Source organism: Macaca mulatta, chromosome 11, assembly GCF_049350105.2.
Source record: "Macaca mulatta isolate MMU2019108-1 chromosome 11, T2T-MMU8v2.0, whole genome shotgun sequence".
Taxonomy (NCBI): Eukaryota; Metazoa; Chordata; class Mammalia; order Primates; family Cercopithecidae; genus Macaca; species Macaca mulatta.
The window spans coordinates 12,449,430-12,563,074 of NC_133416.1; the positions used below are offsets into that span (position 1 = coordinate 12,449,430).

The 113,645-nt window shown below is 49.0% G+C and overlaps 1 protein-coding gene and 2 long non-coding RNA genes across 14 annotated transcripts; 1 reads left to right on the plus strand and 2 right to left on the minus strand.

The window, feature by feature from the left end:
* Positions 1–19,414: 19,414 nt before the first annotated feature.
* LOC722743 (SH3 domain and tetratricopeptide repeat-containing protein 1-like) lies at positions 19,415–74,255 on the plus strand. 12 transcript variants are annotated; one of them, XR_013400896.1, is made up of 7 exons: positions 19,415–19,700; positions 61,378–61,558; positions 63,247–64,854; positions 67,436–67,586; positions 68,991–69,112; positions 69,768–69,917; positions 70,987–71,159. XR_013400896.1 is itself a non-coding variant. In XM_077953608.1 (5 exons), the coding sequence occupies exons 3-5, from the start codon at positions 64,425–64,427 to the stop codon at positions 69,919–69,921; spliced, it is 735 nt and encodes a 244-aa protein (XP_077809734.1). In that variant the 5' UTR covers positions 19,432–19,700; positions 61,517–61,558; positions 63,266–64,424; the 3' UTR covers positions 69,922–70,061. The 12 variants fall into 12 exon arrangements, 5 of the variants coding, with proteins under 5 accessions (XP_077809734.1, XP_077809735.1, XP_077809736.1 ...); XR_013400894.1 differs by having other exon boundaries at positions 63,266–64,854; XR_013400892.1 differs by having other exon boundaries at positions 19,432–19,700; positions 61,517–61,558.
* Positions 74,256–87,323: 13,068 nt separating this feature from the next.
* LOC106996398 (uncharacterized) lies at positions 87,324–91,485 on the minus strand. Its single transcript, XR_003726809.2, has 2 exons — positions 88,196–91,485; positions 87,324–88,060 (listed from the first exon to the last, which is right to left on the minus strand). It is a non-coding gene; the product is annotated as an uncharacterized LOC106996398 (long non-coding RNA).
* Positions 91,486–98,511: 7,026 nt separating this feature from the next.
* Positions 98,512–102,878, minus strand: LOC106996410 (uncharacterized). The gene is made up of 2 exons (XR_013400898.1): positions 102,227–102,878; positions 98,512–101,014 (listed from the first exon to the last, which is right to left on the minus strand). It is a non-coding gene; the product is annotated as an uncharacterized LOC106996410 (long non-coding RNA).
* Between the last annotated feature and the right edge of the window lie 10,767 nt (positions 102,879–113,645).

Here is a 113,645-nt window from a genome sequence, read left to right on the forward strand (position 1 = left end):
TGACCTCATGATCCACCTGCCTTGGCCCCCCAAAGTGCTGGGATTACTGGCGTGAGCCACCACGCCCGGCCAATATGTTTTTAAAAATTAAAAGATGCCATTCTTTATGTTCCTGCGCACTTCATGGCTAAATGAGAACTAATCACTAACTACTGTTTGCCAAGTGATTAAAAGATAAAAAATGTAAGCTCTATGTTGTTGTTATGGTCCAAAAACTTAATGCCTAAGAAGGTGAAAGATCAGTAAATAAACATTAAAGCAAAATTCACTATACCTAAGACACCTCAAGAAGAGGCTTGAAAAATTGCCAGTAAGAACCTGGAGATGTGCCAACTGAATTTAAGGCTTTTCAACTTATCCTTTTTGGGTCACCAAATATATAAACAAATATAATAATAGGAGATTAAGTAAAAAGGAAATTATAAGTTCACGTATCAGGCTCTCCTTTTTACATCTCTTCCTTTCCCCTAGAAAATTTTGCTTTCTTTGTTCTTTTCCCAAAAGGAGGTATGTGTTACTTCCAACATTATATTGTAGTAACTTTACCATATTTTAGTTTTTAAAATTCATTTTCTTGATTTTTCAGATTCCATTTCCATTTCAGTTTGTACCTGAAGGAGAGAAGCATGGATTGAATTTGCCTGGGTTTTCTGAATTTCATAATATAAATTCAAAGCTCAGAAGCGGTAGGAATGCAGGCTTTGATTAGTGAATTTCAAGCACCCATTTCTCAGGGTGAAGGACAAGGTTAATTCTACTCTAAATAATCCTACCATTCAGAAAACCTGGTGTGTCTACAGGAAAAATAAAAACAGGCTGTGACTACAAACCTGAAAGTAAAGGCAAGCAACTGCCAGACAGAGGCAGGAAAATGGGGGAGGACCCTTGGTAAATATCGCATGCCTCCTGGGGCCCCCATGGGCTTTGACTCAAGGGGGAGATGAAGGGTATTTGTTAAAGAAAGAAGTCACTGGGACAGACAAAAGCTTCTGGTACAGGAAGTTAGTTTGACTAAGGATACTGAAATGTAGGGAATTTGAATGTAGGAATTCCTGGGTGTGAGGTTGAAGTGAAACTTGATTGAAAAGAAGCTGGGGGTAGTGAGTCTCTCTTTAAGTATTCCTGGCTTCTGGATAGTTGGTGTAAACTCTGTGGTCCTCGAATAAAATGTCCTTGAGAATTTTAAAAGGTTAAGCACCTGGAAAATTACTTCAATGCAATGGTAGCACTATCTCCGATGATGCTACCAAGCAAGCTATTAAGAAACAGAAAAGCTCACCGATCAAAACTGAGATGCTAGAAGCATATTAAATCAATTAAATACATGGCATAAAACACAGTCAATGATACACTGGTGTAGTCACAAGAGCTAAGGACAAGAACCAAGGGTGAGAATTTGAGATTCATTTAGGGCCAGGGATCTGCAGAACAGATGTACCTAGAACATGGGTGTGAATGTGCTCTTATCAGAGAGACAAAGGGGTAGGTATTCCTGGCCCTGAAATAGTTCTCCTTGGCTCATTAAGCAGCTTTTTGGTTTTGTTGTTGTTGTTTTTGAGATGGAGTCACACTCTGTCGCCCAGGCTGGAATGCAGTGGTGCGATCTCGGTCCACTGCAACCTCCTCCTTCTGGGTTCAAGCCATTCTTCTGCTTCAGCCTCCCGAGTAGCTCGGACTACAGGCGCACGCCACCACACCTGGCTAATTTTTGTGTTTTTAGTAGAGACGGGGTTTCACCATATTGGCCAGGCTGGTCTTGAACTCCTGACCTTGTGATTGTCAGGCCTCTGAGCCCAAGCCATCCCCTGTGACTTGCACATATATGCCCAGATGGCCTGAAGTAACTGAAGAATCACAAAAGAAGTGCAAATGCCCTGCCTCGCCTTAACTGATGACATTCCACCACAAAAGAAGTGAAAATGGCCGGTCCTTGTCTTAAGCGATGATATTATCTTGTGAAATTCCTTTTCCTGGCTCATCCTGGCTCAAAAGGCTCCCCCACTGAGCACCTTGTAACCCCTACTCCTGCCCGCCAGAGAACAACCCCCCTTTGACTGTAATTTTCCTTTACCTACCCAAATCCTATAAAATGGCCCCACCCTTACCTCCCTTCGCTGATTCTCTTTTTGGACTCAGCCCGCCTGCACCTAGGTGAAATAAACAGCCATGTTGCTCACACAAAGCCTGTTTGGTGGTCTCTTCACACAGACGCGCATGACAGTGATCTGTCTGCCTCAGTCTCCCAAACTGCTAGCATTACAGACTTGAGCCACCAGGCCTGGCCTCACTGAGCAGCTTTGAAATTTATTTGCATTTTTTGGGCAGCATACAGGCTGGAGTGGGTGTCTTCAATGGTGGCTAGTTCAAGAGTTCCCCTGTTGCATGCCCTCTGGTAACCATAGGATATTTTGCGTTAGGCTAAATAACAGTATTAGGTTCCTCTTGCTTCTTCCACCATTTTGTGTTCTGTGTACATGTGCTCTGCTTAGCTAAATCTAGTCTGTCTTACCATTTATCAATTTATGTATAATTAGTATGTCTTATGAGTTATACAAATTTCATTTGTTTTTTCTTTTTTTTTTTTCTTTTTTTTTTTTTTTTGAGACGGAGTCTCGCTCTGTCGCCCAGGCTGGAGTGTAGTGGCGCGATCTCGGCTCACTGCAAGCTCCGCCTCCCGGGTTCACGCCATTCTCCTGCCTCAGCCTCCCGAGTAGCTGGGACTACAGGCGCCCACAACCGCGCCCGGCTAATTTTTTGTATTTTTAGTAGAGACGGGGTTTCACCGTGGTCTCGATCTCCTGACCTTGTGATCCGCCCGCCTCAGCCTCCCAAAGTGCTGGGATTACAGGCGTGAGCCACCGCGCCCGGCCTCATTTGTTTTTTCTTCCATAGTCAAGGTGAACATTTTCAGGCAATACAGCCAACGTGCATCACACCAGATTAGCCATACAATCTGTGTCCTTTCTGTAAATCGAATCTCCTAATTCTTAGCCTCTCCTACATCCCAAATCTCATTTCGTTTGTTTTGTTTTGTTTGTTTGTTTGTTTGTTTTGAGACGGAGCCTCACTCTGTCACCCAGGCTGGAGTGCAGTGGCCAGATCTCAGCTCACTGCAAGCTCCTCCTCTTGGGTTCACGCCATTCTCCTGCCTCAGCCTCCCGAGTAACTGGGACTACAGGCACCCGCCACCTCGCCCGGCTAGTTTTTTGTATTTTTTAGTAGAGACGGGGTTTCACCATGTTAGCCAGGATGGTCTCGATCTCCTGACCTCGTGATCCCCCCGTCTCGGTCTCCCAAAGTGCTGGGATTACAGGCTTGAGCCACCGCACCCAGCCTTGTTTGTTTTTTTAAGGCTGAGTCTCACTCTGTCACCCAGGCTGGAGTGCAGTGATGCAATCTCAGCTCACTGCAACCTCCGCCTCCCGGGTTCAAGCGATTCTCCTGCCTCAGCCTTCTGAGAGGCTATGACTACAGGCGCACACCACCACACCAGGCTGATTTTTGTGTTTTTAGTAGAGACGGGGTTTCACCATATTGGCCATGCTGGTCTTGAACTCCCGACCTCATGATCTGCCTGCCTTGGCCTCCCAGAGTGCTGCGATTACAGGTGTGAGCCACTGAGCCCGTCCCCAAATCTCATTTCTTGAGTCTCGTCCTTTCTCAGCCTTTCAGTAATCCTACAGTCATACTTTTCTTTTGTTTTGAGATAACATTTTGCTGTGTTGCTCAGGCTGGAGTGTAGTGGCACGATCATTGCTCACTGCTACTTTGACCTTCTGGGTCCAACAGATCCTCCCACTTCAGCCTCCCTAGTTGCTGAGATCACAGGCTAATTTTTTTTTTCCTGTATTTTGTAGAGACAGGCTCTCACTATGTTGCCTAGGTTGGTCTTGAACTCCTGGGCTCGAGGGATCCTCCCACCTTGGCCTGCAAAAGTGCTGGGATTGCAGGTGTGAGCCCCTGCACCAGGCCAGCAATCATACTTAGCCCTCAAGCTATGTAAGCCTCTGTAGGTTCCTTCAGTGCCATCCACACAACTGTCACACACGGATCCTGCTCAGTTGCTTGCTGGTCAATTCCTATCTCATTAGGTCAATAAAAATGACTCCTTTTTACTCAGAGTTGCTGCCCCTCTGTTGGGGGAAAAAGACCATGTTTTAAGTATCTGCCATGTCAGTTTTGTTTGTTTGTTTGTTTTTGAGTTGGAGTCTCCCTCTGTCACCCAGCTCACTGCAACCTCTGCCTCCCGGGTTCAAGCATTTCTCTTGCCTCAGCCTCCTGAGTGGCTGGGATTACAGGCATGTGCCCACCATGCCTGGCTAAGTTTTGTATTTTTAGTAGGGATGGGGTTTCACCAAGCTGGTCAGGCTGGTCTCAGACTCCTGACCTCGTGATCCACCTGCCTCGGCCTCCCAAAGTGCTGGGATTACAGGCGTGAGCCACCACTCCTGGCCACATGAGTCTTTGTCAGGATCATTGTTGTTAACTCTTAGCAATGTCTTTTTATTATGCCTTTTTTAAAAAAACATGCTTTTTCCTTTTTTTTTTTTTTTTCTCACAGTTCTATAGGTCAAAGTAATCTGCCTCTTTTTATTTTTATTTTTTGAGAAAGAATCTTGCTTTGTTACCCAGGATGGAGTGCAGTGGCACGATCTCGGTGCCACTGCTCACTGCAACCTCTGCTTCCCGGGTTCAAGCGATTCTTCTTCCTCAGCTTTCTGAGCAGCTGGAATTATACGCGCCTGCCACCACTCCCAGCTAATTTTTGTATTTTTAGTAGAGATGGGGTTTCGTCATGTTGGCCAGGCTGCTCCCCAACTCCTGACCTCAGGTGATCCGCCTGCCTCGGCCTCCTAAAAAGTGCTGGGATTACAGGCGTGAGCCACCACAGCAGGCCTACTCTGCCTCTTATGTCACTCACATCTTCCAAAAGAATAGTGAAAAATAGGCTGGGTGCTTTGGCTCACACCTGTAATGCCAGCCCTTTGGGAGGCCAAGGTGGGCGGATCACCTGAGGTCAAGTGTTTGAGACCGGCCTGGCCAACATGAAGAAACCCCGTGTCTGCTAAAAATACAAACATTAGCTGGGCGTGGTGGCACATGACTGTAATCCCAGCTATTTAAGAGGCTGAGGCAGGAGGAGAATCGCTTGAACCTGAGAAGCAGAGGTTGCAGTAAGCCGAGATGGCGCCGCTGCACTCCAGCCTGGGCAACAGAGTGAGACTCTATTCCAAAAAATAATAATAAATAAATAAATACAAACATTAGCTGGGTGTGGTGGCATGTGCCTGTAATTCCAACTACTCTGGAGGCTGAGGCAGGAGAATCACTTGAACCTGGGAGGCAGAGGTTGCAATGAGCCGAGATACTACCACTGCACTCCAGCCTGGGCAACAGAGCAAGACTCTGTCTCTAAAAAAAAGACAAAAAGAATAGTGAAAAATAAAGTGAGTTCCAATTTGGAGGTAACTACCTTTAAGAGTACTTTAGATTTACGCAGCACACAATTACATAGAAAATATTTATAAACTGCACTTCACAAAATAAATAAATACATAATAAACTGTACTTCACTTGAACTGTAAGCTATATTCTGAGGTTACCATTTGTGTGTTAAGACTCTAAAGCTCTGTAAGTTTTTTTTTTTTTTTTTTTAAAGACTAGTCAGGCCAGGTACAGTGGCTCACATCTGTAATCCCAGAGCTTTGGGAGGCTGAGGCGGGTGGATCACCTGATGTCAGGAGTTCAAGATCAGCCTGGCCAACATGGTGGAACCCCTCATCTACTAAAAAATACAAACATAAGCCGGGCGTGGTGGTGGGCGCCTGTAATCCCAGCTACTCGGGAGGCTGAGCCAAGAGAATTGTTTGAACCTGGGAGGTGGAGGTTGCAGTGAGCCGAGATAGCGCCACTGCACTCAGCCTGGGTGACAGAGCGAGACTCCGTCTCAAAAAAAAAAAAAAAAAAATGTAAATAGTTATATATAGTGCTCAAAATTCAAAACAAAAATAAAACAACTTAAATTGTAATACATCTGTAATATTTATTATTACATAAAAATTAAAATGAAGGAGTCAGATCCAATTTTAGTGTGTAGAAAGTTATCTATGATAGGCTGGGCATGGTGGCTCATGCCTATAATCCCAGTCCTCTGGGAGGCTGAGGCAGGTGGATCACTTGAGGTCGGGAGGTCAAGACCAGCCTGGCCAAATATGGTGAAACCCCATCTCTTTTTTTTTTTTTTTTTGAGATGGAGTCTGGTTCTGTCTCCCCAGGCTGGAGTGCAGTGGTCTGATCTCGGCTCACTACAACCTCCGCCTCCCGGGTTCAAGTGATTCTCCTGCCTCAGCCTCCCAAGTAGGTGGGACTACAGGCGCCCACCACTTAGTAGTGATGGGGTTTCACCATGTTGGTCAGGCTGGTCTCAGACTCCTAACCTCAGGTGATCCACCTGCCTCAGCCTCCCAAAGTGCTGGGATTACAGGCGTGAGCCACCACACCTGGGCTTTCAGCAACTTTTGAAATAAAAAAATCCCAGCACTGTGGGAGCCCAAGGCAGGCGGATCACCTGAGGTCGAGAGTTCAAGGCCAGCCTCACCAATATGGTGAAATCCCGTCTCTACTAAAAATACAAAAATTAGCAGGGGTGTGGTGGTGTGCGCCTGTAATCTCATCTACTCAGGAGGCTGAGGTGGGAGAATCACTTGAATCCAGGAGGCGTATGTTGCAGTGAGCAGAGATGGCACCACTGCACTCTAGCCTGGGCGAAAGAGGGAGATCGTGCCTCAAAAAAAAAAAAAAAAAAAAAAAATTAAGATTAGTGCAGAAGCTGGGTGCGGTGGATCACGCCTGTAATCTCAGCACTTTGGGAGGACAAGGTGGGTGGATCACCTGAGGTCAGGAGTTTGAGACCAGCCTGGCCAACATGATGAAACCCCATCTCTACTAAAAGTACCAAAGATTAGCCAGGCATGGTGGTGGGCAGCCATAATCCCAGCTACTCAGTAGGCTGAGGCAGGAGAATTGCTTGAACCCAGGAGGCAGAGGTTGCAGTGAGCTGAGATGGTGCCACTGCACTCCAGCCTGGGAAACAGAGAGACACTCTGTCTCAAAAACAAAAAAACTAAATTAAACAATATAAAAGGTCAATGAAACAAAAGTTGGTTTTTTAAGAAGATAAAATTGACAAGTCTCTAGACTAAGAAGAAAATAAGAGAGAAAACCTAAATAAATAAAATCAGAGACAAAAAAATTACATTGATACCAGAGAATACAAAACATCATTACAGACTACTATGAACCAAGAAACTGGAAAGCCTAAAAGAAATGGATAAATTCCTGGACATATACAACCTAGCAAAATCAACCATAAAGAAACAGAAAACCTGAACACGCTGTTGGTTGGTCGTCTAAAAAAAGAAAAAGAAGGCCGGGAGTGGTGGCTCATGCCTGTGGTCGCAGCACTTTGGGAGGCCGAGGTGGGCGGATCCCGAGGTCAGAAGATCAAGACCATCCTGGCTACCACGGCGAAACCCCGTCTCTACTAAAAAATACAAAAAATTAGCCGGGCGTGGTGGCGGGCTCCTGTGGTCCCAGCTACTCGGGAGGCTGAGGCAGGAGAATGGCGTGAACCTGGGAGGTGGAGCTTGCAGTGCGCCAAGATTGCGCCACTGCACTCCAGCCTGGGCAACAGCGAGACTCCGTCTCAAAAAAAAAAAAAGAAAAAGAAAAAGAAAAAGAATACCTGAACAGATAAATAACGAGTAACAAGATGGAAGCTGTGATAAAAAGTCTCCCATCAAAGAAAAGTCCAGGACCTGATGGAGTCACTGCTGAATTCTACTAAACATTTGAAGAAGAATTAAGGCCAAGTCTACTCAAACTATTTATTTCAAAAAACTGAAGAGGAGAGAATACTTCCAAACTCATTCCATGAAGCCAATATTAGCCCAATACCAAAACCAGACAAAGACACAACAATATCCCTGATAAACATAGATACATTTTCAAAAAAATCAGCAAATCAAATTCAACAACACATTGAGAAAATGAAAAAGTAAAAATAAATTTAGAAATACATATTCTAAAAAAAAATAAATTATTGCCCACCCTTTCTCAGAAAGTTACAGAATAGCTGGGCGCGGTGGCTCACGCTTGTAATCCCAGCACTTTGGGAGGTCGAGACGGGCGGATCACGAGGTCAGGAGATCGAGACCGTCCTGGCTAACACTGTGAAACCCCATCTCTACTAAAAATACAAAAAACTAGCCGGGTGCGGTGGCGGGCGCCTGTAGTCCCAACAATACAGGAGGCTGAGGCAGGAGAATGGCTCTAACCCGGGAGGCAGAGCTTGCAGTGAGCCAAGATTGCGCCACTGCACTCCAGCCTGGGCGACAGAGCGACACTCCGTCTCAAAAAAAAAAAAAAAAAAAAAGAAAGTTACAGAATAATGTCTCCATTAAAATGTAAAGGGAAACCAAGAAAGAGGAAGATGCAGGATTTAGGAAACAAGATCCAACACAGAAGAAAGGCAAATGAAATTCCTGGGTGAGGAGTATAAATCTTGAGAAGGTGGGATTCACCAGGCCAGAAGACCATCAGTCCAAAGTAGAGAGACTGAAGAGCTCCAGGTGGAATAGCTACACTGAGAAATTCTAGATCGTAAGAGGTAGAGGAAATATCTTAAATGAAAATATCTACTATGAAAACTAAAAAAAGTATAATTATATTCTTTTCACATACAAAGTATCAGGTTATATAAAAAGCAACAGGAATTAGAATGGCATTGAATTTCCCCAGTGCAGCAAAGATAAAAAACACTAAAGCAATACCTTCAAAGTTCATTAAGAATGTGTTCATATAATGTTTGTGTAAAAATAAACATTTTAATTTCCTAATTTAATGGGTGAAATGATAATGTTATACTTCTTTTAATATATATATTTTACTTTTATTGAAGTTAAACCTTTTTCATATTGTATTTCTCCTTTTGTGAAATATTCACTCATTTCATTTATTTTTCTTTGAAGTTAATATATGAACTCTCTTACCATATACGGTAATAATATTTACCTTTTTTCTTGTTTAAAGTTTTGTTAGTATGGGTGACAAAGCATGACCCGTATCTACAAAAAAAAAAAAAAAAAAAAAAAATCTGGGCACAGTGACATGGGCCTGTGATTCCACCTACTTAGGAGGCTGAGGCGGGAGGATCCCTTAAGCCCAGAAGTTCAAGGGTGCAGGGAGCTATGATCATGCCACTGCATTCCAGCCTGGACAACAGAGTGAGACCCTATCTCCAAAAAAAAAAAAAAAAAGTGTTTTTTTGTTTTGTTTTTTTTTAACATAAGTTTAAAAAGTATTATATAGGTAGTTACATTTATCCATTTACCTTATGATTTATTGCTCAATTTTTATACATTGAAGGCCCTTTTCCTTTCTGAGGTCTATCGGTCAATCATATCTCTATCTATCTATCTATCTATCTATCTATCTATCTATCTATCTATCTATCTATGTTTTTCCGAGACGGAGTCTCGCTCTGTCGCCCAGGCTGGAGTGCAGAGGCACGATCTCGGCTCACTGCAACCTCCGCCTCCCGGGTTCACGCCATTCTCCTGCCTCAGCCTTGGAGTAGCTGGGACTACAGGCGCCCGCAGCCAATTTTTTGTATTTTTAGTAGAGACGGGGGTTTCACCCTGTTAGCCAGGATGGTCTCGATCTCCTGACCTCTTGATCCGCCCGCCTCAGCCTCCCAAAGTGCTGGGATTACAGGCGTGAGCCACCGCGCCCGGACTATTTTCTTTTTTTTGAGACAGAGTATCGCTCTGTCGCCCAGGCTGGAGTGCAGTGGTGGGATCTCGGCTCACTGCAAGCTCCGCCTCCCGGGTTCACGCCATTCTCCTGCCTCAGGCTCCCGAGTAGCTAGCGTGAGCCACCGCGCCACGCATTATTTTATTTTTTGTAGAGACAGGGTTTCACCATGTTGCCCAGGTTGTTTCACATTGTTTTAATCCAGGCTGGTTATGAACTCCTGGGCTGAAGCATTGCACACACCTTGGCCTCCCAAAGTGCTGGGATTATAGGCTGAGTCACCACACTCAGCCTCTATATCATGACTCCTTTCATGGCGAGTAAGGTGACTGGAATGAGTGTAGGCTTTACTGCATCTCTTACATTCATAGGGTTTTTCTCCAGTATGAATTCTTTCGTGGAGGTGAAGGGAACAGAGGCGACTGAAGGTTTGGTCACATTGTTTACATTCATAGGCTTTCTCTCCAGTATGAGTACTTCTATGGTTATAAAGGGAACTTAAACGACTAAAGGCTTTGCCACATTGTTTACATTCATAGGGTCTCTCTCTAGTATGAATGCTTCCATGGTCAGGAAGGGAAGTGGAACAGCTGAAGGCTTTATCACATTTGGTACATTTATAGGGTCTTTCTCCAGTGTGAATCCTTTCATGCGTCTTTTTTTTTTTTTTTTTTGAGACGGAGTCTTGCTCTGTGCCCCAGGCTGGAGTGCAGTGGCGCAATCTCGGCTCACTGCAAGCTCCGCCTCCCGGGTTCACGCCATTCTCCTGCCTCAGCCTCCCGAGTAGCTGGGACTACAGGCGCCCGCCACCTCGCCCGGCTAATTTTCTTGTATTTTTAGTAGAGACGGGGTTTCACCGTGTTAGCCAGGATGGTCTCGATCTCCTGACCTCGTGATCCGCCCGTCTCGGCCTCCCAAAGTGCTGGGATTACAGGCTTGAGCCACCGCGCCCGGCCCATGCGTCTTAAAAGAACAAGAAAATCTGAATGTTTTCCCACATTCCTTACATTCGTAGGGTTTCTCTCCAGTGTGAGTTCATTCATGTATTAGACAATAACCGGAAACAGTGAATGATTTACCACGTTGTTTACATTTATAGAGTTTTTCTCCTGTGTGAGTTCTCTGATGTCTTTCAACTTAATTGAGAAAATGAAAAGCTTTCCCACATATCGTACATTTATAAGCTGGATTTCCACTGTACATTATCATGTGTCTTCTAACACCTGGAGCAGAAACGAAGGATTTCCCACGCTGTTCACTATTATATTGCTTCTCCCCATATGGTTTGTATCCTGAGTGAGCTAGGATGTGCCTATTAAGGAGGGAATGACGTACAAAGACTTTTCCACAAATACTGCATTCACATTGTTTTCATCCAGTAGAAATGTTCTCATTCAGATCAAGATCTGGAATTTGGCTGACGACTTGTCCATCATACTGACTACCTTCTTTGCTTTCACACAGTCTCTGTACCATATGATTTCTGTAAAAAAATGACAAGCACATTGTTATTGCTTGGTTTAGTAACTTTCTACTTATTAATAGGTCTTGGACTTACACTGCTGCCAATACCAGGGAAAATGTGTTTTTTTTTTTTTTTTTTTTTTTTTTTTTTGCCATGACCGAATTATGTGAAAGTAAATGGGTTACTACTGAAAACACAGCTACCACCTGCATGGCTATGACCAACATAGTAAGATTCATATACACAATTTTGTAGTACTATTTTCAAGTAAACTGTTTTCCAAACACTGACTGCTACACTGAAGTACGTTACATTTTGGGTGAAATTTTTCTAAAAAGAAATAAATTTAAAGTGACCAAGTGACTCTTACGACTCTTAGTGTTTTGATTGCTTGTTTTTAAGTTCATGACATGCTAATATTCCTTGAGAGGACTTTATTTCCTCTTCTCAGTGCAAATTATCTTATATCTTTCCCAGGTTTTTTGAAGTGATCTTCAATATTCTGGTCTTTCCATTTGTTTCCTAAAATGCAGACCCACAAAATTATCATGAATTATTACAAACTATAGAAACATTACTAGATTTCATGTTCATTGTACACAGTGCCCATGCCTGATTTATTCACCAAATCATTCCCTTGCCACATTCCAAATCACAAATAGCACTGATGATAGGGAAATACTTCTGTAATTAAGTGAAATGTGTTGTCATTCTCACCTACAGAAGCCAGGTTCCTGCAGGTTTCCTGCATCACTTCTCTGTAGAGATTCTTCTGAGAAGACTCTAGCAAAGCCCATTCCTCCTGGATAAAGTTCACAGCCACATCCTCAAAAGCCACGGAGTCCTAGAACATTCCACATATGTGGATAGAAGGATGGGTGAGACTGACAGCACTGGGAAACTATACTCAATTCATAAGCTATTTACATGATTCTAAAATTTCCAAGCATTTATTCTATGACTTGATTGTCACAACTCTTACTCTGTTCACACATACTCCCTCCCACACAGCAGTACTAATGCTAGAATTGAACTATTCAAAAAGGCAACAGCAAAGTAGAAACATCCATCTCATTAGAGAATCCAGGGAGTAAGATGTGCTGCTGGGAGTTACCTTGTAACTTCACTTTGTACATTTCTAGTATCTGCCATAATAAAGTCCTACCTGATGTGCATAAGTGAGTTAATATTATCAGTCCTGAGACTACTTATTCTTAAAAATGCCTGCTCGCAAAATTCAGTCTTTGTTTGTATTAGTAACTTACATTTTGAAAGGGATTCCACCAACCCAAGTAATAAGAATGACTCACTGCATCTAAATGGCTTATACAATATATTTGCAAAACTTTTTCTGCTGAAGGTCTATTATTTTGTGTCACTGCAGTGGTGCTTAGGGAACCAGACACCAAAACACAGTCTGAACACTAAGTGTTCAATGAGTTTACCTGGTAGATAGTATTTTACATGTGCTGTCACTTGTTAACTGGGGAGTTGAGCCCATTCCATGTGATTACACCAAGAGAGAATAGGCTTATTAAATTCAATTGAGAAGAAAATAAAACCAATAATTGATATTTAACAATACTAATACAACATTTTTTAAAATTTCTATTGCACAATGTCAAGGCAGAAAGGAATAAGAGGAAATATGACTTTTTTTTTTTTTTTTTTTTTGAGACGGCGTCTCGCTCTGTCGCCCAGGCTGGAGTGCAGTGGCCGGATCTCGGCTCACTGCAAGCTCCACCTCCTGGGTTCACGCCATTCTCCTGCCTCAGCCTCCTGAGTAGCTGGGACTACAGGCGCCCACCACCTCGCCTGGCTAGTTTTTTGTATTTTTTAGTAGAGATGGGGTTTCACCGTGTTAGCCAGGATGGTCTCGATCTCCTGACCTCGTGATCCACCCATCTCGGCCTCCCAAAGTGCTGGGATTACAGGCTTGAGCCACCGCGCCCGGCGACACATGTTTTTTAAAATGACATTAATGTCACCACTTCCAGATGCTAATCCTATGAAATCACATAAATTCCCAAATCAGGTTGTTTTAGGCAAGAAAAACTACTTTTTCATACGTAGTAAAAATGACAAATGTCTAATGATTTTTAATCATCTAAAAAAAGAGTGATGGCTTGTCTAACATACTTCTAAGATTTTCAGATGAAAATATTCAGGACAGCACAGTGTTAGCAGAGAGATGAGCAAGCAGACCAAGGGGAAAAAAAAGTCTTAATGACCCAGCATTTATATGGAAAGTTGATGAATGAGAGAATAGGCACTGTAGAATAGAAAAAGAAATCACATGCACATTAAAATATGAGGCAAACCAGGCTAGCATCTACTTGGGAAAATGCATTGCATTCTTCTCTATTCCATGAACAATAGTCAACTTATTATATATTCAAATATGAAAGATAAAACTAGAACACTTTCAGAAGTCACAGGAACTTTTTTTTTTTTTATGAAGGATTAGGCAGATTTTTTTTTATGTAAGAAAAAAGTGATAAAGGAACAGACAAACTCAAACATATTAAAATTTAGGGAATAAAAAGAAAATGGAATGGGCCGGGAGTGGTGGCTCACGCCTGTAATCCCAGCACCTTGGGAGGCTGAGACAGGCGATCACCTGAGGTCAGGAGGTTGAGATCAGCCTGGCCAACATGGCAAAACCCCGTCTTTTTGTTGTTTGTTTGTTTGTTTTTTGAGACAGAGTCTCGCATTGTCGCATTGTCGCTTGGGCTGGTGTGCAGTGGCAAGATCTTGGCTCATTGCAACTTCTACCTCCGGGGTTCAAGCAATTCTCTTGCCTCAGCCTCCCGAGTAGCTGGGATTACAGTGCCTGCCACCACACTCAGCTAATTTTTTTGTATTTTTAGTAGAGACAGGGTTTCACCATGTTGGCCAGGCTGGTCTGGAACTCCTGACCTCGTGATCCACTCACTTTGGCCTCCCAAAGTGCTGGGATTACAGGCATGAGCCACTGTGCCAGGCCTAAAACCCCGTGTTTACTAAAAATACAAAAATTAGCTAGGTGTGGTAGTGGGTGCCTATAATCCCAGTTACTCTGGAGGCTGACACAGGAGAATCACTTGAACCCGGGAGGCGGAGGTTGCAGTAACCAGAGATGGCGCCACTGCACTCCAGCCAGGCTACAGAGAAAGACAGCGTCTCCAAAAAAACAAACAACAACAACAACAACAACAAAAATCCTCAGAGGCGGGGTGCAGTGGCTCACGCCTGTAATCCCACCTTCTTGGGAGGCTGAGGCAGGAGAATTGCTTGAACCTGGGAGACAGAGGATGCAGTGAGCTGAGATTGTGCCACTGCACTCCAGGCTGAGTGACTGAGCAAGGCTCTGTCTCAAACAAACAAACAAACAAACAAACAAAAAACCCTCATATATCCAGATAAGAGGATAGAGATGTGTCCACTGTCATAAATTCTTCACCACGCTACAAGAGGGGAACTGACATTTTGGTGAATCTTTGTAAATCATCAATTTATTTATCACACTTTTATTTCACTACTAGCATTTACAAAGCTAAGTAATACAATTCCATTTGAAATTATCCATAAATAGAACAGACCTTTAAAACTTACTACACTCACTCTGGGGAAGAAATAAATACGAATTTTTAGCAAATAAAATATATCATTTTACCTTGCTTCTTTGGAAATAGTATTTTTATCTTTCAAGCTGTACTGACAAAATGTATCTTACAGTCAACGAAAACCTGAAACTCAAATAAGCGGACAAGCCTTTTCAAGGTAACAAACTCAGGGAGAGGCAGTGCTGACTCCAACACAGAGCTTTCTAAGTGTCACGGCAGGCCATTCTATCCCTCAGGACACCCATCCTGTTCAGTAAAGTACTCAGTGACCACCTAGGAGGCACTGGCACTGCTCTTTGTCCTCCTGTGCACCTTCAGTGCATTTTCATGTTCAGGTTGTTGCACATCCTCTCTGGGGTGGGTTTTCCTTGTCCTTTGGGACAGTTTTTCTCTCTTCACAAGTCTGAGACAATCTAGAGAGCAGAAATCATTTCTGTCTTTTCCTCTCAATGTCAGCATCCGATTGGCAGACCATCAACGTGTCTCGGAGGAATAAAAACTCGGGCTGGAGGAACAATTTTAAAGACCTAACTTTGATGACATTACATTGTATTGTCCATAATTTTAATGTCCTCAAATTTTAATGACCCTAAGGGGTCACCACTGTAGATGAAACTATACCAGGAGATTCCTCTAAGGCCAAGAGCATCCAGCTGCTCCCCTGAGAGACTCTACCCCCTACCTCAGGCTGTCCTTGGCGATGAGATGACCCCGGGGCTGATACTCATACTCACTAGACCCTCCAATAGACATGGCCACAGTGGGTATCCTGGGTCATCCCCAGACAGTTCTAAAATGCCAGGACTAGGAAAAGACAGGAGGGTGGCTGAGGACACAACACCCTGTAAAGTTTTCACGGGGGGACCTCAACCTAAAGACATTTTGGTAATATGTACACTTAGGAAAGATGAAAAGAAGAGAGGCACAAAGATTTTTTTTTACAGTAGAGTGTCAGATGATTTATTCTCTGCTTTCCTCTCATGTAAAATGTTTGGAAACAGAAAAATATTTTGGTCAAAGTGGCTCACGTCTGAAATCCCAGCGTTTTAGGAGGCCGAGGTGGGTGATCAATTAAGGTCAGGAGTTCGAAACCAACCTAGCCAACATGCCAAAACCCTGTCTCTACTAAAAATATAAAAATTAGCTGGACGTGGTTGTGGGTGCCTATAAGCCCGGCTACCTGGGAGGCTGAGGCAGGAGAATCACTTAAACCCGGGAGTCAGAGGTTGCAGTGAGCTGAGACTGCACCATTGCACTCCAGCCTGGCGACAGGGCGAGACTCCGTCTCAAAACAAAAACAAAAACAAAAACATATATATGTATATATATAAAATATACATTTAAAATTACTATGTGTGGATAGTATTTGAAGTCATGGGACTGACTGTAGGTAGAAACAAGAGAAGGCAGGGAAAGTTTTTATATTTATATTTATATATAATTATATAAAATTAATATACATAATTATAATATATAAATATATAATATGGGCCTAGCTAATTTTAGTATTTTTAGTAGAGATGGGGTTTCACCATGTTGGCCAGGCTGGTCTGGAACTCCTGAGCCACTGTGCCCAGCCAAGAGGGAGATTTTAAATCAATAAGTATAACTGTGATGAATGCCAGAAAGAAGAGTGTGTGTGATGGGGAGGGGACCTAAGTTATTGTCTCATATTTTAACACTTTCATAGGCAATAACTAAAAACTTAGAAGCTTAAAACAACACACACTTTTAAGCCAATTTTGGCAAGATAGGAGTTGAGCACATTTTAGCAGGTCCTCTGCTTGGGATCTCACGCTAAGCAGCTGGGCTGCATCCTCATCTGAGGCTCAACCAGGGCAGAATCCATTTCCAGGTCCGCTGAGGTTATTGGCAGAATTCATTTCCTCGAACCCGCTTGGCAAGTGCCCAGCTTTTTGCTTCCTTGCCTACGGGGCCCCCTCAAAGGTCCTTTCTCAGCACAGCATCTCCTGCAGCGCCTGCAGGCGGAACCTCTCTCTCTAGTGTGCGAAGGTGATGCACTGTGACAGTGACATCCCATTGCTTTTGCCAGGCTCTGTGGGTTAGAAGCTAGTCACCGGTTTTGCTCGTACCCAAGGTCAGGAAGACTATGTAAGGGCATAGGTCATTGGGGGGTCAGTCACTTTAGGGTGTGGCTGCCACCACTGAACTTGGTGAGACTTTAAGGGTTGGTAGGAGCTGGCCAGGTACAGGGGTGAGGGTGTGTCAGGCAGGGGTGAGGGCACGGAGGGGGATGCAGAGGCCTGCACCCTGGAATGTCCTTTCACTCCCTGAGGTTTTGTTCTCCTGATCCCTGAGTACATCCCAGAACACGGTGGGGCCCTAGCAGGGGAGAGGTAGGGAAGCATGTGTTGTTCATCCGGGGACCTTGTTAGGCAAATCAGATTAGAGGCCAGGCTTTCAGTGGTGGGTGTGAGTGTGGGAGTGATGAGTGTGCAGGTGTGTGTGGGAAGAGCGATGGGGATGGGGTCAGCCCCAGCCACCATGAAGCCCTTAACTGTGCATCCACCCATCCCAGCAGCCTCCCTGAGTGAGTGCCTTCGGGGTGCAGGTCCTGTTTTGCACATGGAAGTGAATCAGAGTGGGACACTGCCTTGCCTTAGAGAGGTTACACTTCTTCTCCTTCTTCTTCTTCTTCTTCTTTTTTTTTTTTTTTAATTTGCGACAGAGTCTCACTCTGTTGCCCAGGCTGGAGTGTAGTGGTGTGACCTTGGCTCACTGCAACCTCTGCCTCCCAGGTTCAAGTAATTTTCCTGCCTCAGCCTCCTGGGTAGGGTAGCTGGGATGATAGGCATGCGTTACCATGCCTCGCTAATTGTTGTATTTTAGTTTCACCATATTGGCCAGGTTGGTCCCAGTCTCCTGGCCTCAAGCGATCTGCCTGCCTCAGCCTTCCAAAGTGCTGTGATTACAGGTGTAAGCCACCACACTGGGCGAGAGGTCACACTTCATGGCACGTGGGAGGCAGCCACTCAGACAGCACCCCAGCTGGCGCTGGGAGTGAGGGGTGCTCAGCGTCCTAGGAAGGCAGAGGGCTGCATGAGAGGTTCAGGGAGGAAGGACTGAAGGAGGATGTGAGATTTTTCACCTGAGCAGGTGGGTGGATGGAGGGGCTGTTTACAGAGAATCACAAGAATGTGGATGAGCAGGTTAGGGCACTAATAAAGCACTCTGTTTTGGCCCGCAGAAAATTTGAGATGCTTCCCTGTGTCCAGCTGGGGCTTTGGGAAAGGTCAGGGCTGGGCATCTGACTGGGATGGATGTCTGGCAGGCAGCAGAGCATGTGGATGGTTTGTGAAGCCCGAAAGGGCATGAGATTTCCTGTAGCAGTGCACACTGCAAATGGAAGGGCATTTGGCCTGAGCCCAGACATATACAAGTTGGGCAGAGAAAGGGGTGGGTCCCCGGCACCCACAGAGGAGCCGCTATAGAGGTACAGGAAAACCAAGGGTGTGGGGTCACATGATGCAGGAAGCTCAAATAAGATGAGGAAAGAGGTTTTAAAGACGATCAGGGCTGGGGTCAGTGGATCATGCCTGTAATCCCAACACTTTGGGAGGCTCAGACAAGAGGATAGCTTGAGGCCAGGAGTTTGAGACCAGCCTGGGCAACATAGGGAGACCCCATTTCTATAAACAAATAAATATCATTGGTACTTGGCATTTCAGGCAGGGAACAGCAAACACATGAAAGCTCTGAGGCAGGAAAGGGAAGTGATTAGTGCTCGCTCCTCGTTCCTTTATCAGACCTTAAAGAGATGCAGAGACATTTCAGGTACTCTTTGACCGAGCTCCTTCAGGGAAGGCCTAAGTTCGCTTCTACTTCCCATCTATTAATTTTCTTTTTTTTTGGAGACAGAGTCTCACTCTGTCGCCCAGGCTGGAGTGCACGCAGTGGCACAATCTCAGCTCACTGCAACTTCCACCTCCCGGGTTCAAACGATTCTCCTCCCTCAGCCTCCCCAGTAGCTGGGACCACAGGTACGTGCCACCACGATCGGCTAAGTTTTTGTCTTTTTAGTAGAGACGGGGTTTCATCTTGTTGGCCAGGCTTGTTTCGAACTCCTGGCCTCAAGTGATCCACCTGCCTCGGCCCCACAAAGTGCTGAGATTACAGGCGCGAGTAACCGTGCCCGGCCCTACTTCACTCCTAAGGCCCACCATACGTGCTTCCAAATGTTTGCTGAATGACAAGGTGAACGAGTGAATGGGACTAGGTGACTTTGGGCAGCAGGCAATCCTATTCCTTGGACCTCAGTTTCCCTTTTTGTAAAGCAAGCCTGTATCTCGCTCTCTGCCCTAAAAGCCTGAGTTCTGGGCTTGAGATGAGCGCGTCCCGTAGAGCAGACTCCAAGTGGACGTTGAGCTGGGTCTTCTAGAAGGCCAGAATCCGGCCAGCTCTAGGGTCCGGTCCTCCCGCGGGACCCCGCACGCCCAGTCCCAGCACCGCCCCCTCCCAACTTCCCTTTGTTCCCCAGGCCCCGCCCTCTCCGCGCAGCTCGCTCCCCATTGGCCGGGGAGCGGGCCCTGGGCGCCCGGCTCCACTGGGGGCGGGGCGGCGGTCGGGGCCGTGTGCGCCTGCGCTGTGTGTGTGTGTCCCCGCGGCAGCCCAGCGCCAGCTGCAGCTCAGTGATCCCAGCCGGATCCTGAGCGGGGAACACGGGCTGAAGCGGAGGCTGCGGCCCCGCCCCGGGGCTTCATTGTTGAGGCTGCCGCGGCTCTGTCGGCTGCTCAGCTGCCCTCCAGTCGGCCCAGGCGCCGCGGCTAGGAGCGAGCGCTGCGAGGCGGCGGCCTGAGGTGAGACGGCGCGACCGGCTACCGGGTCTCCGGACCGGGCGGGGGTCTCTGCCCCGGGCGTGGCGGCTCCGAGCTGGGCTCCGCAGGGTCCGGGGTCGGGATCCGGGGTCCGTGCGCCTGGGCTTTGTCTCTGTCTCGGGTGCCACCGGGGGCTTCGCGCCTCCTGCGACACCGCGTGGGCCCGCGCGGTGGTCCCGGCCGCCCTGCGGGTGGGGGCCGATCCCCACTGCTCCCTGGCTCCCCGCGTCTGCCGCGGAGGGGACTGCATGGACCCGGGCGCTGGCTTCTGCCCGGTCCCCCCGCGGCGTGGCTGGTCCCCGTGTGCGGCAGAGGGCGTCCTGCGAGGACCCACTCGTGGGGCGGGTCCGGGTCACCGCGAGTGGGAGACTCCGTCGCCCTCCCCGCCCTCCCTCGCAGCGAGACTGCTTGGCTATCACAGAAGGGACTGCGCGGACCCTCGGACGAGGGAGTCCATGACTCTGGGTGGGGGCTCTTTTCCGGCCCGCATGACGGCTTCCTGAGTGTTTTGTCACCTATATAGGTGGCTGCGTGGACCCGCGCGCGTGCGTCCTGGCCGCCCTGCTAGTGGGGCTGTGCGCAGCCCCGTGGCTCGTGTGGGTCGACCCCACCTGGGACGCGGGTGTAGTGGGGGTCTGTGCCCTGTGGGCGCGGTTGGTCGGGGCGCACTGCCCCCAACCCGTGATTTATCCTCTCACTTGCCGGGCGGGAGGAAGCGAGAGGCGCGGGCCCGGAGCTGTCGCGCAGCGGCCGCACAGACCTCTGCCCTGGCCGGCGCTTCCGGGGGGGGGGGGGGGCGAGGGGCTGTCACCGCGTCCCACCGCCGCGCTTCCTGCTCTGGCCCCGGGCTGGGCTCTGATTGGAGGAAGCAGGGCCCTTCTGCCTAGCGCTTCTTGATTTCTTCCGTTAGTAATGGGAAGAAAAAAAATTCTGGAAAGCCAGATTAAACTTTGTAGCTCTCAGCGCCTGGAGAGTGGAAGAAACTCTCCCAAAAATTTGACGGGCCGGAAAATGCGTTTCAAGCAGGAGCATCCACACGCAGGGAATGAGGCCAAGGCAGTTACAGCTAGAGGTCAGATTTATGAGGAGAGAGCCAGGGTGAGGTCCATTGGGGTGGGGAGACTCCGACCTCAGCTTGATGGGAAGACCTGATGCTGCCCCTCAGACGCTGTATTTCTCAGCCACCAAAGAAAGTGGAATCACTCCTTAGTGAATGCTTTCATCAAACTTTTGAAAAACCTGTAATGTCCCAGGAAGCAAAATCAAACTGGACAGTTTCCCCCTTTTAAGAGTGTTAAACGTCCCGGAGACAAACAGCAAAAGGTTCAAGGAGTCCAAATACTCAACCTGAAGTTCTTTCTGAACAAGAGATGGTGTATAAATAACAGGCATACAAGAGAAAACTGAACTAATCACCGCAGCTGTGGCTCCTAGCCCTGTAGCGTGTCATGCAGACCCTTTTGCCTTCTCTGCCCTCCACTGTCCCAGATCCCAACACTACGCGCACCTGCAGTCATCAGCTCCTGCGGACCCATTGCTATGAACTCTGTTTCGGTGGCTCCCTTCTCTCTGAAGTTTTGCTTGTTCTCCTGAAGTCCTGGTCTTTAAGAGCTTATGATCTGCAGGGACAGATTGGCTTTGGGTAGTACATAGTTAACTGTAGCACAGCTTGAAAAATGCTCTGATAGAGGTGGGCAGGCAGTTTGTACATGCGGGTAAATGCGAGGTCCTTTTTCAATACCATGAATCCAAGTATTCATGCTATTTTAAATCTGCAATTCTTTGACTCTCCAGAGGGCTTTTAGATTAATTTTTTTTTCTGTTAGTTCCTAGTGTTTGTTGCATAGTTCGGAGTACTTGATTAAAACTTACCAGGTCTGCCGGGCGCTGTGGCTCACGCCTGTAATCCCAGGACTTTGGGAGGTCTAGGCAGGCGGATCACTTGAGGTCAGGAGCTCGAGACCAACCTGGCCAACATGATGAAACCCTGTCTCTACTAAAAATACAAAAATTACTTGGGCGTGGTGGTGGGCGCCTGTAATCGCAGCTACTCAGGAGGCTGAGGCAGGAAATAGCTTGAACCGAGGAGGCGGAGGTTGCAGTGAGTCGAAATGGCTCCACTGCACTCCAGCCTGGGCCATAGAGTGAGACTTCGTCTCAAAACAAAAACAAAAACAATGTACTGGGTCTACCTCCGGCTCTGGAATTTTCCTGGAAGGCCTTCTCTTCTGGGCTTCATTTTTCTTACTTTTGAGGATGGTAAACTACATAATTTCCAAGAATCTTCGTCCTACACCTTTTATTCTTTCAAGCAAATATAGCAGAGAAAAATTCTCTTCCCGGCAATGGTGTAAGTAATGGAGGCCTTTGAAAATGTGGATTCTAAAATGGAAATTCTTTTTCTTCTTCCCCTTTTTTTCCTTTTAAACGAGTTTAGTTACATGAGTATATACTTTATCTCGGAGTTAAGGACAAGTATCTATGATGAAAGCTTAAGCAGCTTTTTGGCAATATCTTGCATATTCTTCACAATTGTGTTTTATGTGCAGCATCTTCACTCTATCCAGTTGGTTTGTTTTTTTCTCATTAATGGAGTTGTTGAGCTCAGAACTTTTCAGGAGCAGTTTGTTGATCTTTTAAGTGTCATGTGAAATATGTTCTAATTTAACATTTTATTTGGTTGAGTAAAATGGGAGTAAATGGAAATTTGAGAGTGCCTTGAGTAGATGTACTTGGCTTTGTGTAATGGTTTGAAGCATAGTTTAAAATTACCACTTGTGGCCGAGTGTGGTGGCTCACACCTGTAATCCCAACACTTTGGGAGGGCAAGGCAGGCAGATCACGAGGTTAGAAGATGGAGACCATCCTGGCTAACACGGTGAGACCTCGTCTCCACTGAAAATACAAAAAATTAGCCGAGTGTGGTGGCACACGCCTGTAGTCCCAGCTACTCGGGAGGCTGAGGCAGGAGAATCACTTGAACCTGGGAGGTAGAGGTTGCAGTGAGCCGAGATTGCACCACTGCACTCCAGCCTGGGCCACAGAGTGAGACTCCATCTCAAAAAAAAAAAAACAAAAAAAACAAAAAACCACTTGTAAAAAATTGCATCACTAGTTGAATGACTTATAAAGGAGCTACAATTCTAAGGAATATGGTAATTAATTCTTTAAAATAGTAAGGCTGGGTGCTGTGGTTTATACCTGTAATGCCAGCACTTTGGGAGGCTGAGGTGCAAGAATCACCTGAGCCCAAGATTAGAGGCTGCAGTGAGCTATAATCATGCCACTGCACTCTAGTCTGTGTGACAGAGTGAAACCCTTTCTCTAGAGGGTTTTATTTTATTTATTTATTTTTTGAGACAGAGTTTTGCTCTGTCGCCCGGGCTGGAGTGCAGTGGCGGGATCTCAGCTCACTGCAAGCTCCTCTTCCTGGGTTCACACCATTCTCCTGCCTCAACCTCCCAAGCAGCTGGGACTACAGGCGCCTGCCACCACACCTGGCTAATTTTTTGTATTTTTAGTAGGAACAGGATTTCACTGTGCTAGCCAGGATGGTCTCCGTCTCCTGACTTGGTGATCTGCCTGCTTTGGCCTTCCAGAGTGCTGGGATTACAGGCATGAGCCAGTGTGCCTGGCCGACAGAGGATATATTTTTGAGCTTTACATTTCAGAGTTCTTTTCTATATCCCTGGCCAGGGTCCCAAACAGGGAACTTAATTCACTCTTTCACTGAAGTATACTCTTGCTTTGATGCCATTGGTATGTTGTCCTAGAGATTTGCTGTGGCTGCTAGGAGTGTTTCATGGTTAAGAACTGATGCGACTTATCTTTTGTCAGTTTTTGAGTCTATAAACCATCTTGTTTCCTTTAGTATTATCTCCCTGGAACTGGAAGGTCAGAGATGAAGTTTTCTTGGATTATAAGTCTCAGCCTTTGCTATCTACCTTCCTCTGTCTCCCATGTCACCTGCTGGTTTTTTTTCCCCCCATTTTTCTTTTTAATGTTTTTATTGGATAGGTGTCTATTATTGCAGGCTACCTCAAAACATTTTTGGATATTGACAGGACATAAGTATGAATAATATGTAAAAGATAACTTACTCTAGTTCTTTTGAGCAGAGGATTTGGTTTCGATATGTGGCCCTATTAAAGCTTTTGTTAAGTCCAAATACTTTCTGAACTTCAGTTCCCTTACCTATAAAATGGAGTTAGTTGTTAGTAATACCTGTTCTGCCTAACTCAGGAGATTGTTTTGAGGATCAAATGAAATCATGAATGTAATGGAATTTTGTAAATTTTAAATGAAATATTGTATTACCTAAGCTTTAAAAAAAACAAAACAAAACAAAACAAAAATGCCATATTTAAGAATGGAATGAATCTGGGTTTTCCTTTGAAATCCCAAGGGTTTAATGTACAGAGAATTTTAATGTGCCTGTTGGGGAGCTTCATTAGGATTGTTTTCTATCTTTAATTGGCCAGTATTGTTTTATATTTTATCATTTTTGGGGAACATCAAAATTTGTGTTTCAGGTATCATTAATATTTTACAAAGTTATTGAATGTGCATGATTTAGTCTTTAACAATCTCTTCAATTATTTACATTCCCATGTAAAAAATGAAGTAATGAACGTCCATGTAAATAACATTCCCATGCTTTAATGAAGCATAATTTCTTGACATTGCAGTTTCTAAGTGCCCTGTCTTGAGGTTGGGAAAGCGGAAGGGCAGTCAGAGGTCAAGGTCAGCAAAGCGTCACCTTTGACATTTGAAATCCAGCAGCAGGTATCACAGTGAACCCCATTCCAGCATCCAGGAAGTTTCCTGCCCTGCCTGTCCTCCAGCCACCTCAGAATCTGTGTCTGCAGCGTTGGTCCTGCTTTCCTCTCTCCTCTGCCTTTTCTTTCTCTTCACCAACTTCTACCGAGTGCCTCTGATGTCCCAGACAGTGGCAGTGGGAGTACAAAGGCTAATAAACCCGGCCCTGGTCCTCAAAGAATTGATGTTTTCTGTGCAGATTTTTTTTTTTTTTTTTTTTTTGAGACGGAGTGTCACGCTGTAGCCCAGGCTGGAGTGCAGTGGCGCGATCTTGGCTCACTGCAAGCTCCGCCTCCTGGGTTCACGCCATTCTCCTGCCTCAGCCTCCTGAGTAGCTAGGACTACAGGCGCCCGCCACCGCGCCCGGCTAATTTTTTGTATTTTTAGTAGAGACGGTTCACTGTGGTCTCGATCTCCTGACCTTGTGATCCGCCCGCCTCGGCCTCCCAAAGTGCTGGGATTACAGGCTTGAGCCACCGCGCCCGGCTTCTGTGCAGATATTAAGTGACACTGTCATACATAGTGTTGACAAACATTGATACAGATTTCCTGTGAAGTGCAGAAGCACCATCCTAGAAGCAGAGATGCAGAGGCAGCCCTGGTGACTCACACATGGAGAGCTGGAGTTCTTGGTCTAGTGGGATCAACTGACCTGGACATCATTTCAGTGCAGCGGAGTGAGTGCTGGGATGGGCTCCCGGGGCATCTGGAACAGAGTTTGTCTGGTGTTTAGTCTCCTGCCTGGTACTTAGAGTTTATCAGTAAGATGAGCATTGGGAGATTTCTAAGTGAAAGGAAAGGCAATCACTGACCTGAAACCTAAAATCTGTAGGTGTTCTGGGCCATTTATAATTCACTGAATCTGTTTTGTCAGAACAAGTCTATCGTCTATTGTTTTGGATGGAGTGTGGCCAGCCCTGCCTTGCGATGTAAGGAAATCAGGAAACGCTTGTCAGGTGTCAACACCGTGCCACTCTTCTAGGGATTTCTACGTAAATCACTGTATTCATTTCTGTTGCTGCTTTACCACATTTCCACAAATTTAGTGGCTTAAAACAACCAAAATTGTATCATCTCACAGTTCTGTGGGGCAGAAGTCTGACGTGGGTGTCACTGGGCAAAAATCACCACGTGGGCTGGGCTGCATTCCTCACTGGAGAATTGTTTCCAAGCGCTTTTGGCCAAATATAGTTCCTTGTGGTTGCAGGACTGAGGTGTCTGTTCCCTTGCCGGCCATCTGTTGGGAGCTGCCCTCAGCTCCTGAGACCTCTATCTGGTCTTTGCATGTGGTCCCATCAGCTCAGGACTAGCTAGGCCAGGGACCTGGTCAGGCTCTCCAGTTCAACTGTGTGCATTTCTCTTCTTCCACTCGGAGAAAGTTCTATGCCCTATTTAAAAAAATTTTTTTGAGATGGAGTCTCGCACTGTTGCCCATGCTGGAGTGCAGTGGCGTGATCTCAGCTCACTGCAACCTCTACCTCCCGGGTTCGTGTGATTCTCCTGCTTCAGTCTCCTGAGTAGCTGGGACTACAGGTGCCCGCCACGATGCCCCACTAATTTTTGTATTTTTAGTAGAGATGGGGTTTCACCATTTTAGCCAGGATGGTCTCCATCTCTTGATCTCGTGATCCACCCACCTTAGTCTCTCAAAGTGCGGAGATTACAGGCGTGAGCCACCGTGCCTGGCCAGTTCTATGCTCTTAGAGGCTCGTGGGATTAGATTGTACCTCCCTGGATAGCCCAGGATACTCCTTCTAAGGCCTGTGGCAAAGCCCTTTTGCTGCCTGACATAGTCACAGGTCTCGGGGGTTGGAATCTCCCACCACAGTTACCGATCCACTTACTACAGCAGCCTGGGAGGTGCTTTTCATTGCCTCTGGTTAACAGATACTAATTTTTTTTTTTTTTTTTTGCAAATTGGCAGGAACATGAAGATCCCTCTTTTTTTTTTTCTGAGACGGAGTCTCATTCTCTTGCCCGGGCTGGAGTGCAGTGGCGCGATCTTGGCTCACCACAACTTCCACCTCCCGGGTTCAAGCAGTTCTCCTGCCTCAGTCTCCTGAGTAGCTGGGACTACAGGCACGTGCCACCAAGCTCGGCTAATTTTTGTATTTTTAGTAGAGACGGGGTTTCACTATGTTGGCCAAGCTGGTCACAAACTCCTGACCTCATGATCTGCCCACCTTGGCCTCCCAAAGTGCTGGGATTACAGGTGTGAGCCACCGCACCCAGCCAGGAAGATCCTTCTTAAATGAAAAAACCATTCCTCTGATTTGATGTGAGGCTGTTGGTGAGATTGGTAGCAGTGGAGAGAGGTCCATCAGAAACGGAGCTAAACTTTGTGTTTTGGAGTATTTTGATGGCCTGCCCTGATTATGTAAGTTTTGCTAAGAAGTCATTAGAGTAATTCCTCTACTGGAAGAAACACCCATATGGGGAATTTGGGACCTTGCCTTTTCAAGTTTTACACAAAGGACTCTTCATGGGCGAAAAGTACATGATTCCAGGTCCATTTCTAGAATGCAAACAGCTGCATCAACCCAACAGCGATTCACATTCCTGAGTTTGAGAGAATCTGATTGTTTCAAGGCTGAAGCCAAAAGCCCAATAAACAATGTTTGCACCTTTATTCATAGTTAGGAATTAGGTGCATCCCGTGGTCAAGAAAACAACTGATGGTCACCAAGTAGTTTAAAACCAAGCAGGACCTCATTTTATCTTGTGGGTGTTTTTGATTTTTTTAACTAAGTTTTTATTTTCCTGTGCAATAAATGACAAGCTCTGACTTGAAATACATTTCCTTTAATAAACCAGAATCTAGGGCCAGGCGCGGTGGCTCACGCCTGTAATCCCAGACTTTGGTAGGCCAAGGAGGGCAGATCACGAGGTCAGGAGATTGAGACCATCCTGGCTATGGTGAAACCCTGCCTCTATTAAAAATACAAAAAATTAGCCGGGCGAGGTGGCGGGCGCCTGTAGTCCCAGCTACTCGGGAGGCTGAGGGAGGAGAATGCATGGGAGGCGGAGCTTGCAGTGAGTTGAGATCAGGCCTCTGCACTCCAGCCTGGACGACAAAGCGAGACTCAGTCTCAAAAAAAAAAAAAAAAAAAAAACAACAAAGAAAAGGAAAAAAAAAAGAGAAACCAGAATCTATAATCCTAAGGTTTTTAACCTGGCTTTCAGAAATTTATGAAGTTCCCAAAATCCTGTGCAACAATTTTGTGTATATGCATCCATGTGTGTTTATGGGGAGATGATTTATAGCTCTCCATACATTTTCAAAGTGGTTGGATTCCAAAAAATTTTAGATACACCACTTGGGCCTGGTGTGGTGGCTCACATCTATAATCCCAGCACTTAGGGAAGCTGAGGCAGTAGGATCCACTGAGGTCAGGAGTTTAAGACCAGCAACATAGCGAGACTTCCACCTCTACCAAAAAAAAAAAAGTGCTGGGCGTGGTGGTGCACACTTGTGGTTCTAGCTGCTCGGGAGGTTGATCACCTGATCCCAATAATTTGAGGCTGTAGTAAGTTAGAATTGCACCACGGCACTCCAGCCTGGGCAACAGAGCAAGACCCTCTCTCAAGCAAAAACAAAAAACCATATCACTTAATATACTATTGTTGTTGGTCAAGTATCAGATTTTGTTTAAACATTAAATTCTCTTTTTTTTTTTTTTTTGAGACGGAGTCTCGCTCTGTCACCTAGGCTGGAGTGCAGTGGCGTGGTCTCAGCTCATTGCAAGCTCTGCCTCCCAGGTTCACACCATTCACCTGCCTCAGCCTCCTGAGTAGCTGGGACTACAGGCGCCCACCACCACGCCCGGCTAATATTTGGTATTTTTAGTAGAGACGGGGTTTCACCGTGTTAGCCAGGATGGTCTCCATCTCCTGTCTTCGTGATCCGCCCACCTTGGCTTCCCAAAGTGCTGGGATTACAGGTAAATACTCATTTTTAGCAAAGGTGTACAGGCATACAGCTCTAAGAATCAGAAATTAACAAGGCTTAGAACAAAACCCAGCAGTCCCCTACCTTACCCTTCTTCACCCTGATCCCTGCTCCTTGGAGGTTACTGTGTTTATGTTTTAGCTGGTGCTTCTAGATTGTATGAAAGACAGGGAGATGTCCTACTGTGGAAGACAAGGATTCAGGTTGCTTACCCTCCCCCCTGCTCCTGTTGCTCAGGTTTTTCTCCCCCATCCTCTCAGTATAATTATTGTGGTAGTGAGGCCAGGCATGGTGGCTCATGACTTATCCCAGATTTTTGGGAGGCCAAGGCAGGCAGATCACTTGAGGCCAGGTGATGAAGGCCAGTGTGGCCAACACAGTGAAACCCTGTCTCTACTAAAAAATACAAAAATTAGTCAGTTGTAGTGTCGCACACCTGTAGTCCCAGCTACTCAGGAGGGTGAGGCACAAGAATTGCTTGAACCTGGGAGGTGGAGGTTGCAGTGAGCTGAGATCGCACCACTGCACTCTAACCTGGGCAACAGAGGTAGACTCTCTCAAAAAAAAATTATTGTGATAGTGGGCTACATAGTACAATAGTGTATGTATTTAGTATTCTTCCCGGTTTTTGGCCCAGAGCTTCTAAAACCCTTGTAATTTCCTGAGTTATAGGAACATCATTGGTTATAATATTTGGTGATAGGTTTCAATTCCTGACACAAGAGCTTCTAAGACTTTTGGAATCTCTGGGGTGATAGGAGTGTCTTTTGTGTGATAATGAGCTGACAGGTGGCTTTGGGCCCCTGGACAGGTTCAGGATTAGGGCTGGTTGCCAGAAAGATGAGTCATGAGTAAAGAGTTGGACATATCAGCCCCACCCCTACCTCTGGGAGGGGAGACGAGACAGGCTGGAGATTGAGCTAGTCACGAGTAGCCAATGACTTAATCATGTCTATGTTATGAAAACTCCATAAAACCCTCTAAATATTGGGTTTGGAGAGCTTCTGGTTTGGTGAACTCATTTGGTGCTGGGGAGGTGGCACTTCCAGGGACGGCGGCACTTCCAGGGACGGCATGGGAGCCCCGACCTCTCTGCCCCGTGGTGTGCCGTGTGCGTCTCTTACATTTGGCTGTTCCTGTGTTCTCTTCTTTGTAATAAACCAGTAAGAGTAAGTAAGTGCCAAGCACTTTGCGTCTGTCACCTCTCTTAACTTTTTCAGCAACACTCTGTGGCAGATAACGTCCTCATTTTGCCAGTGACAAAATGAGATTGATGCATTGAGTAACTTGCTCAAGGTCACATAATAAGTGGAATTGAAGCTCTGACTCCAAAGCCTGTGCTTTTAACCAGCAAGCTGCATATGCGGCCTCTTTATTTGTTAGGAGTTTTGGTGTCTCTAGGGCCTGACACCAAGTTGACCGTTGTGGCCTAGAGCTGTTATAACGGAGCTTTTAGTAGCCCTGCTGAGAACAGAGCCAGCACCTCCCGATTGGCAGGGCAGGGGCTGTTCCTGCTGGGAGCTGCAGGCCACTCCCTGTGGCCCTTGGGTGATCTTCCTCATCCACTCCCTCCCTCCTTCAGTAGTTCCTGAGTGCCGCCTCTGTGTGGAGGAGAAGGAGGCAGCCTTCCAGCCCAGGTGGGGCCTGCAGGTACACACAGGGAGAGGCAGCTGTGCACTGAGCTGGCTGTAGGCTGGGACAGTGTGGCTCCAGAGGTGACGATAGAATGCTCTGGGACTGCAGAGAGAACACATGCTTGTGAAAGGGAGGAAGGGGGCGGGTATCGCAGAGGAGATGTACTTGAGTTGGACTTTGAGGGAGGAGTTGGATTTCCAAAGTGGAACCGAGCAGCTGAGGCTTTCTCAGCAGCTGAAGATTACAGCCAGCCAGGCTCAAATGCTCAGCTTTTCCTGAATTCTCTTTTTTAGTATAGTGCAGTAAGTTTTCAACAGAGATAAAGCAGTCACCTCCATGTCATTCATGTTCTGCGAATCCTGTGTGTAGTTTTCGATGCTTAGCAGATGGGGGCAGCCTGGGCCATAAGAGAAGAGCTTGTGTGTCCGCCTGTTTGGACATCAGTCAGGTGTGGCACAGGGCAGTGATCACTGCCTGCCCCTGAGGAACTCAGTTGTACTTTTATGTGGAGAGGACAAAGAAAGCTGTTGTACAGGGGGCAGGAGACATTTCACCTGCAAAGCAAGGCACAAAATACATAGTCTGTGCCCTGCATGAGAAACCTAGCAGAACTGTGTGCTGATTCCCACCCCTGCCTCCCCTCCTGAGAGCGAACCGTCCCTTGTACCATGGTGGAAGGCATTTCTGAAGCCTCTGCCATCGGAGTGATCTGTTACTTGCCCACTGAACCTTCGGGGCAGCAACCAGGTGGTGTGGCTGAAACACAGGCCTTGACCAGACCTGGTTGGGCATGTTGGTTCTGCCACTGATTGTGAATTACAGAACCTTGGAGAAGTCATTGTCTTTGTCTGTGCCTGTCATATAAGATGGGGAAGACTGTGGCCATTGCAGAAAAGCAGATAGGTGGAGCGAGTATGAAGTGCTTTGTGTGTGTGTCATACGGTGAATGAAATGGCACTGATTGACATTATTGATAGTAATAACAGGTTTAATTCAGGAATAAAACTGGTAAAGTAGGCCAGGTGCAGTGACTCAGGCCTGTAGTCCCAGCACTTTGGGAGGCCGAGGCGCGTGGATCACGAGGTCAGGAGTTTGAGACCAGCCTGGCCAATATGGTGAAACCCCATCTTTACTAAAAATACAAAAATTAGCTGGGTGTGGTGGCACGCCTGTAGTCCCAGCTACTTGGGAGGCTGAAGCAGGAGAATTGTTTGAACCTGGGAGGCAGAGGTTGCAGTGAGCTGAGATGGCGTCACTGCACTCCAGCCTGGGTGACAGAGTGAAACTCCGTCTCAAAAAAAAAAAAAGCATGGTAAAGTATTTGACCCAGCCTGGGTACGTGTGGTAGAGCCGAATGAAAGCTTAGGAAAAGATGACTTGAGAACTAGCCCAGCAGAAGAATCAGGTGGGATGTGTTGTTACTGAGTAAGTGAAATTTGCACCTGCTTTCTCCCAGGCCTGGTTGAGTTGTGTACAACAGAGAGCTCAGGTGTTGGGGGCAGTTGACCGGTTGAAGAATGCATTGCTATTATGTGAGGAACATTGGGCTTTGAAAAAGCAGAACTGGATCCACGTTCTTGCCTAGTAACTCTAACTATCATCTAGTTTGTAAAGGGGAATGCAGTTCTCTGAAAAATTCTTATGACAGTGTGGAAAGGATTGGGGCGTCTGCATTGGTGTGTGTAATATAGGTCATATGAAAGAGCATTTAGGCTGGAGGGAGGCTTTTCATCTCTCTAACTTTACTTTCACAGAACAATTCCATCATGATTTGAAGATTTTTGAGTCAAAACTACAATGTTCTGCTATGTGTTTCGGGGCAAATTTATACATACAATTGGCTTAAATATTTCAGATGATACAAGAATATATGTGTGGAGTAAAAAGCTGAAATTTGCATTCCCCCTTCTCTAGAAGTAACCATTGTGAATAGTTAAGTCTGTATTCCAACTATTTTGTATATTATAAATACACTGTGAATATATGAGTGTATATATACATATATGTTACACAAACACATTTTTAGAGATGGAATATTGCTGTGTTGCCCATGCTAGTCTCAAATTCCTGAGCTCAAGTGACCCTCTGGCCTCAGCCTCCCAAAGTTTTGGAATTACAGGTGTGAGCCACCGCCCCTGGCCTGCATGAGTATATTTACTAATTGCTAAGTTACTCTGTTCAATATGTGTCTGTTGAACTCCTCCATGTGCCAAGCATTGTTCTGAATACCTTATATGCACGAATTCACTTAATTTTTAGAGCAGCTCTATTATTGTGGCCCTTTTACAGTGAGGAAACGGAACCACAGAGAGGCTGGGGACGTTGTCTAACCTCACACAGCCAGTGCTGTTGGAATTGAGGTTTGAACCCAGACAGCTGGCTTCAGATCTCTTAGCTGTTATCATAGATGCACACCCAAACCTTAGGGCCACCTCCCAAGCCTTGCCTCCGATACGGGCTCGCCTGAGCTCTGTGAGAGCTGTGTATGTGAGGTTTCTTTCCTCTTTAAGAACACAAGCCTTGGAATTGTCCCAGACCCTGGTAGGACCTCTTGAGGACCAAAAACGGGGATTCTTCAAGCCTGCCCCAAGGCCAGATCTCTGATGTAGCTACTTGGAAGGTAGACGTGGAAGAGAGTAATTTTGCCAGAACAAAAAGTTAGGATGGTTGGACTGACTCGGCCAGACGCAGTGGCTCATGCCTGTAATCCCAGCACTTTGGGAGGCCGAGGCAGGTGGATCACCTGAGGTCGGGAGTTCGAGAGCAGCCTGGCCAACCAGTTGAAACTCTGTCTCTACTAAAAATATAAAAATTAGCTGGGTGTGGTGGCGGGCGCCTGTAATCCCAGGTACTTGGGAGGCCAAGGCAGGAGAATTGCTTGAACCCAGGAGGCAGGGGTGGCAGTGAGCTAAGATTGCGCCACTGTACTACTCCAGCTTGGATGACAGAGGGAGACTCTGTCTCAAAAAAAAAGAAAAAAAAAAAAGGAAGGGGAAGGGGAATGGCTGGGCTGACTCATCCTAGGGAAGAGGCCCTACAGCAGCCATAGGACCTTGGCCACTTGGGTGGAAAAGAAGGAAGGAAGAGCTTCACCCAGGGCGGTGACCTGGACTGCAGAAACCACACAAAACAGTCCACATTCTGGAGCCTGGCCACCCCATTTGCTTCTCTTCTCCTTGGGTAGAGGGTGTGGGGAGCTTTCTACCCTGGAGGCTGAGCAGCACAGCTTCTAACCAGGGTAGGCGTTTGTCTGTCCCTGGGAATACAGACAGCATTCTCATAAGCAGCCCCAATCCTCCTGAACGGCTTTTTGTAGGGTGGGGCGGGGCAGGGCAGAGGGTCATTTTGACTCATAGGTACCTTTTCCACTTTCACTGCTGATAACTGTGTTACAGATTAAAGTTTTGTTTTTGATACTGAAGAGGGCTTAAGAGAGTGAGCTATTATGGCACATCTAAGTCTGCTAAAATAGAACCGCGGAGCAGTGTAGGAAAATCTCTTCTAAATTATGGATCATATATGGTGAACGTTAGAAGCCATGTGTATCTAAGTTGAAAAATCAAAACATGTCTTGTATTTGGGCGACCCCGGTAAGTCTGGATGCCACTGTGCCTTGTGTGAACACAGGATGCTGAGGTGTAGGGGTCAACAGGCTTTTTCTGGATGTCTTGCGCTTCTCCCTTGTGGTAAAGTGGGGCAGCGGTAGGAGCGCACAGCTGTTAGGCCCCTAATATTTATCAGCTGTTTTACACGTGGGATTCCATTTAATGCAATCTTGGAGGTAAAATTATTTTATTGAAGATGAAGATAGAGGCTTAGAGAAGTTAAGAAGATTATTCAAGGTCACGTCATTTTTTTTTTTTTTTTTTTTTTTTGAGAGAGTTTTGCTCTTCTTGCCCAGGCTGGAGTGCAATGGTGCAATCTCAGCTCACCACAACCTCTGCTTCCCAGGTTCAAGTGATTCTCCTGCCTCAGCCTCCCGAGTAGCTGGGATGACAGGCATGCACCACCACGCCAGGCTGATTTTGTATTTTTAGTAGGGATGGGGTTTTTCCATGTTGGTTAGGATGGGCTTGAACTCCCAACCTCGGGTGATCCGCCCGACTCGACCTCCCAAAGTGCTGGGATTAAAGGTGTGAGTCACCACGCCTGGCCAAGGCCATGTAATCTCTTAAGTGGAAAGATGAAGTACTTGATGAACTCAGAAGTTTGACTTCAAGGCCCTTGATCTTTCCATAACACGTGGTTCCTTCCCTGGTTGGTCGGAGTGACTGAAGGACTCAAGGAAGCTGTGTTTTGTGGAAAGAGGACCTGAGGGCTGTATGGTCTTTCCAGACTTGGAATTGCCATGCTGGGCTTCTGAATTGTATAGCTTGGCCATATAGAGAGAAGCCCCTCATTTAAGACTTACTCTTTGGGGGAAATAAAGGAAGGCCGCCCACATGAGACAGGCAGAGGCGACTTTCTCAGAGCTGCTGTGGTAAGGGAGTCGGCACCGTCACTTGCGTGTGGCAGAGACTGACATGCAAGTGAGTGGCAGATGAGGAGCGGGGAAGCTTCAAGATGGAAAAGAACGGCTCCCAGTGGCAGCTGTTGTGGGGGCTGGACGTGGCTGTGCAGAAGCGGGGTGTCCTATGTGATTGGTTAGGGGTGTATTTGGCTTTCTCTGAATGATCCTACCTGGGAAACAGGGGCCAAAATTAGGGTGGCTGTTAGTTTTGAGTCAAGTCCTGGCCACGTGGGACAGAGTTGTGGTTTAGTTTCTGGGTTGTGGAGAGAGAGCAGTCTGGCTTCCTGTCTGATGTGCTAGCCTGGCTGGCCTCCTGGCTGTTGACTGTAGATAGGGGATTGGTTTCCTGGGTGGGCAGCTGCAGGTTGTGGTCTGAGTTCTGTCTTTATACATATGATCAGGCATGGTCTGTTTGTATATTCAGTCCCTCATTTCTCTTGTCAGTAAAAATATCAAATGACAAATTGGATACATTGGGAACTTTTTAGATGTCTGTGCCCCCTGGAGGAAGTTTTCACATTCACATTTAATCAGAATGAATATAAACAATTGGGCCATTTATCTTGAAGATTTAAAACAGGAAATCTTCAACAATAATACCTCGGTGCCACTGCCTCTCTGTCCATCGTTAGGGAATGTGTTTTTATCCACCGCCGACTCATCGTCCACCAGTTTGTGGTTGATCCAGTTCTCTATACGTCTTGTCTTGTGTGCATCTCATTGTTTGCTAGTGTTAGCTTTCCCCCTCGTCAGTGTAGTTTATTTGTGTAGCCTCTGTTGGTAGGAAGTTATTTGTGGAATTTGTGAATGGAAGGGACCTTGGAGGTCTGCTAGGTCAGCCCAGTGATTTTAGAGATAAATGGAAATACAGGGAAATGTTCCAGCTTTTTTGGTGGCAAAACCAGGAATAGAAAGTAATGTTCTTTGTGCCACAATGTCATTGAAAGAGAGCTCAATGTGGGCCTAAAATGCAGAGTAACTAACTTCCATTTATCTCTGCTTCTGACTCTTGTTATCAGACATTTTAAATTGACCTTAATGTGTTAGCAGAATTATGAAAAGTCCTGACTTGTTTACATATAAGGTACTTCTTCGCCTACTCAGTTGGTTGTTTTTTCAACAGGATTGAAAAGACCTTGCTATAAACTGAATGTTTATGTCTCCCCCAGATTCTTGTACTGGAGCCCCAACTGCCAGTGTGATGGTATTAGGGGATAGGACCTTTGGGAGGTGATTAGGGTTAGATGAGGTCATGAGCGTGGGCCCTGGTCTGACAGGATTAGTGCCCTTAGAAGAAGAGAAACCAGGCCAGGTGTGGTGGCTCACACCTGTAATCCCAGCACTTTGGGAGGCCGAGGTGGGCAGATCACGAGGTCAGGAGATTGAGACCATCCTGAAACCCTGTTTCTACTAAAAATACAAAAATTAGTTGGGTGTGGTGGCACGTGCCTGTAATCCCAGCTACTCGGGAGGCTGAGGCAGGAGAGTTGCTTGAACCAGGGAGTCAGAGGTTGCAGTGAGCTGAGATTGTGCCACTGCACTCCAGCCTGGTGTCAGAGCGAGACTCTGTCTCAAAAAAAAAAGAAGAGGAGAAAGCAGAGAGCTCCCACTGCCCTGGTAGAGGAAACAAGAAGAAAGGTGGCTGTCTGCAAGCCAGGAAGAGGTCCCTGTCCCAGAACTGAGTTGGCCGACACCTTGATCTTGGACAAATAAACTAATGTTTAAACCACACAGCCTATGGTGTTTTTTATGGTATTTGCCTGTGGTATTATGGCCATCTGATTTGACTGATGCAGAGATGGTTCCAGAATAATGTAGCCTGTATTTAAGTTGGTGATGCCATGAAAATAAATGTGGTAGTTCATTCCTTTATATAAAGATAGCGCTGTGAGCCCAGGGCCTTTGCACATGTCTTAGTTGAGTCTTGTCTTCTTATAATAGCTTCCTAATTTCTCTTTTCCCCCTCTAATTTATATTATATATCTGGATTAAATCATATATGATATGATTTTATACTTTATGTCTATACAAACTTTTAGTGATTTTATTTCATTTTATTTGATTTTTGAGACATGCCCTTGCTCTGTTGCTCAGGCTGGAATGCAGGTGCCATCACAGCTCACTGTAACCCTAAATTCCTGGGCTCAAGTGATCCTCCCGCCTCAGCCTCCTGAGTAGCTGGGACTACAGGTTTGCTATCCTGCCTAGCTAATTTTTAAATTTTTGGTAAGGACAGAGTCTTGCTGTGTTGTCCAGAGTGGTTTCAAACTCCTGGCCTCAAGCAGTCCTCTCGCCTCAGCTTCTCAAAGCACTGGATTACAGGCATGAGCCGCCCCACCTGGCCCAGTGATTTTTTGTTGTTAAGATCGAGGACGGGTTCCCTGGCTTGGCATTCAAGGCTCATGATCTGGGCGTGATATGCAAGTTTGGGTTTCAGTGTTTCCATTCCCACCATCAGCCTTGCACTCCAGCTTGTTGCCTAAGCCCTGTTCTGAAGCCCAGCCTGAGAACTGCACTTAGAATTTATACCTTCTCATCTCTTCATCTTCTTCACCTGTGTTCTTATCTCCATCTGGGACATCTTCTTCACACTTCTGCCTCTTTAAATCTTCTCCCTCCTTCAAGACTTGAAATACTTCCTTTACATGATCCCCGCTCTGACATCCAAGCCAGAATTAATCTTGCTTCCTTTGAACTCTGATAGTGCTTAATGTTTTTCATCCTTTATACAGCAGTCCTGTGTGTTAGATATTATTATTCCCCCAGTTTTTCATAGTTACTTTGAAAATATTTACTGTAGTCATATAGTTTGAATATGTAATATGAGCGGCATTCAAAAGGTCCTGGAGAGTGAAAGGAAGTCCTACTCCCATCACCGCCCTGTGACCACTGTTGCCAGTTTTTGTTTGTTTGTTTTTCCAAGACAGAGTCTTGCTCTGTCACCAGGCTGGCATGATCTCAGCTCGCTGCAACCTCCACCTCCCGGGTTCAAGCGATTCTCCTGCCTCAACCTCCTGAGTAGCTGGGACTACAGGCGTGCACCACCACACCCAGATAAGTTTTGTATTTTTAGTAGAGACGGGGTTTCATCATGTTGGTCAGGATGGTCTGGATATCTTGGCCTCGTGATCCACCTGCCTCAGCCTCTCAATGTTGGGATTACACGCGTGAGCCACTGTGCCCAGCCTATGTGTCTTCTTTTTAAAAACATAGATGTTGGCATAAGATAAACACTGTTCTCCACCAGTTCCCCACTGGTAAGTATTTAGGTTGTTCCCAGCCATTTGGATTAATCAGTGCTGAGTTGTACATAATTCTTGCATATTTGCATGAATATGTTCATAGGATGCATTCCTAGAAATGGAATTGTGGGATCCAGGGTTCTGCGCATTTTAAATGTTGATGGGTGTTGCTGGATTCCCTTCCATTAGGGCCATACCATTATATCACTGTCAACGTATAAGGGCGCATATTTCTATTTCCTTGCCAACAGTTTCTTCTCAGCTGTTTTGTTTAACATCACACACACACACAAATAGCCCCCTTGTTCCAAAAACATGGACATTTTACATTTCTAATTGAAGTGTGCACACACTGATGGAAGCTCTGTGTTGCAGTGATGTGTGCTGCTAGGATTGTGGCTCTGTTTCGAATTTGCTAGCCAGGCTACGACTTTCCAGTCAGGTATTTTTTGTTTTGTTCATGTTGTTGCTGCTGTTGGGCCGGGGTAACCTGTGTGAATTTCCCTCCACTGCCCAGCCAGATTTCCTTTCCGGTGGACGGGCTTAGTGTCTCATCGGGCAGCCCTGTTTCTGGGTGATCTGGGCCGAGTGTCTCATCCGGCAGCCCTGTGTCCGGGTGATCTGGGCCGAGTGTCTCATCCAGCAGCCCTGTTTCCGGGTGAACTGGGCCGAGAGTCTCATCCGGCAGCCCTGTTTCCGGGTGATCTGGGCCGAGTGTCTCATCCGGCAGCCCTGTGTCCGGGTGATCTGGGCCGAGTGTCTCATCCGGCAGCCCTGTGTCCGGGTGATCTGGGCCGAGTGTCTCATCCAGCAGCCCTGTTTCCGGGTGATCTGGGCCCCATGTCTCATCCGGCAGCCCTGCTTCCCGGGATCTGGGCTGAGTGTCTCATCCGGCAGCCTTGTTTCCTAGTGATCTGGGCCGAGTGTCTCATCCGGCAGCCCTGTTTCCTAGTGATCTGGGCCGAGTGTCTCATCCGGCAGCCCTGTTTCCTGGTGATCTGGGCCGAGTGTCTCATCTGGCAGCCGTGTTTCCTGGTGATCTGGGCCGAGTGTCTCATCCGGCAGCCCTGTTGCCTGGTGATCTGGGCCGAGCGGCTCCATGAGAAGTTGCACCCATCTTCTCCAGTAGTGCATCTTTTCCCAGCAAGCAAAACATTTTCACCACGTTTCTAGCGGAACAGGCACTAGCTCCTTTCTGGGCATCAGGAGACCTGGCTTTGTTCTGGTTCAAGCAACAGCTGGTGAGTTACCACAGACAAGTCGCATCTGGCCCCTGGTCCTTTGCTTTATAAGTAGAATCACAGTCCGAGTGGGCATCACTGCCCTGGTCTCTGCGGTGCTGAGTGTTGTGGGGATGATGGCTAAGTGTCAGGGTGCATTTCCACCACTAGGGGGCTACAGGCCAGCCGAAGACACAGGAGGAAAGCTAACAGCCCCGGGCAGGTACACAGAACCACAGGAGTTTGGAAGGGTAGTTCCAAGCTCCTTGGTGTGATTGATGTGATCACAATAGACATTTTATCTCTAAGTCTTGGGCCATTGGACCAAAAGAAGAGAGAGCTGGTGTTGAGTTGTAGTGAGAGGTGTGTGGTTCATGTGCCTGCTGAGCCTGGCTTGGACTCCATTCCATTGAGTCCCATTCCATTTTACCTTCTGTTTCCACTTTTTTCGTGCTCCTGCTTGTTTCTCCAGAAAAAATTGCAATAAATTCCTTTCAAAAACTTTACAAAAGCCATAGATGCTTATTGAAAATAGTTCAAATGATATGGAAGACAGAAAGAAAGTGTTTTTCTGTTGTGTGTTTGGATGAATGTGTCTTTGGGGTAGTCACTATTAACACTGGGTGTATTTCCTTCCAGAACTTTTCCAGTGTACCTACAAATGTATATGTACACTTTGTAAAAAACAAAATAGGACCTGATAAACATTGAGTTCCCCTACTCCCACTCTGCAGTCTACGTGGACATCCTTTCATGGTGATACAATGAGACCTGATCGACTCCTTTTGTTCGCTGGAGTGCTAGGTAATAATAGCTACAGATAACTCACCTTCAGTGGGCATTGACCATGTGGCAGGGTCTGTGCTCCAGGCAGGCTACATGAAGTGGGTCTTAAGGCTTTTTACAACAATGCTATGGGTGAACACAGTAATTGTGAACATTTTGCAAATGATAGAATTGCAGTAGAGAGAAGCAAAGCTGCTTGCTCAAACTCATGGCACGATTCCCGAGAGAGAGAGAGAACACTTTTTTTTTTTTTTTTTTTTTTTTTTTTTTTTGAGACGGAGTCTCGCGCTGTCACCCAGGCTGGAGTGCAGTGGCCGGATCTCAGCTCACTGCAAGCTCCGCCTCCCGGGTTCACGCCATTCTCCTGCCTCCGCCTCCCGAGTAGCTGGGACTACAGGCGTCCGCCACCTCGGCCGGCTAGTTTTTTGTATTTTTTAGTAGAGACGGGGTTTCACCGTGTTAACCAGGATGGTCTCGATCTCCTGACCTCGTGATCCGCCCGTCTCGGCCTCCCAAAGTGCTGGGATTACAGGCTTGAGCCACCGCGCCCGGCCCGAGAGAACACTTTTAAAACAATTGTTGTTGTAGTCAGGTGATTTACGATCATTTCAAGAAATAGTGCATTCAGTGAATACATTTCAGGGTCTGGTACAGCCTGAAATTGCACTGGACTAGAGGTAAAGGGAGCGGTCCATTGGCCCTGGGCCCGTAGTGAAAGGAGGGAGGTCCCGGGGAGAGGGGGCATGGAGAGGAGGTGTCTGAACAAGCCTTGCAACATCCATTTCTGCTGAGTCTGGTCCGAGGTCTGGTTCTTGACATACATACTTTTCAGAGATACTTGGTTTTGATTTTTGTCATGGCTCACCTGAGCAGCCATGGTTTCAAACTGCCTGGAGATGTGGTCTGGCAGGCCAGTGCTGTGCCCACCCTTCCCGCTCCTGCAGGAGGGGAGTCATCCTGGACTAGAGGGCTTCGCCTGGAATCAACTATCTCATAAGTGGTTTTGATGCTGGTTTCGCTAGGTCGGGAAATTTCCCATTTGGAAGGAAAACTGGTACTTGTTTTTGGGTTTTGCTGAGGAGCCACAGGGTTTAGAGCAGGGGCTGGAAGTTTGTTGAGACACCAGTGAGTGCACTCAAACATCTTCCATGAAACGTGGAAATAAAGACAGTGTTCCAGAGAGGTCCCTGGCTGTGGGATATAAATATTTCTGTAACAGAATGGCACTGGATGTCTGCTGTATTTTTTTCTCTGCTATTTTGGCAAGTTTTATTTGGGTGTGTGTCTCCTGTACAGAAGGTATGACATCAGTTTTTGCCACCATGTATTTACAGCCGTTGGTGCCTCCTATGTGGGTCACTTTTGTGCCGTGGTTTCTTTGGGGAAATTGCTACCCAAAGCACATTGCCCATTTCAAGGTGCTCCTGGTTTCTGAACACCTGTGGCAGTGCCTTCCATGTGGGTGAAGCCAGCCGAGAAAGTACCCCTCCCCAGGAGGTGGGGACTGGTGATTGCCTGAGTCAGGAGGCCGGGGATGAGCCCTGGACTAGAACTTATGACTGGCTGCTTTTCCTTCCCCTCCTCTCCCTCCTATTTTTCCACCACCCCCACTTTTAAAAAATTTCTTATTAAAAATGAAGCAATTATTTTGGTTTCCTTTATTCGCTATTCCTTGCTAATCGTATGTAGAGTGAGCCTGGGAAAGTGGAAAGGAAAGTTGTACTTGGCTTCAGATGATCCTAGCAGTCCCGCATTGAGGGGCTTCCGCCAGGCGGCATTGTCAAGTGGCGTTGTGGAGGTTCTCCTTTCAGTCCTCAGCGTTAACCAGCAGAGGCAGGTGGTACTTATTCCTGGTTAATATTGGGGAAGTTGAGCTCAAAGTGGCTAAGGGAACTTCCCAAAGTCACATAGGAAGTAGCAGAGTAACACAGATTGTCTCTGAATCAGACAGGTCATCCAATTCCAAAATGGGCTGTTAATTTTTGGAGGTCAAAAAGCTGAACAGACACAGATATTTCTCTTCTTCTTCTTCTTCTTCTTCTTCTTCTTCTTCTTCTTCTTCTTCCTTCTTCCTTCTTCCTTCTTCCTTCTTCCTTCTTCCTTCTTCCTTCTTCCTTCTTCCTTCTTCCTTCTTCTTCCTTCTTCCTTCTTCCTTCTTCTTTCTTCTTCTTTCTTCTTTCTTCTTTCTTCTTTCTTCTCCTTCTCCTCCTTCTCCTCCTTCTCCTCCTTCTCCTCCTTCTCCTCCTTCTCCTCCTCCTTCTCCTTCTTCTCCTTCTTCTTCCTTTTTTTTTTTTTGAGCTAGGGTTTTGCTATGCTGCCTAGGCTGGTCTAGGCTCAAGCTGTCCTCCTACCTTAGCGTTCTGAGTGCTGGGCTTACAAGTTTGTGTGACCATACCCAACCGAACAGACATTTCTTGAAAGAAGACATACAAATGGCCAAAAAATATGTGAAAAAAATGCTCAGTATCACTTATAATCAGAGAAATGCAAATCAAAACTGTAGTGAGGTATCATGTCACCTGTTAGGATGGGTATTATCAAAAAGACAAAAAATAACAAGTGCTGGCGAGGATATGGAGACAAGGGAGCTCTTACACACTGTAGGGGAGTGTAAACTAGAGCAGCTGGCTGGCGCGGGGTGCACGCTGATATCCCAGCACTTTGGTAGGCTGAGGCAGGCAGATCACCTGGTGTCAGGAGTTTGAAACCAGCCTGGCCAACATGGTGAAACCCCGTCTCTACTAAAAACACAAAAATTATCTGGGCGCAGTGGATCACACCTGTAATCTCAGCACAGTTGGGTGGCTGAGGTGGGTGGATCACTTGAGGCCAGGAGTTCAAGACCAGCCTGGTCAATGTGGTGAAACCCCACCTCTACTAAAAAATACAAAAATTTGCCGGGTGCAGTGGCGGGCGCCCGTAATCCCAGCTACTCGGGAGGCTGAGGCATGAGAACCACTGGAACCCCGGGGGCGGATGCTACAGTGAGCAAGCCGAGATCGCACCACTGCACTCCAGCCTGGGTAACAAAGCGACACTTTGTCTCAAAAAAAAAAAAAAAAAGAAAAAGAATATATAGTTCCAGATAATTGGAGGAAGGGCATTGAACGTTACCAACACGAAGAAATGATAAATGTTTGAGATGGTGGATATGCTAATTATGCTGATCACATACATTACATGTATTATAACATCACTATGTGTACTCCATACATATGTACAGGACACAATTACATGTCAATTAAAAAAGAAAAAGCTGAACTTAGATTGGAATGGCTATGAAGTAGCTAGCTTTTTCATATTTTTGATATAGACCCTAGGCATTTATTTTAAGTAAACTACCCTTGGCTTCAGGAAATGTAGAGTATTTGAATTTTAGCCTTGCATTTTATAATACAGAGAAGTAAAACTGTAGGCTTGCTTTGGATACAGTCACAGGGGTTTGCAGTGATGAATTTTTTATGTAATAAGGGGGAAATGTACCTTAATTAATAGGCATACATGCTCATTTTTCTCCCTCGTACACATTTTTAGTTGTTGTCCAGGCATTGTGATACTTATGTAAACAGTATGTGATATCTTAGATAGGAATCAGAATTTTAAGGTAAGAATACTTAGAGTTATATATTTTCAGACTTTCAAACTGGACATTTTACATGTCCATTATATAACAGTAATAAATTTTCAAAAAGACAATACCTGTCTTTAATATGGGTGATGCTCTAGCTTTTTTTTTTTTTTTTTTTTTTTTGGAGACAGGGTCTCACTGTCTCCCAGGCTGGAGTGTAGTGGTGTGATCATGGCTCACTGCAGCCTCAGCCTCGTAGGTTTGAGAGATCCTCCCACCTGAGCCTCCCAAGTAGCTGGGACCTCAGGTGTACAACACCATGCCCAGCTAATGTTTAAAATTTTTTGCAGAGACAGGGCCTCCCTCTGTTGCTCAGGCTGGTCTGGAATTCCTGGGTTCAAGTGATTCTCCTGCTTCATCCTCCCAAAGTGCTGTGATTACAGGCATGTGCCACTGCCTGGCCCCATATAAGTAGGATGATGACTTGAGCCTAGGAGTTCCACACCAGCCTGGGTAACATGGTACAAGACCCTGTCTCTACAAAAACTAAAAAAATTAACTGGGCATGGTGGCACCTGCCTATGGTTCCAGCTACTCCAGGAGGCTGAGGCAGGAGGATAACTTGAGCCCAGGAGTCGAGGCTGCAGTGAGCTCCGATCTTGTCATTACATTCCAGCCTGGGTGACAGAGTGAAACCTTGTCTCTTAAAAAAAATTACTGGCTACCTGATTATTCATAGGAAAAAAAACCTGAACTCTGATCTAAACCTCATACCTCATACAAAAATTAACTCAAAATGGATCATGGACCAAAATGTAAAATGCAAAATAAAGATGAAAAGAGGAGCTAGACACTGGGAGAAACTATTTGCAAACCACATGTCTGATAAAGGACTCATATCTATAATTTATAAAGAACGATCAAAATTCAGCAGTGAAACCAAACCATCTACTTTGAAAATGAATAAAAGACCAGAAGAGACATTTCAGATAACATATAAGCACATGAAAAGATGTTCAACGTCATCAGCCATCAGAAAAATGCACACTAAAGCCACGTCACTATACACGTGTCAGAATGGCTAAAATAAAAAGTAGTAACAAGACCAATGCTGGTGAGGATGCAGGGAAACGGGATCACTCACACTTGGCTGGTGGGAATGGAAGACGGTACAGCCATTCTGAAAAACAGTTTGACAGTTTCTTAAAAAATAAACATGCAATTGCTGTAGGATGCAGCACTCACATTCATGGGCAGTTATCCCAGAGAAATGAAGACTTATGTTCACACAAAAGCCTCTATGTATCTGTTCATAGCAGCATTATTTATAAAGGCTAGAAACTGGAAACAGCCCAGAGACTGCTCAGCAGGTGAATGGTTAAACAAACTGGTGCACCCAGGCCCCAGATACCACTCTGCAGTAGTTAGTGACATCCTTGTTCATCAGTCTTTCAAACTAGAAACCACCATCATGCTTAATCTCCTTTTTTCCATCCTGGGTCTGAGTGGGCTTCATTTTGCATTGCTTTCCAATGCATTTTCCCTCTGTCCTTTCTGGTTGCGCCTCATGCCTCATTTGAACTGTTGTAAGAGCCACTGAATTGTTTCTCTGCCTCATCATGGAATCCTTTCTACACTTCATTCCCTGCATTGCCATTGGAACAATCTTTCCAAAACATGAACAAACTAACTTAAAAGAAATATCCCAGGTAGCCTTCCAAATAAGTACAAGCTTTCTGTTAGAAGTTTGACTTCTTGTGTATTGGGAACCCCAGGACTCTAGAGAGACGGATTTGCTGTCTGCATTTTAAGATCAGGCAGAAATCCCTGGAGGGGCCCATGTGGAACAGTGGCACAAATACTGGTTCTAGAATCAGAAGCCCTCATATCCTGGTTCTGTTCCTAGCTGGATGTTCTTGGGAAAGTTTTGTTTTCATAACCTCAGAAACTCCATTTCTTAAGAAATGGAGATGAGGAAGCATACTCAAGGGATCACACAAGGCTGCTGGGAGGAGCAGATGAGGGGCATGGTGAAAATGCTGTGTAATCCGTGAAGCACGTCGTATGTGTGAGAAGTGGAGCTGTGTGAATAGCGGTTCTGGAATCATTGTATGAAAACGATGGAAAGCACATTCGTAGCTCTGCCTGATGATACCACTGAGAGCCTGTGTTGTACATGCCTGCAACATGGGCGAGGCCCGGGTCAGTACAGCTCACAGTTTGGTTCTCATGCAGTTTGAAAGGCCCGAGAGGACCCTTCCCCGCTCCAGCTGTAGGAAGGAGGCCGCTGTCTCCTGCCTATATTTGGTGGGATTGTCTGTGGCTCCTTAGGGACAGGAATGCAGGGAGTGGGGGAAGAAAGCCGGCCTGACTGCTCGCTAGTCAGCCTTCCCCCAGGGAGGAGGAGTGGAGGGGTCATTTCCTGGTAACTTGCCAAGTCTTTCTTAACCCATCTGCTCTTAGAAATGACCAGCATGACAAGTAAAAGACCCATTAGAGACAGATGGGCTGTGTGTCCCGTGCGTTTATGGCTTTGTGGCCTCAGAGTTGGCAGGACTCCATAGCTTTCTGGGGAATGCTGGGTCAGCCAAGGGGCTGAAAATAGTGAGAGGAAGACAATCCACCCTGGCTGCTCTGGTCTGGGAGTGGTTACTGAGGAGAGCGGCATGGAGGGCCCAGCCGTGGAGTCCCCTCTCAAGCACGCCCTCACCGCAGTGGGAATGCGGGTCTCAACCTCCCTAGGCCTCCGTGATTTTCATCTGTCACATACTCACCTCCAGCAGGGATGTCTATGGTGATGAGATGAGGGAGCATCATAGCACATGTGGCACTTAGTAGGCTTGCGGTGAGTGGACACTGGCGTCAGTGGAACAGGAGACTGGGCGCTGCGTGTGGACGCACTCACGGGCTCGTGGCATGGGTGTTCAGAGGAGAGAGGGACGCTCTGCAGTTCTCCTGTTGGTCTGTCACCCCCGCTGTTGTGAGCAGAATCCGTGAGTGTATTTTGTTGCCCCAGTCAACTTGGTAGGCTGATTGCTCAATTTTCTGCTTCCACTTTTGATTTCTTAAGAATGGGAAAAGTGGGGGCCGGGCGCGGGAGCTCAAGCCTGTAACCCCAGCACTTTGGGAGGCCGAGACGGATGGATCACGAGGTCAGGAGATCGAGACCATCCTGGCTAACACGGTAAAACCCCGTCTCTACTAAAAAATACAAAAAACTAGCCTGGCGAGGTGATGGGCCCCTGTAGTCCCAGGTACTCAGGAGGCTGAGGCTGGAGAATGGCGTGAACCCGGGAGGCGGAGCTTGCACTGAGCTGAGATCCGGCCACTGCACTCCAGCCTGGGCGACAGAGTGAGACTCCGTCTCAAAAAAAGAAAAGGGAAAAGGAATACTTCAGTTACTTTTCTGGTTGATGGCATACATTCCTTGATATAACCTTAATGCTTTTTAATTTCTATGTATTTTGGATGCTGGAGCTTGCCTAACATCTGTGTTTTTTTTTTTTTTTTTTTTAGGCAGAGTCCCGCTCTGTCGCCCAGGCTGGAGTGCAGTGGCCGGATCTCAGCTCACTGCAAGCTCTGCCTCCCGGGTTTACGCCATTCTCCTGCCTCAGACTCCCGAGTAGCCGGGACTACAGGCGCCTGCCACCTCGCCCGGCTAGTTTTTCGTATTTTTTAGTAGAGACGGGGTTTCACCATGTTAGCCAGGATGGTCTCGATCTCCTGACCTCGTGATCCGCCCGTCTCGGCCTCCCAAAGTGCTGGGATTACAGGCTTGAGCCACCGCGCCCGGCTAACATCTGTGGTTTTTTTTTTTTTTTTTTTTTTCCGAGACGGAGTCTCGCTGTGTCTCCCAGGCTGGAGTGCAGTGGCGTGATCTCGGCTCACTGCAAGCTCCGCCTCCCGGGTTCACGCCATTCTCCCTCCTCAGCCTCCCAAGTAGCTGAGACTACAGGCGCCCGCCACCACGCCCGGCTAGTTTTTTGTATTTTTAGTAGAGACGGGGTTTCACCATGTTAGCCAGGATGGTCTCGATCTCCTGACCTCGTGATCCACCCGCCTCGGCCTCCCAAAGTGCTGGGATTACAGGCTTGAGCCACCGCGCCCGGCCACATCTGTGTTTTTATGCCTCACCCTCTCGCGTAACTGTTGGCCACACCAAGACCAGAGAGAAGTGACCAGACTGATTGGTAGCAGGGCTAGGACTGGAATTCCCCAGCCTTTTGATGTCCAGCAGGCTCTGTTTTCTGTATTGCACTGCTCTTCTCTATTTTGACCCCTGTTAGGACAGTGGGTGTGAAGTGTAGCTGGGCGCTTTTGGGGGTGTGCTAGGAGTGTGGCAGATGCCTCAGACTGGCATTTTCCCCTGGCTCTGAATTCTCATCGCTCAGAGTCAGTCCTTAGGCTACTGACTGGGAAGATACAGGAAGTTGTTTTGTATGACAAACTATACCAGGGCATCTTTTTCACCTGGCAATTTATTTGGTTTGGACTGGAATAAATCTCTGATATTGGTTTCTTTGCCAATATTATTAGGAAGTGGAGCCTGACTTGTTAACTTAGCCCAATTCGTAGTGCTTAGAATCTCAGCGAGTGTGTGTTGAACTGAGCGGAAGTGTGAGAGCGTCTTGGACAGTGGTTTGCAAACCTAGCTGCATCTGGGGGGCTGTGGAAAAAGCATGCGTTGCTTACTCCAGACCAGTTGAAATAGAATCTGCAGGAATGGAGCCTGGGCAGCTATAGTGCTGTTAAAAACCCCCAGGTGGTTCTGATATACCGTAAAGGTTGAGATCCACTGATCCACAGTGAATTGGAGTCCTGGATCGTAGACATGCCTTATGCTTTCACCAGCTTAGAATGGCTCTTGTGCTTTAGAACTGTGAAAAAAAGTGTTATGCAAACAAATGTGGAAAGAGCCTAAATGCCACATCCTGTTACTACCTGCCATGAAGTATATTTACCAGTTATTCACTCTGTTGTGACCTCTACCCATTCCACCTTTTCTTCATGGAACAATAATTTGACAGTTGGTTCTGCAGAACCAGAGTAAGTCTAGTTTGATTGGCAGGAAATGATTTTGGGTGTGAAGTGCTCGTTAGGCATTTATTAAACTCTTGTTTGTACCACCGTTGTGCTGGACAGTTTATAAATATTACTTCTTTAAGCAAGGCCTATGGAGTCAGGCTGCCTGGGTTTTGCTAACTAGCTATGTCATTTGGGGCAAGTTTTTAAGCTTATGTAAACTTGACTTTCATCTGTGAAATGGGATGACAAGGGGTCATTATCATCTCACAGGATTGTGCAAATGTGTGTGTAAAGTGCTTAGTTTGGTGCCTAACACACAGAAACTAGTCAGTGAAGTTATTATTACACCGTCATCATCATATTTAAATGTAAATATTAAGAGCTAATAAATTTGTAAAAGGTAGTATACCCTCACCTCTTGAACCAAAGACTAGTTTTAAGTGATTGGGTTAATTTATCACTTAAATATTGGCCTCTTGAATACCTTGAATTTCAGTTGAACGTAGCCAGAAGATTTCATAATTGGACCGTTGCCTCTGGAAGTTGGAACTTTGTTTGGTTTCACTTCCTACACTAAGCATGTGGCTGTACGCACCTTTGTGGTGACTTGTGGTACTGGGAAATCAAAGTTTCATTAGCTTCTTTGGAGGAGATGATCTTACGCTGTACGAAGCACTCAGACTTCGTTAACTGTGTACCATCCAGACAAGCCCAGGTGCTTCCCATGGCAGCCTGTCCTTTTCTTAGCTCTCTCATCAATCTAGCCTGTTCCTTCTATTCCTCTTTATACTAGAACTTCTCTTTGAACAAGGAATGTTGTTTTGTCACTGCTAGGTCCCCAGCAATTAGTAATGCCTAGCACACACTAGGTGCCTCCTGAATGTTAATAGGTGATAATCTAGCAGAACACAAGATAAATCCGCAGGTTGAGATTTAAGCTGTGTGGTATGAACGCTGCATTGGCAGTCTTATTGAATCAATTTTGTTAATACAAGTTTAAAATGTCTTAGTAACTGACTTAGTTCAGTAATCATTTACTGAGTGTCTTCTAGGCCAGACATTGGGGACAGAGAGATAATAATATATGATCCCTGCCTCATGCGCAGGAAGTCTAGTGTGACATACAGACATGTGCCAACGGCTGCCATAGAATATGGTGAGTATTAAGATAAAGGGGCACCCTGTGTGCCCTTGGAGCATAGGGCAGGGCTTGTGTTCTGGGAACATGCGCTCCATGTGAAAACACAATTTAAATTAAAATTTTTTTTTTTTTTTGAGACAGAGTCTTGCTCTGTCGTCCAGGCTGGAGTACAGTGGTGTGATCTTGGCTCACTGCAACATGCTCCCCCCAGGTTCAAGCGATTCTCGTGTCTCAGCCTCCCGAGTAGCTGGGATTACAGGTGTGAGCCACCAGGCCCGGCTAATTTTTGCATTTTTAGTAGAGATGGAGTTTCACCATGCTGGCCGGGCTGGTCTTGAACTCCTGACATCAGGTGATCCTCCTGCCTCGGCCTTCCAAAGTTCTGGGATTATGGGCATGTATGTATTCATCCTTTCAAATATCTGTGGGTAGCACTTAACTTTAAATGGGTACTAATTAAACTATTGAATGGCTTTAGTATGGATTGAATGGCTTTGCCCGGGCCTCATTTTTAATTTCCTTCATTAGAGGGGGGAAAAAAAATGCAGGCTGAATATCCCTCATCCAAACTGCTTGGAACCAGAAGTGTCTCAGATTTTTTTACATTTTTGGATTTTTGAATATTTGTATTATACTTGCTGGTTGAGCATCCTGAATTCAAAAATCCAGAGTCTGAGCTGCTCCAATGAACATTTCGTTGAGCGTCACGTCGGCACTGAAAAAGTTGTGGATTTCGGAGTTTCTGGTTAGGGAGACGCATCCTGTGTGGGTGCTGGACTGCTGCAGGAGTTCTGGACCAGAGGTTAGGTGACTAGGCTTTGGTTTTCGCTTTGTTACTAAACAGGCTGTTTTCTTCCATAATCTCGGCTTTAGATCCCCCAGTTATGAAAGAAGGGGATGGGCCATCTGATGTTTAAGGCCTCTGTTAGTTCTGACTTGGAGACACCTGGCTTTAGTTCATCTTCCTTAGGAGTGGACAAAGAACATGGGAATTTTGAAATTGTTAGTCAACATTTACGGGGTCTTTGCAGCCTGGTTTTGGGTAAAGGTCATCTTTAGTGAGCCCAGGGAGAAGCACTGCTTTAGCTATCAGCTGAGAGGGGTAAGCGGTCCTATTAATTTTCCTCTGTGTTAGTGAAAGCATTGTTAAGGGTCACAGCGTTAGTGGAGCTGGCTGGAAAGAGGAGGGGAACTCACTGTTACAGATTATATTGAATGTCTTTTCAGTCACTAAATGCTTTTTATGATAAGTTTTTCAGGATTTCAGTGTTGTATGATTTCTCTGTGTTAAGCACAGGAAATTTAACATCAGCAAAAAAGAATGCTCTTTTTTTTTTGAGATGGAATTTCGCTCTTGTCGCCCAGGCTGGAGCACAGTGGTGTGATCTCAGCTCACTGCAACCTCAGCCTCCTGAGTTCAAGCGATTCTCCTGCCTCAGCCTCCCGAGTGGCTGGGATTACAGGTGCCCGCCAACATGCCTGGCTAATTTTTGTATTTTTAGTAGAGACAGGGCTTCGCCATAGTGGCCATGCTGTTCTTGAACTTCTGACCTCAGGTGATCCTCCGGACTCGGCTTCCCAAAGTGCTAGGATTACAGGCGTGAGCCGCCACGCCTGGCCTTGAATGTTCTTTCTATGGGAATCTACAAAAGCCAGCTTTTGAGTCTAGTGGCAGAAAACCTCTTCTTCATTGTTTAGCTGTGCTGTGAGCGTGCAGCGCTTCAAGCCCAGCTGAAAAAGCTGTAGTATTTTCTGTCAGTTGGCTGTCTTGGAGAACTTAATGAGCACTGAGCTGGAGTGATATTGTCAGAGTTCATGAGCTGTTTGAGGCTCTCGAAGCCTAGATACTGGGGTTGCCCGAATACATCAGCTGGACTCACTATTTCTCTCGGGAGTCGGGGGGTGGAAAGTGCTGCAGTCTTAACTCTGCTCTTAATTTTACAGTGCTGTTATTAATGGTAAGAATGATTTCATACGTTCGTATTTTGCTTCGTAATTCACAGAGAATTTTAAAATCCATTATCTGATTTTATTCCCTCAGCAGTTCTGTGAAAAAGAGCAGTTTTCATATCTTCTGTTTTCTCATGATTCTCTTGTGGCTCGCAGAAGCTAAGAGCCTTCACCAAGGTCATAGGGTGAATGAGTCACAGAGCTGGGAGTAGAGGCTCAGGCTTCTAGGGACCCTGTTTCTTCCTCGATAGCTCGCTCTGGTGGCGCTATGCTCAGGTAACTGCGCATGCTTGCTTTGGTCTTTTATGCTCAGGTAACTGCGCATGCTTACTTTGGTCTTTTGTAAATCCCTGCCCCATTTCGGGGGAGGTTCTTGGGAGGTTTCTATTCATTTTGGAGCATTTAAGTATCTTGTCCTCTTTCCCTCCTCCCAGATGCATGGGCATTTCTGCAGGCCCCCAGGCTGGCCCTTGTGCTTGGGGGCGTCTCCTGCTTCCACGTTGTTTGCATGCCCCCTTCTGAAGGTGCTCTTCCCCGCATGGAGCCCCCTTGTGCCTGCCTCCACACTGCAGGCTGTTCGGTAAATGTTACTGACTCAGCATCGTTGTTTTCTAGAAATGGGACGGGGTATGGATGCCAAGTTCTTTTCTGTGTGAAGGCTGCGATTGTATCATCTTGCCTTCCCCGTGTGTGTTCCCTGAGGGTGTCACTGTGCTGTGGTCATCTGTGTTCCCCAGGGTTCCTCCCTTGGAGTCCTGGCCGTAGCCGACATGCAGTCAGTGCTCATGGCCTAAATGAGAGGAAGGCCAACAGAGCCATTAAATCTGGAAAATGACAAGTGAGAGAAAGGAATTTTTATTTAAGACATGTGAAAAAGAAATCTTTTTAGGAAAGTTGACCTGTTTCTCAACTGGAGTTGAATTTCAGCTCAGAAAAGCAGCCCAGAGAGCTTTGGGATTTCAGTTTGTGGCGGATGAATTTAATTTGTTGTATGAATGTATTATCCTTTTGTGGTTTTATTAAACCTTTCTCCCAAATGGAAGCGATTTTTCTATAAAAGTCACACTTCCTTTTTGAGAAGTGTAACACTAATTGTATGGGATGGTCTCCCAAAAGATTACCTGCCAGGAACCAAACGCACTGTCTCAGACTCCCGGCCCCTGGTTTCTGCCTGTGCAGCTGCAGGGCAGAGAGGCACGCTGGCGCTGAAATCAAGACACATGTCTGCACCTTCTCTTTCTTTACTGCTGTTTCGTCTCTGAGCTGGCCTGCCTTCAACGTCTAGGAGCTTGGTGGGTGTAGACACGTTACGGTATGGAGGAGGGATATGGTGTTGCAACAGCCAGGAGACTCTCTGAAGTCTCTGTTCTCTTCCTGTCACTGCTCGGACTTTGTATAAGTCACATTTGTAGGGCTGTGCACAGTGGCTCACACCTGTAATCCCAGCAATTTGGGAGGCCGACCTGGGAGGATCTCTTGAGCCCAGAGTTCAGAACCAGTCTCTGGGCAACATGGTGAAACCCCATCCCTACAAAAAATGAAAATTAAAAAGTTAGCCAGGTGTGGTGGCTCATGCCTGTAATCCCAGCTACTGGAGAGACTGAGATGCAAGAATCACTTGAGCCCGGGAGGTCAAGGCTGCAGTGAACCATCATCACGCCACTGCACTCCAGCCTGGTCAGAGCAAGACCCTGTTTCAAAACAAACTAACAAAGAGAAACCCATTTGTAATAGTGACAGTAGTTAACTTTTGAAAGTTTGGAGAAAAGTTCCTAAATAACCTGTGACCATGGACAACTTACTTAGCCTTTCTAGGCCTCAGTTTCCTCACTGATGAAAAATGAGAGAATATGGTACTGATCTTACAGGATTTCAACAAGAACTAAACGAGATAAAACTCAGAGCCTGGCACCTCGTGAGTGCACACTCAATGTTATTCTTTCAACATTTTAGAGGAAAAAGAATGCTAATGGGTCATTATGGGTAAACATAGTCTATCACTGGCGTTACTCGTGGTATTGGCAGCAGCAGTTGAAGGGACAGCTTGTCTTGATTTGCATTTTTGGGTGTTTGTGCTATTTATAGACAATTAAGAAAAGATATGGAAGCCTGTTTATGGCAAGCTGGCAAATTCAGCAAAACGTGGAAAAATCTGTTAGCACAGTTTGCACGTGTGCGGGCACAGGGCAGCTAAAGAAACACACACGTTTTCCTGTATTTTAAAAACTCTCTGGAAAAAAAAAAAAGACATTAAACCATTGCCCAGATGGCTTACAGAGCTTTTTCCTTGAAGTACATGAGTGTGGCTGTCAGACATCTGAAACCCGAAGCCAGCTTAAAACATCACCATCATTTTGATGCTACCCCCTACCCGCCCTTTTTTTCCATTTGTAAGGGACAAGAAAGGAAAGTATCAGCTTTTACAAAGCCTTTTGTTACAATTAATCTTTCATGTTCTTTCTTTTGGTATCTTATTCTCTGTTTACATTGTATTTTTATTTTTTATTTTTTGAGACAGAGTCTTGCTCTGTCACCCAGGCTGGAGTGCAGTGGTGCGATCTCGGCCCAGGCTGGAGTGCAGCCGTGCGATCTCAGCTCACTACAACCTCTGCCTCCCAGGTGCAAGTGATTCTTGTGCCTCAGCTTCCTGAGTAACTGGGATTACAGGCGTGTACCACCATGCCCAGCTAATTTTTGTGTTTCTAGTAGAGACAGGGTTTCGCTGTGTTGGTGAGGCTGATCTTGGAACTCAGGTGATCTGCCTGCCTCAGCCTCCCAAAGAGCTGAGATTACAAGTGTGAGCCACTGCGCCCGGCCGCTGTTTCCATTTTGTAACGCTAGCATCACCCCAGTGTAGGGTGGCTAGGGGTATGGTTCTTTCCTGTTTCCTGGTGTGTTTCCTCTACAGCATTGATCACTCTTGAACATGCTTTTTGGCTGTCTGTCTCCACCTACAAAAATATATGTTCCCTGTTATATCTGAGATCCGTCTATCTATATCTATATCTATCTATCTATCTATCTATCTATCTATCTATCTATCTATATCTATATCTATATCTATATCTATATATATCTCCCTGGTGATATACCAGTGCCTGGCACGTAGATAGTCAATATTTGTTGAATGAATGAATGAATGAATGGGTTGAAAGAACCTTATTCTTCTTTATTCTGTCATTTCATGCCAAATGCTTTTGGAAAATGCTGTGTGAACAGGGATCGTAAGCAGGAGAGGTTACACACATTGCTGTGGGATAGCCCATCATCCTCAGATACTTGTCTGGAAGGAGGTGGAGTACTTGAGTAGAAATGATACAAGATAACTTCTTCAGGAAATCAGCCAAGTGTCACAGCTTTTGACATAGGCATGTGATGTTTGCGTATGTGTGTATGAAGAGCTGTCGTGGCCTAGAATCACGGGCCTTTAGATCCCTTGTACAGATAGAAAAGTAAAGGCCGAGGCCCGGGAGCACTGCAGGCCACCGAGGTAGAGTCTCTGTCTGCCCTTCTCAGTGCCCGGTCACTTCTCACTGCAGTCCCCTCTTTACTGCTAAAGCCACCTTCCCTGACTCTGAATGTGTAACCACGAGGGAGAAAATGTACTCCAGGCTCACAGTTTGTGGAGAAAAAGCCCAGCAGCTGAAAATCATGTTCACAAAGTTTGTACCTAGAAAAAGTGTCCATTTCTATAATGTCTTTAAATTCCCTGTTTCCCATACATTTTATAAACAAGACAGTAGAAGGAGATTTGGGAACAGCAACTTTAGAACAAGGGGGAAAAAATCAAACCTAGAGCCTTCCAGTTTCTGTTTTCTTCTCAGTTTAGGGCTGAGGCACTTTAGCTTCCTGTCTAAGGTACTACTCAAATCTGATTTGAAGCCATTATGGGCTGGTAATTATCCATAATTTTAGGAAGACAGATGCAGCACCAACTCTGTTCTCTAATAGCAGGCTTATTAATTTTAAATTTGCGTGGCAGAAGAAGCAGATGGAGAGGTGGGATAAGCGTTCAGATGCTTGGTCATTGATAGCTTTTTACTTCCATGTATCACGTGGGGATGTGGGACCCGGGAAGCCCGCTGACAACTGCTGATTATCTGTCCCCTAACCAGCTGGGTTCTTTTTCAGAAAGAACCCAGAAAGAGCTCAGAAACACTACTCCTACTGCAGCCAGGGAAGACAGGTTGTTGACTGGTTAGAAATCATGGTAGGTTATTTTCTCCACTCGCAGTTCGCAGTTCGCAGTTCAAAAGCGGAACTATCAAAAAGTTATCTTCTCTATTGTATTTCAAATCTGGGTGTTTAAAAAATCGTGTAAGCAAATTAAGCATTTCTTTAATGGTAGTCGTGTGTGTTCTAGATGCGAATGAGAGGTGCATTCCCTTGTAAAATCCCTGGGACTTTATAGGAAGATGTGAGCCTTAGAACAGAAGTTGGTTTTCTAGATGATCATGTGGACATGATGCTGAGCACCAGACAAAGATGTTGATTAAAGCGATTTAAAAAAATTTTGTCTGAGTTCAGATTTTACATCAATATTTAGAAAATCAGCAAAAGAACTTGGAGGAATGTTCTCAGGCATCCAGTTCAGCCCCCTGCCCACATTGTCATAAAATCCGAGTGTGCGTACAGGGAGGCGAATTCCTTTCTGTTCTCATCACAGGTCCTTCCCTGGCTCTGCACCTGCCTGTCATGCGTGTCCGTATGAAGAGACCACCAAACAGACTTTGTGTCAGCAGTAAAGCTTTTTAATCACCTGGGTGCAGGCGGGCTGAGTCCGAAAAGAGAGTCAGCGAAGGGAGATAAGGGTGGGGCCGTTTTATAGGATTTGGGTAGGTAAAGGAAAATTACAGTCAAAGGGGGGTTGTTCTCTGGCGGGTAGGAGTGGGGGGGGGTCACAGTGTGCTCAGTGGGGAAGGTTTTTGAGCCAGGATGAGCCAGGAAAAGGAATTTCACAAGATAATATCATCGCTTAAGGCAAGGACTGGCCATTTTCACTTCTTTTGTGGTGGAATGTCATCAGTTAAAGTGGGGCAGGGCATTTGCACTTCTTTTGTGATTCTTCAGTTACTTCAGACCATCTGGGCATATACGTGCAAGTCACAGGGGATGCGATGGCTTGGCTTGGACTCAGAGGCTGACATTGCCCTCTTCCCTACCTTCCCTACCTTTTCCCTCCTGTGTGGTTCTCTCACAAAGTGAATGGCCTCAGCCACAGCTTCTCTGCAGCTGCATCAGACTGTGGCGAGAGGAGTGGTGGCTGCTGCAGGGCCTGCTGTCCCCATGGAGGCCAGTCTTGCTTGCCGCTGCAGCCTGGGGATCATTTTGCACTGAAAGTATGTAATTCTACAGAACGAGAGCCAACATGCTGGTGATGGAGGCGTCTTTATCACGGTGCTCTGCATATTTTAATCTTGGGTGGAAAGGATGGAAAAGTATGCGATACCTGTGGTTTGATGTCAGAAGGACGTTGTGAACTTGACGTGGACTGCGGATGTTAAGGTACAACCGGCCCCCCTGGCCTCACTAAATGAGACTTCCCCATCTCCCTGCCAGGAACGCACAGGCGTGTGGCCACATCTTATTCCCCATCTCCCTGCCAGGCATGCACAGGCGTGTGGCCACATCCTATGTGTTATCCTTCTCTAGAGTGCGCCTTGTCATGATGCTTAAAGTTACATGGTGATATTGTTCCTCATAGAGTAGGTCCCAAACCGCATTCAACACAGAAATGTACTCTTGCTATTATACATAGAAAGTACTTTCATATACCAAGTGGGAGAGCAGTCCTGAAATCTGGGCTGGAATCGCAGAAGGAAGGCATTGGAAAGCAACAGGTTCCCTAGTCCAAAGCTGGTTTTTGATGAGCCTGGAAACACGACCAAGAGAAGTGAATTTGCCTAAGGCCCTGACAGTGTCTCACGGTAGCATCTGAACCTAGCAGTTTCTTGACCTGTTTCTTTAAATGATTAGTCATGCTTCCCCTGATTCCTATGTAAACATATTCCTCATTCATTCTTTCGTTTCAGTGAATTATTGCAGTGCTACCACGTAACAGTATTTGAGTCAAAATGTGGCAGTGTTTATCCCTCTCCAAGGTTTTTAGTTGCACAGTTTTTCAAAGTTGTGCTTACAGTTTCTTGTTGGTTGCAAGGTGTCCTTTCAGAAGCCAATTGTGTGGTGTATTTACGTTGATTGTTGGAGGTAGTTTGGTTAGAACCTACTGCGAGTGGCTGGCGTGGGCCTGGGGGACAGTGACAGCTGCCTGCTTCGTGGGCAGAGATGAAGTAATTGCTTCCTGGGAAGTACCATCCTCCTGGCCACACTCTCCAGCCCATTTCGTTTGTGTTGGTTTCCTCGCATCTGAACGTTTCTGGCTTCATGTGAGTCTCATTTATTTTAGCATATGATTTCACGCTGTGGGGAAGAATGGCCATTTTAGCACAGAGATGCACACAAAGGAACAACTGGCTAAATGTGAGTGAAGACATTCTTAGGGGGGGTTTCATTTCTTTTATTCTGTAACAGGCAGTCTGGGAAGTATTCTGGACATGTGGCCTGCGCTGTCACAGTTCCTCCTTGCAGGATCGCAGATGTTTGGAGATTGTAGTGATAACTGTTATCATTGAGAATGTCATTCTCGCAGGCTCTAATAAGTCAGGATTTATTCAGTGTTAATTTGTTAAAGACAACGGTATTTCTAGCCAAATCCATGTGAGCTGTTTCTCCTGGCAGAGTTGCTGGGGGTATTCCCATGGCTTAGTCTTAGGGCAGCACACGCGTTTGAATACTGCTGAAGCTGTGGGGACCCAAAGCGCACCGGAGTGCTTTTGCCATATGTGGTGTTAGTCACTGATACATGTCTCAGTCAGACCTGATGGATTCTTGACCCCTTCCTTTTTCACTTTTTTACTTTTTATTTTTAATTTTTGTTTTTTAAGAGCACAACCCCTCAGGTGGCCACCGTGAATCTCTGGTGTTTTCAGTTGATTGCATCCTATTTGCCATCTCTGGTTCAAACATATTCGGAGCCTGGTGATGCTTCCCTCGGTTGTTCTTCTGCTGTGTGACCTCCGCGCCGCAGGGTTCAAGACTGTCAGAGCTGGGAGCCACCTTCACCACTACCAGGGTTTCCGGAACCTCCTTTATCTAGCCCTGGGGATGGAAGAGATGTCATCAGAGGCGGAGGCGTACTAGGTTTACGTGCCATTGGTAACGAATGAGGAGGTTTTCTGTTATATAAGGGGAGCTTCTTATAACGTGCTTTACTAGGGCAAAGAAGTTTTTGAGGTTTGCTTTCTCTGGAAAGACAATTTGTGATCCTGCCCTTGCTTTCAACACAAATATAATTTGCATACCAGTGCGTGTTGTATTACTGAGCACTGGCTGACAAATGGTTCTTAACTCGTCATTCACTCAGTCACTGTTTCTTGAATGGCATACGTGTGCCAGCTGTAGTAGGAACTTACTAGGCTCTAGGACTAACCCTTATGAAACGGGGGTTCCGGGGAAAGCAAATGCATATAACTATAAAAGTTTGTGAGGATATCAGTGGGGGTGCCTATAGGTGCAAAACTTAGTTCATTCCTTGTCCCATCTAGGAGGTTTTGTGTCTTAGCAGCGTGTTCCATAGCAACGCATCCCTCTGTCAAAATATTCATCATATTATTTTGAAATTCCCTGCTTAGGTATGTATTTTTCCCACTAAGTTTAGAACTGGTTAAGGACAGGCTATGGGGTATGTATTACATATATATACACACACACATATATTTATATATATACACGTTATCATTGTCAATATGCAATATATATTTATATATATACACACACATATATATTTCTCTCTATATATACACACACCACACACACGTATATACACATATATATGAAACACACACACACACACACACACTCACACACACTTCTACTGCCAAGCACAGAAAGACAAAACTAGGCAAGGATTCTTTTACTGTTCATGAAAAAATAGATGTGTTTAGTTGAGAACGTCCTTCAGTTGCCAGGGGAAAGACAGGATGGATCCACAAAAGGAGATAGTGGTTTTTTTGTTTTTTGTTTTTTTTTCTTTGTTTAACTCTTGAATTCGAAATAATCCAGAATTTTGGAAAAGTTGCAAAAATAGTAGAGAGAATTCCCGTATGCTCTTCCCTCAGATTCCCCAAACATTTCACCCCATTTGTATTTTCTCTTTCTCTCTCTGTGGATATAATTTTTTTTTTCTGAAATGTTTGAGAGTGGAAGGTAGAATGCAGGGTAGGGTGAAAGGCAGAAGGAGAGAGGTGGGTTGGGAGGCTTTTTTTTTTTTTTTAACCTTCTGAGATGGAGTTTCGCTCTTATCTCCCAGGCTGGAGTGCAATGGCACGATCTCGGCTCACTGTAATCTCTGCCTTCTGAGTTCAAGTGATTCACCTGCTTCAGCCTCCCAAATAGCTGGGATTACAGGTGCCCACCACCATGCTCGGCTAATTTTTTGTATTTTTAGTAGAGGGGTTTCACCATGTTGGCCAGGCTGGTCTTGAACTCCTGACCTCTGATGATCCACCTGCCTTGGCCTACCAAAGTGCTGGGATTACAGGCGTGAGGCACTGTGCCTGGCGATTGGGAGGCTTTTGCAGTTACCCAGAGCGGTATGATGAGGGCTGGACCTGGTTGGAAATGATGAGGAAGGTGAGAATTGGTTAGGTCTGGCATGTGTTTTGAAAGGAGAGTTTAAATGGGTTGGATGACAAGAGAGAGAAAAAGAAGTTTTAAGGATGATGTCAAGGATTTTAGTCTGAGTAACTGGAAGACTAGAGATGCTGTTATTGGGATTGGGAAGACTGGGAGGAGTGGGTTATAACAGGGGGAATCAAAAGTGCGTTTTGGGCATGCTAAATTTGAGGTCCAAAAAGAGATGTCAAGAAGTGTTGGCCGGGCACGGTGACTCACGCCTGTAATTCCAGCACTTTGGGAGGCCGAGGCGGGCAGATCACCTGAGGTCAAGAGTTCGAGACCAGACTGATAATTATTAAAATCAACTATTGATGTTTAATAATTTATATTATTATTGCTTGTAATACCGCTGGGGGTGTACACATACCTGTGATGTCATTCCTAATATCCAGGGACACAGAGCATGATATTAGTTTCAATATCGCAGTAGGTATACACTCACCCTGTGACACTGATCCTGATATCCAGGGGGGTAGAGTATGACATGACTCCCAACATAGCAATGAATGGACAGCCACCCGGTCATATTGCTCCTAATATTCACAGAAGTGTATGATATTACTCCCAATATCACAGGGAGGGTACAGCTCTTCTGTGATATTGTTCCTAGTATCCAGAGGGGGAGAGGAGGATAATAATTATAGTATCGCAGGCTGTGTTCACTCGCCATGAGATGTTGTTATTAATATCCTGGAAGGGAGAGGATGATATGACTCCCCATAGAGTAGGAGGCGTACACCCAGCCCGGGATATTGTTCCTAATATCTCAAGGTCGAGAGGTTGATATTACTCCCAGTATCGCAGACACTGTACACCCCCGTGTGATACTCTTCCTGATATCAGGAAGGGGAGAAGATGGTATTAATCCCCATATCGCAGGAGGTGAACACCCACTCTGTGATAGCTTTCCGAATTTGCAGGGGGAGAGAGAATAATATTATTCCCAATATTGCAGAAGATGTACACGCCCCCTCCCCCCCCATGATATTGTCCTTAATATTCCAAGGCACAGAAGACGATGTTACTCCCAATATCGCAGAAAGTGTACACCCCCCAGTGATGTTGTTCCCATGATCCAGGAGGGAAGAGGATGATATTACTTTCAACCCCTGCACCCTGCAATGCTCTCACCCTGCAACACCGACACCAACTCAAGCTGACATGGGACCAGAGGCGCTGGCTGGGGGTGTTGATGGCTTCTCTTTTCTCCCTTGCCAGACTCAGTAGAGGAAGCTGAGACCGAGCAGCCGCAGGAACGAGGTGGGTTTTGCCCGTGGCTCAGGCTTCCTCTGGTTATGAGCTGGGCCTTGGGGTAATGCCGGGGGAGGTGACAGAGCTGAGTACGGTGGGCATTGGATCCGGCTGTCACCCTTCTGTGGTGTGGGCTGGGGGGACGTCGCCTGAAGTGGGCCTGAACCTCCCATCTACTCTGGCACTGGAGGCTGTGGGGTCCCACACTTCTTCCAGTGAACATGCTGGCCCCCGCCTGGTCCCCGACAGAGGCGGGGCATCCTTTCCACTGCTGGGACCCACGTGTAGCTGTGGGTTCCTTTCTCATGACCTGGAGAAGCTGCAGCTCGCCCTGTGCTCTGCCTCAGAGGTGGGAGGCCACACTGCCCTCAGTGGGTGGCAGAATTCAGAGTCTTAGGTTGCAGGGGCCTCAACTGAGGTCCCTGAAGGGTCTGCTCCTTCCTGAGGGGCTGATTCAGGGAGGCCCTCCCATCTCCCCTCTACGGCTTTGTCTCTTCCCCTCACACAGGGTCCGCATGTGGACAGCCTGGTGATGTGGATGCCCCAAGGGCCCTTGGACGTTCCCTGGGAATGGGATCCATCCCAGTACATTTGGAATGCAGGCACAAGGTCCCAGAGGCGGCCCGGGAAGCCAGTGGGGAAGGGAAGGCTGTTGTAGGTTTGCCTCGGGGAGGGGGTGGTTCCACCCTCTGCCGAAGTCCCTGGAACAAAGGCACGTGGCTTTCCAGCTGCCCTCGAGGCCAGGGTAGTGGCTGGGAGGGGCTGTGTGCCTCTGCCGGGTGGGGGAGATTTCTTAGCTAATCTAGTGTAGTCAAGTCAGACATTTGTCTCTAAATCATATTTATTTTTTTAATTCCAAGGCTTTACAGATGAATAAGGAGACAGTTTGTATTGAAAATACTTTTTACATGTGAGCTTGAAACAGAGTCTGTTTAAATCTAGGTTTTTTCTTTCCCAGTAATGCCTCCTTTCATCCCAGGTTTTCCAACAGGAAATGCGCTTGTTTGCTCACCTCTGGGAGGGGGCTTTGGCTAAGAAGCCAGCAGATGCCAGGGGCTGCTTGAGCAGCCTGGCCTTTGTTAACCCTTTAGGAACTGTGGGGTTCAGGTTTTCAGACCATCCAAGGTGAAGGTGGCCACAGGGGCCTGGAAGCTTTCCCGTCCTTCCTGCAGGGATGGCCCGTTTCCGTGCACGGAGCTGGGTTCATGGGTACAACATCCCTGTCCTGTGCTGTCGGTGGCTTTACCAATTTTGCATAGCAACTTTTGAGCTGATCAATAGCTGATTGGCTGTTGGGGATTTCATGGATTCCTTTACCCCATCGGGGGGGCCGGATATGCTGACAAAAGTTACATTTGTAGTTGTAGTGCTGCATATACATAGGTCCAGTTAGGCTTGCTTTCTAAAGGGAAAGGCATCTCTGAGGGATCACTGAGCTGACATAGTGCCCTAAAACCGTGCTGTCAGGTGGGCGACAAAGCAGGACGGGAGGGTGATTTTGTAGGATAGTCGGGCCTCGGGCCTGCGTGTTCTGTCCCCATAGTGCCGGAGTTCCTACGTGCTCCAGGCCCCGGGTTTGTATTGCGCATAATTCTCAAGGGCTCATGGCAAGCTGCACCAGGGATACAGGGGGCAGGGATGCGGGGACCCTGTCCCCAGTGGACCAAGGACTCACTGCTGGACTCTAATCTGTCTAGGTGTTTTTGTGACTTGCAGAAGTACCTCCACCTTGCCTGGGCCCGGAGCCACAGGAGACCCTGCGGAAGATGAAGAATGTTCTGGAACAATGTAAGACCTGCCCGGGCTGCCCCCAGGAGCCAGCATCCAGCAACGTGAGCTTGCAGGATCCCGAGGAGCCCTCCTTCTGCTTGGAAGCTGAGGATGACTGGGAGGACCCAGAGGCCCTGAGCTCACTACTGCTATTCCTGAACGCCCCCGGGTACAAGGCCAGCTGACGTGGCGCTGCCATGGCTGAGCAGCGTGTTCTGCAGCTTTAGCGACGAGAAGCTGACTGGGCACCTGGCACAGGCCCGAGGGGCGGCCAAGAAAGCTGGCCTCGTCACGGCCCTGGGCAGACTCTGCTTCCTGCTGGGGCGGCTGTGCAGCAGGAGGCTCAAGCTGTCCCAGGCCTGGGTGTATTTTGAGGAAGCACCGGGGGCCCTGGAGGGGAGCTTTGGGGACCTGTTCCTGGTGGTGGCTGTGTATGCCAACCTGGCCAGCATTTACTGGAAGCAGAAGAACCGGGAGAAGTGTACACAGGTGGTTCCCAAAGCCATGGCCCTGCTCCTGGGGACGCCTGGCCACATCTGCAGCACTGAGGTGGAGGGAGAGCTCCTACAGTTGGCGCTGCGGCAGGCGGTGGGTGGCCAGAGCCTGCAGCCCGAGGCCCGGGCCTGCTTCCTGCTGGCCAGGCACCACGTGCACCTCAAGCAGCCCGAGGAGGCCTTGCCCTTCCTAGAGCAGCTGCTGCTTTTGCACAGGGACTCAGGAGCCCCAGAGGCTGCGTGGCTCTCAGACTGTCACCTACTCCTAGCTGACATCTACAGCTGCAAGTGCCTGCCCCACCTGGTGCTGAGCTGTGTCAAGGTGGCCTCATTGAGGACACAGGACTTGCTGAGGAGTGTGAACCTGGTGCTCCAGAACGTCCTCCAGCCCCACAGCCTGCCCACCCAGACTTCCCACTACCTCAGGCGAGCGCTGGCCTCCCTAACCCCGGGCACAGGCCATGCGCTGCGCGGCCTTCTCCACGCCAGCCTGGCCCAGCTGTACAGCCACCGTGGCTACCACGGCCCGGCCATCACCTTCCTGACGCAGGCGGTGGAAGCCAGTGCTGTTGCCGGAGTCCGTGCCATCGTGGACTGCCTGCACGTGCTTCATGGGCAGAGCCCAGTGGCCTGGACATCCTGCAGTCTGTCCAGTGGTGGCCAGCGAGGACCAGGAGGGCGTGATTGCCCACATGGGGGCCGTGGCTCTGAAGAGGACGGGTCGGATGAGGCAGGCAGCCGAGGGCTACTACCGTGCCCTACAGGTGGCTCGGGACCTGGGCCAGCGGAGGAACCAGGCAGTGGTGCTGGCCAACTTCGGGGCCCGGTGCCTGCATGCAGGTGCCAGCAGGCTGGCCCAGCACGACCTCCTGGAGGCCATGAGGCTGTTCTCGAGGCTGCCCTGTGGAGAGTGTGGCCGGGACTTCACCCACGTGTTCCTGCAGCTGGGCCACCTCTGCACCCACCAGGGCCCGGCTCAGCAGGGCAAGGGCTACTATGAGTGGGCCCGTCTGGTCGCCGTGGAGATGGGCCACGTGGAGAGTGAGTGCCCCAGTTCCTCCTGTGCACCTTCTGGGGCCACCTGGGTCAGGGCACACCTGGGGTTTGTGATTCAGAAACAAGTGATGGTTTTTCCACCATCGAAAGTGCTGCATCATGGCCAACAGCAGATGTTGGCAAGCGCCCTGGAGACAGGCCGTTCCCATGCAGGGGCAGGCCCTCTGTGCCCTACTGGGGCAGCGAGCTCTTCCCGGTTTGCCCAGGGACCATCCTGCCTTGAGCACTGAAAGTCCTGCATGCTGGGAATCCCTAGACATAACCCTGGGGTCGAGGCAGGCTCTGCTGAGCTGGGACTTGGGGCCCCGCCATGAGCCAGGCCTGGAACGCCGGTTCTTGTGCCCATGTTATCTGCTTGGTATATCAGCAGCCTGTGCACCTGTCATCCCACTTCACAGAGGACACGGGGGAGGTGATTGCCCAAAGCCGCAGAGCGGTTCATGCAAAAGCAGTTTGTTGTGCAGAGTGGGCCAGGCCCCACCCACAAATGGGGCTTGTGGGGTCCTTGGGTGGCAGGGGCTGAACGTGGGAATGTGAGCTTCAGGCCAGAGAAGCCACAAAAGGGTGAGTGGCGTGATGGCGGGGCAGCACTTGGCCCCGGGTTAGGGAAGCCTCTTTAGTGTGGGACCAGAGGGTTGAGAGGATTTAGTCAAGTAATAGATGGTGGTGGTAGGGGAGAGGGGCTGGTGGTGTAGCCTGTGTGAAGGCCCAGGGGTGAGCTAGTGAGGATGAGTGGCGGTGGGTGAATGGTGGTGAGTGAGCGGGGGTGTGAGCCGGGTTCAGTGAGCCGGGCTGACACAGGGAGGTGCAGAGTTGGGAGTGGGTGGGTTGGGTGCTGGATGGTGAGCAGCTCTTCTGGAGAGCTAAGCAGGGCCTGGGGCCTCAGGCTGTGGCTTGGCCTTTTCCCCAAGAGCGCTGGGGAGCCATGGAGTGCTATAGAACAGTCACTGCAGACTGAGCAGTGAACGGACAGTAGGTGGGCAGGGCTGTCCGAAAGCTAGGCCGCAGGAATAGGATATAGGATAGATGAGGAAGTTGAGTCTAGGGAAATGACCAAGACAAGGGATGCCGTTGTGGATCCCCTCTGCCTTGCAGCGCTTTGTCCATCCTCCCAGGATGGACGTCATGGCATAGTGAGACCACTCAGAGGTGCCTCCTGTGGCCTGGCCCAGAGCCCCAGGGGCTGTGGCCAAATCTGCCCATTTCCCAGCACAGGCCTGTCACTCACTCCTGGCCCTAGGAGGGATGAGATTTTGGAAAGGACCGTGTGAAGGGGCCCCGGTCCCACACATCTGCCCAAGGAGGGTGGGGGGTTCAGACCCAGGCTTCTTCCCCAGGGGCATTCTCTGACTAGGAGGAGACCCTCCAGGAACCCAGCGCCCAAGCCCCCACTGCAGGGAGGGGCACAAAGAGGGCGGGGGGGCAGGGCAGAGAGGGGAGCACAGGGAAGCTGGCCCAGGGCCCCAGCAGACCCTGTCCTTGGGATCATTTGGTTTCTTGGCATCAGATTCTTTGAGCTGCTGGGCCTGGGGTCGTCCTAGGGCTGCGGATGGCCCGAGTCCCAGCTTGAGCCTCTCTTGTTGGGTGACACGTCTTCCCATCCCTGCCTGCACACCTCCCCAAAGGTCATCTCAACCCCAGCAGAGGCAGTACGTGCAGTCTGGGCTATTCTTCCTACTAGGGTGGCTTTCATCATCTGACCTCTGCCTGCCCCGAGTCTTCACTCCTGGCCTTCATCTGTCCCCTTAAATATGACCACAGCAGCCAGAGCCCGTTGTGTCACCCGCTTCCCTGGGGCAGGGTTTCAAGGTCTCACGTCCCATATGTGGCCCACTTGGCTTCCCCCGAGCATCCTGACCTGGTGGGGTAACCATGGCCCTGGCCACCCCACTCACAGGGCCCGGTGACATTGCTGCAGTCACACCCTCTCGACTGTCGGACTTACTGAGAGAGCAGAGAAGGAGCCAGATTCCATGGGGACCTGGGAGACTGGCTCCAGTCTTGGCCTCAGGTTCACAGAAGGAAAATGGGCCAGTGTGCTAGAGCCATGCTTCTCAAAGTGTGGTGCCTGGACCAGCAGAGCAGCATCCATGTCACCTAGGAGCTTGTGGCAAGTGGGAGTTCTAGGGTCTGCCCCAGGCCTGTGGAGCCGGAAGCTCTGGGGGCAGGGCCAGCAAGCTATACAGACAGGTCTCGAGGTGACTGCGATGCCTGCACATCTTGAGAACCATCGGCCTAGATAGCCTCTGAATACTAACGTCTCCTGGTGTGTCTGGAGAAGACAGAGGCCATGTCTGGGAGGCAGGGGAGATGGACTAGCACCCTCCTCCTGCCACAGGGCAGCATGATGCTCGATTCCCTCAGAACGATGTCCTTCATCTTTTCCATGCCGTGTGTGTTCACCCTGGCCCTCCCAGCAGCCTGGGAAGGGCAGAACACTGCACACACAAGAGGGCCGTTCCCAGTCCCCACATTCCAGATTCATGTGTCACCAGACCTATGGGAGGAGGCAGACTGGTTCCAGGAGGATGAGAGCCCTTATTCTGACACCTGTGTCTGATTCCAGGGCCTACAAATCCGCTCTGGACTACACCAAATGAAGTCTGGGGATTTTCATTGACCTCCAGAAGAAAGAGGTGGCGGCACATGCCTGGCTGCAAGCAGGGAAGATCTATTACATCCTGCAGCAGAGCGAGTTGGTGGACCTGTACATCCAGGTGAGTGGCAAGGGCTGCAGGAGGGCCCCTGTGCTGTTCACTCTCTGTCCATCCATCCATTCATCCTTCCATCCATCCATCTGTCCATTCATCCATCCTTTTATCATCCATCTATTCACCCGTCTATCCATCCATTCACCTGTCCATCCACCCATCCATTCATCCGTCCATCATGTTTACCTGTTCATCCATCCATCCTTCCATCATCTACCCATCCACCTGTGGGTCCATCCATCATCCATCTTTCCATCTGTCTTTCCATCATCCATCCAACTGTTCATCCTTCTAACTGTTCATCCTTCTATCCATCCTTCTGTTCACCTGTTCATCCATTTTTCCATTATCCATCTATTCACCTCTTCATCATTCCATCCATCCATCATTCATGTACCCACCAGTCTACCTATTAATACATCCCTCCATTCATCTGTCCATTTGTTTATACATTTGTCTATCCACCCATCTATCCATCCGTATGTACATACATCATCTACCCTCCACCCATCCATACATTGTCTACCTACCCATACATACACACATCATTCTAACCACCCACCCTTTCATCTGTCCATCCATCCATCCAAGCATCCATCCATGTCTATACATCTATTGATCCATTCATCCATCCATCCACTCATTCCTAAGCCACTACTGAGCATCTGTTGTATGCCTTTTCCCTCTGTCCAACTGGTTCCCTCATATCCTCCCCCAGTGGCCAGCATCTTCTCCCTGAGGGCAGAGGCGGGGCCCCTCACAGTGCCCAGCACCTGCTGGTGTACAGCACATGCTCAAATAATGTGGCCACTCAGTTAACACACAGAAGAACCTGCTCCAGGCGACACGTGACACATCTCCTTACAAAATGCATCTATCGTAGCGGCTGTTTTCAGAGGCTTTCCCAAACAGTGTGATCTGGAACAACTTGTGAAGCCCATGAACCTGGTGAAGCTTTCATCATTGAGCACCTGCTGTATACCTCCTTGAGCTGAGGAGAGGGATCAAGAGCTCATGGCCAAGAGGGGACCAGGCCCACCCACACACACTGTTGGTGTGCAGTCCGGAGCTGTGACAGGGATGTGGCAATGCAGAAAGGAGCCAGGGGATGGGCTCCCATCAAGCTGGGGGCCACGGAGACTGGTTTGAATGCAGGGAGAGTGGGCTAGGGCTAGCCCTGGTGGTAGGATTCACAGGTGTCGGGCTCCCGGGCTGCAGCTGCTCAGTCACCTCCTGGCACTCAGGTTCATCAGTTCATTGTCCTCATCCAGTGGTGGGGGCAGCCCTAATGCTCAGGGTCTGAAAAATGCTCAGGTGTACCTGCAGTGTGTGACAGGAAGGAGGCTGGCGAGGGTGGGCGTGGCCACCTCGCCAGGTGTGGGTCTTGAGGGAACTTCTGCCTCCTTTCAGGGGCACAGAATGTGGCCCTGTACACAGGCGACCGCAACCTGGGGCTGGATCTGTTTGAGGCAACTGGAGACATATTCTTCAATGGGGCCTGGGAGCGGGAGAAAGCCGTGTCCTTCTACCGGGTGAGCTGGCCTGTGGGCTGATGTGGGTGAGCCTCAGGGGGCACCTGGAGGGCTGAGGCACAGGTGTGGCAGGGCAGAGGCCTCGCACCTGGAGGCAGGGCCACCCATGCACATGGTTTCCTAGTGGTCTCACCGGGAATGATACTGTGCCTGGGACAAATGCTTGGGGCCTGGACATGGCAATGGCCTTACCCTTGCACCTGATGCTCTCAAGCAACCATGAGCAGGAAGTCCTGTCCCCATCTTACAGATGAGGAAACTGAGGCTCAGAGAGGCACAGGGACATGTCAAAGGACACAGCATGTCAGTGGGAGGTCCAGGACTGCATGCATCCCAAAGCAGGGACGGCTTCTCCCTTTCTCTGAGCTCACGGTGTGGCTCAGCCCTGGGCAGAGATAAATATGTTTTTAGAGAGGAGTGCTGGCTCCCCCCAGTCAGACCCCCGGTGCCCAGGTGGGAGAGGCTGGGTCTGAGGCTGCCGGGTGTAGCTGGATGGACCTCGGGTGGCTCTTCAGCCCCCAACTTGGGTGTTTGAATTGTGCTTTATCTGAGAGCACAGAGCTGCGTCGAGATCCAGGGGTAGCTGGGGCTCTGAGGGGGGCGCTGGGCAAGGTGGGTGCTGCGGGAAGCCTGACCCCACCTGCCTGTGTGGTAGGACCGGGCCCTGTCCCAGCAGTGACTACCGGCAACTGCAAGGCGGAGCTGTGGCTGTGCAACAAGCTGGTGGCACTGCTGGCCACGCTGGAGGAAGCCCAGGAGGGCACGGAGTTTGCCCACATGGCCCTAGCACTCAGCATCACTCTGGGTAAGTCCCCTGAGCCCCCACCCTGCCAGGACCCACACTTTGCCAGAGCCCAGCCTCCAGGTCTTCAGGGAAGGAGCTGAAACACCTGCCAGATTTTCCTGGTCTTCTGCCCAGGCAGGCAGATCTGGCCAGCTGGCTTCCCCGTCTGGCTGTGGGGCACATCCCGAGGTCTCTCACGCGGTGCTGAGCCCCCTGCCTGGCTGAGCTCTGCTTCCTCTGCCTCTTCCCGCTGCTGACCACAAGGGCTGCCCAGTGTGGCCTCTGCCTTCCAGACATGCCAGGCATCTCGTTGGTCCCTGTGCCTGGCTGAATGGCATATTCCCTTTCTCTTGTGCCCTTCCCACCCTCATCAAGCACAGAGCTCTCTGGCTGATGAAGTCCCAGTTCCCCTTCCAGCAGCCTGCCCTTTAAGGTCGGGCATCCCCTGGTGCTGTGCCAGGGTTGTCTGTCTGCCTCCAGAGGCAGGGAGCCCTGGGCAGGCCGCATGCCCCAGCGCCTTGTGCCCCGGGCCCAGTACACAGTAGGTGTGCAGCTGTGTGGGAATGCATTGAAAGCAGGCTCCACGGCACTCGCCCTGAAAAGGGAAAGATATCGGAGACAGCCAAGGTGGGTTTGCACATCTGTGGGGGGACCTGGAGCTCAGGCACGCAGTGACTCCCCAGGGTAGGGGGCTCTGATCGTGACACACCCAGGAGTCGGATGTCACGTCTGTGGGTTGCCTGGAGCCCTGGTGCCCGGGAGCACCTGTACTGCATGGCTTTTGGGCTCCCCTGGTTAAAACCAGTGAGCAAAGGCAGGTGGCTATGTGTAGGCAGAGCTGGGCCATCCAAGTCCGACTTTGCCAAAGCCTCACAGTAGACGGGGGCAGGCCTTATTAGTTCTGCTTTGCAGATGGGAAAGTGAGTCTGGGAACCCGGAAGGGACTGGCCAGAGCTGCCCAGGTGACTGCAGGTGCCTGGAGGCAAGCCAGGGGCTGCCCGGGGTCTGCATACCTGCTCCTAAGGGGCCTGTGCCCTGCCTGCCCCAGGAAGCCACGTCCTCACACCTGCCCCTTTGGCCTGCACCCCAGGGGAGCAGCTGAATGAGTGCATGGCCTACCACCGGCTGGGCGACGGCGAGCTGGCGGAGCACTTCTACCTCAAGGCCCTGTCGCTCTGCAACTCACCGCTGGAGTTCGACCAGGAGACCCTCTACTACCTGAAGGTGTACCTGGTGCTCGGCGACATCATCTACAACCTGAAGGTGGGTGGGAGGGGCAGGGCTCGGGGTGTTTCCGGCCCCCTTGGAGTGGGATCTCCACCCAGACCCCAGAGGCCTGGGTTCCAGCCTTCCTTAGGAATGGCCCAGTGGCCTCCCGGGAGCTCTGCACCTGGCTGGAGGAGCCGGCAAGGTTAGCAGATACAACCCAGCTCCCAAGCTGGCCAGGCCCCACCAAGAACTCAGTCTCAGCCAAGGAGGCTGACACATGAGTGGGCAATGGTGGCCTCTGGGTAAAGGGGGATCGTAGTCGGGAGGCCCTCCTGGAGGAGGTGACACCAAAGCTGAGTCTTGACAATCAAGTGTCAAGTTGCATTTAACAAAAACATGGTCGGGAGGAGGACATTTAGGAGGATGGCATCATCCTCACGTTGAATCCACGTTGCAAGATCCAACCCAAATCCCAGCGCCTCCTCTAGGAAGCCTGCCCAGGGTGCCAGCCTGCACCGAGCAACTCCTTCCTGGAGTCCCGAGACACCTTGAATCTTCACATCACCCAGGAAGGGTGGGGTGGGGCCAGTGTCTTACCATGTGCTTCACAGACAGGGAAACCCCAGCGGAGGGCAGATGCAATGGGGTGGGGCCCAAGCCAGCCAGACTGAGGCCTTGCTGGGTCGGGTCTGTCTCGAGGGAAGGTGCTGGGACCTGTACTCCCTCTGCCCCCAGCCCTGCAGGGGTGGAGAGCTGGGAGTGGCAGACTCAGACCTGGGATGTCTGCACCCCTCTGGCCAGCAGGTGCCCACCCCTCCTCAGCATCGCACTGGCACCGCGTCAGTGCTCCTTATGGGCTGAGGGGCCAGGGCGCTCCAGTCCAGGGACTGAGATCTTGGGGACCTTAGAACAACATGAGGAGCTGGGGCAGCCTTAAGACCCCACCCCGAATCCCCCACCACAGGCCTGGGGCTGCCCGGGAGGCCCCCGCCCAGTGCTGGCGACACCTGGTGCTCAGAAGCTGTCACGGTGGCCTCCCAGGTCCCAGCCAGACAGGGAGGTGCCAGGTGTCAGGCCCAGAGGGACACTGCTCACTGCTCAGGGGCTCACCTGGGATCCAGGGGACGGGCCTCCCAGAAGAGGCCTTTCTCTCTCTTGGTCAAGCCTGCCGCCCACTCCGCCTGCCCAGGAAGGAAGGAAAGGGCCAAGTAGTAGCTGAGAGGCCAACGTCCACGGTTGGGGTCGAGGGGCAGAGGCCTCCTAAAAACCTCCATCCCATGCACAGCCCTCTGGGCCTCATTGTGACTATGCTGTCAGCGCAGGCCAGCTTCCCACAGGAAGGCCCCTTCGGAATTCCCAAGGGAGGCTGTCTTTCCAAGGCCACGCCCTCCTCCTTGTATAGGAGGCTCTGGACCCAGGGCCCAGAGTGGGAGAGAAAGCCGGGCTGGATGGGGCCTGGAAGGCTGGCGGAGAGGCAGGGGTAAATGGGCATCCTTGCCGATTGCCTCTAAAATGGGGTCCCCTTTAGTCTACACATGAGAGCCCTGGAATAGGGTGGATTAGGTGTGTCCTGGCTCAGCCTGCCACTCACTAGTTGCTGCACACACTACAGGCACATTGACATGTACAGGCGCGCACACACACACACACACACACACACACACACACACACACACAGGCCTGCCTGCACTGAGCAACTCCTTCCTGGAGGACACACACACGCATACGCAGAGACATATGCTTTGGCTGGCTCCTTCCTGTTTTCTTGGGATGCCCCCACTCCTTCAGGAAGCCCTTGCCTCCCACCCCTGGCTGAGTCTGGGGCCTCCTGGGCCCCCCACAGGCTTCTGGGCTTCCCTCTACCACAGCCCGGGCCACCCTGTATGGTCAGTGTTCACTCCCAGGTCCCTCAGCCTGGGAGCAAGGATGTTAGGCTCAGCCATACACCCAGCACAGAGTCCAGTGTTCGGCTGGGCTGTGACTCAGGGCCTTCTCACGCCCCTGCTCCGTGTGTGGGGTGTGGCAGTCAGGGAATGGACTGCTGCATCTTGGACTTTGTCCTTGGCCCTGGGAGCCATCTTGAGATGGTAAAGGGGGACAGGCCAGGCTCCAGTCTTAGGTCCCTTGGGTGACCCCCATGTGGAGGCGGCATCTGGGGAGAAGCCGGGTGGGGGATGGGACGGTCAAGGAGGAGGTATGGGAGGCCAACCCAGGGATGGTGAGTTTGAGCCAAAGATGCATTGAAAACAGGAGTGGATGTCTGGGGAGTCACACTCCGTCAATATTTCAGGGAACATTGCCAGAGAGGACACCTGGGAGATGGTTGTGTACCTGGCCTGGCCCTTGGAGGGCCTGGAAATGGTCAGCAAGGACAGGGGCCAGAGGGGAGCCTGGGTCACTCAACGCTGTGCCCCTGCTGGGGCTTGGAGCCATGGGTCCTGCATGGAACTCTCAGAGCAGGCAGGATCGGCCCTGATCTCAGTCCATGGGGAAAGCAGCCACTGCCTGCAGAGAGGGTGGGACTGGGGCAGGAGGCTGCATGTGAGTGGGGGCGTAGGGACACTCAGGAAGTATTCCAGGGGTGTCAGGGTCATCCCCACCTCCTGCAGCTGAGACCACAGCAGTGTCACAGGCTTCAGGGCTCATGGGGTGAGCCAGGATTGGCTGGACATATGGAAGGACCCGGAGATAGGAACGCCCTCTGGGAAGACAGACTCTGAGTCCCCCTTTTGCTGACCATGGCCTGTCCCCTTCAGGACCCGTTTGATGCAGCCAGGTACTACCAAGCTGGCACTGGCAGCCACTGTGGACCTGGGCAACAAGGAGGCACAGCTGAAGATCTACACGCGGCTGGCCACCATCTACCACAACTTTCTCCTGGACCGCGAGAAGTCGCTCTTCTTCTACCAGAAGGCCAGGACCTTCGCCACAGAGCTCAACGTCCGCAGGGTCAACCTGCCTCCTCTGCCACTCTGCGGGTGGACCCCCTTAGGTTGGCCCCCAGCCACCCTCGCTGAGGACAGCATCCGAGGGAGTGGGTTTTGTGCAAGGAGGGTGGTCTCCTGCCTCCCGTGGCTCATTTTCTGGGAAATGGAGGCATGAAAGCAGGGGTCAAATAGCAATAAAGTTTTTTTTTGTTTTTTGCAATAACCTACCGAAGTCCCCGGGGCATCCTTCCCTGTGTGCTTCCTGGGGTGTGTCTAGAGGCCAGCTCCTTCCCTGGTGGCAGCCCTCTGATCTTGGGGATGGGAAGGACCCTGAGTCCAACACACCTGGGCCAGGTCACCATGAGCCTCGGATTCCTGGGTGGCCAGAAGGGAGATGGTGAACTCTCTGGGCAGCTCCCTGCTCAGAGCTTTTGCTGTAGGTCTCATGCCACCCTTGCCTTTAACCTTCAGGCCACTGTGCCCGGATGTGGGGGCTGCTAGTGCCCCTGTTCACCATTGAAGAAACAGAGGCACAGAGAGGTTAAGTGTCTGGCCCACCGTCACAAAGCAGGTAGGGGCGGAGACAGAGCCCAGTACACTGACCAACACACCACCCTGCCAGCCTGCTGCCAGGAAGGTGTCCCCCATTAGGACCCAAGGTCAGCTCCTGATCCTCTCTTGTGGTGTCAGGAGAGCCACAGGCCAGTGAGGGTGGCCCCGGGGATCCCTCACTCAGTGTCCTCTGCTCCCAGACTTGGCTGGGCCGAGCCTGGCCAGTCCCACCTTTGGCCACTGATCAGCCCTGCGGGAAGTGAGATGCAGGGATCTACACAGACTGCCTATGTAGACGCCGCTGCCCAGTGTTGAAAGCCTTATCTGGGCTGCCCCCCAAGCCGTCCCCACATACCCCTCTTCTTCCGGCCCCCGGCCCTCATCCCAGGCCCAGGAATCCAGGTTTTCCTTCTTGGAATCTCTTGGCCCCAGGGAACACGGCTCACACGGTCTCTTTGCCAGTTTACAGCAAGGAAACCGAGGTTCAGAGACTGTGAGTGTCCCACGTGATTCTCACACACACTGTACTCTCCCGGGCCCCTCTTTTAAACACTTTAAATGAGGTGACATTCACATCGCATGTGATTAACTATTTCAACACAAATCATGTGGTGGCAATTGTGCATTCACAGTCCTGTGCAACCACTCACACCATCTAGTTTCAAAATGTTTTCATCTCCCCAGAAGAAACCTCCCATCCTCACTAAGCAGTTACCCCTCCTTGGTATCCCCCAAGCCCCTCGTTTAATGAAAGGGGAAACTGAGGCCCGGAGAGAGACTTGCCAGTGGGCGGAGCTCTGAGAAGGAATCAGGCACCCATCTGCTGCTTCAGTCCTGGTTTGGTTTTCCACCCAGCAGAGGTGACAGAGCCTGGAGGTTCTGGGAGAGCCAGAGCCCTGCCCGGAGCCTCCCCACCAGGGGGCAGCAGAGAGCTTTCCAAAACCTGCCGCGGGGCTGGCGGGAAGCAGTGGGTCAGATCTGCTGACAAGCCTCATTCCTGTTGACCCCAGATCGCTGTCTGTGTGGGTTGATCTTGGGAATTGGAGGCCGCATGATTGGAAACATGAAGACGGCTCGGCCTGGCTGGAGCAGCGGGAAGCGCCGTCACGTTTACTGAGGACACAGACCTCCTGCCCGCTGGGCCGAGCCTGCAGCCATTCTTCTCAGGGTGGGGTCCGCAGGTCCGGGTTGCTCTCGGCCCCCGACCCGCCTCAGAGTCTGGGGGACTTTGGAACTGTGCCTCCCCATCTCCACCTACCGTGGCTAGTGCCATGAGGGGCCTGGATCCTGGGATCCTGTTCCTCTTGGGCAGCAGAGACTGGGGGACCAGAGGAGATGATGGGTCTTCAAGCCCCACATTCAAACCCCAGCCCACCACTCAGTCTGGGGGTGCGGGGTGAGGGAGTTGATTTCTCTGAGCCCCAGTTTGGTCACCACTAAAATGAGGTCGACCTACTGGGGCACACTGCCAGCTCCAGGGCTAATAGAGGCCTATTTCCTACTGACAATACTTCTTACTCCTAGGAACAGCTCCAACAACCACACACTAGAGAACATTCAACGCACGCCAACTTGTCAGAGGCACGTGAACCAGAGCAACTCCATCTTGAATGGGGGCTGGGTAAAGGGAGGCTGAGACCTGCTGGGCCGCATTTCCAGGAGGCTAGGCATTCTTAGTCACAGGATGAGATAGGAGGTCGACACAAGATACAGGTTATAAAGACCTTGCTGATAAAGCAGGTTGCAGTACAGAAGCCAGCCAAAGCCCACCAAACCCAAGATGACCACGAGAGTGACCTCTGATTGTCCTCATGGCTCATTATGTGTTAATTATAATGCATTAGCTGCTAAAAGACACTCCCACCAGCGCCATCAGTTTACAGATGCCATGGCAACATCTGGAGGTTACCCTACATGGTCTAAAAAGGAAAGGACAGAAACTCTCAGTTCTGGGAATTACTGGAACCCCTTTCCTGGAACACTCATGAATAGTCCAACCCTTGTTTAGCGTATGATCAAGAAATAACCATGAAAATGGGCAACCAGCAGCCTTTGGGGCCACTCTGCCTATGGAGCAGCCATTCTTTTTTTTTTTTTTTTTTTTGGAGTTTGCCCAGACTGGAATGCAGTGGCGTGATCTTGGCTTACTACCGCCTCCGCCTCCTGGGTTCAAGCGATTCTCCTGCCTCAGCCTTCCTAGTAGCTGGGACTACAAGCACCTGCCACCACACCCAGCTAATCTTTTGTATTTTAGTGGAGACAGGGTTTTGCCATGTTGGACCAGGCTGGTCTCGAAGTTCTCACCTCAGATGATCCACCTGCCTCGGCATCCCAAAGTTATGGGATTACAGGAGTAAGCCACTGCGCCCGGCCAGAGTAGCCATGCTTTTAATTCTTTTCTTTCCTAATAAACTTGCTTTCACTTTATGAACTTGCCCCGAATTCTTTCTTCTGTGAGATCCAAGAACCCTCTCTTGGGGTCTGGATCGGGACCCCTTTCCAGTAACTTACTTAACCTCTCAGACCCTTCATCTGTAACCAAAGACAAAGCCTCCCCCGAGGTTCCAACAGTGAGGAGAGAACGCATGGGAAACGAGGGGCACGGAGTTGGTGTGCAAAACCAATGTCACAGACTGGCTGTCAAGCCACTGTCATATTGGAAGTAATATCATGCTCTCCCCCACAAGTTATGAGGAAGAGTATCACAGGGGGGTGTGTACCTTCTCTGGTAGTGGGAGTAGCATCATCATCTCTTCCTTTAGATGACAGGAACAATATCACTGGGTGGGTGTACACACCGTGTTTTTGGAAGCAATGTTATTCTCTCTTCTAGGTTTTACGATGCATACCACAGGCGGGGTGTACACCCCTTGTTATATTGGATGGAATCTCAACCTCTTTCAACCTGTATCTTTAGAACAATATTCCATGGGGGTTGTACATCTCTTCAATATTGGTAGTAACGCCATCTTCTCCCTTCCTGGATATAAGAAACAGTATCACAGGAGGGGTGTACACCCCTTGTAATATTGGTAGTAATATCACCTCCCCCCTGTGGATATTAAGGACAAAATCCCAGGGTGGCTGTAAGGTTCCTACTTTATTGGGAGTAATATCGTCCACTCACCCCCTGGATAAGAGGAACCATATCACAGAAGAATTGTCCACCCCCTTCGATATTGTCAGCCGTGTCATCATCTTCCCTCCTGGATATTAGGAACGATGCCCCAGGGTTGGGGGCGGTGTACACCCACTGCCATATCGAAAGTAAAATCAGCCTCTTTCCCGCTGGATATTAGGAACTCTATCACAGGTGTGTGTGCACCTTCTGGGATATTGGGAGTACTATCAGCCTCCACTCCGCTGCATATTAGGAACAATATTCGGGGGCCAGTGTGGTTACACCCCCTGCGATACTGAGAGCAATATTCTTTCTCCTGTACAGTAGGAACTACATCACAGGCGTCTGTACACCTTCTGCGATATTGGGATTAATGTTATCCTCTCCCCCACTGAATGTCAAAAACAACATCCCAGAAGGGTGTACACCCCCTGCAATATGGCCAGTAATATCATCGTCTCTACCTTTGGATACTAGGAACAACATCACAGAGGGTGTGTACACTGCCCTGCAATATTGGGCATAATGTAATCCTGTCTTCCCCTGGATATTAAGAACGATATCCCTGGTGGTGGGAGGTGGATTACATTAAGAACAATATCACTGGGTGGGGGTACACCCCCTGCGATATTGGGTGTAGTATAATCCTCTCTTCCCTAGGATATTAACAATATCACAGGAGGGGTGTAGAGCCACGGCCCCTGCGATATTGGGAGTAATAGCCTCTTCGACCTGTGGCCTTTCTATGGAATCTCCTATGACGGCCTGATAAACAGTGTCTGACCAAAAAATTGGCTGGCCGGGGTAATGCTGCACCACGTGCGGGGTGCGAGGGTGGAAGCACGTGTGGACATCTACAAGGTGCTGAAGGAGAGTGAAGCCAGTGATGACCGGACCCTAATGGCATTCAACGAACAGGAGTCAAGCGTGGGGCCCAAGGAAGTCTAGGAAACGAGCCGGGGCCAGCCTCGGCAAGGCCAGCATAGCACTAGGGAACGCAACAGGGAAAAGCCCAGGAGAGAGATGGCCCTCAGCTCAAGTGGGAGGCACAGGAGGCTTCAGCTGACCTCATGGCCCCTCTGCTCCCTTCCCTGCACTGGAACTCAGTTCTGAAGGAAGAACCCGGAGCAGAACTACTGTTTTCCGAGGTTCTGTGCCACGCTGAACTAAGGAGTCTTCAACAGGGCTGGGAGTTTTCACCGCCAACTCTGGAGCCCTTCTGGATGTGAACATCTAAGGTAAAGGCCAGCGGCTGCTCTCCAGGAGGCGCCAGGCGGCCAAGCCACTGACGTGACCCCAACGTGCCAAGGTGGCCGCCATCCCGTCTGCAGCTGAGTGAGGACCCTCTCTGCAGCAAAGGCCTGTGGAACTACCTGACCATAGAGGTGGATCAGCTTATCAGGGACTGGAGGGGCCACCATGCGGGTGTCAGCACCACGCCCATGACCGGCAGAATCCACTCCCCCCACAGCACATGTTGGTGAAGCTGCCTGCCGAGGAGGGCATGATTTCAGCTCTCTAAAGAACCTCTCATCTCACCAGGAAGGCTATGGTTCCAGGCAGCGGCCCCCAGTGGGCACGGCTCTGTCCCAGAGCTCGTAGGTACCAGGCACTCAAACCCCTTCCTGCAGGCTCCCGCAGCTGGGCCTGCAGCCTCGCTCGTCAACGCAGGCAGGAGAGGCCGGCTCCACAGAAATGGTGCTAAAGCTCCCCTAGTCTAGGTGGCATAGAAACAGGACCCCAAGGACTGGATATATCATCTCACTTTCAATCAATAAAGACAGGCTCTCCCTAAGGCAGAGAAGCTAAAAATTTACCCTGTTCTGGCCAGTATGACCGACATAAAGCCAAGCTAGCAAAGGGTTGGGGGGAAAGAGTAATAATAAATCTGGCTCATTCTTAGCACAGAAGAAACAAGTTGCTAAAATAAAGGAAAGAAAGCAATGCGAGGAAACGGGGTTCTCTTACCTGGACAACAGCATTCAGGCCAGTGTCCGTGCCCAGGCTTATTTCTGTCCCCGGGACATTGTTGCTAATCGTGGCTGGCACCACACACGGGGGATGCAAAGCTCCTGGTGGTGGCCTCATGCCTTGGCCATGTCGCACGTGCTCTTGTAAGCATGAAGCAGCAGGGCCAAGCGGTTAGCGGGGGTGCTGGGTGCTCACCTGCCAGCCCCAGGGCCTGCGCTGAGGTCCAGGAAGCGACAGGAGGGGCCTGAGTCACCAGGGGAAGCCCGTTCATGCGGGTCAAGGGGCCCAGGGGAGCTCTGGAGGTCATGTGGGAGCAGGACAGGCCTCAGTGACACAGGGGGCTGCCTGGGCACAGCCCAGGTTCTCACGAAAGGGGAGGCCTGCAGGCAGCACAGCAGGGTGGGTGTGAGGCAAGCAGCAGAGCAGGTTGCAGGCAGTGGCGAGTTAGTCACGAGCGGGACAGCTCAGCTCTCGGCATCTCATTGTGGGTAAGGGAGGCCAGGGCGGTCAGGACGTTTAAAGGCAGAGCCAGTCCTGTAGCTTTCTGCAGGCAGGCAAGGATGAGTGGGATGGGGCCAACAGCTGTAAGGACCACACCAAGTGACCGCCATCATCGTGCAGAGGCGGCCTCCACGCGCAGGCAGGGAAGGAGGCAGGCAGCTGGATAACCGGGGGGCCACACTCAGCCCCGGGCCGCATCTCTGCTCTCCGGCGGGAAGCCGCACACAAAGCCACACACGCGAGCAAGAACCTGAGTTGCTGCTCTGGGATTCCACTGGGAAATGGGCTCTGGTGTCAGAAATGGGAGCAGTTCTCAAGCTTGTGTGCACCGGGGTTTTTCAGACTCCACCTCAGGGTGTTAACCAAGGTAACAGCCGGACAGGTCCACATGCCCACTGTTCCCACCTCCAAGCGGCCCCACACAGCAAGGTGTTTTGTCATCCACTTGGTGGCAAAACCAACTATTTATGGACTTGGACGTGTCCCTCTTCCTGTGAATATCCCCCACATCTGCTGCAGAAATGCTACTGTTGGGACACAGGGCGGGGCCCACATCTCCCCAGGAGAGTTGGACAGTGAGCGACCCAGGCTCTGCAGCCCTGGTGCAACCCAAAGCATCCCAAGGCCAGGAGCCCGTGTGTGGGCAGAGGGCTTTGGACAGTGAGTAGAGATCCGTGGCAGGTGAGTTCACAGCGTGGTGGGTAGGAGGGTAAGGTGGGTGGGTCAGTGCTGGGTGACCACGAGGTGAGCTGTGAGCAGGGGCCCCCGTGCCCCCATGGCACAGCCTCCACATCCACCCAGGCCCAGCATATGCCCAGCTCTTGGGCTGCTCTGTACAGGCTCTGGCCATGGCAGTCTTTGCAGGACTTCAATCCGAATGCCAGCCTGCTTCCCAGCCAGAAACACTCATCTGGGGATACTCACTGGCCTGGTGCCCAGGATGTGGCCCCCTCAGGACCACCACATGCGGGGCTCCTTATGCTTTTCAGAGAGGTGACGTCACTCCTTTACTGTGGAATACCCTAGCTCAGGACTGACCAAGACTGGCTGGACCAAGACTGGCTGCGGGGAGCTGGCTGCTTCTCCAAGAAGCCCTTGCCGGAAGCCAGAGGGTGTGGGTGACCCGGGGCCAGGAGGGGCCTGAGGCACACAAGAGGGCAGGTGGGGGGGTCTCAGCTCCTTAACTCCACATTGAAATCTGTGGGAATGGCCACATTGCTGCAAATCCTCTCTCCCCTCTTCCCTTCCTTCAGTCTCCAAAAAAGGGCAGGGAAGCTTCAAGACAGGGGAGACCCTGCCCAGAAAAGCATAAAACTCTCAAGACCAAACACAGCCGGGCCCCTGGGTCTGTGGTGGGGCCACTATGACAAGGAATTACAAGGCTGTGGTCACCGCCACCTTCACGACACCTGACAGCAGCGTGGCACCCACCTACTGTGTTTCTGATGTGACCTGATCAAGCTTACAGGACAGAGTAATGCACCAGCCAGCGCTAAGGAATGAAGAGTCCAACCGAAACTCCCTGCAGCCACATCCTGAGAATGTGTAACACCTGCTCTGAGGTATTTCATTCATTCTGTTCTGCCGGGAAGACCCACTCACCAGCACCGCATAGATTCTGAGGGGCTGTGGCGTCAGCTAAGCATCAATGCTGGCAAGAAGCAAATCATCAGTGAGGATGAGGATGAGGACGCACGTGTCCAAAGCAGATGACGACTTCACCACATCAGATCCGCCCAGGACTTCTGAAGCGCAACATGGCCACGTCCTGAGCCAGACGCCTACTATGGAGCTCGCCCTGTGCTTGGAGGAACTTTCCGCAGCGTCCCTTGTCTCCAGTCCCAGGTGCTGGAAGCATCCCTTCTCCCAGTTCTAACCAGAAACCTCCCTGGACGGTGCAAACATCCCCTGGGGCACAATCACCCCATGAGAATCACCAAATTGACTGAACAACTGGAGCCATCCACAGACCCCAAACATAAATGCTGCCCAGGGCCAGGCCAGGAGTCACGGGTCACAGAGGGTGTGTGGCCAGACAGGGAAGAGACGTTCACTCCCACACGTCCTCAGCCTCTGACGGCTTCAGGACAGTGGCTGGAGTGACCTGGAGTCACCCACGTCAAGTTGCCTCATGCCCTCATTTTTTGAGTTCGCCACCAGCTCCTGTTCTACGGCCAGACGAGCCCAGTTCAGACCCAAATTCAAACCTTCTCAGGATTCACCCTGTTTGGCCGTCAGTAAACAGGGCTCTGGAGAAAACAGCTGCCATGTCCACATCTCGGTCCCTCTCCCTTCAGGGGTCCACGGAGGGATCCTTGGCGGCTTTCTCGTCCCTGCCCCGACTCCTGAGCAGCTGCAGCATTTGCCAGGGTGACCTCGATCAGCTCAGCCGGCGTCACTCACCCATCACGAGACTAGAACCACAGCACTCCCAAGACAGCCTCATTCCTCGGAGCTCAGGATCAGAAGGGCAATGAGGACACACACAAACGCACTAAGGTGGCTGTGCCTGGCCAACGGGAGGCTCAACTAACTACACGCTCCAGTTCTTTCTCTATTGTAATCAGTTAACTTAAGGTCCGACACAGTGGCTCATCCCTGTAACCCCCGTGCTTTGAGAGGCCAAGAGAGGGGGATTGCTTGAGCCCAGAAGTTCGAGACCAGCCCAGGCAACACAGGGAGACCTCGTCTCTGTAGAAATACAAAAAATTAGCCACGCACGGTGGCATGCACGTATAGTCCCAGCTACTCAGGAGGCTGAGGTGGGAGGATCACCTAAGCCTGGGAGGTCGAGGCTGCAGTGAATCATGATTTCACCACTGCACTCCAGCCTGGGAAACAGAGTGAGGCCCTGTCTCCAAAAAAAAAAAAAAAAAAAGAAAGAAAATTTTTTAACCTAGCTTTCAGAAACTCGAATGAATGAAAAACTGAATTTAAAACAATCGCATAATAAAATCACACAGTCCCTCAAAGCGGGTGGAACTGACCATTTGTGGGGTGTTTGCCTCACGTGTTTTGGTTTTCAAATTTTGACCCTACACATTTGTTACATATTTACAATCTAAAAAAAAAAAGTTATTTATAGCAGAGGACGCTGGAATTAAAGAGAGATTTTCTTCCTGAATGAAAGTGTACATCACATACCACAAGCATCTATGCTTTGTGTGGAAACTTGAAAATAAAGCGTCACAGGGAGATCAACACCAGCTTTGTCCCACATCTTCAGATGCTCAGCTAACTGCAGTGACTGCTCTCAAATTCTCCACCCATTCCCTCTGGGCAAGCGCCAATTAGGTAACGATTAGGGAAAAAAGAAGCTTCAATCCCTCCCATTGCATACCCAACTTTCACAGACTCAAAAATCCAGCTAAAGCTGGTGAAAGAGCAGTGCAAGCCATGCTGGAATCCCCCCTCTGTGAAACAGACACTCATGTTCACGTTCCCAGCGTGAAGGTCAGCCCAGAGCCGGGCTGGACCCACAGCAGCAAAGCCGTGACGCCCGTCACCAGGATTACAGAAGCAATGTCTAGGTCAGAGATTAGTGACTGCCAAAAATAAGGTGAAAGTTGCCCCCAAAGCCAGTGAACACGGGAAAACCTGGGCAGGTTTCCTTCACAAAGAAAGTGAAGAAAGTTTAAGACACTCAGAAAAGCAAGAAATGAGTGCTAAGCATTTCTAACCATTTGAGCTGTATGTTAAAATCTTGTTATTTTAATTACCAGTGCTCAAAATAAGTTGCATGCCAAGGGTTTACAAAAAAAAAAAAAAACTTTGAAAAATATTCGTGAGAACTAAGTCGCACAAGAAAAATCAAAACTTGAGAATTTCTGGAAAATTTTAGACATCAAGTTTTAAAAAAATGAAATGCTTCCTGCGTTAGGTACGGATCTTCAGATTCCCACGTGAATCACCAAGTGTGACACACAAACATGAGGATAGGCATATATTTCTTTTAGCCCAGAATAGCGGTATGTGCCTGTGGTCCCAGGTACTCGGGAGGCTGAGGTGGGAGGATCACCTGAGCCCAGGAGGTCGAGGCTGCAGTGAGCCGAGATCACACCACTGCACTCAAGCCTGGGTGACAGAGTAAGACCTTGTCTCACAAAGAAAAAAACAAACAGAAGAGTATGTTTCAGTATTGTCTCTTGGCAAAAAAACTAAACTAGTCCCAATATTGCCTTAGATGTAATTTAACATCCCCAGTTTACAAAGGGGAAAATGAGGTCAACAGCCAAGACCAAAGAGATAACAAATGCAGTGGTGCGTTCAGGACAATGACTACAATTATAAAACATTCAGTTCAATTTCTACCCTCAGCATCAAGGTAGGGGTTCCTCATAATGGGAATTGGAGGCTCAAAGAAAATTTAGGCTCAACATTTAAAAAAAAAAAAAAGCGGATTTTAATGCTGGTGCAATCACAGGAGACTGCGGCCCAGCCATTCTCAGCGCTGCAGGTACTCACGGGCACATCCGGGGTCTTGGCCACGCTAAGTCCGGGCCGGTGGCCACACAGAAGAGGCGATAAAACTTTTTTGGGAGTGAGATCAAAAATGTTCAGTCTAAAAACCTACTTTTCCAGGGGGGAGAAAAGAACGAGAAGCTCTCATTCAGGGTATTTGTAAAAGCCTGTTTCTAGCGCACTGGTAGATAATAATGGCCGGGGCCATCGGGTTAGCGTCAGCGGGCGCCCACCTGGCGGGGCGCACTGGGACTTACCTCAGTGATAGTGTTCAGGGCTGTGTCTGCCCTGATGCTGAAATCGGAACGCGGCACATTGCTGGACACAGTAGCGGGAACCATGATCATAGGCACAACTCCTCGTACTTCTCCTGGACGGCCGACAGTTCCAAGAGTCCCATCTAAATTGACCCAGTATCTGCACGCTGGCTGCTCAGAGGCCATGGTGTGGAACGGCCAGGACATTGCTTAGTCATACGGGGCACAAGCACCTCACTTGCCACTCCTGTGCTTCTATTTCATCAAACCCTATTTTCTCCTGAATATTGACCATAGCAAAGTCATTAGCCTTGGAGATGTATTTGAAACATCAACTTGCTTTGTTCAAGAGGTTTAAGACACACGTAAGTCTTTCTTGCCATGCTCAACACACACAGCCTGCGGTTTCTGAAGTCAGTGTTTCTGGAACAAAAGCCTTGGCCTGCCCCATGAACATTCACGCTGAGCACACTGTGGCGAGGCTGCTTGGCAGCCAGCAGGGGGCAGGAGAGAGCCACAAGTGCCACGTGGGGTCCCTGCAAACTGCACCTCTCTCCCTCAATCAAGGGGGGTGCCTCCTGCCCATCCAGCGGCTTCCTCCAAGGCCTTCCTCCAAGGCCTCTTTAGCTGCCAGGGCACTGACTTCAGACTGCTCAGCCAATGGGGCAACAGATTCAACAGAGTTCCATGTTGTTAAAGGAAAACTTCTGTTACCAGGCAACCTTAGTATCAGATTGAAGGTAAAATAACCAACAAGATTGTTTCCAAACCAACATGCTACTAGTGCCTTATCCTTCAATGCTGCTTAAACATGGGGGAAGTATGAGGAAAAAAGAGCATGGCACTTACTTCTTAAAAAATAACACCTCTTCCAGGTTCATGTTACCCATATCATAAAGACTTAGAACTGTGGATTCCCTACAGAAATGTGGAGTGGGGGTGGATCCCCACCGCTGACCCAGCCTCCCCCCAGGTCAGTCACCCCCCCCCCAACACGGGGTTCACACCTCTCCAGACCCTGTCACCTCAGCAAGGAAAGGTGGCGTCTCTGAGCTCTCTTCACAGGCAGCACCCGAACGGGAGCTAGAGAGACACACAGACACACCCATAACTGCTTTAAAATCCTGAAATGCAATACATATTCAAGGACTTCATTATTAGTTTTTTTAAAACTGTAAGAACAGAGTGAGCCTGGTTTTAACCTCTCTGCCACAACAACACCGTGTACATCTGTCTTTTACTGTTTGTTCCTTCTCCAGCAGCTGCTGCCTGGCTGGCCGACTGCAGAAGAGTCTCTGGTACTCCCGGTGGGCCCTCGGGAAAAGCGTGAGCACCACGATCAAGTCTCAGGACGCCGCACACGTTAGGGTCGCCCACAGACCGCCATTCCCAATGCCTAGAAGGCACTGAAGGGGCCTCCTGCTCTTTGTAAATGTCAACTCTCCTAAGCTATGCTGTGTAGAAAATTTTTAACTGCAGTCCACACATACTTTCTTTCTGTCTTCTTTTTATCCTAGAGGCATATTGTTATGGAAAATTAAGTTTGCAAGGTTGAAGGGTTTTCTGAAAGTCGACTTCTAATCCTGGAAGGAAAAAAAAAAAAATGGGCCAGATGTGGTGCTCACGCCTGTAATCCCAGCAGTTTGGGAGGCTGAGGCGGGCAGATCGCTTGAGCCCAGGAGCTCGAGACCAGCCTGGAAAACATGGCAAAACCCTGTCTCTACTAAAAATACAAAAAAAAAAAAAAAAAAAAAATTAGCTGGGCGTGGTGACATGTGTCTATTCCCAGCTACTCAGGAAGCTGAGGTGGGAGGATCACCTGAGCCCAGGAGGTGAAGGCTGCAGTCAGCCTAGATTTGCATCACTGCACTCCAGCTTGGGTGACACAGTGAGACCCCGTCTCAAAAAAACAAAAAGCAAAAACAACTGTATAAAAAATCATTACAGAAGGGAGCTGGCTGGGCACGGTGGCTCACGCCTGTAATCCCAGCACTTTGGGAGGTCGGGGTGGGCAGATCACCTGAAGTCAGGAGTTTAAGACCAGCCTGGCCAATATGGCAAAACTCCACATCTAATAAAAATACAAAAATTAGCTGGGCGTGGTGGCGGGTGCCTGTAGTCCCAGCTACTCAGGAGGCTGAGAGAGGAGAATCACTTCAACCCGGGAAGCAGAAATTGCAGTGGGCCGAGATTGTGCCATTGCACTCCAGCCTGGGCAACGAGAGCAAGAGTCCACTTCAAAAAATAAAAAATAAAAATGAAAATAAAAGGGAGCTAATGTTTTCCATTTAAGGGAAGGGAGAATAACATTCAGTATTTATACATCTCACACACACATCTGCAGTGGTAGCCTCAAGTATTCAAGATACACATTCCCACAAATATAGTTCAAAACTACCCACCAAGTTACACGCTAAGAGCACATGCATTGTAAGAATGCTACATTATATTTTTTAAAAGCATCTGTATCCAATATTTTAGCATACTGGCAGTTTTCCCTTCAGGTGCTGTATGCCTAAATTATTACATGTTTAGTCATTCATTTTAGAATTTATGGCCTCCTTTAGACAAAAGAAATATATTTAAACATAAGCTACTAAATTAATGACTTAGGGGAAAAATTACTAAATTAACTTGGAAGTTAAACTTTGCAAACTGAATTTGTTGGACCTCATGTAAGCTAGACGATCAGTTTTTTAAATTGTTGTGTGTTTCCCTCAAGGATGGAAGTCTCCTCTTGTCTCTCATCCACTGTGCACACCACTGCAGCCCGCACCTGTCCTCCACGGCGCCACAGTGCGGCCTGCAATTCACCCTGTACCACGCCTTCCACACCTTACCTGAAAGTCACTAAGTATAACCAAGAAGGCAATGAAAAGCAGATAAATGACCTCCACCCCCACATCCAGCATGCAAATGTTAAACATTCATCAAAGTAAAACCAAAAACCAAAAACCAAAAACCCATGTTAGCTCAAGATTGTAACTGGTAAAGTTATGTGCATGGCAATTTTAAAAGTCCAGTTAAGTAAAAACCTAATTCAAAGTCTCAAGAAATACGAAGTTTATACAAGAAGACATCTGCAAACATTGACAGTGAGGAGAGGACTTCACTCTGCATCCAGCCTGTCCTGGAAGCCACGGCCAAACGCCAGGTTGTATAGATCTGAAAAGCAGAAAAAAACAAGCGTTGAAATGTGTACAAGTCTCAGCAAATTACAAATTCGAAGTAGGATGCTCAGAAACCTTGAATTTCCAATCAGAAAACAGGAACATGAGCAAGTTCCCCAGCAGTGCCCACCTTCTGCCTATGGCACATGTAACAGGATCGCTGGCCACCTCGGGGGGACAGAGGCTTCCTGGTCACATTCGCTCTGGCAGCCGCACAGCTGGCCCTGCCACAAACACTTGAGTAATACTGAAGAACCACCCGCTCCCTGGGCTTTGCTCACTCTAGCAGGGAGAGAGTATTTACAGAGTATATTATCGGCTGAGCCCTCGTTCAATGCGTCAAGCTTGTTGAAGGCAGTGAACTGAGCAGAGCAAATGTCCCCAGTTGGACGGCACTCAGTCACGACAGCAGCAGCCACTGTTCACAGGGCACTGGCTTCGTGCCGCGAACAGTTCCAAGCGTCTTCTTTCTGTCCGAGGAATGTGCACTGCAACCCTGTGGGGCCGTTTGCAACGTCCACCAGAGTTCTGAGGCAGCAGAGTCCAGGCTGTCTGTGGGCCTTGCCGCTTGGCCGTCCATGTCCCCTGCAGATCAGACCTCACTGCAGGGACTGCGGGTTCCAGGGCTGCCTTGAGGCACATGCTCCCCCCTTCACCACCTCTTCCTGGCCCCTGACACCAACCCTCACCACTGCTGCCAACACTTTATTTTCTCATGGCTCCTGAGGGGCCTGTTCTTTCTGCCCTTCCCTGCTCCCTGCGTCCGGCTTGGAGGATGCCCACATCAACGCCAACGCTCATGTAATCACCACCCCTTCCATGGGGCTTGACGCCTAGGAGTCTCAATATCAGAAAGTCAGATTCCTGTGCTTCTTGGAGAATTTCTTCCCATCGTGGAAGTGAAGGAGATCAAATTCTAGGTGCCTGCAATCACCTCATTTCCACAGCTAAGCAACTTCAGTAGTAGCACAAAACAAAAAAAGCTTTTTTAAACTTCTTTTATACAAGCTAAATACAATTTAATTTTTACATCCACATTCTCATCAGCTCCCATCTGGTGAGCAGGCAAATAGTAATTTTCAAAGAAACAAACTGTTCCATAATTTTAACACTCAGCATTATCACTATTAAGCAAGAATTATCCCAAAAATACACGATGATCTTGTTCTCACATTCAAAACTTGATTGTCACACAGTGAAATAGCACTTAATGCAAAGGAATGTTTCTTTTCAGGTTTCTGCTCTGGAAAAAAAAAAAAGATTTCTGGCTAAGAGATAAACAATTATGTAACTATCCAAAATGCCTCCGAGAAAAATAATGTCATCAGTTAGTTCTTTAAAGTGTTACAAATGCAGCTGAGTTTTAATAGTAATTTGTTCACAATTATCAAAAGAATCTTTAAAAATCTTAATACTGCAAGAATAACCATTAATGGATATAAAACGCAAAGCAGAAGAGTTAATATTTGGGATAGATTTTGGCCCATATTTTTAACATATGCATAGTTATTTACCTAGCTGAAGTATATCCCTCTCCTCTTAGGCTCTTCAACAAGGCTGATTTTCAAACATAGACTGGCTTTTGGTACATGAAGGCAGCTTTAAAAGATGTCAGGATCGGGCCGGGCACAGTGGCTCAAGCCTGTAATCCCAGCATTTTAGGAGGCCAAGGTGGGCCGATCTCTTGAGGTAAGGAGTTCGAGACCAGCCTGGTCAATACAGCAAAACCCTTCCTGTATTAGAAATTTTTGTAATTAGCCAAGCGTGGTGGCACACACCTATAATCCCAGCTACTCGGGAGGCTGAGGCAGGGAGAACTGCTTGACACAGGAGGCAAAGGTTGCAGCGAGCCAAGATCGCACCACTGCACTCCAGCCTGGGTGACAAAGTGAGACTGTCTCAAACAAGCACTTAGACCTCAGAAAAAACTTGAGCATCCCCCACCCCAATCAACCCAAGGAATCACATGGCAATGGTTATCATGTGATTTCGACACAAAAAAGTTCTGTTCTCTCTAAACACAATGGTAAACACTTGCCATCAGCCCACAGAAACTCCCAGGACCCAGTAACACCGGACTAGCAAGAATAACGGGCCACGTACGCAGTGTTCAGCTGCAGAAAGTGATGGCACCAAGAATGTGTGTGCGCTCACACCAGATTCCTCGCTTTCAGGGTGGAGGGTCTCCCCGGGAAGATCATCCAGCGGGATGGTTTCCACTTCCACCGTGAGGAGGAAACGGGGGTTTCCTGAGGGCACTGACAGGACTTGGGTCTCTGCCCTTGTCCTCTGTCCTGTTACGGGATGAGGGTGGGCTGAAGGCAGGTTCTCCCTACATCTTCCGGGCAAGAGAGATGGAGCTGACAGGTGGACGACGGCTTTTCCAAAATGTTCCCATGTTTATAACCTGTTATCGACCTGCTTTCCCTGGAGATCAGTGAAGCCGCATCATTGCTTCTCTTGCATTAGGGACAACCCGTTGGTACGGCCTCTGGGTCAGCCTCTGGGTGGGTCTGAGTCACTCACTTGTGCCTTGGCCTCAGCATGCTCGTCTGTCAAATGGGCGGCCTCACAGACCAGTGAATTTCAACCGGAGTTCCAAGGAGGTTGCCCAAGGACAGGCAGGGAGAAGAGGAGGAAGAAAGCTGTCCGAGGAAGTGGGGGAAGGGGAGGGCTGTCCAAGGGAAAGGGAGGGGCAGGGGGAGGAAGAGGAGCGTGGAGGGAGGAGCAGAAGCGGGGTTCTCTGAGGAAGAGGACCAAGTTGCTGAGGTGTCTTGGAATCAGAGGTGGCAGTGGCTTGGGCTCTAGGCCCTCTGTTACATAGTTTTAGGCTTTAACTATTTGTTATTTGTGGACTCTTTAAAAGATTTAATTTGAAGAAAACCGGAGTTGAGGATACCTTGCTTCTAAAACACAATTTCTCAGGCCTGAGACTAAGTGCTAGGCATTGCTCATTCTGTTACCGTCATTTCCTCCTATTTAAAATCAGCCGCACACCCCCAATCTCCCTTCAGTGTAAGCATCACCTTTTCAGACGATCTCAAACAGCAGAGTGAGCAGCCCGTGACCCCGGCCGTGTGCACGAGGAGCGAAGAGCAGACGTGCAGTGAGGGCTGCGGACAAGGGAGGCTGCGGACAAGGGAGGCCGAGGCCCAGCACCTCCCTGCACCGCTGTGCTCTGCCAGGCCTAAAGGACACCCTTGCCTCTGGGGTGAACAAGCAGCACAAGCTATCGACACTTATTCCAAAGGAACAGGAAGAAAATTCAAACGAAGTTAACACAGTTATCCCAACACAACACTGCAACAGTCCAGAAACAGAAGGGCCAGTGAGCCTGAGATGGGTGGTTCCCACAGCGGGACTGCAACGTTGGCATTAGGGCTTTTTGGCAAAAAAAAAAAAAAAAAAAAAAAAAAAAAAAAAAAAAAAGACAAAAAAGGTAACATGGGCCACCCATTATTTCCTGCCAGTGGAAAGACACCCACAGGCCCCCAGATGCCAACAGGCCCCTGGAAATGAGCCCATGCAGTGCCTCGGGTCTTCGCACGAGCAGGCACGTGGTGTCCTCAGCACCCCCACCCGGGACACACACACACCACACTTGGCTCCCACACCTGAGGGTCCAGGGGAATGGCAGGAAGTCCCCGCAGGACAGGGCATCCTGTGAGGGCACTGCAGGGCTATGCACCTCAGAGAAGCCCCCGGGCAGGTGCTCTCTCCCCAAAGGATGAGCCAGTCCTGACCACACCCAGATCGCGGTGGCCTCCAAGCCAAGCGCCAACATCTCACGTCCAAAGGCATGCGCAGGTACCTGCTGTGTGTGGAGCCCAAGCCCCTCGCAGAGCTCAGGACGAAGCTAGTGTCTAGTCCTGGGGCCGTCACCGGCCAGGAGAGGCGTCCGGGGCCCTTCCCAGCAATGGCCATGGGAAGTAACAACTCAGGCCCATCAGGGGCTTCCTCACCATGCAGGTTTTAGAAGTGGAGACAGAGGTTCAGGTCTAGTGGCACAAACATCGACAGACCCCATGGAAATGCGGGCGCGACCCTCCATCCCACCAGCTTTCATGGCTGCTCCTTTCTGCTGCCATCACACACGTCCCCACCCCGCCAAGCCCCTTCTCCTTTTCCACACTGGATTCATCAAATCACATCTCGCTGTCCTTGGCAAATGTACCATTAATTTATTTACAAAAGCACACTTCCAGTTAACATGACACCCCCGCTATGATAGAACAGCCTTAATTCAGACATGACGTGGAGGAACAGAGGGAGGAGGGGTCGAGGACCGCCCTGGAATCGGCAGCTGTTTTCTGGGGAAAGCCTCCATCCCACCCAAGCCCGACATCGTGCCACACTGTCCCCATGGTGTCCGAAAGCTCCATGAAGACGGGGTCACTCTGACCCCTTTGCACCCACAACTCCAAAGAGGAGCAGGTGTTCAGGAAAAGTCTCCTGCTAGTGCTGAAGACAAGAATAATTCCTCGTGGTGCCCAGAATGTCAGGAGAAAGCAAGGCACCATGTGGATGCCTTCCAGGTGAATTTTGGAATGATTCTACCGAATGCCAGTCATCCTTTTTTTAGAACAAAATCCATACCAGAAAACATATGTCGCCAGCAGAGAGATGGTCCCTTTCACGGCTTACAAACACACCTACGTTACACTGAATTTATCTCAAGCCACCCTCTCTGTGCTAATGTAAAAAGTGTCCCTTAATAACCAGTAGCCTTTCTCATCTGGTGCTTTTTTAACAAGCAAGAGGATCCTGTAACACTCAGGCGTTGTCTGAAACGTCAAATGGAAGCCTAAAATCCTCTTCCCTGCAGCTTCACTGCAAAGTATTTTGACGTGAGCCAAATCGTGCTCTTCCTACACCTCCATAGGAAACTCAATGCTTCATCAAGGAGAGCAGCATGATTTCTGCTAGGCACAGAAACTGGAGGGGTGGGGATAGGGTTGAGGGAACATTACATAGAAAGCACACCCCGATAATCACCTGCATGAGAGTCACACTGGCCGGCAAGCCCCGGTCGGCTCAGTCTCTGCAGTCACAGGTGTGAGGCCTGGAGGGCAGACACCTGGCACTGCTGACCACCCCAAGGTCATGGCTTCTGCCCCTTCTCTGCTGCCCATCAGTTCTAAGCTTCTGGCAACATTGCCTGCTGCCCTGCCTGACCGACTCTTCATGAAAAGCAAATGTTGCCAGGATAGCTTATGAGTACATTTACCAGGAAAGCAGCTCTGATTGACGCTGAAACCCCCTTCTCACAGCCCTGGCAGCTCCCCTACCCCCGATGTGTACATGCTTGCAGCTCTGACCTCGCTCAGTGTCCACATAGGCTCTGTCCCCTGGACAGCCCAATGCAGACTCAATGTTGAGTCAGAAATACACAAAGAGGCTGACGGTTATGAACCGCCTGCCTGTCCCCCAAAACACAGGTTGAAATCCTCACCCTCAGTGCGATGCTGTCAGGAGGTCTTTGGGAGGTGATGAGTTCCCGAGGCTGGAGCCCCGTGAATGGAGTTTGTGCCTCAGACAAGGAGCCCAGCAAAGCTGTCACCCTCCCACTGTGTCAGGGCCAGAGAGAAGGTGTGTGTGAACCAGGAAGGGGCCCACACCAGAACCCACCCGTACGGCACCCTGATCCCGCCTTCCAGCCTCTAAAACTACGAGAAACAAATTTCTGTTGTTCATAAGCCACTCAGTCAATGGTGTTTCGTTGCAGCAGCCTGAGCTGCCTGAAGTGACAATGCTCACCGTCCTATAGAGACGGCTACTCCCCTCTCCCAAAAAGAGGGGTTTAATTAAAATCCCTGTCTCTCCTCGCTGCCACCACAGATCTCATTTCCCCACCCCGTAAGCCAGCAGATGCTACGATTAAAGGAAAAGGAGGATCGTTTTAGACCAGCCCCTCCATGTCGGTCTGAAGCATTTGACTTTGTCCACTTCCACGGTGGCCGTGTCACCGGATTCCCCATGCCAGCTCTGCATCTGTACCGGGTCCCAGGCTCTGCACAGACTTCTCCAGTTGCCCATCCAGCACACCTATTTCCCCTTCTCCTTTGCAGATTGTCCTTCAATCCGCAATCTTCTGGTTGCCTCTCTACCACCCAAGGCCTTCCAATCCAGCCATTCAAGGTGAGCTCAGCCGTGCACTGGAGTCCTTGGCTCAGGTAACCCAGACCCAAGCCATTGGCACCAACCACCTACTGGCTGTGGGGTCTGCACAGCCACCAGCTGCCCCAGCCACTCCAGGGCCTGGGAGGGGAGGCAGAGGAAGCTGTGAAGCTGCCAACAGCCGTGCGGGGACAGGAGCCTCTGGGATGAGTATACCATGGAAGGAAATTCAGAGAAAGAGCCCCAGGGCTGGACGGGTCATGTCCAAAGTCTGCACTGCTGAGTTTTTGAGGTTTCTGAACTCAATCGCTGACCCCGCGTGGCGTTGGATACCGCAATAAAGCAAGACCCTCACCCCCACCCTCCCCCCACCACATACACGGGGCCTCTGTCCTGGCGGGAGGTCAGGCCTGGGCGCCCAGCTGGCACAGCCAGCCTGGGAAGGGGGCCATTTCAGACGGCACGCCTGAGCTCATTAGGGACAGACACTGTCGCCTGCTTATCTCCAACATTTTCTCTGCACGTCTAGTTACAAACGGACGACACAGTCTCGGAAGCACAGATCTCAGGCCTCCCCCTGCTCCTCTCCTTGGTGCCATTGACAGGGAGGGGCCCGTATGGCCGCAAGGCCGCACACCCACAGCCACACTGCCGCTGAGAGGCGGGCCTTTGACGGTTACTTCTGCCAAAGAACCCTACTCCATCTTGGAGCACACCATGGCGGGAGGGAAGCTCCACCCGGAGAAAGAGTGATGCTTCTCCCCAGGGCTAATGGAGGGCACCCCCCCACCATGCATTCAGCAGCTTACTTACCTTCTGGAAAACATCTGAATTAATGGGGAACACTAAAACGAAAAGGTCACGCAAGAAAGTTTAGCAGGCCCTGTGAAGTCTCAGCAAGTCCAAAGGTTTCTGAACCAAGACTGCTGGGGTCGACGAGCTTACAGGCAAAGTTTCCACACGGGCCTTCAACAAGCAACGCTCAGCAGAGAGCGCCACGCTCTGGGCAGAACCTCTGACACCACAAAGTCACATCAGAGCCAACAGCAACTGAAATACAGTGCTCTCTTAAGATGTCTGCGTTACCTGCAGGAAGTCACTAGACACTAAGATGGGGGAAGAAAAGGATAAGATTAAAAACAAATTTAAAGTAATTTCTGCATACAAAAAAAAAATTCTATATCCACTGGCTTCCTTTCTAGGAGTAGTAACTTTTACATGAGATGCACATCCCAGTTGGAAGGAGTCTGGGTTTTCCATGGGCAGAGACAAGGGCTCTCCAGGAAATGTGAACCCTTTCTCACTGAGCCGCGTTCCCTGAGGCCATCCTGACCTGTCTGAGCACCTCCCTCTGACATCTATTATCCAAATGGAAATATGAGAGGTAGGTATTACAAAAATCAAGAGAAGTGTTTAATATAAATCCTGGACTTTTAGATATTTCCAGAAATGTAACGTATATATTAGTACACAAACTTGAACATTTTCACAAACCTTTGAACTCAAAATTCCATTCTTAACTTTTACAGGTAAATCAATATCCATGTGTGATTTTAAGCAGCTCAAGCATCAGCTCTTAAAAACCACCAGAAAAGCTGGGGGCAAATTCCACCGAGCAGCAAATAATGAACTGCACCCAACAACCCAGGTACCTCCCCCTGAGGCATCTGGAACATGAGAATTAGGAGCAGTCTTTGGTTTCTGAGGTGCCCGAAAGTGGGGACTCCCGACTCCCCAAGTCTAAGAAGGCCTCAGTGATAAGGAAAACTAGCCAAAAAAAAAAAAAATCATCCATGCCGGCTCCCTGCCATGGGCTCCTCCCTGCCACGGGCTTACAGATCTCACTTCCTCTCCGCCCCCCAAAGCCTGACTCCTGGTCCCAGCCCTGCTGCTCACTGGGGTGAGGCTGTGGGTGTCACTGCACCTGTAAGAGGAGAAGCTGGTCAGGATACAGGATCCTGGCAGTGCTCAAGCTGATACTGTAACTTTGTAGTGAGTTACTTAATGCAAAGGTTTAACTTCTGAGTAATTCAGATATGTGTATTCTAACACGGAAATCCTGAACGTAGAACACAGGCCACACCCTCACACAGATGCTATCTGGCTAGCACTCTTTGGCTAGCATTCTTTCTTGTTTGCCTTTTCAAGAGACGTTTTTAAAAGCAGTTTTCAGTTCACAGCAAAATCAGGAGGAAAGTACAGAGTCCTCACATATCTATCTCCTTCCCCAGCACAGGCAGAGTCTCCATCATTCTCCTGCCCCCACCGGAGCAGCACACTTCTGTATGACCGACAGACCCGCATCAATGCGGCACCACCACCCAGAGTCCACAGCTCCCACGAGGGCTCGGCCTGCTGCTGCTCACTCTGTGGGTTTCACAGACATGGAACGGCATGGATCCCCCATGAAAGCCCCATCCGGAGTTGCTTCCCCAACCTACACATCCCCCTATGCTCCTCCCATTCATCCCTCCCTTCCCCAACCCCTGGCAGCCTCTGACCATTTTACTGTCTCCACAGCTTTGCCTTTTCCAGACTGCCCTGCGGTTGGACTCACACAGCAGGCAGCCTTTCCAGATTGGAGACTCACTTAGCAACCATGCGTTTAAGATCCGTGTCTTTTCATGGCTTAGTGGTCCAGTTCTTTTTAGTGCTGAATAATATCCCAGTTTCTGACGTAACACAGTTTATCCGTTCACTTACTGAAGCACATCTTGGTTGCTTTCTAGTTTTGGCAATTGTAAATAAAGCTATAAAGCTGCTGTCAACATCTGTGTGCACATTTCCTCGTGGAAGTAAATTTTCAGCTCCTCTGAGTGAACGTCCAGGACTGTGATTGCTCCTGTGGTCGGATTGCTTAGTTCCATGGAAAACCGCCACGCTGCCTCCCACAGCAGCTGCCCCACTTCCCCCAGCGACGAGTGACGGTCCTGACACCCACACATCCACCAGCTCACGGTCGTGTCGGAGTTCCAGTATTGACCAGGCTGGTGGGTGTGCAGTGGCACCTCGCCCTATAACATAAGACACGGGCCATCTTTCCACGTGTAGATTTGCCATCTGTGTATCTTCTTTGTTGGGGTATCTGTCCAGGTCTTTTTTCCATTTTTAATCAGGTTGTTCATTTTCTTGTTTTGAGTGTTCCTTGCACGGTTTGGATAACAGCCTTTATCAGATGAGTCTTTTACAGATACGTTCTCCTCGTCTGTGGCCTGCCCTCTCATGCTCCTGAGACACTATTTTAAAAAACATTTTAGACAGAAGATGGACCTCCCAGCCCACCGCGGTTCTCATTTTGGCCGTGGTCACCACCCTCCCAGCCCTGGTTCCCACCTTTCCACGATCTGCTCGTCCTAAGGGGGTTTCTCCATACGAAGTTCCTAACATATCTCCAACGATGGCAACATAAAAGCAGGCAGTTTGCAGATAGCAGGGAGCTGATGGAGGCCGGAGCAGAGTGTGAAGGCCAGCGGCTTCATCCTTCCGGGACAGGCAGGCCTCTCAGATGTCCCTCTGGGTCACCTCCCAAATGAAGTACCTGCCTTGGCCATGGGCAGGAAGCAGGACCTGGCCCAGATCTCAGCATATGTGACCTGGCACGGCATTTACAGATGAGCCTCCGTAACCGGGAACTCTACTCTGGGGAGAACACATTTTCATTATCAAGGCTTATTAATTAAGAAACCAAAGAGCAATGCCTGGAGCGAGGATACAGGGACTCTGTGTGACCCACATGCCCGTTTCCACCTGGCGCAAAGGACCCTGGAGTGAGGTGCAGTGCCTGCTCTGAGTCACCAGCACCCTCGTCGTTTCTACATGAAGAACCCAGTGAGTCTGTCCCAGGACTTTTTAGCCTAGACTTAAAAATTCACAGCCCAGGAAACCCTAACCATTTTAGGAACCTGAGGGGTGGGCCAAGGGGATCTCACAGTTTGGTGCTGGCTTTGGAGTCAGGAAAGGGTGGTTGGGGCTTCCCGCAAGCACTCCCGGGAGGCCGTGCACTGGCCCGAGGCTGGTTCCACCTCCTGTCCTAGGTTCTCATGCCCAGCAGTGACAGAAGGGCTTCTTCCGGAGCAGTCCCTGGCTCCAGGCCCTAACATCCATGTCTAGGCCCCAACATCCATGTCCAGGCCCCTAGTGGGGCAGCTTCTACCCAGGGAGGCTTGGACTGGAGACAGCCTGGAGCTCTAGGCAATCCTGGCAACCACCTGCTTCCCGAAGTGGCTGCAGACAAACTCCTGCTTCCAAAACCTGGCACGGGCTGTGTGAGGCCTGGAACATGGGAGGCACACTTCGCAGGGTCCCTGATCAGATGCAAAAGCAAGGCTAAGAGCAGGAAAATTATTTAATTATCCTCTTGGTCATCAAATAAAGTCATAGTCACTTAGACCTCTGTGTGACTAGAAGTATACACATTATAGAAGGGTATAGAAATGTAAATACATGCATGCTTATTTTCGTTTTATATACCTTACATATATATATATATCCATACATGCATATATATAAAACATTGATAAACCGTAGTTAAGATTTCAAATCTCAGTCACAAAGATCTCAGAAGCAAATTACTATCCTTAAATTCTAAACAAAGACGTAACATTTTAGATTCTTGTGAACAAAAGGTTCTCTATTAGCATTTTATTTTAAAAACTAAGATTTCTATTTTAAATAATCACTTTCACTGAGAGATTCTATAACTTGCTACACACCTTGATTTCCAACAATAGCTCATTAGTTTAAGAAAAACTGCTCTATGGGACTTTTGCTATTTTAAAGCATAATGATGTCGTTCTCTCTACACCCAAGAATAGAAAGATGCCCGTGCAGATGTTTCCAAAGCAATTCAGATGAGATGGTCTAGACACACAGTTTAAGACCATCACATTTTCAAGAAAAAAAAAAAAAGAATTACATTTTCAAGAAAAAAAAAAGAATCTCATTTTCAAGGGCAGAAGATCAAGACCAAATGCAGGATGTTCTGAAGGGGTCACCTTATATTTAAATTTCATGTATTTGTAACTTGGGTGGAACACGACATCCTTAAAGATAACCAAATAATGTACCACAGCCCTTAAAACCCGCAGTATAGTATCTCTTTTGTTTGACATACACTTAATTTTGTCACATCTTCGTTTTATAATTTCAAGATTTCTAAAGCTCCTAAAGCCTCAAGTCGAGAGAGAATTTGACTTCGGCAATTCCCAAAGTCACAGGCAGGTTGTATGTCCACAGCTATTTGGCATGTGGTTTCTGATGGAAGCGTCTATGAATGCACATGGAATCCCTCTGGACTGCAAAGACTGACTCAGCGTGTCTCAGAATGAAAATATATACGTTTGTAATGGACAACAGAACAGATCCTAATTACTAAAACAACAGGAAAGTCTACAGCACTTCTCATACAGAACGAATGCAAAGTGTTTGAGGAAAAGTCTTTCCAACTGAAAATATCAGAGCTGATTGGAACAGAGAAGATTCTGAAGATGATCCTCCCTGCTTTATGAGACTTTTAGAATTTTCCTCATCTGCAAGTGAAAATGAACCTCCTGCTTGCCCACTGAGGACAGGGAGAGAACAGGGTAGGATAACAGACCTTCAAACACTTCATAGGGGGAGAAAGGAAGACAGGCCAGTCCCGTACACCCATCGGCACACCCACACCAGCTGTGCAGATAACTGTGATAGCCGGGCATCTCAATGAGACAGCTGGGCACGGGTGATCTGCCAAAAGACAAGATGGCCAAGTTTGGGCGGAATCCCTGGAGGGTGGTCACTCCAGGGCCTCTCAGGTCTGTGCCCAGGAATCTGCATTTCCAAGTAGCCCAGATGAGCTGCTACCCAGAGGCCCTCACCAGTCATGGCTCACACAGGCATCGGAACTCCACACGCCTCCTCCTTCTGCAAGGTCTGGCGTGGATTTTCCTTAATTGCCGACACCGTGCTCCTCTACGCCTCCTCTCACCATTGGTCCCGAGTTTACTGAACTTACAAACAGAACAAGAGAAGGGAACTACAAGGGAAAACATCCACCTGAAACAGGACTGACCAGGGCTTGCGTCAGCAGACACAGCAAACACAGCACATATCTGTGCACGGCTCACCACTCACAAAGTCCACAGCAGTGCGGTTTCCACTCAGAACATCCGGGTGTCTGCGGGCATGGAGAAGATGCTGCACAGCTGTTTCTATGCTAAATACTTAAAGGTGTGAATTTTATTACATATAGAAAAATGTGTGTTTAGAATACAAATGTGTGCATTTATGTTAAATACATGAAAACACGTAATCCAGGTGTTTCAGTTCATACCACTGTGGAGACTTTTTGGTTTGTTTTCATACAACTGCCTAACTGGGGCCCAGAACCAACACCCACCAGCTGTGCCACTGCATCTGTTTTACTGTCACAGACCAGCCCTACCCCACAAAAAAAAAAAAAAAAAAAAAAAGCCATGGCACTTATTCAAAAATTAATTTGACAACATTATTAGAGATGACTTGTGGTCCTCTTTGAAGAGATTGCAGCACATGAAGGATTTCAAATACACGTATGTTCTGGGTCTCCTGATCTTAGGACCTGTCCACACTGGTGGCTTTAACGGTGCTTCGTGGAAACCTCCAGAAAGCATGTGTGTCATGTCTAAGAGCAAACTAGAGTTCACACCTCAGCACTGTGTGCCTCTTCTTTCCTCCATCCCACAGGCACTGCCTTCTCCCAGGGAGCTGGTGCTGTGCCTCTGTCCCGCCACTCTCCGCCAAGTCCCTGGTGCCATTGTGGAGAACCAGCCTCCGTCTGTCCAGGTGTGTTATGCAGAAAGCAACTCATCCAAATCTGTTTAAGAAACACACATTTGAGATGCCTATAGGCCTCAGAAGGTGGAGGCAGACAGGATAAAGGCAGCTGTCGTAGGGGCTGAAGATCAAGCCTGTCTAGCGACTGATGGACGCTGTCTGCAGTGAGCCACCGCACATTTAGCGAGGCTGTCTGGCTCCTCACCTCCACCAAGCCTCCACCCGTCATGTCTGGCCTCGATTCTCTGACGCCTGCACGACCTTCACCTGGTTCATAACCCAGCTCACAAAGGACCCCATACAAAGGCCCCCATACAAACGCCCCCGTACAAAGGCCCCCCTACCACAGCAAGGACGGCGGTGGTCGCACCTGCGGCCATTTATCCTCTCTGCATCTAGCTCCTCTCCCTGAGGCAACAGCACCTCTGGAGTCACAGCCTGGCCTCCCAACTCTCCCCCATCCAGGGCTTCTTGGTGTGTTGCTCTGCTTCACACACCTCAGCAAATACTGCTGATTAGCCAGAATCACCCAGAAATCTCTTAATTCTGGCTGCTTTTGTAATTTGTAATATTTGTACTTCTGGTGTGATTTGAGGAACAACACATTTTAAAATTAGAGAAGATGTGGTTTTTATTCTCTCCTTTCTACTTGCAACCTTGAAAATTCTAGCAGCAGCAAGGGTTTGCTGAAAGTAACTTCCAACGACTAGAACCTATTACAAATGTACTACAGAGTGTCAAATAACCACATAGATGTAAATAGAGATGCAGACACAGATATAAAATCCAATGGTTAAACCAGATTGAGAAATGCTTGCCAGTTTGTAGGACTTCTAAAACTTGACATAAATGTTGGCTAAGGGACATAAGATGTATTGAGATGAGTGAGATGCTTGGCCTAGAACCACAGGCTCTCTCCTCTTTATAGCAGAAAATCCATAAGAAGGTCAAATCTGAAAGAACCAGGTACCATTGAATGGCATGATCAGCCATCCTTCCCCATCCCTGGGCCAGCTGCGGTGAGTGCAGCCAGTCCTTCACCCACATCCGTCCTCCAGACCATGGCTACACTTTACTCCCAGCTCCCTGTCATTTTGTAGATTAGGCAAATCATGGCCACTCTCACCCTAAGCCTCACCCCCACCCCCCACTCTGCCAGCGTGGCACTCACCCAGTCCCAACCACAGCAAGGACAGCCGTGTCCTTGGGAACGCAAAGCAGGGGTCTGGAAGGAACTTGGATCCCCAAATACCTCATGGAGTAGTCACCAGCCTGGAACTTCCTCCCTGAAGGGTTTGCAAGAGAGAAAACCTCCTTTGCTCCTGAAGCTACAATCCCGCAGAGTCTCCGGTCACAGCATCCTTACTCACCCTCGTCAGGAGCCGTTCATGCTCATCAAGACATGAGAACAAAACTGCAGTGGCACAGTCACACCCCCCCAGAACGCAGGCCACCTGCTGCTCACATTCATCATATTAACACCAAAAAGCCACCGTGGTGGATATATCCTGGATGTGGAAACTCTGCGGCCTTTTGCAGGAGATGCGCTTTGTGCGTTTATCGCACGACCATCTTGGTATCAGGAGGGGCTGCGCAGATGGCAGCTGTGCACGTCACAGGGAGTCTTACGCACTGGACTCTCGGCCAGCTCCCAGCATCAGCGCCCACAGGGTCCTCTCCTCCGGGAGGCACGAGCTTGAACGCCAGAGTGTCCTGTGGATCCACACAACCGCGCTGTGTGCCCCAGGAGCTTAGAAACTACCACTGCGTCCACAGGTGACGCCGGGGGCAGAAGCCAACCTCAAGCAGTCACGGTCCTCTGTGGGGCTGGCGTCCAGGCAGGAAGGCGGCTCAGCAGCTCTCCTCTCACTGTGGAACTTCCTAGGTCTCCACATGAACAGAACCTAAGCAACAAACAACAGGAACGAGAACACGACCAGCAGCTTCTAAGATGGGCAAGCTGGGCTGATCATGAGACACCTGACGGGGATGGTGCCAGAGCCCCTGCCAGTGACCCGTGAGGACAGCACTGCCGACATCTCCCTAAAACCAGCCCAAGTCGAGTTAGACTCGAGGCTTCCCAGGAGTGGGCAGATCCATTCAATCTCCACAGTCTGAACCTTCTAGGCCATCTCATGGCCCTCATCTCAACAGATGGGAACCAGGACACTGCACCATAGACCCTGCCCCAAGCCCCCGTTCCTTCCTCTATACCACACACCAGTACAGAGAACACTTAGGGACTGGTCATTCATGTAAAATACCGCTTAACTCAAACTTCTGATTTAGAAAATCTAATTCCTACTCACAGAGCTGAAAGTGTTCTGTGCTGGGAGGCGGCAGCTGTAATGAAGCATGAGAGAAGAAGGAGGGATCAGAGTGGTGCCAAGTACTAAATATTCATCTATATCTATTCACCACACCTACATGCTCCTCTCATCTGCTTCATTTTCTTTCCTTAAAAGACACCATAATTAGGTGTCAAAATAGACAACCTATTTTACTGATACTTAACTATAAAGGAGGGAGCTACGTATCCAAAAGAGATATGGGAAAACAGAAAATGTCCACAAGCGATCGGGTGGGAGGCCAGCTGCAGCAGCACCTGGCTCTGTTGCGTTGTGAGCCAGCTACGTGGGCTGGACAGCTCATTTAGCCACTGAAATTACATCATCTAAGATTTTTGTTTCAGTTACTTTGATAAATTCTCCCTCCTGCTATGGAGAGTAAGGGTTTAGCTTGCTTTCCTTTTATGTTTTGAGTCGGAGTCTCGCTCTGTCACCCAGGCCAGAGTGCAGTATTACAGTCATGACTCATCGTGGCCTTGACCTTCTGGCTGAAGCAATCCTCCCGCCTCAGCCTTCCAAGTAGCTGGGACCCACAAGCGAGTTTCATTTCTTTGCTAACCAATTCCTTTTCACCACCGTGCGGCGAGCCCATCAGGACCATCTGCCTGGATGTCCACCTTGCTGACCGGCTGTGTGGTCTCTAAGGAGGATGCACCCTGGTTGCCCAGGCTCTGCATGCAATGCTGAGTCTCCACGTCTGCCGCCGTCTAAGGGATTGACAGACCGGAGCATCCCCACGTGCCACCGTAAGCCAGGCTTTATTCCACAGGGTGACTCTGCTTCCCGTGACGAGATGCAGCACGTGAGCACAGATCAAAGGGTGTGAGCAATAACACATTTCCCAGATACTAAGCAGAGGACCAAGGCTTTAGGTTCCTTACTTATTTGCCATAGGCTTGATTCAAAACAGCTTTCTGGGATCCTGGGGACAAACGTCTCTAACTAGTGAGAATTCTGGGTTCAGTAACGGAAGACTCAACTAATGCCCACTTTGTAACTGCTGATTCCATCAGAACTTGAGGCCGAAGAAAGGGAAAAATAAAAGGGGGACCAAGGTCCTGACACCCCAGTTTGTACAAGGCCAACCAGCCTGCTTGAGGGGTGAAAGGAGCAGTGTTTTTAAATTGCCGACTTTTAAAAACATGGCTGTAGGCTGGGCGCAGTGGCTCACGACCGTAAGCCCAGCACTTTGGGAGGCTGAGATGGGAGGACTGCTTGAGACCAGTTCAAGACTAGCCTGGGCAACACAAGACCCTATCACTTTAAAAAGTAAAAAAAGTCTTTTATTAAAATAGTAATAAAAAGGTTAATACAATAAATTACTATGTCAACATGGCACCCCCTGCTGTCAGACGAGGTGGATTCTCTGTGGCTACAATGAGGCCCAGAGAAAAATGTAATCGGCATCACAGAGAGGAAGGTCAGCCTCGAAGCCCCACGACACTAACTCCTTTGCAGTTTGTTAACCAGCCTGAAGTCTCCTCCGCCATCAGACAGAAGCCTGGTTTAGAGGAATGCTGCCCACGGGACCTGGGTGGACTTCCGACGCCAGCCAACCAGACAGCCCCACCCTGGGACCCTGACGGCAGCCCCAGCTGGAGAGAATGGCCTCGTGAGTGTCCTTTCCCGCCAGAAACCGCAGACTCTGAGCCAGTCCTGGCTGTGATTGAGGCTGCGCATAAACGTCTGTGCCCAACAACTCACCTTTGTACATGACACGCTGAGTCCGCCTCATTTCAAATGTTACACTAGCCCCAAGGCGAACATGGATGTTACAGGTTAACTCACTGCGCATGTGCTAGACTTTCCCTGTAAGTGTTCAGACATTCCACGAACCGGATGAAGAAACCCCACTTTCCCTGTAAACGTTCAGACATTCCATGAGCCCGATGAACACACACAGCAAACAAAAACCGGAAGGTTTAACGCCGCGGCCTCCCCCCTTCCTGAAGGATGTGTGCTTACAGCTCCCCCGAGACCACATTTCCCAAAGCACAGACTTACTCTGAAAACAAAACCTCCTTTTTTCCTTCCTCTGTACATTTCATAGGTCATATTAGCAACTATTGCTCCAAATGCAAAGAAATCGGGTATCATCCGTGCTGGTCACCCAGTTCCTACCACCAAAGCTTCAGGGCCCCCCAGTCTGACGGAAGCTTCTGTCACCCTAAAGCCAACTCTGGAGATGAAGGCCGAGCTGGGGAAAGGCTGCGTCACCCACAAATCCACACCCCGGGGCCCTCTGCAGCTGTGTGTAAGGAATTCTTGGCCTGTCCTGGGGTTTGGGGAAATCAGGATGCAAGCAGATACTGTACGCTCTGCCACGGGACCGTGAAATCTGAGGAACCTCAGAGGAACACAGACAAATGGCTGCACGAGTCCCACAGGCCGCACCTCGATGGGCACCCGTGTCAAGAACACAGACACGCCAGGAGAGGCAGCCGATGAAGGCAACGCTTGCAACCCCAGCACGCGGCAGTGTCCGAGTGTGGGGGTCTCTGGCCAGGCTCCACCACAACTGCCATATTCTGTGACAAAATTTTAAAAATAGGTTTTAGCTATTTACAACTCTAACTTGTTTTACAGATAAACAGAACACAGGGTTCCAACAGGCTCCAAAATACTTTGCCTAGAACCAAGTCTAGAATGCAGATGGCTGCTGCTCCGAGTGTGATGAGTCCCCTGTAGTGCCATAAGTCCTAGATCTAGGTGACTAAGTGCTCTTCCTAAACCAGAAGGCACCCTCTGTCCCCAGACCAGTCCATCAGCCCCGGCAGAAGCTTCTAGAGTAAGAGCCTGTGGATTTGTATTGGATGGATGTAAACCAGGCAAAGTCACCGGGGCTCATCCTGGAAGCCCATCCATTTACCCTCTCATGCCCTGAAGATCCTTGCCCCCAGCTCCACACCCTCAGTCATGCTGAACCACAAGAACTGGCTTCTAGGCCTTAAGCCACTCCCACTCTCCTCTGGACAGACCGTTCTCAAACCATGAGGCCCAGAGTAGCCTTAACAGGTGGTCCCAGCAGACCTGGCCGCTGCATTTTCTTACTGGCAAAAGAGTCAACAGTTACCCAAGTAGAGCAACCAAACAGGATGTTTTTCCACTTAAAAGGTCTCATTTTTGTCCATTTAGAATTGATACTTTGTGTATGTGTGTATGGGGATGTGTGTGTGTGGGGACGTGTGTGTGTGGGGATGTGTGTGTGGGGGGACGTCTGTGTGTGTGTGGTGGCAGGGGTTCTCGTTCTGTCACTCAGGCACAGTGCACCGTAAGTACAGTGGTGCTCTCACGATTCACTGCAGCCTCAACCTCCTGAGTGGCTGGGACCACAGGTGCACACCACCACTATTTAATTTTTTGTAGTGTCAGGGTCTTGCTATGTTGCCCAGGCTGGTCTCAAACTCCTGGGCTCAAAACTGAATTTGCTCACCTCAACCTCTCAAGGTGCTGGGATTAAAGGTGTGAGCCACTATGCCCAGCCTAGGATTGATATTTCTTAAACTATTACTGAGTTTAACACATGAATTCCACTGACATAGATACCAGCACACTCTCACAGCTCAAAGGTTTTTCAGAATCTCGATTCTGTCCATTCAAGATCAATACCTAAAGAAAGGGCCAGAACTGACCCTCCCCTCAATGAAGCCTAAGGGCAAATGCAGCAACATCTCAGGGTATGAGGAGACAAAGTAAGAAGGGTGGAAAATACACATTGAAATTCTGGTGTTAGAATCATAGTGAACACTTTAAGAGACAATCTGCTTTCAAAAACATGTAGCTGCTGGATTAACCTCAAAGTCACCAGATTCCACAGGCAGGCGCTCAGAGAGGCACAGCTTTCTAAGGCCACCCACGCCGGCAGCCTAACAGTCTCGGGGCAAATAGACAAAGGCTTGTTTCTCTCAAGGAAGAAGGTGCTCAAGTCCTTCCAAATAGTTTCTTCTTCTAAATCAGTTAGAACGCCTCCTACAACACTGTTTAGAGTGCCAGTGTGTTCAGAAGTGTGAAGTGAAAATACATCTCAGGACCCCGAAATCACTAAGCTAAAGTGAAGTCAAGGTGGGAAACGGCTTAGGGCAAACCTGCCTCCCATGCTCCTAACAGAGACTAGAGGAAAAAAAAAAAAAAAAAAAAAGCCACGTTCCTCCCTCACAACCGTTGGTCCACAAGGAAATTCCTCAGGGACAGAGGACAGAACTGAAAGTCACCATCTGCACACGGAGATAAATGTGGATCTTACTGCTTTCTCTGGAAAGGCTCACCAGAAACGCATCTGTCTCTGATCTACCTGTGACCTGGAAACCCCTCCCCGCTTCGAGTCATCCCTCCTTCCTGGACCAAACCAACGAACATCTCATATATTGATGTCTCACATGTCCCTAAAAAGTGTAAGGCCAAGTTGTGCCCCACACACCTTGGGCACATGTCCAGGACCTGAGACTGTCACGGCGCATCCTCAGCCCCTCCTAAGGCTGGTGTCCCGGGTGTGTCCTCAACCCCTCCTGACGCTGTGTCTTTAACCTTGGGAAAATGAACTTTCTGAATGGGCCGACAACTATCTCAGACGCTTCTGGTTTACAGGAAGCATTCTCTCCTGCGGGTATAATGCAATCATGTGGAATCACAAAATGCCACTTTAGTAAAGGCCGAAGGAATTAGGGTTTGATGTGCTTTTAAAAAAAAAAAAAAAAAAAAAGGAACGTTCTATTTATCAATGGACCATGAAAACCCACACCCCCTTTTGCAGTGATGTCAACTGGGACAAGTGCCCCCTCCTGGGGATGCAGCAAAGGCTACCCTCTGACCCCACTCCCCAGAGTCCAGGCTTCCTGCTGCTCAGGGAACAGCAACCCCAGCTTCACGGGGCTCAGGCCGCCAAACCCAACTCCCATCCATGCTGGAGAATCACCCCAGGGACTAGCGAAATGGCAAGTGCAACTCTCACCTCTTCCCCTTAAAGGAGAAAAGGCACCTTCCCACTCCTCTTCCTGCTGGTGGGAACAGGAACAGGGGAAGGAGCTGGAGGGGCAGGAGTCGGGCAGCAGGAGGGAAGCAGCCTGGGTCCCTGCTAGTCCCAGGTGGCAAATGCCAATCAGCCCTGACCTTCGCTTTGCAGAGAAGAAATCCTTCTCTTCTGGCAGGTCCCTGTTAGAAGTTTGCGCCCATTCCTTTAAAAAAAAAAAAAACTCAGATACAACATGGGTGTTTTGCTAACAATATTTCAATTGCCTGGGGGCCTTGGGTTGAGTGACGCCAAAACAGGAACCTGAACCCTGTTATTCAGGAAACCACCTTCCAGCCCCATCTACCCTCCCAGGCTGTCACCTTATGGTATTTGTCTGCTGGATGATTATTTTTAACAATAACTGCTCTTAAGAGCGAGGTGTACAGGACAGACAAGAAGTCAGCTCAGGTTGAGGGGAAGCAGGAACAGACCCCTCTCCCTGCAGGACAGTGGAGAAGGGACCTTCAGCACCTGGGTTTGCAAGATGCTGGATCTCTGAGAGCATCGCTCACAGCTCAAGTACGGCCAGACCCTCCTCTGCCACAGCCTGTTCAGGAGAAGGCAGGGCAGCACCTGCCCTAGAGACCCACAGCCCTGTGTGGGGTTCAGCTGGAGCTGAACTTTCCTCCCTTGGTAAGAGCCAGAGCCAGAGCCAGGGGTGAGGAGAGGAGAGAAGCAGCAGGTGTGAGGGGCACTGTGGCAACTCCACACCACGCTAACTCTCATCTGACATGCTCCAGCCAAAGCCACGCTTCTCGGAGGGCATTTCCCTTCACATGTCCAGAAATCATCAACATCTAGTCTCCCCACTGAACAGATTCTTCCCCAGGAGGCAGGGCCTTGGCTGTAACATGTGGTAATGAGGGGCGCGCCTTCGTGCCCATTCCATAGTGTTTCCTATTTTACTTTAAAGCTAAAAATGGTCCCCGTTTACACTCTGTAGTGACACAGACAGCAAAACACACGAGATTCAGTGTGATCCCACACCCGTCACGGCTGACCTCAAGATCTTTATTTGTTCATTTTGCTTCTAGAGTTTGTACTCTATCCCCGAGTTCCAGGCCTGTGGATTCAACCAAACATAGACCAAGAATACTTTTTTAAGGTGTCTGTACTAAGCATTCAGACTATTATTCATTAAGCAATATCATTTAACAACTACTCGCATGGCATGTCCATGGTATAGGTGTTACGAGCAACCCTGACATGACTGAAAGTCTGCGGGAGGATGTGTGTATGTCATATGTAAACACGATGCCTTTTATACCAGGGACCTGAGCGCCCACAGACCTTGGTGTCCATAGGCAGTCCTGCAGCCCATCCCCGTGGGCACTGTGGAATGGCTATAATAGAAAACAGAGATTTTAAACAGTTATGTACCAAATCTAATCTTTTGTTAAGAAATTCCTGTGTATCACGTGTATTATTTGCAAGTCCTTCCTGGCCCAGAGACTTGACATGTTCTTATCATCTTTTCGTCCACTGATCTAACGAGTCATTCCAGTAAGTTTATTGAACACGAATAAATTTTACAATTAAATTCTTATGGGAATCACACTCATACTCTAAGCTGCTTTGGTTTTTAAAGTGAAATAACCAATAGTTTTGAAAACCAGCTATATCATAGAATAACAGGATAAAGCAACCCCATGACATGCAGAAACATGGAGTTTCAAAGCTAACCAGAATAAAACACGTTACAACTCCCTAAATTGAAAATGTTTCACACCACAACAGATATTCCAGAAAAAAGAAGATGTTCAAAAAAGCCTTAGGCAGAAAACCACTTTTCCCCTTGTTTCACACGGTTTCCAGAAGCTTGTGTTTGGCAATAACCATGAACCAGAAGTGGCGTCCGCTCCAACTGCTGCTACTGCAACACAGACTATTAAAGCAAAAAAAAGAAAAAAAAAAAAAGGACACAGTGTATTTCCTACTGATGAGAACAGGTAGAGTGTTATAAGAATGAGTGTGTTCTAAAGTCAACAATGTTCCAATTCTAGGTCTCTCGCAGACACTAGACGGCAACCACCAAAGCTTATGTACTTGGCAACGTTGGAGGAGACCAAGTTCAGAGCTGTCACAATACAGCACCATCCTCACGTGATTATCTCAGGAGGGTTTGAGAGCAAGTGCCCCCATCACAGCGGGAAAGCTGCCCAGCCCAGCACTTCCTGAGATCACAGACCTTCGCCTTCCCATGTCTTCAATAGCTCCTTTACACTGGGAACCAGAGAGCAAAACCTAAAACACTTCCTCAAATCTCAAGAGTTTTGAGAGCTCTTCTCCTCGCCCCTTCTCTTACTGAAAAAGCCTCTTTTGCAAGCAATCTGTATGCTCACCAGAGCTGCGGCAGGAGGAGAGCTAGTGTTCGGTAGACCGAGTTTCAAGCGTGGGGAGACCGGGAAGCTCTGGAGATGGATGGTGGTGATCGCGGCACGACAGTGTGAACACACTTAATGCCCCCAAACCATACACTTAAAAATGGTTCAAGTGCTATATAACTTTACCACAATCAAAAGACTGAGAAAAGTCATCTGTAATTACTGTCTCCACTATCTTGCATCCTGTAAGATGCATTTGCTTTTGGAAATCCTCAGAGCAATCATGAAAGATTAATCCCCTGTCGTCTCTGAAACACAGGCAAAGTCAAGGCTTTTGATTATAGGAAAGTAGCTGGAGAGCACAGCGTCCGTTAGACACGGCATCCGTGGTAGGACAAACACATGGTAGGAAGGTGGTGGTCATGCCATGCTACACGCAGATGGGAAGGCTGTGGGGAGCCACAACACCCGATGCTTGGGAGGCACCTGGGCAGGAGCTGAGAATGTACCAAACACGTTCGATCACGCAACTTTCATGGAGCCTGAGTCCAGCCACGGCCGCTGACATCCACTGTGCCCGGGGTGTCCTCTACCACAGAGATACGCACCCCGTGGAGGATAGTGCACAGATTAAATGCCAAAGCACAGAAATGCTCAGGTCCACCTTCTCAGATAGAAGCAAAAACACATTTCCCAGACCACAGCAGCATGACTCTCCACCTAAATGTACCCCCGTCCCATTTATTCTCGAAGCAGTCTCTTCCGGACCCCACAGCATGACTCTCCACCTGACTGTACACCGTCCCATGCATCCCCGCACCTGTGTCTCGGCCCTCACTCACTCCCTCGTTGGATCAGGCACCAACAGTCCACTGTGTGCCTGGTGCACTGAGCCTTGTCAGGAGCCTCTGGGCCGTGTAGCAGGACACGCACCTGGAAACTCCCAGTGCACACGTTGGCCACCTGCAGGACACTTGGCTCTTCTATCTGCGGGAGCCGGCACCCACCCCTGACTGAGCTCTCTGCAACCTCCACCTCCCAAGATTCAAGCAATTCTCCTGCCTCAGCCTCCTGAATAGCTGGGATTACAGGTGCACGCCACCACACCCAGCTAGCTTTTATATTTTTAGTAGAGATGAGGTTTCACCATGTTGGTCAGGCTGCTCTCCAGCTCCTGGGTCTTGTGATCTACCCGCCTCGGCCTCCCAAAGACAGGCACCTGTTTTAACAGCCACCCCTGCTCCCAGCCACAACACTGCTGAAAGTTGGCAGAGGATTAACTGAGTTGTTGATTCTCTTAATCAGAAAAGACTTCCTAAATCTGAATATTTCTGCCAAACAAACATTCTCTCCTCTGCTTACAAGCTGTGAGCATGATATAGAGAAGTTTCATTTTGTTTTTCTGTGACAGAGTCTTGCTGTCATCCAGGCTGGAATGCAGTGGTGTGATCTCTGCTCACTACAGCCACCACCTCCCAGGTTCAAGGGATCCTCCCCTGCCTCAGCCTCCAGAGTAGCTGGGACTATAGGTGGGTACCACCTCACCTGGCTAATTTTTAGTTGAGACAGGGTCTTACCATGTTGGCCAAGATGGTCTCCAACTCCTGACCTCAGGTGATCCGCCTGCCCCGGCCTCCTAAAGCGCTGGGATTACAGGCATGAGCCACCACACCTGGCTGAGAAGTGTTTGACAGAGGCTGAGGGGAGGTTCCTGTCCCACCCTGGGACATCCACGTCCCACCCAGCTTCCCACCCCGACTACAACACTCAAAGCGTCACAGCAAGGGCAGCTGCATCCCCGCGGTTCTCTGCACTAACGTCACAGCTGTGTGAGCTGCCACAGCCCTGGAGCTGCCACTCAGCCTTATCATGCTGGCACAAGCACAGCAGAAACTACTGAGCTCCAAGAGGGAGGAGTGGGGGCCCAGGGGAGTGAACCAGGAGGCAGGGGTGGCGGCGCAGGGGAGTGAACCAGGAGGGAGGAGTACAGTCCAGGGGAGTGAACCAGGAGGGAGGAGTACAGTCCAGGGGAGTGAACCAGGAGGGAGGAGTACAGTCCAGGGGAGTGAACCAGGAGGGGGGAGTGCAGTCCAGGGGAGTGAACCAGGAGGGGGGAGTGCAGTCCAGGGGAGGAGGGAGGAGTACAGTCCAGGGGCGTGAACCAGGAGGGAGGAGTGTGGTCCAGGGGAGTGAACCTGGAGGCTCTAAGGGTAGCAAGTTCACACACCTCAAATAACTCCCACATCCATCCGTGTGCAGGGAAGAGACGGAAGCCATGCAGGACCTGCAGCACTTTCTCATCGCAAATGAGAAGTGAGGATACCTACTCATGCATGAAATCAGAGCTAAAGTTCTACCGTGGTGGGGAGACGCTGTTCAACAAGTTTCATAGACCCAAATGGGAACAAAAAGAAACCAATCATACAAGATCAGTGGATGGAAAGGGATCAGAAATTTAAGCCTGTAACAAACTTTCAGAAAAAACCTCACTTGATCTGCAAGATGGCTGCGGCTCTGCCTGATCATTTCTGAAAATGTCTAACCCTCGATAAGCCATCTCAGAACCGATAAAGAGGAGTAACAAAATCAAAACGCCAAGGCACCCTCCGTATTTTAGATGACCTGCAACAGTACGGAAATGAGCAGCGGTGCCAGAACTTTCAAGTTTGTTTGAAGCAAATTCCAGCATGAGGGCAGCATCTCTCTAGCTGAACCAATGAGGTGGGCTCCTACTCACTTCATTGAGCAGGGAGATCAGCTTTCAGGTAAGGTGCTGTCAAGGGTCTGCAAACCATGATCCCCGAACCAGCCTTGGCCAGGGAACCACAAGTGGTTTTCACACTTTGAAGTTTTAACAAAAGAAAAATATGCAGAGAATTCTGTGACCCACAAAGCATAACACGTTGCCTACCTTGCCCTTTACAACAGCTTCTAAAGCTTTGTTGTCAGTTACAAAGTGTTTCTATAAAATAATGTCACTGATTCTCAAGC

What these genes read in the sequence shown, in the direction of transcription:
- LOC722743 (XM_077953606.1), top strand. Translation starts at nt 69,605, where the DNA reads ATGGACCTCGGGTGGCTCTTCAGCCCCCAACTTGGGTGTTTGAATTGT. An exon ending in AGCACTCAGCATCACTCTGG is followed by an intron (nt 69,918 to 70,944) that starts GTAAGTCCCCTG and finishes TGCCTGCCCCAG; the next exon opens with GAAGCCACGTCCTCACACCT. An exon ending in ACATCATCTACAACCTGAAG is followed by an intron (nt 71,160 to 73,861) that starts GTGGGTGGGAGG and finishes TGTCCCCTTCAG; the next exon opens with GACCCGTTTGATGCAGCCAG.